Here is a 102,910-nt window from a genome sequence, read left to right as displayed (position 1 = left end):
TATGTTAATTTTTGATCCAAAAGACGCATTAGAGCTGATTGTCCAGCTAGGTCTTATTTTCGGGGAAACACGGTAGCTCAAGAAAAGAAAGTCTCCCTTGATTTTGTCAACTGACCAAAACAGCTTGCTTTCCTAGTATTATTTTCATGCACATGGGTTCCCATTTCAGTGCATGGACTTGCCTAAAAGGGAAAGTTTCTGGTTTTGTGGTATCCTCCCCGGGGCCCCCAAGGTCCCTTCAGGCCAGAACCAGGCTTTATATTAGCAGCTCAGGGCCATCCTGACCCGATCATAATTAGTTCTAAATCCTAAAACCATAACATGTTAACACCGGAGGGGGTCTTGAAGATTACCTAGGCCAAACCAGCCATATCTCAGAGAAAGAAAACCAAGACTCTGAGAGGAGGGCACCTGCCAGGTTGCTGTCCCAGCACGGGCACTCCCTGGAGCCTGCTCTGTAGTATCTTGTCCTGATCTGGCTCCTGGAATGCAGCTGAGGATTCTCCAACACTTCTTCCTAAGTCTTGTTTAGTCGTTCCGTCCCTCAAAAAATGCCTGCTAAGTACCTGGCATTGCATCCTGGCCACTCAGGATGCAACTGGGAATACGCACTTGGACGCCATGCAGCTCAGAGGTGGACTGTGGAGTCAGAAGGGAATGAATTCCAAGCCTGACTCGGCTATTTGCTTCCTGTGTGATCTTCAGCAACTCAGGAGGCCTCTGTTATTTCCGGGAACCTATGTACATTAGACACGATCATTCATCCCTTAGTGAGGGCTACTACGAGAGGGAAGTGACAAGACAATCATAAAGCACCCAACTCTTTGTCTGGCAGGCAGAGACTCAAAATAGTATTTCTCGTGATTACAGTTTGCTTCTTGCCCACCTGGAGCTCAGAGGGGACTCCAGGCTTTTCTGTCACCTCACATCCTCATCTCTGGGGAGATCTTGCTCAGGCCAGTTGACCATCAGCCCAGTCTGGTCCTGTGCACTTCTAAATCTCCAGTTGTCTCTCTAGTGGCCTAGGAGGTGCCATCTTTAACCTTGACTAGAGGTTAACCTTGACTGCTCTCTGCCCCATCCTCTCAGAACCGACAGCTTAGAGACCTGAAGTCTTAGGACCCTGTCCCTGACTCACTATATAGTCTTGACCAAGGCACTGCCCCTCTTTGAGCCTTACTTCCTCACCAGTACAGAGTGTGTTGGATTAGGTAACGGTGAAGACCCCTCCTAGCGCTGACTCCTAGGTCTCCAGGAAACACCATGCTTTCTGCGTCCTCCCAGGGCCAAGACTCAGGACGGCAAACTCTCAGTGGAGGAGAGCCCTCATGCTCATGGGCCTCTGTTAGCCAGTTCTAAGCAGGTTTCTTAGAGGTGAGAGGGGAGGAGGGCACCTTTTTAAATGAGGCCATTCTAGTAACCTCCGACTCCACTTGGCCCTAATGCTCTATGCCTCTGCTAGGGTTTCTTTATCTGAGGTCCAAGGATACCTAATGGGAGCTATAATCCTCAGGAAATTATATGCAAATATCATACACACTTTTCAGAGGAGTGAGTTCATACCTCGATATCTTTCATCAGGATTTCAAAATGGTCTGGATTCCAGAAAGGTTCAGACCCATTTCTGGAAGCCTCGCTTATGCCTCTTATCTCTTAGCCTCTGACCTCCTTACCTGTGTCAGATGTTCCTCTACTGTTGCCCAACCTTCCCCTTCTTTTTTGCTCTGGGTTGTAATTACCTGTTAACTTACAGCTCTCTGCACTGGACTGAGAGCGCCTTGATTATCTCCATAATCCTAGTAACTTAACACAGCACCTAGCATGGAGTAAGCCTCAGTAGTTATGGACGTCAACTTCCTGAATGGAGGGAACTTTGCTGTTTGGTTCGTATCTTTATTTTAGGTGCAAGGTATAGGACCTGGCACATAGTCAGTGCTTGGTAAACATTAGAGCCAGACAATGATTTGCGGAATGAGTGAATGAGAGAATGGATTTACTCTGGAAGAGACCATCCCAGTCTCCACCGGTACCTGTCCCTGACTCACCAGACCATGTCTCGGGAATTATAGTTGTCTTTGTTTTCAATTAAAAAGGATCCTTGCAAAATGCTTACTTATACTGTGCTAGGTTTAAAAGATTAGAGGATCCACTCCCTACTCCCCCAGGTCTGAGATCAGAAGACTGGGAGAATGGGCAGCGGCCTTCCTGGGGGTGGTGGCCACCGTGAAGAAACCTCTGCAAAGATGAACAAGAAGAAAAAAGATTGGGCAAGAGTGAACACAATGAAAGATCAGATCATTCAAATCCTCCTCAATGATCAATGGTGACAGATGTGACTGCAAGATCTCCTCCTACCCAGAACACAGGTGGGTGGCCCAGCCGCTCCCCGACTGGGGTTTCCCCACCTAAACCATTCCCAACTTGCACTTTTGACCTTTATGTTCACAGTGATTGTATTTCCTAGGATTATGATTCTATATAGACTGGTAAGGGGGTTCTTCTCCTCAGGAGTGAAATTCCTACAGGTAGGAGTTTGAGATCTTAGGGAAGCTGAGACCTGGAGTCTGGGACAAAGGCAGCGATGGTTTGTCAATGTAGTAGAAGGTGAGAGAACAGACTGACGATGGTAGAGTGTGAATGTCTTCCCACCGATAAGCCCTGCCAGAAATCATCTGTGAAGATGTCAGAAATATACCAGGGCATTTACGGCAGTCCCCCAAGGGCTTAGGAGAAGGCATCCCATTTGCCAAATTGCTAAAGGAGGAAACTTCAATTATAGATAGATGTAGATATATAGATATGTAGCTATCGATACAGATTTCGCCACTGCCCAGAATCCCAGCCCTAGATAGCAAATAATCTGCTTTCTTTCACTATAGATTAGTTTTATCTGCTCTAGAATTTCAGAACTATGGAATCTTATTATATGTAATCTTTTGTGTCTGGTTTCTTTGGTTGACGTAAAGTTTTTGAGATTCATCCATGTTGTTCCTTGTGTCAGTATTCCAGTACTTTTTATTGCCAAGTAATATTCCCTTATATGGATAGACCACAATCTGTTTATCCATTTTCCTATTGATGGACACTTGGATTGCTTCCAGTTTGGAGCTACTATGAATATTCTTTTCAAATCTTTCTATGGATATATTCTTTACATTCCCTTGAATATAAATGATACCTAGGAGTGGAATTGTTGGTCATAGAGTAGCTGTATATTTAACTTTATTACAAATTGCCAAGTGGTTTTCCTAAGTAGTTGTACCATTTTGCATTTTCTCCAGCGGTGTAGAAGAATTCCAGTTGCTCCATATCTACACCAACACATAGTATTGTCACTGTTTTTTTTTTTTTTTTTATCTTAGCCATTTTAGTGGGTATGAGGTGATATCTCATTGAGGTTTCAATTTGCATTTCTGGTGATTAATGATATTGAGCATCTTTTTATGTGCTTATTGGCCATACATGTAGCTTCCTTTGTGAAATATCAGTTCAAGTCTTTGGCCATTTTCGTGTGTGTGTGTTTAGTCTTTGTATGATTGAGTTGTACTCGTAGATGCTCTTTATATATTCTGATAGTTTATGTGTATCCTTTGTCAGATATAAATATCCCTTGTCATTTACATATATTGTAAAAATTTTCTTCTAGTCCTAAGGTTTTCCTTTTTACTTTTTTTTACTTTGAAAAGCAAAAGTGTCTAATTTAGAAATAATTTTCAAGGCTCCATTACAGCTTAAAAAAAAAAAAAAACAACTCCTGAGACCATTTGACTGGCTCTCTTTGGCCCAGTTACAAAAAGAAGACAGGCTCTGGGGTCAGACCAACCTGGGGTCTAACTCCCCATGCTGTCACTTAATCCTCCAGTAATCTTATGGAATTAGGTACTTTTAAGGTCCTATTATACAGATGAGAAAACTAAGGCACAGAGACATGTTCCATTAAGATTTCTGTGGCCAGTCTACCATCAAAGGAGAAGACCACTGGAAGAAGCATCCCTGCAGTCTTCCTGAAACAGATGAGGGAAACCAACACTTGACAGCTGCACTGTGTACCAAAAAGAACAATGGTAAGACCAGTGACCATCGTGGGCTAAAGACAAGGTGATTTCTTTGAGTGAGGGGTTCTAATGAACTTCCAGATGGAGAATTCCCCCAGTAGGAAGGATTGGTCGGAGACAGAAAACAAGAACCATCCTGTACATGTAGATGTGCATGTCTGGCCATAGGAAGAATATCTCCCCGATAGAGCAGTAAGTGAAAAGAACAAGCTTCAGGTAATGTGTAGAGTATGCTTCCATTTTTAAAAAACAAAATTATAAAAGTACATACTGAAATCACTAACGCTTACAAGGAGCTCCCCGTGTGCCAAGCACTGACTGCTTTACTTGAATTCATTTATTTAATCCTCACAACAACTCTGTGAGGTCGGTGCTATTATTAACTTCGTTTTACAGATGAGGAAACTGAGGTGACTTGTCCAACTTATTCGGCAAAGAAGAGGCAAACCTGGAATTTGAACCCAAGTGAGCTGGCTTCAGAGCACTGCACTGACTGCCTCCATAAGCACCAGAAAGGTCTGGAAAGAATCACAAGATGCTTTCTGTGGTTACCTCTGGGGAATGGGATTAGGAGAGCCAGGGGATTCCCCCCCCCCCACACTGGATACCCTCTGCATGATTTAAGTTGTATTTTAACAATGAGCCTGAATTGCTTTTATAAAAAAATAATTCTTAATACAAAGGTCTTATTTACCAGATTTTAAAAACATTTCTGTATGTGGAGCTAAAAACGGGGAGGAGAGCTAGAGAGGACAGTGAGCCCCTTCCGCCTGCCATCGGGGAGCTCGGTCAGGGGTGAGAGGTGGCGGCAATTGTGAGGGGCTGTGAGTGAGAATGAAGAAGAGCCGGTGAATGTCATCACTCTTCCACAGTTGCTCTCAAACTTGAGCGTGCATCACCACCACCTGGAGGGCCTGTGCAAACACAGATCACGGGGCCCCACCCCCAGAGCGTGAAGCAGAGAGCTGGGGGGGGGGGGGGGCGGGGGGCGGGGAACCTGAGGATGTACGTTCCTAACAAGTTCCAAGGTGACGCTGATGCGGCTGGTCCCGGACTGCACTCAGCACCACAGCTCCGCCCGTCTCTAATGGGCAGCGTTTTGAATGTATGAAGCATTTGACCATCACCTAGTCTCACCTGATGCTCCCCGCCGCCCTGAGAGAGAAGGGGGAAAGTCAGGCAGGAGCAGCCATGCCCACTTCTTTGCTAAGGAAGCTGAGGCCCCAGAGGGGCAAATCCAGCAGGGCAGTGATGAACCCCCTCCCTGCAGCCTGCAAAGCCCCAATTATCTGCCCCCTGCACCCTTTCTGTCCACCACCAACTCCCACCATGCCACCCTGCCCACTAAATGCCAGCCTCACAGGCCTTCTGCCCACCCTGGAATCGCCAAGCCAGCGAGTTCCCACCCGACGGCCCTGCATTCGCACTCTCTCTCCTTGGAACTCTGGAAAGCTGTGGCTCCTCATTCAGACCCTCCGCTCAAATCTCACCTCCTGAGGGGGTCTCCCCTGACCACTCCATCCAAAGTAATCACCTCTCCCCTCTCCAGGTACTCTCTCTACTGCTGCTGCCGGATACTGTAGCCAGTGACCACATGGAACTTTTTCACAATTAATTAATTCACTAATTAATTAGTTAAAATAACATTTTACATTCAGTTCCTCGGTCACGTTAACCACATTTCAAGTGCCCAATAGCCACATGTTGGCTGCTGTACTGGACAACGCAGATGTAGAGGTTCCTGTCATCACAGAAATTCTGTTGGATAGCACTGCTCTGTTAATAGGGCGCTATCCTATCATCTTCTTAGTATTTGTCACGACCTAAACTCTTACTCACTTACTTGTTTGTTGTCTTTCTTTCCCTCCTAGAACGTAAGTTGAAGACAGGGAGTGTGATTCTCTTTTTCCCATTGTATCCTCAGTGCCTATATAGTACAGTATCTAACGTGTCTCCGAAGTAGACATTCGAACAATACTCTCTGGGAAGGCATTTTTGAGCATCTGCCAAGATTAGGAATAGGTGCTCTCTAGCAGGGGACAGAGGCCCCCGGAGATTTCCTTGTTCATGTGGAAGAAAATGGACCTGGCCTATGAGCTGCATTGTAATGATGGCATTGTTACCTGTATCTGCCTACTTCCTCCATTCATCCCCACCCCCAGCCCCACCCAGCTCAGCTGCTGGGACTCTTTGCCCACCATGCGCTTCCCTGGGGATCAGACACTCAGGTGAGCCACAGAAGGTATATTGTCCACTTCAGGAAAAAGAATCACCTTGGGCCTGGGAGAGGGCAGAGCAGAGGGTGGGGTGGGGTGGAAGCGGGACTGCCCAGGGCCAGATGAAAAGCAGAAAGAAACAGTGGTTCATGGACCCGGGAGTTTTAAGTGTACTTGAGCTACCCCTGAATGGACAACCAGTGCTCTGCCCCTCATCTCTTTCAAACCTTGGGCTTTGCTTTTGCCTGCCCCTTATATTTCCTAGTAAAAGTTCAAATTTGTCCCTGATGAACCAAAGGGCAGGAGTATGAACAGGCCATACTCCGGGATTGAGAACACCTGGGTTCAAATCCTAGTTTTGAAACTTTGTGGCCGTGGGCAATGGGTCTCTTTGAAACTTGGTTTTCCCTTCTATAGGTTGAGGGGTTTAAACAAGATAATGCAGGTGTGAGGCATAGCATAGCCCTGGTACGCGGTAGGTATTTCGTGATTGATGTTTTCCTTCTTTCCCTTTTCTTACTATCATGAGTGCAAAGACCCAGAAGAGTGGATAACCCTTGGAGACAGCAGCTGTGCCAGCTGGAGAAACTGAGAAGGGCTGTGAGCCAGAACATAAGGATAGAAAGGCCAAAAACCATGGAGAAACAGAAAGCCAGAGAACGTAGAAAGGGGTAAAATTCAGAAAGGGAGTCAGGGCCACTGGCTGAGGTTGCAGGCCATTCCTGCCCCAGGTATTCCCATAGGGGAATGTCTGCAGCACACGTTACAAAGTAGAAGAAACAGCTCCATGAGTAACAACTCTGGCAACCACTGCAGAAGATATGGGCCTTTTAAATACTCAAATCGCCAGGGAGCCAAGAGTGCTGAGGGTGCTGCGTTCCCTCCAGGAGACCTGGGCTCGAGTCCCCCAAAACGTAAGTGCTCTGTGACCAGTCTTATCAGGATCTGGACACCAGGTGGCCCAGGCCCAGTGTCTGCTCCGGCTCTGTGCCTTCTCTCCGCCTAAGCTTTCTTGGCGATGTCACTCTCCCCCCACTGTTACTTGGATTCTTTCTGTTCTTGGGTTAATGGATGTTTGTTTTTCTGAACCAACGAATCCTTTGAAAGTCTTCTATCCTTTGAAGTAGGAGGGGGTGTAAACAAAGAAGCAAGGGATAGCTACCCGTATATGTGGGACATTCTTTCCTATCCAAGAGAGAAAAGGGGGTAAGAGGAAAGGGAAATTAAAGAGAGGAGACTGGGAGATGGGCAAGGGAACCAGCACCTGTCAACAGACACACAGCTGGTAAGCAGTAGGGCTGGTCTGCAAATCCAGGAGTCTGTGTTCAATACCTAAGGAACAGAAGTAGCTTCTAGCATTGAAGTGGTGGGGTCTGCCAGAGTGGGGGTGGGTGGGTGAGAAGGGGAAGGAGAGCCTGGTGGAGAACAGCCCTGGCTCACATGTCATGTGTCCAACTGCCAGATGCCAAGTGTCTGAAAAGGCTGGGACCCAACTCCAAATCAGAGCTCCAGGCGCCATCCAGTGACCACTGGGGAGATTGCAGGAGAAAAGAGCAGATGAGAAAAGAAACCCTACAGAAAGTTGTCCTGGCCGGCAGGGAGGAGGCAGGGAGGGAACCTCACCTTTGCCCTTGGTGCCCCACCGTCAGTTGAGAGCCCCGTTCCAATCAGAACACCCCCCCCCCCCGAGGCTACTGCCGGACCCATGTGGGGTTCTCTCACTGTGTGATCTTGGGCATGCAACTCTGCCCTCTGGGTCTGGTTCTCCAGCTGTAAAACAAAGCTATTGGACAGATGAAGTCATAAGCGCGGCACTGTGCTTAGCACTTTAGCTCATCTGACCCTCAAGTCCAGGTAAGATCGCATTCATCCCATCCCCCCATACTCCAATCACTCCTGAACACACATGTTCATGCTTCAGTCGCCTGTGAAATCCCCTATGGCCACCTGCAGAAATTCCAGCCATAGGTTAAGACTTGGCTGGAAGGTCTGTAACATGGGGATAAGAAGGGCAATAATTCCTAACTCACAAGGTTGTTGTGAGGATAAAATGAAAATGCCTGCAGATCACTTAGAGTAATGCCCAAGATTAAATATGTTAGTTATTATTATAAGAATGATTAATAGCTACCATTAATTGAGGGCCCAAGATGTACCAGGCACAATGTCAGATGCCTTAGAATAATTTCCTCAATTCTCAATGATGGTAACAATGATTGTTACCATCATTCTTGGGGTAACAATTTTCATCCCTATTTTACAGATGTGGAAACAAACCCAGAGTAATTTGCCCCCAGTCACTCTAGGACTGGAAGCATTTTAATCTTTGTATTTTCTTACACGCACTTGGGGAATGGTACCAGTTTGTGTTCTTTACCTACAGGGACTGGTTTTGTAGTGTTTAGGGGCTTTTTTGGGGGGAGGGATGGGAGGCAGAGCGTGGGACACAGGCTGGGGCAGGCAGAGGCCTGCCTGCTCGGTACCACAGGTCCTGGCTGATACTCTTCTTCCTCCCTAGTGCAGAAGGCAGATAAAATTCAGGTGAAACTCACCTATCTGCTCCCACCCTGTCCATTTAGGGGTTCAATTACTGCTTCCCGCTTCCTCACCTACTCCCCCACCCAGTTCTAGCAGCTTTTCAGCCAGGTTTGGGGGCACCATGAGATAGGCATGGCCAGAGAGCAAAGCGTCAGATCCGCAGGGGGATGGAGGGGTGCAGACTTGCACAGACCCCAGGGTTCCCGTGGAGCCCCTTCCCTTCCTGCAGCCTGCAGAAGGAGCCGTCTGTTCTCGGCTGAATAAACAAGGAGGGGGAAGCAGTGCCCGGTCCCCTGCCCCCCAGCCCGACCCCCGCACAATGCGCCTTTCTCAGAGGAGACGCCGCCCGGGCGGGCGCCGCCGCAGCGCGCTCCGTCTGGGCTCCCCTCCCCCTGGCGGCACAGCAAGACCCACAAACCGACCCCGTGGAAACCAGATTTTTTTTTTTTTTTTTTTTTTTTTAAGAAAAAGAAAACAAAAAAAGAAATCCAAGAAAGATCTGAGCGCAGCACGCGGCGAGGGCGTGAGGAACTAGTACACGTCCCTCTGTACTCCGCAGTCCGGCTTGTGGTCCAGGCGAGGCCAGCTCGAGCGCAGCGCTGGGAGCCCGCCAGCGCCTGGTCCCCGCCAGTCGGAGTCAAAGGAGCCCAGGCTCAGCCCTCCACTGGCTAGGGACAGCGCACAAGGGGGCACAGTCCGTGGGTCCGCGCCCCTGTCCGGGTCGCTATGGTGGTCCTCACTTATGAGTGGCCAGCTGATTCTCCAGATCCTCCAGGCGTGCCATCAGCTGAGCGAGTGAGTGGTTAAGGAAGCCGTTGGGTGTCGCAGGACCCCCCGCCCCCTTCCCATCAGCTGGTGCCCCCAGCCCCAAAGGATATGGCTCTGAGTCAGACTCTCGAGCGCCCCCAGCGTTCGTCCCTGGAACTCCACCAGGCTTTCGCATTCGCAGGGACTCCTAAGCTCTGTCCCCGCGCTGATGCCTTCCTCTGCCAGGCAGGCACAGAGAGTGGGGAAATGAAAATCTGCAGGAGGACCAGCTGGCCCTGGCCAAGGCCCTCTGATATACCTCTACCCGGACTGTCGTTGAGTGTATGGCCTTTGGATTCAGACAGACGTGGGATGAGTGTGTGATACAGGAAACCTCATTCAACCTTTCTAAGCCTTAGTTTCTTCATCTGTAAAAATGGATACAATGAGAAATCCTATTCATTGGGTGGTGCTGAGGATTCTAATGTGTGTGTGTTAGAAGCGTATTCTCAGACCTTGATGCTCATTGGAACCACCAGGAGATCCTGGTAAAACAGATTCTTACTCAGGATGGAGAAGCAGCTGATACTGTACATTTCTAACAAGTTCCCAAGTACTGCTGATGCCGCTGCTCCGTGGACCACACTTTGAGTGGCAAGAATACGCAGCAGCACTCTCCAAACGAAATTTTATGCGGGGATGAAAATGTTGTGTATCTGCCCTGTTCAGTGTGGTAAGCACCAGCCACATGTGACTATTTACCACTTGAAAGGTGGCCAGTGTGACTGAAGAACTAAAATGTTTATTTTAATTAATTTAAAGGAGATGGGCACGTATAGCTAGTGGCTACCTTGTTGAAGACAACAGCTCTAGAGCACTTCCTGGCACAAGTAAATACCCGATAGCGTATTTCAACCAGGCCAGTGCTTCTCAAAGTGTGGTCCATGGACCAGATGTGTCAATGCCATCTGGAAAGTTACTAGATATGCAAATTATCAGACTCCATGCCACACCTACTGAATCACAAACGCTGGGGTTGGAGCCCAGCATTTTGTGTCTGAACCAACCCTCCAGATGAGTCTGATGCACGCTAACGTTTAAGAACCACTGATCCAAGTCTATCTCTCCACACAGTTCGACATCTGTGAAATCAAAATAAGTGATTTACAATTAAATTTCGCACCTGTTTTTTCTTCGCAATATAGAAAATAATGGTGAATCTTACCGCGGATGGCATCTTAGATTCACTGACAGTCTGTAAACATGTGCCATTTTTAATATGAGAGCACAATGCCTGGCACTTGGCCTTCAAAAGAATTGCTGTTATGATTTAAGAGTTCTTTCTTAGTCTTGAGTGTACCCTTAGCAAACTGCTGTATGTAATATCATTAATGGTATTGATAACAGTCCTACAAAGACTCCTAACTTTACAGATTAAGTCCAAGGTCCAGCAAGCGGGGAGGACATACCCAAGGTCATATGGCCAATTGGTGAAAAGCTTCAACCCCAGAGCCCAGATTTCTGATAGAATTCTATAGCTAAAGGCAACCTTGGGCAGCCAGCATCCTCCCCTTTATAGGAGAGGGAAGGTAGGGGTGAAGGTTAAGTGACTTGTTCAAAGTCACACTGTAGGGAACACTTCAGGACAGGAAGGGCCCTGAAGGAGCAGCTAATCCAGTGCCTCCAGAATATGCTGGCTAATTCTTAGAATTAGCCTGGGGGGTGGGGGGAGAGGGAGTGAGAGAGAGAGAGAGAGAGAGAGAGAGAGAGAGGAGAGGTATATATGTGTGTGTGTATATATACATATATACACACATGTATATATATATAGATACCATATGTATATATATGTGTGTGTTTGTTTGTTTATTTAAGTATAGATTTCTCCATTTACTTATTTATTTACGTTTAGATTTACCAGGCCCAGGCCAGCCCTACTGAATGCAGTTCTGGAGTAGGGCCTGATAACCTGAAAGAAGAGTCCTATTTTAGGCCTGGGCTAGAGTCTAAAGACTCTATAGTAAAAGTTACCCCCAAGAAATTCGCTATATCACCTATAAAGTACAGCACACAAGGTTTAACAGCCCACTTCTCCTCCACGGATAGCACTGGTCTTTTTTTTTCCCTCAGCTGAGCACCAGACAAAGTAAATGGATTGAATTTATGGGCTACATTGTTAGAAAAAAAATACATAGTTGTGTGTACTTGAATCACGCTCAGTCCTGCCACTTTGCCAGGCTTGTAAAGTTGAATTCCAACAAGTTAATGGAATATATAATGTGACTCCACTTAAAAATGTTGTTTGGCATTCCTTTGAAAAAATTTCCCCAAATTAATCTGGACACCCACTGATCTGGAAGACAGATAGCCTCGTCTAGTGCTCCTTAATCTTTAATATACATACAAATCCCCTGAGGGTCTTGTTAAAGAGCAAAATCTGACTCATTGGGTAGGTCGGGAGACAGCCTGAAATGCTGTCGTTCTAACAAACCAGCAGGGGAGAGCCCTGCCGCTGGTCCACGGACCATACTTGAAGCAACAAGGCTAAGTCTAGTGAGTCCATCCTCTGGCTATCACTCTGCGAAGTGAGTGGGGGTGAATAGAAAGGGGAGCTATCAGAGGATCGGCAGTGAGAGAAGCAGGGGGGCGGGGCCCTAAGACAGGTGAGCTCACCCGGGCACATGCTGCCTTTGAGGTTCTCCAGCAGGTGTGTCATGGTGTTGAAGTCGGGGGAGTAGGACACGTGCAGCTCCGCGGGTTCCGAGGCAATCTCACGCAGCTCCTCCTCCACCGCCTTGCCCACGCCCACGGCGTACATGACTATGCCTAGGGGGCCAGGGGACACAGGTGGCACCCTAGACCTCAGGAAACCGCCTCCCCGCTTCCAACCCAACCCCAGGCCAGTGCATCCCGCGCCAAACCCACCTTCCTCCTTGGCCCGCGCCGCCCACACGGAGATGTCATCCTGGGAGCGGCCGTCGGTGAAGACCAGGCCCACGCGAGGCACGTTAAGGACACGGGGCCTCGCGCCTTGCGCCTCGGAGAAGCTGTGCTCCACCATGTGGCGCAGGGCCAGCCCGGTCATGGTGCCGCGCTCCATGTACTCTATGGCCAGGACGGCCTGCTTCACCTCCGCGGCAGTGCCATAGCGGCCCAGTGGGAACTCGGTGCGCACCCGGCTCGAGAATTGCACCAGCCCCACTCGTGTGCCCTCGGGGGACACGTCCAGGAAGTCCACGATCTGATTCACAAAGCGCTTCACCAGCTCAAAATTCTGCGGGCGCACGCTCTTGGAGCCATCGACAAGCAGAACGAGGTCCACGTGGCCTTCCCTGCATCCTTCAGGGCAAGGAGAAGGGCTCGGAGGCAGGGACCAGAACCTTAGCTGGCATCAGCCATCTACCCATCTGCTCATTCATTCAGAAACACTGATTACATAACAGACATCATGTGTGAAGTCCTTCCTGTGCCAGGCACTGTGCTAATGGAATGATGTATTATTGTTGGTAGCAGCAGCGTCATTATAACCTTTGCCATTTATGGAGTGCTTAGCACAAGCCAGGCAATCGCTAAAAGCATCTTTTTAATAATAATAATAATAATAATAATAATAATAACCACCAGCACAATAGCTACCATTTATTGATCATCTCCTATGTATCAGACAGAATTCTAAATACTTTACCACTATCAACAATACTAAGTAAAAACAAAAACATTATTATTTGACAACTTCCTGCCAGGCCCTGGGCTAGGTGCTTTGTATATTTTTTTCTCAATCCTCCCAATAACCTTGGGGATTATCCCCATTTTCTATCATCTGAGATTCTGAAAAAGGAAGTGAGTTGCTCTGGATTCCAGAGCCAGCGGAACGCAGCTGAGCCAGGATTTGAAACCAGATCTGCCTGACTCCAAAACCCACGCTCCTAATCACTCTATCATGTTCTCTCTCCTGTCCTCAGCCAGGGGCTTTCTAGGCCCTGAAGTGGGTTCAACAGGAAACGAAACAATCCTGATCCATGAGGAAATCAGGGTAGAGCAGAGTAGTCAGACATGCCATATGCTACAGTCAAGGAAAGTCTAGAGCAGATGGGCCTGCAGGGAGCCCAAGATAGAAATAATTCATTCTTCCTGGAGCTGGTGAGGAAGCCTGCCTGGCAGCAGTGATATTTGATTTGGTCTTGAAGAATGAGTAGGAGTTCTCCAAGGCAGGAAGGGACATTCTAGATGGTGACAGCAGCCTCTGCAGAGGCATGGAAGCTGGCAGCTCTTGACACATTCGGGAATGGACAGGCCAGTATAGCTAAAATGTTCAGGTGTGGCACGAGACAGGCTGATGGGGTTGGCTGAAGCTAGACTGTGATGCGCTAAAGCGGTGGTTTCAAAATTTTGACCACAACCCACATTTTTTTAAAAAAGTAGTAACAATAATAATACATCATGGCATACTTCATATGCTCACATATAATTAAAATTAAGTTTCATGCAATAATACTCTTTCTACATGCAGTCAACTCTATTTTCTCTTTCTCTCTGTTTCTTTTTAATGCTGGTTGTAACCCCCTAATTTGATTTCATTATCCATTAATGTGGTTGCACCCACCATTTGCAAAACTCAGGGGTAAGACATTTGATCTCTATTCTCTCTATTCTGCAGGCACTGGTAAGCCACAGAAGACTTTTGAGCAAGGGAGGAATGTGATCAAATATGCATTTTTAAAATTAACCTTGACAGCAGGGTAGAGGATTAAGGGGAAAGAGATGGAGACAGGGCATGGCACACCCTGCACCACCACCACCACCACCACCCACACTCACACATTCACACCACACCCCTGGGCCACAGCAAGGGCAAAGTCAAGGATGCTCAGAACAAGGGCAGTGGGGCAAGGGCAGACAGAACCCCCTCCCACCTATAACTCACGGTTGCAGCTCTTGCCATCAGCCTGGAGTTGCCGCCCCTCAGGGCACAGGCAGCGGTAGGTGAGACCCTCACTCACACACTGGAATTCGCATCCATGGTCTACACCATTGCAAAGATCCCGGGCTTAAAGAAGAGACAACAGGTCAGGATGAATCAGGGTGGACTCCACCAACTAAGACCCCTTGCCCCTCTACACAATGCAGAAGACCCCTCCTCACCCTGACAGCTCTTTCCATCAGGCAGCAAGTCATGGCCCTCTCTGCAGTGGCACCGTGGCCCACCAAGGGTGTTAACACACTCATGTTGGCAACTGTGGTTCCCAAAGCTGCAGTGGTCAATGGCTGGTGGGAAGGAAGAGGCAGCAAGATATCACTTCTAATTGGAGCCATCAGAGATCTCAGTCCAGGGTGGGAGGGCTTGCTTACCCCTGCAGCTCCTTTGGTCCTGCTGGAGTACAAAGCCAGCTCGGCAGTGACAGAAATAGGAGCCTGGGGAGCTAACACAGTGGTGCTCACAGCCATGGGTCCCTTCCACGCATAAGTCAATGGCTGAGAAAGAGGGGAGGTCAGCATATGCCCTAGGTCTGTACTCTCAGCCCTGACAGCACAGCTTTTTAAAAAATACCTATGCCTGGACCCAGCTCTCAAAGATCCTGTCTTCATTAGTCTGGAGTGGTACCCAGGCATCTGTGATTCCTATGCATAGCTCTCCTTCCTACTGGGCCAGGTGGCCCTCCCAACTCAAGCCCAGATGATGCATCCCAGTGTGTCCCTTACTAAGCCAGGCATAAGGCTAAGAATCCATACTGGTAGAAGACAGGGCCCCTGCACTGAAGATGCTCACTGACTTACAGGGGAAGACTGGGATCTGTCACTTCACCTGTCTGAGACTCCATTTCCCCATCTGCAAAATGGGGATGTAATGGAAGAGAGCTATTGCTATTTATAACTTCCTTCTGAGCAGGGTGAACTGTTGCCCTGTTGGGTATCTTGATGGTTTAAATGTGCAAAGATGGCCTAGAGTTGCACTAGGGAATAGGGACTAGGGAGAGGTGAATTGTCCTGCATAAAAAAGTGAGAATTTGGGATCCCAAGAAAAGAGATGGGAGTGGAGAGAGGAAAAACAAAGAACAAGAGAGATAGTGTGAAAATGAGTAACTGTGTGCGTTGAGCCCACCAGTGAAAAATCCCGTTGTCGGGTGACTGAGGACTTTCAGGGTCAAGAGTGTCTAATATTCAATTATAAAGAATGGATGTCTCCTGTTGTGTGTGTATGTTTGACTTTTCTTAGATGTAATTCACACTTCTGTTCATGCCCATCTTTACTAAAATGGACACACAAAGTCAGAAAATTAAGTTCATGAACTCATCCTAGAAAAAGTGCTACATATGTCATTGCTGAATATCACTGCGGTCACCTTCAAAGTACTTCCCTTGGGAAGCTATGCACCAATGCCAGTGCCTAGTCCACCCTTCAAAGCAATTTTGGAACTCTTTTTCTGGAATGGCCATCAGAGCTGTCGTCATATTACCCTTGATGTCCTGAATGTCATCAAAATGTCTTCCTTTCAATATTTCCTTTATCTACGGGTAAAGAAAGAAGTCATTGGGGGCCAGACCAGGTGAGTAGGGAGGGTGTTGCAATACAGTTATTTGTTTACTGGCTCAAAACTCCCTCACAGACCCGTGTGAGCTGGTGCATTGTCGTGATGCAAGCCATGAATTGTTGGCGAAAAGTTCAGGTTGTCTAACTTTTTCACGCAGCCTTTTCAGCACTTCCAAATAGTAAACTTGGTTAACTGTTTGTCCAGTTGGTACAAATTCATAATGAATAATCCCTCTGATACCAAAAAAAGGTTAGTAACATCATTGCAACAAGTTCGAGAACTTAATTGTCAGACCTATGCATGCACTTAAATATACACGCACATGCCCTTGTGTGCACAAGTGTGTAAATCAAGGAAGAGGCTGATTTACATGCATAGAACAAGAACAGCATGTATAGGGTGGAGATATGGAGAGAGAACCTGTAAACAATGAATTCAGCAGAAGCTCAGTGTGAGAGGGAACCACAGAACGTAAGCACTTGGGGGAATTCCCAGAGATCTTGGGGGAGGGATTGGAATGTTCACGGGTCATCACAGGTGGCTTTAAGCCAGACTTTTTAAATTGTAGAAACAAGAAGACCCCAGCTGATATCTGGCTTATGGGAACCTCATTTTTCAGGTTGTGGTGAGGTTGAGAGATGGTGTATGCAACACTCCAAGCACAATGGTCCCGTACTAACTTGGCACTCAGCAAATGGTAACTGCCGTTATGATCCAAGAAGTGGACACAGCAACACATGCAAAAGAAAACCCCAATTGTATAAGCGAGGCATTGTGTGCCAAAACTTTTCAGAAGGCAAAATAAAGAACCAGGCCTTGAAAGATTTGCAAGTGCAGAGAGGAGGGGCACGAGAGCCCAGGTGAACAGCCCAGAAGAACAGCCCAGGAGATGCAGAAGCAAGAATGACAGCAATATATGGGGGGGGGGGGGGGGTAGGGTGTATGGAGACCCTAACTGAAGACCCCAATTGTGTCTAAGAAACTGAAACGGTAAAGATATGCCTGTGAGAAGACACAAACAAGTTTGGGAGGTGTATTTGAGCCAGGTAGGAAATGAGCCTGAAAGACAGGAGAGAAGGATGCAGAAAGCATACCTAACTGTAAAGTCAAGATTTCTAGCCCTGGTCTCACCAAGGACTTGTTTGACCGCCAGGCATGTCATCTCTTTATTAGACCTGTAAAATGAGGGAGCTGGATTTTTACTTTCAAAGGCCCTCTCAGACCCATTGGGCTGGTTCTAGGGCAATGGGGAGCCACAGAAGGCTCAGGAGCAGTGGGATTGCAGGGCAGGGGTAGCTCTCACCCAAACAGCTCTTGTTATCTGCTGCTAGCTGGTAGCCGGTGTTGCAGGCACAGTGGAATGTGCCTGGGGAGCTGACACATTGGTGCTGGCAGCCGTGTCCCCCCTCAGCACACAGGTCCTTTCCTAAGGACGCACAAGAGTAGAATCAGCAGGGGACGGATGGGCAGAATCCTCAAACAAGAGAGAGCTAGATGGGATCAAAGGCAGGGCACCATGCTCAAGTATGGCCTTAGGTGAAATATGACTTATTTGAGAGGGGCCAGTCCAGATGGGAAAGCTTGGAAAGAATGGGGCCTGTGAGTAGGCTCAGAAGAGAGGGACGCAGGGCTAACGCAGGGCTAGGTGTGTCAATGAGATAGGGCAGAACTCCACTGAGATAAGGCAGAGGAGAAGTGCTGAATCAACGTGGGCGGAGTAACTCAAAGTGTGAGTAGAACACATCTTGCAGCCTTGTAGGAGAAGCTAAAATAAGAGTGGGCAGGGCCGTGCCTGCGAGGTCGGGACAAGGCCTAGTGTAGGCGTTCCTGTCATGTTCGAGGGGTGCTGCTGGAGTTTGACATTAAGCCTGCGGTAAACCACAGCAGCTCATCCTGGTAGGCCGGCACGTCAAACGTTGCAGCAGGTGGGCGAAGCCTAAGCCCAAGTGGGAAGAGCTGGCATCTGACACAGCCCGCGGTAGGCCTGAACCACTCAACTACCTGGCGGGCGTGGCTAAAGCGGGAATGGGCGGGGACGCCCGGGATCGGGGGGGATTTACTGATGTGGGAACCGGAATCTAAGAAGCAGTTCGAGTTCGAGCCGCGCTCCAGGGTTCACCTAACTCACCACACAGCCGGCCCTGGAACTGCAGGCCAAACTCCTGGATAAGGTCAAAGGACTCAACTAGGAAGACGTGCTCGTCCAGCGGGGGAGACGCCATGGCGCGCAGGGAGCCCACGTCCGCGCGCTGCACCCCCACGGCATAGATTTCGATGCCGCGGGCGCGCGCCTGCGCCGCCACCTCTGCCACGCGATCCTGGGGCCGCCCGTCAGTCACGATGACAGCGACACGCGGCACGCGCGCCTCCGGCGGGCGCGCGCCTTCGGCCACGCTGAAGGCCACGTTCATGGCGTACTGGATCGCCAGCCCGGTCATGGTGCCCTGCGCCAGCGGCACCAGAGCTCGAATGGCGCGCTCCATATCCTCGCGGCGCGAGAAGGCGCCGAGCCGGAAGACGCTCTGCACTTGGCTGGAATACTGGATTACGCCGACGCGTGTCGCGTTGGGCCCCAAATCCAGGCCGCGGAGCAGGCCCATCAGGAACTGTCGCATCGTCTCGAACTCGAAAGGGCGCACGCTGCGCGAGCTGTCAATCACGAACACCAAATCTAGGGGCCCAGTACGGCACCTGGGACCTGCGAGGAGACCAGGAAGGACTTTCCTAAATCAGCAAAGCCTCATCTCCGAGGAAACCCCTAGGGAAACCCAGGGCGGAATGGTACTAACCCAGCATAACAGCGCCTACGCAGAATTAGCCTAGCAAATGCGAGCTAGCTATATACATTCACTCACCCAGCATTTGCTGAGGGCCTGGGCTAGGAGAGTTCACCAATTCTCTATCCTTCAGCTCTGAGAGCTATTGTAAGGAGGTATTATCCATTCAGGAATGGGTGAGGGGGTACCGTAAATTCAAATGCCTATAGAGGCCAGGGAGGCAATATAAATGAGTACACCGGTGGGATAGACGGTGGACTCCCAGAGAGCCCATATCGCTCCTAAAGTGGGCAGCTCCAGCCAAATGTTGCCATGCAGCCATGCGGACCCCGTGTTAGCAGATTCTTGGATTTTTCAAGAGAAGTCCCAAATCAGGATTTTTATGTGAAACCACCTGATTTTTTCAATTAACTTAAAAAATGTTAACACCAAATGAGCATTCTGCATAAGCCCAACTCTTAGCTCAAAGCCACATCCTACAGATGAGGAGACTGAGGCCCAGAGAATTGAAGCGGTGAACTGGAACCCAGCCCCTATGGTTGCAAAGCTTTTGCTTTTCTCTCCCCAGCAAGCCTAGCTGGCTGCAGACGGAAAACCTGCGTTTGCTCCCGTCCACTCGCTGGTGAGGGCTGGGCCCCTGCTCACCCGCGAACTGGAGCTGGGTTTCCCAGGGCTGAAGAAGGAGCAGCAACACAGGCAGTGGTGAGCATGGAAGGACCCTCATGGCGCTTGGGGAACAGACGTGTCAGAACCTGGAGGGAGAAAGGGAAATAGCAAAGCAATAGTATTTACAGAACTCTCATTTTGGGTGATGGGCACTTGACAGAAGAGGAGGTTCATGGGTTTATTTTACAAATCTCTCTACTTTTGTGTGTGTTTGAAATTTTTCATAACTAAATTTCATTACAGCGGGATAGCTGGAAGACACAAGGAATTCTGTCTGCTTTGTAGAACGGCAGAATAGTAAATAAATAAGAGTAGATAAAATATACAGAATTTTAAAAGAAAAAAGCCTTTCCTGAGTGCCAGGCAGTGTTGAACACTTCTCATGCATTGTGGCACTTAATCCTCTCAACAATTCTATGAGACTAAGGCTGTTATTGTTCCCATTGTATAAGGTTGGTGCAAAAGTAATTGCAGTTTAAAAGGTTAAAAATAATTGCAAAAACCGCAATTACTTTTGCACCAACCGAATACACAGGAGGAAACCGGCTCAGAAAAGTTAAGCGCTGGCACCCAAAGTCGCGCGACAAAAATGTAGCTGCACCAGGATACAACCCAATGCCTAGGGGATTCCAAGGACCAGCCGACGTGTTCCACGCCCTCTTCTCCTGGGAGGGAGAATCTCTGCAGACCGAAGCTATTCCCCGCCTCGGGCCCTCCTCCCGTCTCGATACAAGAAGCCTCTGTGTAGCTGTCCTTCCAACACACACACACACACACACACACACACACACACACACACACACACACAAACACACGCAGTCAGACACGCACCGCCCAACCGCAGGCTGCCGGGTAAGGCCGCACGCCCTTTCGCTGTGTTGGGAAGGTAGGGGGCTCGGCAGAGTGTTGGCCAAAACGCACTTGAACTCGCGGCTTGGCGCCTCCACTTCCCACCAGCTCTCAGAAGAAGCCGCCAGGGGGCATCTTCCCGGGTCTAGCTATGTTGGCTAGGGGGCCGTGGGAAGCCCACATCTGCCCAGCAGGTGCCCTTGCCCAGAGCAAACAGCGGGCCGGGAGCCTCGGGGCCTTGAAGATAAGGCCTGGGCAGGATATATCCGGCGCGAGGAGGGCCCCGGAGCCGGAGTGCACCTGGTTCCGGGGACAGCGGCGCTAAACGCGGAGGGTGGTGAGTGAGCGGCGGAGGCCTCGGAGCGTGGCCATGGACCCGGTGGGGGCAGCAGGTGAGCGCTCACCCTCCCGATGCCCTCAATGCCCCTTGATAATCACGAAAGACTCCCATTGTACAGATGGAAAAAGTGAGACCCACGAAGGCGGCTCGCTGCACTGCAAAGGAACTTGGGACTCCTGGCACCCCTTCTCCCTTTTAAGCTGCCTGGCAACCTAGCGCCTAGGAACCACTGGACCTCTTTTCCTTCCATTCACTTCCTCTGCTCCCTATCCCACCCCATCCCCCGCACCCCATGCTGAAGCTGCGGTAGCCATTTTTCTGTCGCTGACTCTTGGCAGAGGGGGGGCAGCCGCCCCTAACCCAACCGCAGCCCCGCCCCCTCCCCCCAATTCCGTGAATGGGCCTATTCTGAGCAAGTTCGGGTGCTTGCCGCTCACTCTAGGCGGCCTTCCCGTCCGGGATCCTCCCGGTCTTCGCTTTTCAGGCCTGGTAGGGAGGAACAAAAATCCCTCTGGCAGAGTCCGTCGTGGGAGGGTGACTAAGCCAGATGTGCCAGCTGCTGGAGGTGGGAGGGTGTGAAATGCTTTCTCTAGCTGTGGGCCATAACGGAGGCCAGAACCCCTGTTGAGCATGCGGGTAAAGGCACGAGGGGCCCTTGCTATCTGCCATCCTTTCCTACCTGCAGAAGCCTCTGGGCCTCCAAATCTTTATTAAGGCCCCCTTATCCTGCTCTTTGCCTCAGCCAACATCTCGCCTGGCACATCAAAATAACAGCAGCTTCAAAGTTCATCACCTCTCCAACCCCCTCATTCTACAGAAGATACTAGGTCCAGAGAGGGTAGTCTCTCACTCAAGGTCACACAGCAACGTGGTGCCGAGGCTGACGCTAGAACTCAGGGAGGGATTAAGCAATCCTTGCGTTAAAAAGATATATTTGGAAATGCCCTTAGGTTAGGGAAAGTGGGGCTCGCAAGGGAGGAGAGTTCTGTGAGTAATTCCTCAAGAGTAGGCTGAAGAGTGAACACCTTGAGGACGGTCCTGAGGGTTCTTGGAGGAAGGCGATTAGGGGAAACGTCCCCTGCCCATTTTGGCGGCTTTGCTGGGGGGGCTCAATTTGGAAAGGACTCTACAGAAGTGGGGAAGGGCACTGCAGGTCAGATGCGGGCACCCTAGATGGTGCAGCCGCGGTTAAGTACTGTCACCTGGTCTGGCTGGCCGCCTGCTCTCCCACAGACCCTTCAACGTCCCCAGGCCCTCTGACTCACCTGAGCCTGCGGGATAACTCGGAGGCGCGGCCGCCGAGCGGAGCCGACGGGCGGAGCCTTCCGGGCAGTTGGAGCAGGTAACGGCGCGGGCTGCGTGCCGGAGATGGGGACTGCCAGGCAGCTGGAGCGAGCGGAGGCGGCGGCCGCATTTAACCCGGGCTGGCGGGTGGGGAGGGGGAGCGCGGGCTGCGACCCCTCCCACTGGAAGGGCGATCCCCCTTCCTCTGCGGGCCGGGGCGGGGCCAGCGCGGCGCCCCCTGCTTCAGCCACCCTCGGAGCTGCGGACGCCGGCTGCAGGGCCGGAATTCGGTACAGCGGGAGGCTGGGCAGCTACCCACTCCGCAGCCGGAATGCGTTGGAGGCCTCCGAGCCACTTCCCCAAGGAGAGCCCCAAGGGGCGGAGCGGGGCCTGGCTGGGCCGCCGGCTGCCTGGCCCCGCTTCCGAGGGCGCGGCCCGGCTATTGCCCTCCGCTGCCCCCTCCAAGAGTGAGGAGAGGCCCCGGACACTGCTCCTGCGAAGAGGGTAAAGGATTTTGAAGGACAACCTCAGGGTTCATGGCTCTCCCAGGCTCCACCTGGTGCTCCCTCAAATCTCTGCTATCATGGGCTCTTCAGTTGCTTGAGACTTGGGCCCACCACCCAGCCTCACCCATCAAAACTCCCAGGCTGAGAAGCCACCAGGCCCCTGGGCTCTCAGTGACCCACTCCACAGGGCCGATGGAGGCCATGTGATCAAGGGAAGAAGGAAAGCTGAGACAGCAACAGGCCCCTTCTCTTGAGAGAAAGTGGTGAGGGAGTGTTGCTTTGACCCCGGAAAAACTCAAAACGTTTTCCCCAGGATCCTGGGACAGGGTTTGGGGGCTCTTCCATGTTTGCAGGGATCTGCGAGCAGGCAAGAGAGCACTCTCGTCTGGGGCTCCAGCGAAGGCTCTTCCCCTCCTTGGCATCAAGACTTCACAGGAGTGGGTCCCCTTAGAGTTCAGGGAAGCCATGCGCCCTCACAAGCTCTGCTTCCCAAGGCCGACACAAGTGTGGCCTTTGTGCCGCTGGGGCCTCTCCCCAATGCTCCAGGCTGCAATGGGCGTGGAGCCAGACCCGCGGAGTGGCGCCTGGGTGGTCCTGGGGGGCTCTGTGCAGGCCTCACTGAGCACCACGCAGCCCAGATATTTAGCCCACGATTTGCACGCGTCCCCTCCCTTGCCTAACACTTCCTTGCCCTGACCACGAGGGGGCAGCACTAGAACTTCGTTTCATTCAACCCGCGCGCTTCGGGCTCCAAGCCGCCTCGCCCCTTGACGCTCCCTGCTGCGGGCCTCCCAGGTCATCCCCAGAACAAGCCACAGTCCTGAAGGAAGGCGTGCGCCGGTGCCTGCAGCAGCAGTGTGAGCAGACTGTGTGGATCCTGCACGCCAAGGTGGCCCAGAAATCATACGGAAATGAGAAGCGGTAGGTGCCTCCACGGCCCCTCCTATGTCCCTGTGGCCTTCAGCCCTATGGACCCCTCCCGGTTTAGTGTCTTTTAGAACCTAGGGAGGACTTGGGGACTCAGGGCTCAGCCATTGGCCAATCGGGGGGCCTTTTCCCACAGCCACCACTAGTCCCCAATTTGGACTTCGCAGATCCTGCCTGGGACTATATAGTCCCCATTCATTCACTCAATCGTCCATTCATTCATACTTCCATTCAACAACTACTGAGTGTTGTGTGTTATCATGTGCCAGGCTATCTGGGCACCGCTGGGCACGGGGCATACAGCTGAACAGTCCCTGCTCTCATGCCATCTTCACTATAGTGTGGAAGAGACAGACAATAAAGTCCCCACAAATCAGTGAACAAGATCCTTCCAGATTGTGATGAGAGCTAGAAGGGAAATAGAACAGTGCAATGTGACAGAAGCAGAAGGAGGGTGCATTAGCTGGAAAGGTCAAGGTAACATCTGAACTGAGACTTGAATCTGAAAGTAGAGCCAGGCAGGAGAAAATCTGGCTGAAAGTGTGTTCCAATTAGGAGGAACAGAAAATGCAGACCTTGAGGTTGTACCAACTCGGCCTGTTCTAAGTACAAAAGAAGTTAGAGTGGCTGGAATTAGAAAAGGGAAGCCGGTTGGAGAAAATAAAACTTTGAATTTAAACCATTGGAAGATTTTAAGAAGACAAGTAACATGATTGACTCATGCTTTTAAAAATTAAAAAAAGGCAATCTGGCTGCTGTGTGGGAAAACAGGTTGGAGGGGGAGGAGTGGACACGGGAGTTGGGAAGCTGTTGCAGTGGTCCAAGCAAAAAGTGATAGCACGTGGGACCAAGGTAGAGGTGATAAGAAGCCAATGGATTCTGGATATGTTTTGAAGGTGGAGTGGATGGGACTTACTCATGGGTTGAATGATAAAAGATTCAGATGTTAATGGGGTTCATAGTCTCAGAGAAGCCTGAGGAGGGTGGAGGGAAACGTGGATGGGGAATCAAGGATTCTTTTGGGTTTCTGCTACCTTTGAGATGCCTACAAGACAGTCGAGTGGAGATGACACACGAGTCCAGCGAGTACATGTCTCCACAGGTTCTTCTGCCCCCCGCCCTGTGTCTACCTCGCAGGTCCCGGCTGGAGGGTGAAGCCAGCGCAGGGCCAAGGTGAGGGCAGACTCAAGGGCTGTGGTGGCCTCTGGTCGGGGGACTAAGCAGTAGACGCGGGAGCAGGGCGGTTCGCAGGCGCAGTCTCGCCGCACCCTCTGGCGGCGAAAACTAGGCTTTTGTGGCACTTGAGGCCTTCCCGAGTCTTTCCAGAGCCCCCTTGCATCCTTTTCCAGCCCACCAGGCAGGGGAGACGGGGCCCACGGTCTGCGGTTACATGGGACTGGACGGCGCGTCTGGCAGCGCCGCGGAGACGCAGAAATTGAATTTCGAGGAGCAGCCGGACTCCAGGGTGAGAGTGCATGGGAAGGGGTCCTATTCATGCTCCCATCTTTGCCTCTCCCTCTGGGAGGAAAGCTCATTTACACCCGTGTGAAAGCCAAAAGATAGGTATGGAGGCCGGAAGACCGGGGTTCTGCATGCAGGGTGCGCCCAAGAGCTTGGACGGTGCCGTTTCATGTTACATCCGACGGGGAGGACATCAGATAACTGGGGGAGGTCGGTTCATCCGGTGGCGGAGGGCTGAGATGAGCCAGCCCTATCCCTGCGAACCCCGTAGGAATTCGGTTGCGCCAAGACCCTGTACATCTCAGACGCAGACAAAAGGAAGCACTTCCGGCTGGTGCTACAGCTGGTGCTACGAGGGGGCCGGGAGCTGGGCACCTTCCACAGCCACCTCATCAAGGTCATCTCGAAGCCCTCGCAGAAGAAGCAGTCGCTGAAAAACACCGATCGTGAGCAGGGCGGGGCCTGATCGCAGGGCAGGGCGGGGAGGTGCTGTCACGTCTGGAGCGGCCGGATTTGGGAGGAGGAGAGGCCTGGATTGTAGGGGTGGGGTCAGAGTGGGAGAGATGGAGTCGGAGCCGAGAGGGGCGGGGTCTGAATGAGCGGCTGCGGTGTAGGTCTGGGAATGAGAAGTTATAGAGAAGCAAGGGCAGAGAGGAAAAGGAACAGATAGATACCAGACTTGAGAGAGGGCAGTGCGTTGGGGGACCCCAAACGGCTGACAGATGCAAAACGAAAGACAGATTAAAAGTACCAATGAAAAATAACAATTAAAAATAACAATAAAAAGAAATTCCGTTAAAAATATTTATTCAGGGCCTGCTCTATGCCTGGCTAGGTGCTGGATCCCCATAAAACAAGGACAAGTGTCTGTTCTGGAGGAACACGCAGTCTTGTAGGGGAGAGAGACACGCATAGTTGATCAAAGAGACAGTTTTACTGTCCCGGGTACCAAGGTACCAAGTGACAAATCCCAGGGCTAGAAGCTTTGAGAATATTGGGGGGGGGGGGGAGGTGGCAGAATAACAATCACACCACCACCACTACCCTCTCTGGGAGGTGGGAGGGAGGGAAAAGAGGAGGGAGGGTTGGCTTTCCTGGCACACACTGACATGCATTATCCCATCTGCTGCTCATGGTGGCCCTGTGAGGTAGGTGCCATCATTGTTCCTATGTTGTAGCAACAATGAGGAAAATGAGCTTTGGAACAAATGTTTGGAACATCTGAGAAATATTTGGGCCTATCATATTCCAGGTGACTCGCCTAAGATCGGCCAACGAGGAAGTGGCCCAGCCAGGATTTGGACTTGAGCCCGTTTGATTCTGTAGCCCAGCTCCTACCTCTACACCATACTTAGTTTCTGTCTGTTAAAAACCTGGAAGAATGTCTCAGATCCAGGCAGGGCTCTGGCTGGTCCCTGGCATCAGGAAAGGGCCAGGAAAGAGTAAATGGTATAGTGTGATGGGTATGAGTGCAGATTCTAGAGCCAGGCAGCCTGGTTTTGAATCCTGGCTCTGCTCCTTGCCAGTCACGTGGTTTTCAACAAGTTGCTCTTTTTTAAGTAGAGATAATATTATTTACCTCTGAGGGTTGTTGAGAGACTCAAATAAGTTAATACCTATAAAGCATTTAAAATAGTACCTGACACACAACAAACGTTAGCTATTATTCAATGGATGGGAACTTGGGCTAAGTATAAATTGAACACCTACAATATGCATAGCACTGTGAGGGGAGAGAGGGAGATGACGCAGTGCTTTCTCCAATCAGAAAACAAAACTGTGGCTCTGCGTATGTGACAGGCTGGAAGAGATCAATGTCAAGTCCTGTACTGCTGTTTCACATCACATGCCCTCTGCTTATGCAGCCCCCTAAGCAACTCCTACCTACTTCACACTCCCCAGCTGAGAGGGGGTAACCTGCTCCAGGAAGTCCTCCTAACCCAGCCCTTACCGCATCATACGGAAATTTTATGTTTATGTCCCTATCTCCCCTCTGAGACGGTAAACTCCTCCAGAGTAAAACTCACCCTTTGGTGCCCAATACCCAGCACAGTGCCTGCCACAAAGTAGGCACTTAGTGAATACGTCATAAAATTCTGTTTTTGAATCAAAGGATGCCCAGGAAGCAAAAAGGAACAGGCAAAAGTACAGAAGCCAGATCAGGGCAGGTACTAGCTAAACAGCTAGGAAATATGAATACCCAGCATGTTTGGGCCAGTGGGTATATGATCCAGACTGGCACAGCGGGCAGAGATTCATATGTGTCTGGTAAGTCCAAGGACCAAGCCTGGCCAGGTTACTGATTCCACCTCCGCTCACAGTGTGCATATCCTCGGGCTCCAAGGTCTCCCTGTTCAACCGCCTGCGCTCCCAGACCGTCTCCACACGCTACCTCTCCGTGGAGGACGGGGCTTTCGTGGCCAGTGCACGCCAGTGGGCTGCCTTCACACTCCATCTGGGTAATCGCATCAGCAGACCGGGGCTGGGCACTTTACATACATTAGCTTATTTAATCTTCACCACCACAACTCCTCAAGGAAGGCAAACTCTGCTCTTGGAACTGAGGCTTTGAAACACAAAGACTTGGCCAAAGGTCCCAGTGAGTTGGTGACTGATCCAAGCTCTTCTGATTCCAGTGTCCAGCTAGTTCCTTCATCTCAGCCCCCACCCTAGGTGGTGGGGAACAGACATTTGTGAGGATGGCCACAAATGACCCCTCCAGGATGACAACCTTCAGCCTTAGCTGTCTCCCTGTGCACCAGCCCTACCCACAAGACTCATGTGTGATGTGGGGTGGAGCCAGAGGGCAAGAAGGGTTTGGGGCAGAAGCTTGGGGCCCCCTGAAACTGTCCTTCCTTCCTTCCTTTCACCCCCAGCTGATGACCACTGTTCTCAGGGGGACTTCCCACCTCGAGAGGGCTACGTCCGCTATGGATCCCTGGTGCAGCTCGTCTGCACTGTCACAGGCATCACACTACCTCCAATGGTATGAGCAGGGAGGGCCCCCCCCCCCCCCAGATCCATGCAGAAGGTATGACCCACATGGGCAGGGCTGGAGGGTGAGGGCCCAAGGCATGAAGACACCTACTCAATTCTCACCCGAGATACTCACTGCTTTGTGGGGCTGGATGGAGGTAAAGGGCTGGTATGGGGGGAATCTGCCAGTGCCCGCATATCTATTGGAGTAGCAGAAAACTGCTGGGAGGTTGGCTTCCAGGTACCCAGGCACCTTGCCTCCACACTTCCTGTCACCTTTCTGTTGTAGATCATTCGTAAAGTAGCCAAACAATGTGCGCTCCTCGACGTGGATGAACCCATCTCGCAACTGCACAAGTGTGCATTCCAGTTTCCGGGTGGTCCTCCAGGAGGCGGTGGCACGTACTTATGTCTCGCCACAGAGAAGGTGGTTCAATTCCAGGTGAGAAGCCGAGAATATCAGCACCAAGCATCCTATAAAGTCAGACAACCACAGAATGTAAGACCATCATCATCATCCTAGCTGCTACTTACTGAGCAATGCTGCCTCCCATGGAATGTTAGTATCAGAGACACTCAGAACAGAATCAGAGAATGTAGGAAAAATAGTAATAATGTTACTGAGCAACTCCTTCCCAAAGAATATTAGAGTCGTAGAATGTTGGGATATGAAATTGTAGAGTGTAAGTAAAAATAAATAATAATGCTGGGTATTATTGAGCAAAGATGGTTAGAATCATAAAATATTAAGACGCAGAATTGTAGAATGTGGAAAATTATTATTATTACTATTATTATTAAGGAATACTACTCCCCAAAGAAACTGATCATGGTGTGTTGAAAGATAAAATCATAATATGTAGAAAATAACATTATTGAGCAATATTTCCTCCCAAAGAATTTTAAAATTGTAGAAAAAGCACAGAATAGCACAGTGTTTTAATAAAACAACAACAACAACAACAACAAAAATCCCAGAATTCTAGAATCCTAAGGAAGAAGACTTTAGAAGCCAGCCTGTCCAGTGAACTTATTTAACTCTGAGAGAACTGAAGGGTTTTGTCCAAGCTCACAGAGCAGGTAAACGGCAGAGCCTGGGACTGGAACCCGGAAGGTGGAAGGCCAGGCATTATGTGGGCTCCGGTGCGTAATGGTGGCCACCATAAAACTTCAGCCGGGTCTCTTCCCAGGCCTCCCCCTGCCCCAAGGAGGCGAACAGGGCGCTGCTCAGCGACAGCTCCTGCTGGACTATCATCGGCACCGAGTCGGTGGAATTCTCCTTCAGCACCAGCCTGTTGTGCACCCGGGAGCCGGTCACCCCAGTGCCCGTCATCGGCACCCTCGAGGTGAAGCTGGGCGCTGGGGCTGGGGCTGGAAGCGGGGGAGTGTCAGTGCTGGTGACACGGGCAGCAGGCCCCTAGGCCACTCCTTTACCCACACCACCTGCTCCCACCTTCCCCCAGCTGAGTGGTGGGGGCGACGTGGCCACGCTGGAGCTCCACGGTGAGAACTTCCACGCGGGGCTCAAGGTGTGGTTCGGAGACGTGGAGGCCGAAACCATGTACAGGTATGGCGGTGGGGCCTCCCTTGGGTCCTGGGCAGCGGAGGAGGGGGTGCCTGTCATCAGCCCTAACTGATGTGACTGCAGCCCTAACTCTGTGCCCCACCCCCAGGAGCCCGCAGTCTCTGGTGTGCGTGGTGCCCGACGTAGCCGCCTTCAGCAGTGACTGGCGCTGGCTCCGCACACCCATCACCGTGGCGGTGAGCCTGGTGCGCGCCGACGGCCTTTTCTACCCCAGCGCCTTCTCCTTCACCTACACCCCCGAATACAGTGCGCGGCCGGGCCCCCTGGGCCTCCCGGAGCCCGCCACGGACGCCGACGCCGACGCCCTCCTAGAAAGTATCCACCACGAATTCACACGAACCAACTTCCACCTTTTCATCCAGACTTAGGCGCCCCCAGGCCTGGACTCAGGCAGGTTTTCTGGGTCCGAGGCCCTACACGCTGCCCCTTTGTTGTGAAAGGAAAGGCTGGCGTTTGAGCAGCAGAAGGCGCTCACCACTGAAACCCGGCCCTGCGGTGCTCACATGGGTCACTCGCTCCTCCTTTCACATCTAGGAAGACACGACCTGAGTGAAGCTCTCTTTGTGTCCTCATGAATGTGGCTCTCCCAGCCTTTGCCTCTGTTTCACTCTCTAAATCAAACAATCTCTGTCTCTCTCCCTCAATTACTTTGTAGATCTCTGTATGTCCCTATCCCTCCATCTTTGTCTCTCTGTGTGTCCCACATACAGTTTCACACACTCTGAGGAGCCAGGCCTGGGGCATTTGCCCTCCAGGGAACTGAGTCTCCTCTTGAAGAGAAAACACATAGTTTCACAAGCCCTGGCATAGCCTGCAGGCTCTGGAGCCCCAGGTCCTGACAAGAGTACTGAGTCTTACCAGGAGCACTGGGTCCTGCCCCTCCTTATACGCCCTATGGCTGGAGCCAGCCATAGTTACCTTGCCTGTGTTTGCTCTCTGGCCCACAACGTTGCTGGCTGGCAGGTGCCTGGGCCAGTGGGCAGGTCTTGCCAGCTTGCCTGTCCACCGATGCACTTCTCTTGCAGGCCCAGCAGGATGCAGTCCTGAGGATCAGGGATCCCTCTGCTATACTAGCAGCACCCCCAATCCAAGACAGAGTCTGATCTGTATGACCCACCTAAGGAGGGAGGTGCCCAGTGTACTTCACACACACACACACACACACACGAACTAAAAGTGCGATGGAGCACAGTCTCACCTTTTGAACCTTTCTAGAGAAGGAATGGGGTTCAGAAGCAGCTAGCATCCCTGACCTCTGCCTCTGCCCTAGGGGCCACCTCTCAGCTCTTATGATAAGTTACCCTACTAGTTATCTCCCACCCCAAGCAAAGATACACCCCAGGCCCAGAGGCAAACGCAGGACAAAAGTTTCCCAGGACAACTCTGGGCAGAACTCCTGGGATCAACTGGGCAATAACCCAGCTGAAAGAAAAGCTTCCCTGCCTGGGGCCCAGGCATCAACTCACAAGCCATCCCTGCTCAGCCTGCCCACCCTCTGCCTGGTCTGTGCTCTACAGGGAAGCAGAAGAAATGGGGACACAGATATCACAGGTGCCAGCTACCTGTACCAGCCCCTACTGGTGCCAAATGGGGAGAACTGGTCTGAAATGTGGGTTCAGGGCTCTCACCCCCCTGGGCCCTTCCTTGAACACTGAGAAGAGGCTCGTTTCCTGCAAAACTACCCCCCCCCCAGAACATGGAAAGCCCTGTGAGAAAGAAGATGCTGACGTTTTCCAAGGGGTTTGCTCTTTAGACTCCCCAAAGTCTCCATCAGCAGACTGAAGCAGACAACCAGGAAGGAGAAGCTTGTTCAAAGCCCCTCCTGAATCCTGGTGGAGGCATGCAGGGTGCAAGTGGAATGGGGAATGTCCCCAACAAGAGTGCACGCCACAGGAGAGCTTGGGCTTATTGCCCGTGGTGATGTTGAAGCAGGAAACCACTCATAAGGAAGCTAAGAGGAGTTTCACAGCACACCACACAGGAAGTTGGGGCTCAAGGGCCCATTCAGTTCTGCTCTCAAGGACCTCCTCTGCCTCTCTACAAGGCAGGAGTGCCGGAAACCAAGAACCTAGCTGGCCTGAAATCCCAGGCCCAGATATGCAACTCTGTCTTCTGTACTCCTGCCCATCTTGGATCAAAGGGTTTTATGTACATGTCAAGTGTCCCCTCTAGTCTATGAGCTTCATGTGGAAAAAAGCTCATTGCTGAGTGCCCTGGAGGGCGCATACAATGCCTTGAACACTGAGTTGGGGCTCAATAAATACCAAATTGCATGGCATTGCATTGGTAGACGTTTGGAGATTGCAAGTGCAAAGTGAAACCAGAAGATGGCACTGTTCCCTTCCTAAAAATTGAGTTTTCGTTTGTCGTTAAAGTGTTAGGGTCCATAAAAATAATCTTAACTTTCAAGCTCTCAGGATCAAAACCTTCCAGGGTCGAGAATCCTTGCTCTCGTCTATATTTCCTCCTCGTTTTACAGATGAGGAAACTGAGGCTCTGAGCAGATTGGTGGCAGAGCCTGATTTGAATCCTATACTCCTGATGCTAAGTCTGGGGCTCTGAGGTTCTTTTAATTCTCTGCCTAATAGTCTTTAATACTGTTTTAATTCGCTGCGAGGTCTAGGTAGAGTGTGTGTTACAAGGGGCGGGGAATGGGGGGACAGGGCACACGGTAAAAATAAGGTCAAAATCCTTGTTCCAAAATCTCGCTAAAAGTTGACCAAGTCCTCATGCTGCCTGAGGCTCCACTATGCACAAGCTAGTCTTCCGGTTTAAGTCTGGACCTTTGGGTTTCTCTCTTTTCTCAAAGAGAAACTCATCACCACAGTGTGGGTAAAATTCTCACCCATCTTCCTCCCTGGGGAGGATGCTTGCAGACTGCTCGGGGCATAGATGGTGAAGATGACAAGGAAGAGAGGAAGTGGTTTAAAGGGGAATGAAACCAATAACACACCATCTAATAAGTTTTGCAAAGATCAGCTGGGCCCACACTCACCACTAAAGGCCCCCCAGTCGGGCTTGGCTCTGTTCCAGGCTCCAAGAGACAAAGGCAGGCGCGGCAGTTGTGGCACAATAATGCTTTCAGTGGTGCCGTGGTAAGAACACATGCTGGCTGCAGGCCACCGGGGGCAAGGGTGGGAGTGGGGGATGGGACGGGCAGGCGAAGTTCTGGGAAAAGGCACAGCCTGTGACCAAGTTCTTTATGGACTCACTTTATGGTTATAAAGTGTTGAAGTGGGGCCCATTCTGCCAAGTTCACCCCCAAGCCACTATTTGATGCAAAACATCCTCCCCCCGAACTTGGCTGGGGTCTGAAAGTACACCACTAACGCCTCACCCTGAGGTGGGGGTCCTGGCCTTGGATGGTTTTGTCCTGGGCTCATACTAATGTACACTTCTGCTCATACTAATTACTGGTATGTAGTTTTGGAAGGGTCACCTTAAAATGAAGGAATGCACATCTAACGGTGACTTTTCAGACAACAGCTATCTTGGAGTCAAAGCAGTATGTCCTAATAGGTGAGCTTGGCAAGTTGAAATCACTTAACCTCTGCCTCAGTTTCCTCTTCTGTACATGGGGATGATACTATTTGTTTCATAAGATGTCATGAGGAATAAAATAATATATACAAAGCACTTTCAACACGGCCTGGCCCATAGTAACCACTTGTATGGGTTAGTTGCTGTTATTGTTACACCAGAAGCACTTTTAGAGATAATCCAAATAGCAATCTCTCATCATTTCCCAGATGGGGAAAGTGATGATCCAGAGGAGGGAAGTGACTTCCCGTATTAGTTTTCTATGTTGCGTAACAAATTACCACAAATGTAGCAGGTTAAAACAACACACGTTTATTGTCTCACAGTTTCCGTGGGTCAGGAGCCTCAGCACAGCTTAGCTGGGTTTTCTCAGGGTCTCCCAAGGCTGTAATCACGGTGTCAGCCAGGGCTGCCGTCTCCTGGAGGCACAGGGTCCTCTTCTAAGCTCACACATTTGTTGGCAAAATTCATTTCTTTATAGCTGTGGCAGCTTGCTTCTTCAGGGTCAACAAGAGATCATCATTCTTATCAGGAAGGTTCCAGACCCTCTTTTAACGTTGATCAGGCTTTCAACTGATTGAGTCTGGCCCGCCCAGGATAACCTCCCTTTTTGCTAAGTCAAAAATCAATTTGTTTGTGACCTTAATTACATCTGCAAAATGCCGTCACCTTTTGTTCTCTGATAGAACCTAATCATGGAAGTGACAGCCATTATAGTTACAGATCCTGCCCACACCCCAGGGGAGGGAATGTACAGGTTGTAGACACCAGGGGGGCAGAAATCTTAGGGACCATCTTAGAATTCTGCCTATCCCACTCCCCAAAACTGCACAGCAAATTATTAGAAGGGAACATCTATTTGGCCTGCATGCCCTCCCAAGCCCCTTGAAGGAAACGCCCCATTCAGGGGTCAGTACTTCTGCTGCCTCAGAAGATTGGCAGGATCATGAACAAAAATGGCCTGACATTGTCCAAAACCCACTTTGCACCCCCTACCCCATTCTCGGAAATATTATACCAAGTTCCACTTAGAGTTAGCTCTCCAGATAAATTAATCCTTGTGCAGAGTTGACCAGCTAGAGTAACCAGCTTTTAACATGGCTTCTGTGGGGACAGAGCCAGGAGTGCAGTTTCCAGGCTCTTGGCCTCACGTGGAAAGGTGCTGGCTCAGGTAGTAAATGGCCATCAACTGTGACTGGATGGCCATCAGCTGTGACTAGTTGGCCATCAGCTGTAACCAGTGAGCCATTGGCAACTAAGATAACTGACTTAGCAATGCTAGCAGCAAAAATGTGGGCTGGTAAGCGCATGGTGGCTGGCAAGCACGGATTGCAGTTAGCAAGGGGTTGGTTGGCAGAGAAGCGGAGGGCAGGTTGCAGATTGTGTGGCTCCTGCTTCCTGTGTCTACAACCCAGCCGCCAGTGAGAATATACTGGTAAGACTCCCCTATCTGTGGCTCTGTGGGTGTTCCTTTTTGGCCTCACCATATCCTGCCTTCTTATGGGGGAAGCAGGAGCTGAGACCCTGCATGACACCCTGCGTGACAGCTAATGTCTTGCCCCCTGCCCTTCTGTAGTCCCTTCTGTAGGGTTGATATGTGTGACCGTAGGATTTGTAGATGTGACAGCATGTGACTTCCAAGGCTCAGCCCTAAAAGGCATCGTAGCTTCCACCTGGTTCTATTGGATCACTCGCTGGGAAAAGCAAGGTGCTGTCATGAGGACACTCAATCGACCCCAGGGAGGTCCACCTGGTGAGAAACTGAGGCCTCCTGCCAACAGCCAGCACCACCATGGCAGACGTGCAAGTGAGCCATCTTGGAAGTGGATCCTCCAGCCCAGTCAAGCTTTCCTATGACCACAGCCCAGGCCAACATTTCAAGGACAACCTCATGAGACCCCAGAACCACCTAAGCTGCTCCCGAATTCCTACCCCACAGAAACTATCAGAAATATTTATGCCGTCATAAGCCCCTAAGTTTGGGGCTGATTCTACACAGCAGTAGATAATATAGGGGCCTTCTGGAGCGCTTACCTTACCCGACAGATGGTGCCAATGAGAAGAATAAAGTGCCACTTATTGAGCACTTACTGCATACGAGGCTCTGACCTACCTCCCCACAGGTTGTTGGAGCACAAGGTAACAGCTGGTGAACGCTGGAATCCCAACCCAGAGGTTTGACACCACCCAACAAAACATGAATAGAAATTTCTGCAACAATGGAAATGTTCTGTGTCTGCATGGTCCAATAGAGTAGCCACCAACTGCACGTACCTGCTGAGCCCTTGAAACGAGGCTAGTTAGCGCAACTGGGGGACAATTTTAATTTTTTAAATTTTAATTAAAGTGGAAATAGCCACATGTGACTAACAGCCATTAAGATAGTGCAGATGAAAGAGATTTGAAACCAGACTCTGCATCAGAGGTTTATGGGGCCTGAGCAGCCCCCAGTGAAGGGGCCCTGGATGACATAACCCCTTTGATGGGCAGTGTGGTTATGAGCAGACTAGATCTCGCCTGCCTGGGTTCCGGTCCCACCTCTGCCATTGGTAGCAGTATAGATTTGGGCAAGTTATCTAACCTCTTAGCTGCAGTTTCCCCATCTGTAAAATGGGAATGCTAACAGCACCTACTTCATGGAATTGATTAAATGGATCCAGGTGTAAAACATAGAATGGGTTCCTGGTACATGCATGTGTGACATGGAGGCGGGGGCGGGGGTATTTCCACTACCAAATCCTCTTTCTGTTCTTCCCTGGACCCCAGGGAAACACTGAGCCAACACAGCACCAAGGGAAAACCACAGAAGTCCAAGGCCGTGGGATTGTTTAATTTGCAGACAAGCTAAGGGCACGTGGTACCTTGGTCTAAAGGATTTAACCCACTTCACTGGGTTGTTCTGAGGATCGAGAGACATCTAGAGCCTGCCAACTCAAATGGCCACTGAGGCCCAGCAGGTGACGTGAGTGAGCAGGTGATGTGAATGAAGCTGGCGGAAGGAGACTGTGGCAAGACAGAGAACTCACGTCTAAACCGGCTGGCGCCTGTCAGCAACTGCCTATTGTTGCCATGAAGCCTGAGAGTTGTCAAACCTTCTTTTTCCCCGAGAGAAGGGGGGAATCTGAATTTTTATGGGAAACGGACCAATTTCTGTAGTTGGCAACTAATCCAAGGACTTCTGTGTTTGTTTTTCAAACACGGTGCCGCCTAAACAAAACACTGAGGTAGGTGCAACATGCCCCACAGGCCACAACCTGCACTGGCTGACTTTCTTCCCTCCTCTCCAGGCCCTTTCCTGGCTTCTTACGTTTCTGCCCCCGGTATCTGGCACCACAAAGGGCATTTAGTCAGGGCAGTTACCTCAGGCTCCACCGAGGCCAAGGGCTACATAGCCCAGAAAGGATGACTTCTTACAAACTTGAAAATCACAGAGGCAGGCCATCTAGAAATTATCAGGTTTTATTATCTTTTTATCAAAAAATCAGTAACAGACAAGTGTGAGGTGGCTACAAGAGGTGCTCGCTCCCAACATAGCCAGAGGAAAGGGGGGGGGGGGAGTCAGTGGAGAAGAGGACCCAGCCAGCTGGGAACCCTGGGTTTTGGGGGTAAAGGGTGCAGAACGCAAGGCTGATTTCTCCTAATCCCAGCCAGTGGGGTCAGAAGACACAGCCTGCCCAGGCTATGCTACCTCTCTCTGGAGGGGGAATGTGGCTGTAACAGGCTCCAGAACTAGGGCCTAATCAGCCCTCCCCACCCCCACCCTGCCTTTGCCCAGGGAGACAAAGGTCATCCCAACAAAGCTGGGACTGTGACTTGCTAAGCCAGTTTAGTTCTCTAGCAGTGCTGTCTGACAGATGGAAATGGTCTCTACCTGCCTGCTTGCTGCAGCAGCCACCAGCCACATGTGGCAACTGACCACTTGAAATGTGGTTAGTGTGACTGAGAAATGGATTTTTAACTTTATGTAATTGTAATTGATTTAAATAGCCACATGTGGCTATTGGTTACTGTATTGGCTAGCTCAGCTCTCCAGTTTTCTCTGAAATTTGGAAAAATGAAGGCATACCAGCTGGACTCAAAGTTGAAGCTAGAAAGAAGGCAGAACTATCTGCCCTCAGCTGTCTTAGCCCAATGAAAAGAAGGCACCACGAACGGGGCGAGAGAAAGAGGCAAAACCCCACTCAGCCACATAAAAATTCACTCACTCAACCACCCAGCCAACTTTAAATTGGAAATATCACACTAGCTCCTGAAAAAATATATTTATCTATTTTTCTAGAACCAAGGAAGAATAATATATTACAAGAAAAGAGACACAAAAGTCCCACTATCCCTTATATTTTGGGATCTGCCAGAAAACTATGTCTCAGCAAAAGCTACTTCTTAGAGGAAGCAGCTTCAGAAAGGGTCAAAGTCATGAACAGGAGTGTAAAATATATTAAAAAAAAAAAAAATGGGGAGGGGATTTAAAGAAAAAGAGGAAAGAGAGGCCCTGTCTGAAGCTATAAATAGTAAAAAAAAAAAAAAAAAAAATTAATAAAAATTGTATCTCCGGCTCTTCTCTCATTTTCGAGAAACAAAAACAAAAACAAAACCATTAAATACAAACTTAGCAGGTACTGTGGAAATGTGCAAGAGAGCGGAGAACACCTCAGCACCTGTGCATTCTGGCCAGGCAGAGGCACTACACAAAGGAATGAACTGTTAAAAAAACACCCCCCTAAAAAGAGATTTACCAATAGATTCTACCAATCCATTTCAATATGAGTTTTCAGCTTTTGTCCTCACCCTCCCTCCCCAAATAAAAAAGGTTGATTTCTAAAAGTCACTTGGAAGAGCCTAGAATGGCCCAAGTATACCACAGACTCCTGTAGTGTGGACTCAAGTGTCCTTTGATGGACACATCACAAGGTGCAGATGGTTCTAGTTCCTTCTCCCAGTTCCTGGCAGAGGGACGGGCTGTGAAGCGGGGTGGGGGGGAAGGGGGTCAGGGGTCGGGGGTCGGAGGGAGGAAGGCGCTAGGAGCAGCTCTCCAGCAGGATTCATACGACAGCTTCAGAGGGGCTCTGGATGAGGCGTGGTCAGTACAGGCTCTACACTGGGCCTAGATTCTAAACTGGAAGATGCAGAAATGATCCAATTCTAGATTTGCCTTCAGAAAAGCCAAGTTTAGCCTCGTTTTTCTGCTGGGACATTCGAGGCCCAGAGAATCAAGAAGAGGCAGGAACAGTAGAAGATGATGTCTGTCCTGACACTTAAAATGTAGTCGGAGCTGAAGACGCTGACAGGTCAGTGTTAGGTGGCCCTCCCCCTTCCTTAATGTCCACCCTCCAAAATCCTTCAGCTTCCCACCCCCCTCAAGTCCAAGCCAGTGCCCGTGAGGAAGCTTCAGGCGTAGAACTCGTTGGTGGGGGCTTTTTTGTAGATGGGTTTCTTGCCCAGGTCATAGCTGCCTTCGTCCTTCTTCTTCATGCGGTAAAGCAGCAGCAGAACCAGGAAAATGGCGAACAGGATGCCCACGCCGCCACCTACAATCAGAGCTGCAGGGAACAGAGGGAACAGCAAGGTGAGAGCTGCTCATTGGGACATGGGGGTTCGTGTCCTCCCTCACCCGCCCGGTTGGTTCGCTTACAACTCGACACCCTCACCATCACCACCACCTGTGCCCAGCATGCTGATGACTTACTTGATTCTCACAACCTCACTTACGAGAAGGGGGTCACTAGAAGTCCCTGAAGGCCATAGGACCAGAGTGGCAAAGCCACCATGCCAACCTACATTTGCCTGGGTCCAAAGCCAGGCTCTTTCTAAACATCAGCTTAGTCTTAACTGAGCCAGAAGCAAGAAAAATCCCAGTCCCCTAGCTGTCCCTGTGTGCACACATACCCATGCTGGCTTATGCTTCTATAGACAGATATACGTGTCTATCTACACACAGGTGTAACACACTAGCATGTCCATGCTATTATGTTACAGATAATTATAGATGGTGGTTTATGGGCCTATGAATGTAGCTCTGTGGTAAGGCGTAGCGTCCACTCCCATCTGTCCTCCTCACTGACTGGGTGATCTTAGGCAGGTTCCTTCATCTCAACCATTGCAAATGGAAGTAACTTTGTCATATGTTTGTCCTAAGGATTAAATACATGAGTCCACTTAAAGTGCTTAGAAGTGTGTAACATAGCATATGCTCGCTGCTCATTCACTGTAAACGTCTGTGGTTTCTTTGTGTCCCTAGCACCCTGAACCGGGCCTGGCACAACAGGAAGTACTTAATAAATGATGCTTACAGTTTGGCTCAGAGAAGAGCACAGCCGAAGGGCACCTGGCCAGCGTCAGGCAGATGTGGGGGGCTCCTAACCTCAGGGGAGTGGATGTTCTCTGCTCTATGCCAGGGGGCCCGAATGGCTCCATCCTGTTTGTTGACGGGCCAGGGATGTCTCACAGAATCCTTTCTGTGGCAGATTGAGTCCCCTAATTCGGTCTTAGTCAGGCTAAGAAGATTAATTTTCTGTCTCTGCACACACTCCACAGCTCTGCACAGAATGAGGGCACAGGAGCCAAGTAAGGTTCTTTCTTGGCTAAAACTCTATGAAAAAGCAGCAACAAAGTACCCCCAGGAGATGCCAGGAAAAGCACAGGGGTTATCAAATATCAACCCCACACTTGTCGCCATCACCTTTCCCTCTGATGACCCCAGCTCCTCCAGTAGGTCTGTGGGGGGCTGCCCCACAAAGTCACGGTTCAAGTATGGTCTCAGAAGTGACTATGGCCCTAGGTTCAAAACCGTTCCCTGGTTTTGTGACTTTGGAAAGCAAGTGGTTTGCTTTCTCTGGGCCTCAGTTTCCCCATGTATGAGAAATAGTTGCTTTATACTATATCAGTGTTTTTTAAAACTACTTTTAAGGTTTTAGAGAAAAAAAAACATTTTTCTTTAACAGCAGTAGAATCCTCAGTTGGTAAAAGCAAAACCTTATCTAAATCCCACATGTGCCAGCTGAAAAGTGACACTGTTTGAAGAAAGATGGGGGAGGCTTTACCTCTAAAACTTCCAAGTTGTTTGAAACTTACAAGACTAAATGGTCTCTAAGGGCCCTTCTAGTTCCAACAGCACCCCCAACCACACCTATATCACACAGAAAGTAGTGAAGGGAAAGTGAAAACAACGTTGGCTCAGGTATCAGGAGACCAGGGTCAAGGCTTAGCTGGGCCCAAAGTCACCTGGGATTATACTCCTGGGGAACTTCATCTGCAAGATGCTCGCAAGATCTTTTATCTGTCCTGATGGAGGCAGGACACAAGGCTCTTTGCTTGTACATCAAGCCTCCTGGGAGCTACTGGCCCAGCTGGTTACCAGGAGATGGGAGTTACCCAGCCTGGGCCCAGCCTGGCCCACTCACCAGGCTTGTTCATCCTTATATTTTAGGCTAACAAATCAGAACAGCCCTTTACAGTTTGCCGAGTTATTTCAGAGTCATTATACCAACCCAAGGAGGTATCATTATACCCGTTTACAGAGGAGGAACCGGAGGCTCATCTCCACTGAGGTTCAAAATTCTTCTCAGCCACGGTCACAAGTGATAAAGCAGGGGGAGGGAAAGCCAGTCCGATGCTAAGGAACCTCTAGGCTTTCAAGGGAGATTTTCAAAGAATGTTAACTTTTAATAATTAACTCCCCAGCTACCAAACCTAAGCTCTGAAAATAAGAGAGGGCTTAAAGCAAGTGAATGACTCAGCGTGTCTATTCTTTAGAAGTCTTTGATGTGCAATTTTCCTCCCCCTCCACCAGGCTGCACACAGTCAGAGCATCGCCCCACCACCCCCAGGTGGAGTCAAGGCCAGGGCACCCTGGGTCTGGCTCTAAGGAAGGGGCCCCAAGGAGCCTCCCGGGCTAAGGAGTCCTGTGTACAGCACTACCTCCCATGGAGCCCTGCCCCTCTTCGGGGTATCCTGCGAGGACCTTACCTGCCAGGACCTCTGTTCTCTCAAAAATGTTGCTGGCCTGGGCAGTGCTGGACATGGACACCCTGTTGGAAATATCCTCGTTCCCCTCGAGGGGTGGTGAGAGCCTCTTGGGGATGACCTCGTTCTCCTCCAGCTCCTTGGATTCGGTGGGGACCCAGCTCCCAGGCCCTGTCCTCTCAGGGATGCGGTTATCTAAGGGCTCCTGGATGGGGGAAGGAGAAGAGACAAATGCTCAGCATGGTTTGGGGGGGCACCCAGGGCAGGGGACAGGAAAATCTGCTTCGGCCATGTTGCTGACAGAACCATGTGGTCCTGAAGCAGAAATCAGCAACAATTCACTAATTATGCTGTCAAATCCTTCCCAGCAGCTTTTCTAGTAGATCTGCCTCCAAAATGGGAATGAATAATGTGACAAGGGCACAGTAACCCCACGCACTGCTGCTCGGCGTGTATTCTAAGAGTAACCACTCTGGAGGGCAGTTTGGCAAAACTGCAGAAATTGCTGGCCCTTGAACGCAGCAATTTTGCCTCTGCGACTCTGTCCTAAGGAACTAATTAGAGATTTGTACAAAAGATGCGTGCTGTAGTGCTATAATTTCAGAATATCGAAAAATTATAACTTTTCCATCAATCAGGGAAATTGAGTGAACTATAATTATGCAGCCTATAAAAATAGGAAGAACATTTAATTATGTGGGGAAATATTCATGACCACTTTAAGTGAAAAATGCAATATATAAAACTGTGTATATAATTTGACATTCATGTTGGGAAATATCTATACAACCACAGAAAAGGGGTGGGAAACATATCTAAGTGTTGACAGTGACTATCCTGGGGACGATGGTCTACCCATGATTCAGTGGTGCTTGCTCCAGAGGAACCCAAGGCCACAAATAAAAGTCTTCTTGATGGTGAGGTGAGACCCTGATTTCTTCTGCTCTTCTCAACGGGTTTCACACGGGAGCACGAGGAGAGGCAAAGCACGTAGCTACTTACCAAGGGTTGGGTTACTTCGGGGAAGATTCTGGGGTCCTCTGAGTCATCTGTAAGGTCAGAAAGGCTATATGAGTATGAGGTCAGTTACCCCCAGATCAGTGACCCCCGTTCAGCCATGGCTGCTGGATCCAGGGACCGACAGTCCTGCCTGGGGGCTAGAAATACTGAACTTCAGGGCCCACTGACTCAGAATCTGCATTTTTAACAAGATCCCCAGGGGACTCGTTTGAGGAGGCAAGAGCCTAGACTGCAATAGTAAACATTAGAAATTGCAATATTAAAACATACGAGTCCTTGGCATGTGCACAGAGCTACAACCCAGTCCAATCCCCATAACACTGATGTACTGTCATTCCTATTCCCATTTTACAGACTCGGAAACCAAGGACCATGCGACTCCAAAGCTCAAACTTTGAATGATTACACCATCCTGCACATAGGAGGGATGTTTCCTAGTCGCTCTGTCTGGCCCAGCAGCCAGGGCCAGACACTCACAGGAGACCACGCAGGGCACCAGCCCCGGAAGTCTAGGTACCTTTACCTACTCCCACCCCCCTCGGAAGCAGGGGTTTGTTCTTGGTTCCCCACCTACACCTCAGCTCTTGCAGGCCCCCAGGTCTTTTTCCTTTCAAAGGAAGACAAACACTCTATCAGTTCTCCTTCCCCACCCTCACTGTGCCCTAGGTGAACAAGTTCAGGCTGGTGCTCAGAAAACCTAGTAGTTACAACAACTAGCCCAGGAAGGGTCTCAGGGATGGAAACGACTGATCCAGATACTTTTGTTTCCTCTTATTTGAGGGAGGAGGGGCACTCCAGGAACATCCCCACCAAAATCAAAGTCTTCAGGTGTGGTCACCCTCCTAGGAGGAGAGGCCGCATTCCCTGCCGTCCATGCAGCCCCCTGCCCTGGCCTCCATACCCAGATCTCCAGAGCCAGACAGCTCAAAGTCATCGGGGTCCTGCCCGGGCCCCACCACATCCTCGTCGTCGGGTAGGGCTCCAGAAAAGTATCGGCCTTCTAGGAGGTCTTGGGGGTCGATGACCTCAGTCTCTCGGATCTAGGGGAAAAAAGGAGATACATCAACCGGTAGCCTTGCTCATGGTAGGCCACAGCCTCTGAGCCACAGAAAGCAATGACACAGGCATTCGAGGAGGTACACTTGGGTGCTGGAAGATGACTAAGCCTGGAGTCCTAGGCCCCTCCTGGCCCCTGACTTGCTGTGTGACCTTAGGCAAGTCTCTATCCCATTCTGGGGTAATAAAAATAATAAAGGTGCTAATAGTCAGAATACAATTATAGTACTAGGTACCATTTACTAAGCACTTGCTATGTATGTGATACCCCCTGTTCTTAGTAACTCTAAAGCCATGTCTTTCACCCCATTTTACAAGGGAGGAAAGTGGGCATTAAAGACATGGAATTATTTTCTTTTGATGATATAAGTAGGCGATGAAGAAGTAAGGATTCCACGTAGGGCTGCCTGACTTTGGAGCCGGCGAGTCCACCCACCCAGGCCGGCCGGAGGATACGCTATGCCAGGGTTCTGTGTGGCAGAGAGGGCTGCTGGCTCTGGTCTGGCCCAGTCTGTGACACCTTTCCCAACTGAGTCAGACTGGGCTGGGACAGGCAAGGCTGGCTCACCCACACCCAGAACAGCCTCAGGTCAGGGCGCTGCCCCAGACCGAGTGACTCAAGAGTACAGAAGCGCACTCTTGTTTTTAACCTTCCAAATATCTCCCACGGGTCCATTTTGCCAACACCACGCAGGACATGGAGAGGCACCGTTTCTGCCCTCATGCACCATCTACTCCAGTACCCCTAAGTGTCACTCAGCTCCTATCCCATGAGAGCCTAGCTGGTCACAGCAGAACCTGAGGTCCACCCCTGCTGAGAACTTTCAAAAGGAAAGTATTAAAGGTCCAGGGAGGCAAAGAACCTTCCCAAGGTCCTACAAGTACATCTGCCACTCTGCCCCATTCCCTAGAGTTCAAGAGGGTAAGGGACACATTTGGAAAGCCTACCATCCTTTCTCTTAGCTCCTAGGCTGAGGTTCTGTCTGCCCACAGAACAGCAGCCCTGGGCCAAGCTCATTACTTCTCTAATTAATTCGAATATGAAAGTGTCCATTTGTCAGAAGAGTCAGGGTTTCACTTAAGTTCAACACACACCCTGCCCCAACACATTCTTAGCGTCTTTTGCAGAGCCGCTAACTGCAGAAGGCCGGGGATCTGCTCAGAACCAAGAATACCAGCTGGAGAGGCCAGGGACATCCTGTCCTTCCGTTTCACAGAATTTGAGAGAATCTGACCCCAAACAGGGCAGTGACTTGCCCAGGTTCACACAGTAAGTTAGCCTACATAGCTCACAAAGGAAAGAAGCCAGTTCTGTTTCTGCCTGCCCCAGGCTGTCCCTCTCCCGGCGGAGCCTGCCAGTGACACAGTGGGGAGCCCGGGAAGGAATATCAGTTCCTAAGACAAGGTTACCATGTCAGGAGAGGCCCAGGCACCTCCTGTCCTCCCCGCCACTGGTTTCCGGGGAGAGGCGGGGAGAACTTGACTATCAAGCCCTCTTCCACCCCCAGGAGGGCCGGATTCCTGGAAGGGAGCAGGGTCAGGCAGGGAGGAAGGCAGCAGTGGGCAGGCAAATCCCCTTCCTGCAGGAGGGGAGAATCTGCTGACGGCCTGGCACACATGGGGGTGGGAGCCAGAAGGAGTTAAGCCCTGGTTAGGGATGACTTCATGACTCCGGAATCAGGAGCGAGCACTGGAATTCCAGCCCCCGCACACAACTCGGTGCCTGTGGCTTTGGTTTGGCAGCTCAGGAGTAAGGTTCCTCCATGGTTGTGCAAGCTGCCTGTACCTAGGGCGGGGTCCCTGTGCTCCTTCCTACGTACCCTGTTCGCCTGTTGCAAATTCCTCTGGGGCCCAGAACCTGACAGCAGCACCTCTGTGGCTTACCTAGCTAAGCACTTAGCATGAAGTAAGTCCTCCTAATAGATCTTGTTGTGCAGAATTGGAAAGGAGGCAGGGGGAGCGAGTCAGAAAGGTAGTCGCTGGCCAAGTTCACACAGGCAGAAAGTGGCCCCTCTGGACCAAAACCCAAGTACGGGTCACCTGACCCTTTAACCACATGCAAAGAAACACACACGTGCACATAGAGTGCCCGTCTACCCAGGGAGAAGGGAGCTCTGTTGGTGGAGGTCCAACCAGCCCAAGAGGGCAGGATGGTACTATGGCCACTTGTTGACTGTCCTGGAGACCAGACTGGCTGTGGGGAATCAGAGCTCAAAGTCCTGGAGACCGGGGCTAGGGTCCCGAAGTGGGGCTGTTTCAGGCTGACACCCTCCCTACCCCTTTTTGTCCCCAGGAACCATGGAAGTTGCTTCCTCACCTGCCTTTCGTTCAGTATGTGAAAGTGCTAAGGGGTGTTTCAAAACAACCTATGGCATTAGCCCGCTGATTGGTTGACAGTGACGAGCTCCGTTTTACACATGAAGACTAAGAGGAGGTGGGTACGAAGACCTCGCAGCCATGTCAGCAGCAAAACCGAGGCTGCACTAGATTTATTCCCAGTTCAGCCCTCTTGGTGGTCACCGGGACATCCCTAACCCTTCAGACTTGTACCGGGTTCCTGGAGACGATAAAGGCCTTGTCTAAGATCACACCAGGGGTTAGCAACATGGCCTAGAGTAGGCCCCACCAGACACCTATTCCGCCTCTAAAAGGATTGGGGTCCCTAAAGGCTGCATCAGATGAGCCTAGGTGCCCTCCCACAGCAAGTCCAGGGGCTTGGGAGAAGCTTTGTGAGGCGCGCTGATGGGAGGACACAGGAAAATTAAATTCTTCTTCAACTCCCAAAAGTGCGCTCTCTGGCCACGACCCCTGATCACAGGGAAATTCCCAAAGTGGGCAGGAGCCGTCTAAGACCAGGCCAGCAAGACAGGAGCGTACTGCAGGGGGTTGTGGGTAATCATCCCTTTGTGTGTGTATGTGGAGAGGGTGCCAACTGCCCTCCCTTCCCTCACACTCTTCAGCAAGGCCCATTCAGTCTGGGGTAGCTTTGAAGAACCAGGCCACCCAGCAGCCAGGCCCATCCCTGACCAGAGAGGGACCCCACCCTGCTCCTGGCTGAGGATGTGGTCTGGTCGGTTCTCCTCAGTTCACCCCATCCCTGCCCAGGGAACGTGTACTCACATGTGTGTGCACGCACAGGCACCCTCTCTGGGCCCTCAGGTCTCCCTGTGTCTTTGTCTTTCTCACAGACACACAACACAAATCACCAGGTGAATGAGGCAGTGGGCCTGGGTCCCACCGACCCTGCTGCTCCATTGAGGGTGGGCACCTGGGGCTGGTGCCTGGAGGCTTAGAGATACTGGACGCTTCCCCACACTATCCATAAAAGAGTAGGTGCTATTTTGTTCTAAAGGGACCAACACCTGCCAACAGACAGTATCTGAGGCCACAGAGCCCAACCGTTTCATTTTATAACCTAGCAAACAGATTAAAAGACAAGGGGCTTTCCAAGGTCACACAAGCAGCTGGCAGCAGAGCTGGACTTAGAACTTAGGTCTCCTGGCTCTCAGGCTGGCGTTGTCCTCTCTCCCGTTCAAGGGTTTTAGCTGCCCTTAAGGGTCTCAGCAAATCCACAGGCAGCAGCTGTCACTCCAGAGACACTCCCCATCCAGTCCTGAGGCTCTAGGCATGAAGCTAGAAAAAGGTCCCCTCTCTATCCCAAAGTCCTACAACTTCAGTCACCCAGGACAAGCCTGGGGGCTGGGTGGCTAGCACTATGTATTCACTACGTGCCAGGCACCAAACTGGATGCTTCTCTACCTGAGCTCATTTTATTGGCACAAATGCTCTACGCATTTTGCAGGAAACTGAGGTACAGTTGAGTCATTCAAAGACACATAGCTGGAAATCGACAGAGCTGAGTCAATCCTGATCTTACTCAAGACCATGCCTCAGCCACAACCATACTTCTCACTGTCAGCCACGCTATATTTACATCTCCACCCCAACCCCACAGCCCACGCTGCCAAGCCAGGGCTCCAGGGCACCCCTGCCCCTGGCCAGGGAATAAACAAAGGCGAAAGTGATATTGATTAAACAAAAGTACAGAAACTTGGCTGGGGCACCAGGGAGAAGTTCAGGGTCAGAGCTTGGTTAACTATGAACGGTGTGAGGAAGAGAGAGGAGAGCCTTCCCCTACCTGGCCTTTCCCCAGGGGTGGGGAGGGTCAGGGACACACTCGACCCTTCTTTCAGGAGGTGAGACCAGAAGGGCAACTAGGAAAGCCACATTTTGGGAGGAGGTGGGATGGTGACTAAACCCATGACTAAACCTATCCTGACAGATCTCCAGAAGAGGCCATTGATACAATCACTTTCCTCCCTCATCCCCCTTCTGAAGGGTCAAATATCCCCCCAAATGAGCAAAACCTGGGGGCCACAAAAAGGACTGTATACCTTGGCGGAAAGGAAGGCGCCCCTAGTGTGGTTACCTGAAAAGGCAGATCCACAAGCAAACCACAGTCCTGCCACTTTACCTAACTATATAGCCTTGGGGGCTTCACATCTCGTCCTTCCATCTCTCTTTTTGTAACCAGGGCGAGTAGCACCTTGCAGGATGATGGATTACGTGAAATGCATTAGTGTGTGTCAGGGACCCAGCAGGCGGGTTGGTACACAGCAGGCGCTCAATGAGTAGCAGCTATTAATCCCCACCTGCCTTCCTTCTGGCTAAGGGGATTAGTGCTCAAAGCATCAGTGAGACCTGGGAAAAGCTGTACAAGCAATTCCATTGCTAGACAGAAGGTGGTCCCTGGGTGGGGAAGTACTTGTCAAACCACAAAGGGACATACCCGATAATGGGTTATCATGTTGCTTTTGAGACCAGAGACTTTTCAACAACCAATCAGGTGCCCTGAAACTTTGTAAGAGAAAAAGACCCCGAGATGGGCAGAGGCCTGCCCAAGGTAACACAATGTAGACCACCTGTGCTAAGCACATAGCAGCAGAGGAAAGACCAGTTGTATTTTTCCAAAAGGATCAAACAGCAATGACCAGAGACGCCTGAAATTCTACTTGGGACCTGTATCCCCAGAGTATCTGACCTGCCTTGGGGATGAAAAAAATATCTATAAGGCAAAAAGAAACGACACACCAACCCACGACCTGGTGCTCTGGTACCTGAAGGGTTAAGCCAGGTCTGGGGGTGAGGTAGGGAGTTCGAATGTCAGCTCTGCCCAGGCTCTGTCCACTCTGAGGTCGGGTTACTCTGAACACAATCACTCAGGAGAGAAGCCAGGCCTGGCACTGCCAGCAGCCAGCTTTTCACCAACCCCCCAGGGCAGCCCATTCCCACAGCAAGGGCTCCAGGATTCGGGGTGCCAGCTAAGAATGGGGGCAGGGGGTGGGAGCTTCTGGAGCCTCTGGACATCCCCCTGCCAGAAGCTGATGTCCCACCCCTGTCATAACTCCCCGGGTGATCTTGGGAGATTCCCTCTCTGGGCCTCGGTTTCCCTACCTGTAAAAAGACAGTTCTCAAAGAGACAAACCTCCCTCTGTCTCAAGTCCTGGTAACCAAGCTGGGCACTGCTCCGATTACCGGTGGAGACAGCTGGGAGGGGCTGGCTCCCTCAGGGCCGCAGAGACAGAGGTGCATTGAAGCTGGGGTTTGTAATCTAGGCAGCGGATCCGTGGTCCCTGCTGGATCCATGGGCGGGAGGTAAACAAGCCTCCCTGTTCTCAGGAGCAGAGTCGATAGCCTTGTCTCAGCTGATTAGATCAGCTCTGGGTGCTGGCTTCCTGCCCCTCTGAAGCACCCCCCACACCCTGCATGGGGAAGCCATTGCTCCAGAATATGTCAATCTGTCACACAGACGTCTCAGCCCGGCTTCCCCAGGGCAAGAAGTGTCCTTACTCCTGGTGACCTGCCCAGCCACTGGTCACCCCTGCTCCCATGCCCCGAGGTTCGAGTGGTACAGCCAGTCCCTGCAGGCCTGGCCATGACCAGCAGGCTTCACCATGTCACTGTTTCCACACATACCAGCCTCTCCCTGCCTCCCCTTTCCATTACCCCAGGTGTCACCTGACTAGCAACCTCTACTGTGCCAGAGAAAACTAGGGCAGCTGAGCTACTGGGCCTGAAGGACTGCGAAGGGGGCATGAGGAGTAAGGGGGGTAGGGGTGGGGAGCTAAGTGGGAAGGAGGGACTGGCCAGAGGGTGGGGATGGGTAGACAGAGGGGGCGCAGAGATGGGGAGAAAATAGGAGGGGCAGGTAGGGGAGACTGCAGAAGGCCAAAGCTGGAGAGAACTGTTCATATCACAGAGTGATCTTTTGGGGACTCCTGGAGCCCTCCGATAAGGATAAAAAGCTTTGAACTCCAAGAACTGTCACCATCGGTTTACATTTTCAACATGCATACAGACACCGCCCTCCTCAAAGCCAATCTCTGGCCAGGTTAAGAACCCTTGTCTAGCCGCTAATAATAAACTAAACTTAAGGTAGCACTTTACAAGTTTGCCAAACACCGATTATGACCCTCAGGTGACACAGGTGTTTTATAGAGGACACTCGGGCTTCCATCGGGAAAGTGACTTATTAACTGTGTGTTCCTGGGTGAGTGACAGAGCTGGGATAGGGACTCAGGTCTTTCTGGCTGTGAAATGTACCCCCCTTGACTGTCACCCAGCCTCTAGCAGACAGGGCCAGGGGACCCTGCGAGATGTGGAACTGCACCCAAAGGTCACCAGTGAGTTAATAACAAACCAACCCAAGAAGTCGGGTTTCTTGTACTCCTAGGGTTAAATCAGCCCCCAGCTGTTGACAAAAGCTTCCTCCTCCTCCCTCTCCAGGCACCAGGAAAACTGGCTTTTCAGAACACAGTCCCTTTTCTGCCCACCATCTCGCCCCTTACACGCAGAGTGCTATTTGTATTTCACTCAGCCTCCACAGGGCTAGAAACTATGGCCCTCCTCCTACAGAACGCTGTCCCTCCAACCAGGGGTCTGGGGTGACCCGAGTCCTGGGCAGTGTCCCCAAGGTCCACACACCCTTTGCAACCTTCCTGGCTCGTCCCTCCAGGCTGCAAACTGCTCAGCAGGGGGTTCCTACAGATTCCCAGCAGGAGGGGTGGGGCAGCCGGGAACTGGTTCTTGATTAAATATAAACCCATCTGATAATTAGCAAACAACCCACTTCTAAGACAAACAAATTGCAGATTTGGGTTCCATCGGCCCCACCCTAGGCTACTCCCTTCCCACCTTGCTGCTGTAGGTTAGAAATGGGGGAGGGAAGAAAGCTTTCCAGGGGCCATGGTGGGGCGGGGGAGGTCCTCAAAGGTACCAGGTAGCATCCAAGTGGCCTGGGCAAAGAAGGGCACTGTCACTAAGACAGCCTCCTCCCTCCCAGGCCCCACACAGGGAGCATAACTTGCAGTCTTGTTATCTGTTACCAGCCTTACCACAACCCCAGTTCTTCTTACAGACCAGAAAGCTGAGAGGTGGAGTGGCTCATCCGAGCCAGGTATAGCTAGCTAGTAAGAGGGGGAATTCACACCTCCGGAGTTAGGTCTGCCTAACTCCAAACCAAGGTTCCAATGCCCTCCAGCCAGTCCCAGGAAGCAAGGAGGGGGCATCCAAAAGACCAGAGACTCCTGGGGTCACATCCAATCTGGACTGTACAGACTTTGCTCTATGAACTTAGACCAGCGGCAGCTTTAGTTTTGCTTTCAGGAAAAAAGGAAAAACAACATTACCTGCTCTGCAGAGGCCAAAAGACCAATTGTGAGGACTGGTTGAACTCTACCCTTTCAAAGTCCACACAGAGGCAAGGCGGTGTGAAGGTCTGGGCCTAACACTAGTATTTCTTGTACGTCCCCTCGAGGCCCTGGACACTGAAATGCTGACCAGCTTTCATAGGCTCTCAAAGGACAAGGTAAAACTCGGGAGCCCATTCCAAGGCCCCCAGCACAGAGCCATCCTATAGCCAAGAGGTAGAAAGGAAATGGGTGACTCAGGCAGGCCAGTTAGTACTCTCCTCCAGTGACTCACAGAGCCCTATCCAGCCCCTTCCCCCACTTTTAAATGGTCATTTGGAAATCACACCCAGCAGTCTGGGAGGCTGAGGACAGCTAGAAGTCAATTCCTCCCAGGAGGGAGCTGGGGCGGGGAGCCCATCCTGGCTCTCCCAGCTTCTCATTCAGGCCGCTCAGCACTCCAAGTCCTTGGAAAAGCCCTCTGTTTCCAGGAGCTGGGGATGGCAGGAGCTGAATGTCCCACCCACCCGCAACTTCTCCTCTTGTTCAGGCCAAGAACCCTCTCCTCCCCCTATCAGTAGGCTCTTGGGACAGGAAGGACCCTGGAGGGCTCTGATCCAACCTCCTCATTTTAGAGTTGGGGACACTGAGATCCAGAGATAGGGCACATGTCTCAAAGTCACCCAGCAATTCAGAAGTAAGACCCAAGGTATCTACCTTCAACCCAGCCAATTTCCTGATCTGAAATGTGCTGAGGATACTCAAAACAGACACCTTGTGTTATCAGACAGACCTTGTTCTGACCTTGGCAAGCCATTACATTCCTCTGAGCATCAGTTTCCTGTAAAAATGGAGATAATACCTACCTCACAGTATCACCGGGAGGCATTCATATCAGCAATAAATTACCTCAGTGCACCTTTTAGAATGAAGTTACATGCGTGAATATTATTTATTCATGCATACACACATTTCCTGAGTACTAACCATGGGACAGGTATTTCACTAAAAATGAACAGAGCAGAGTTCCTGCCTTGGGTGTGTGTGGGTGCAACTTGTGTGTGGGGGAGAGGTGAGAAGACAACTCAGAATCCGGTGGGGTGTATTTATTCCCTCACCAACCATAACTTTCTTCAAGGGAGGGAATGCCTTAGACGTCTTTATGGGTTTCCACAGCCCTTTTCAAAGTGTAGGTACTTAATAATAGAATACCCGGGCTAGAAAGGGCTTTTGAGGCCATTCGGTTCAAATCCCATTTTACAGATGGGGGATGGCAACCCAGAGAGGGAAAGGGACCCAACCTCATAGACTCCCCCAAACCATGGCCAAAATATTCTCCCGGGTACTTGGTGGCTCTCAGGGCTTTTAAGAAGTCACTCAAGGCTCCTAGACCCCCTGGGCTGCCACCCCAAGCCTACTCTGTGCAATCAAGGAGAGAATTCTCAAGGAGACCAGAAACGTCTCTAAGCTAAAGTACAACGGTGGGTGGGGGACATTTCCCCCAAACTGGCTGGGCCTGGTGCCACATAGGTGGGCTGTGTCCCTGGGCAGCAATATCTCTAGGGGTGGGGGTGGGAGGAGTTCCCGCTCCCAAAACAAGGCTGCCTTTAGCTGGCCAGGGAGGGAGTGGCAGGAAGGCAGTTCAGGGGAATGCTCCCAGCTGGACAGGAAGAACTGGTTTAGGATGGCAAGACCCGCCAATAGAGAAGAGGCTGGGTGCTCAGCCAGGGTTTCCTTCCCAAAACCTGTGGCACCTAGGGGGTGGGGGATACCACCCAAGGGGAGGGGCCCCAACTGCACTATTGGAGGGGGACGGCAGAGATTCTGATGGCCTAGATGCTCTCTGCTACCCCAAAGTGGTACCCATTTTACCTCTCAGTTCCCTCATCTGCAAAGTGGGAATAATACAATCCCCACAGGCTTTCTGTGGACCTGGCATATGGAAACACTCAATACACCATAACTGCCATTAGCAAAACCCTTCTCCCTGGGCCTCAGTTTGTCCACCTGCAAAAAGGGGCCGATCATCTCTGTGGTCTAATCCAACAGTGATGAGGTCTGCTTTTTCCAACCACAGCCCTGGGAGGAAAGGGGGTGGTGGGGCCCAAAGGGGAAGCTCTATGATCCCATTAGAGGAGGAAGGTCTGTGACATTAGCGGAAGGGGAGTGCTGAGGTCAGAATGAGAGGGGGACACTACGCTCAGGAAGCAGCTGCTCAGGGCTGACTTCTCCCTCAGCTGATGGGTCACCATATGCAGGACTGACAGCCCTCCCCCAAACTATGTCCTTCTGACTACCCCAGGGACATAGCTGTGTGCCCCTCACTCTGAAGTACTTGTAGGCTCAGCAGGCCAAGCTGAGACTGGCATGTGAGAGCCCACACGGTGTCCTCAAAACCTCCGGGGTCTTTCCTCTTCTCCCCACACTGGCGGGGCCGGCAGGACCCAACATGGTATTCCTTTAGATGCCTCCCCAAATGCTGGACTCCAATACATCCTTCAGGGCATAGTTTAGAGCACTGCAGCAGGGAGCAGCAGGCTTGGGTTCGAGTCCTGACTCGGCCACTAAGCTTCTGGCAAGGTGGCCCTTAGTTTATGGAAGGCATCCCCTCACACGGGGCCTCTGTTTCTTCCACCTCAGAATTCCTTGAGGCTGGCCAGCCCCAAATCTTTAGACTCTAAACTAGTCTTGAGTTTCCTGAGGAGGGGACACAACAGCAGCCACTCATCACAGCACCAGACTACAAGTTAAGATGAGCTGGGACTTGGAAGCCTGGCAGCCTAAATTTGAATCTGACTCAGCCCTATATTAGCTGTGTGACCTTGGGCAAGTGTGTTAGCTTTCTAGCCTGAGGACCAGTTTCAGAACAGTCACAGGGTTGTTGTCAGAGTGAAGCTAGTTGATAGAACCATTAGAACAGCCATTAGAAAGCTGTTAGAACATTGCCAGGAACACCATAGGCACTAAACGTTTGCTATCATCACAGCAAGTCTGCAATTGTGCTGCAGGCATTATTGCTCAGGTCTTATTCATTCAACTGAAGCCTGCCAGGCTGAAACCACTTGTCCCTAAGTAAGCCCAGAGAAATGGGAGCCCCATACCAGAACGAACAACAGGGACTCGAGTGCTTTCCCCAAAACCAGGGCTTAAGGACACGAACGGGGCACAAAGCCCAGGCTTTTGGGAGGCAGATCGCCTCTCCCAGCAATTCCCGGAGATTGCCTCCCTCCTCCCCAGCTGACTGCTGGCACGAATGGAGCTTCTGGTAGCCCAGCGCTTTGTAACCTACGACAGAAACCAGTGGCCAGCGAGAAGGAAAGCTTCTCAGAGCTCACTGAGACCTTCTCTCCCCAGGCTCCCTCATCTCACTCAAGGTGGGTGCTTCGATTTCCCCATTTGCACTGAACAGAAATAAGCACCCTTCTTGCAGAAAGCAGGGGCTCATCTCCTGGTGAAAAGCGCGGAGCCGGAACCACCCCTCCCACCCACCCTTCAATATCAGTCTCAACTTTGTAGGGACCCTAAAAGAAACACTGGTCATACGCTTTGTGCAGATGGGGAACTTGAAACCCAGCGGGGGCAGGGCCTTGCCCTAAGTCACAAGCCAGTGGCAGCGCGGGGGCCAGAAGTGAGGTCAGGGCCCAGTTCTCCAGTCCCCAGTGTGTGAAACAAGGCCCAGCAGAACCCTCAGCTCCTCCCTCTTCCGAGTCCTCGCAGTCCGCTCATCCCCCGGCACCTCGGATTCTAGCGCTGCCCGCTCTGGGCGCCCAGGAAGCGAGGAGGGGGGTTTGAGGCTCCAAGCCTGTGCCAGGAACACCAGGGAAAGGGCGACAGTGTGTGTACGGGGTGGGGTGGGGGCAGAAGGTGACACCGGCTTAGTCACGTCCGAGCCTGGTGACCGGGGCCGGCCTGAGGTCAGGGGGAGGCGGGAAGAGCAACAGGCTGGGGGCGCAGGGCGCGCAAAGGAGCCACCCCCGGAGGCCTCCCTGTGACCTCGGGTCCAAGTTTCCAACAAAGTTTCTCCGGCCCCGATGTCTCCTTGGGAGCCGATCAACCCTATTCCACGCTCCCAGGAACAAAGGAGACACCGGTCCGCACCCCCTCCCCCCGCCATCTCTAAGCACCTACCGACTCCGCGACAGCGGCGGAGGAGCCCACGAGGAGCAGCAGCAGCAGCCGGAGCAGGCAGGCGTGGGCCATAGTAGCACGGTGCGGAGAGGTCGCGCAGGCGAGTGGCCGTGGCGGGCGGGCCGCCCTCCTTATAGACCGCAGCCGGCCCCGCCCCGCCCCGCCTCCCGCCCTCTCCCCTGCTCCCCGCTCCCACCCACTTGCCGCCGGAATTCCCCGGGAAAGCTGAGCCTCGGGGGCGCTGCACCCGCTGGCAGAGCTGGAAACCCCAAGGCGCCCGCCCCATGCGCTGAAGCGGGCTCCGCATCTACCCCAGTCCCCTTCCTCCAGGAGCCTCAACCCCCTTTATTTATTGGATCCCCTGGTAGGCAGGCCCCCAGAGATCACTGTGTCTAATGCCCATCAATAGACAATTCGGTATAGAAATTGTGGTACATACATACAGTGGAGTATTACTCGACCATAAAAAAGAATGAAAACTTACCATTTGCAACAACATGGATAGACCTCGAGGACATTATGCTAAGTGAAGTAAGTCAGACTGAGAAAGACAAATACCAAATGATCTCATTTATATGTAGAATCTAAAGAAGAGAATAACTGAAAAAACAAAACAGAAATAGACTCAGAACAAACTGATGGTTGCCAGAGGGGAGGGAGGTTGGGGAAATGGGTGAGAAAGATGAAGGGATTAGGAACAAACTAATAGTCACAAAATAGTCATGGGGCTGTGAAATACAGTATGGGGATACTGTCAATAATATTGTAAAAACTATGCATAGTGTCAGGTGGGTCGTAGACTTATCAGGGGGATCATTTCATAGATTATATAAATGCCTAACCACTATGCTCTACCCTGAAACTAATATAAAATAATATTGAATGTCAACTGTAATTTTAAAAAATATATAGTTACAGGATGTAAAGTACAGCACAGGGAATATAGTAAATGGTATTGTAATAGCTATGTACGGTGTCGGATGGGTAGTAAACTTGTTAGGGTTATCATTTTCTGAGATATACGAGGTCTGACAATAGAGTTCGTGAACTCACCCTAGAAAAAGTGCTACACACCTCATTGCTGAATATCACTATGGTCACCTTCGAAGTACTCCCCTTGGGAAGCTATGCACCGACGCCAGCGCCTAGTCCACCCTTCAAAGCAATTTTGGAACTCTTTCTGGAATGGCCATCAGAGCTGTTGTCATATTACCCTTGATGTCCTGAATGTCATTAAAATGTCTTTCTTTCAATATGTCCTGTATCTTCAGGTAAAGAAAGAAGTCTAATCAGGTGAGTAGGGAGGGTGTTCCAATACAGCTATTTGTTTACTGGCTCAGAACTCCCTCACAGACAGGGCCACAGGAGCTGGTGCACTGTCGTGATGCAAGAGCTCCTTCGGGACCATTTTGCACACGCCTTTCTCATGCCAAGATTTTCAGTTAAAATTTTCCTAACTGTTTCTCCATCTATGTTTACTTGGTCTACTATGCTTCTCACAGTCAGCCAACAATTTTGACGCACAATTCAACACATTTTTGCAATGTTTTCGTCACTTCTGCTCATTACTGGCCACCCTGATCTCTCTTCATCAGTGACGTGTTCTCTCCCCTTAGAAAAACATTAAATCCACTTGTACACTGCCGTTTTCTTCATGGCATTATCCCCCTAAAGTTGGACTAACATGTCCCTGATTTCACTTCCACTCTTGCCAAGTTTAACAAGAAATTTAATGTTTGTTTGTTGCTCTAATTCAAGCTCAGGCATTCTCTCAACGATACACAAAAACATGCAGTAACAATAATGAACGCCACTCAGCAAGACACCGCCACACGTCGACAGGAACACAACTGTGAGATACTGATATACCAAGGTTATGAAACCTTACCGAGCTGTTTGTACAGTGCTGCCAATGTAAGCACACAGGGACAAGTTCATGAACTTAATTGTCAGACCCTGTACACCAGGTTGAGGCTACCCCTCCCCCTCTTTCCAGACCTCCTAGGGTAGAGTACACAACTGGAACACCAGAGACCCAAGCCCAGGAAGCCACATCCAATCCTGTCCCTCATGGCCCAGCTCAAATGCCCCCTTCTCCTGGAAGACTTCTCAAATTCCTCACCTCTCCATCTACCTCTGATCTCTCTTTCCTCTGAGACCTCTAATAGTCCCTCTGTTTGAGCACACATCCCTTTCTTATGTCAGAGTTACAGGTTAAGAGCACAGGCTTCAGGGTCAGAAAGATTTGGGCTGTCATCCTGGCTGGGTTACCTGCGGCAGGACACTTTAACTTCTCTGTGCCTCAGTTTCCTCATTTGTAAGTTGGGAGTCATGACAGTTGTTACATCACGAGTGTGGCGAGTTTGGTGCTCAGCACAGTACCTAGTACCTAAATGCTCTCCAGTTTTTATGGTCGCAGAGGTCTCCCTCTGAGTCTCAAGTTATCCCCCCCACTCCCTACCCGCTGCTCATACAAAGCAAATAACAGGTAATCATGTCACTATTTTCAGAATGGTTGAGAGAGTGGGCGTGGGTCTCTCTCTCTCCCAGAATGTCACCAACCCTCTCCAGTCTTCCTCACCATGCAAATCTCTCTCCAGTTCCAGATAATAACAGCCTGGATTTGCCAGAGGCTATGGAATGTCCAGCCACTGCCTTGCAAACCACAGAAACTGGGAACATTGGATTCAGAAGGACCCTCCCAAACCTGTCAATCTAACAGATAGGCAAACCCATTATAAGATAGGCAAACCAAGGCCCACTCAGTGAATCAGTATCCACCCAAGCATTCTAAAGAATTCTAAAAATAAGCCTCACCCCCTCCAATCACCCTTTCTCCTTGCTTTCTTTATTTTTTTTGTCATAACATTTTCCTTACCTGACGACACATATTTATCCCTTTGCTTCTGTATCATCCGTTTCCCCACCAGATTTACGAGGTCTGACAATTAAGTTCACAAACTTGTTGCAATGATGTTGCTAACTTTTTTTAATATCAGAGGGATTATCCATTATGAATTTGTACCAATGGATAAACAATTAACCAAGTTTACCATTTAGAAGTGCTGAAAAGGCTGCATGAAAAAGTTAGAGAATCTGAACTTTTCGCCAACAATTCATGGCTCTTACATCACGACAATGCACCAGCTCACACGGCACTGTCTGTGAGGGAGTTTTTAGCCAGTAAACAAATAACTGTATTGCAACACCCTTCCTAATCACCTGATCTGGCCCCCAATGACTTCTTTCTTTACCTGAAGATAATGGAAATATTGAAAGGAAGACGTTTTGATGACATTCAGGACATCAAGGGTAATACGATGACAGCTCTGATGGCCATTCCAGAAAGAGATCCAAAATTGCTTTGATGGGTGGACTAGGCGCTGGCGTCGGTGCATAGCTTCCCAAGGGGAGTACTTCAAAGGTGACCATAGTGATATTCAGCAATGAGGTATGTATAGCACTTCCTCTAGGATGAGTTCGCGAACTTAATTGTCAGAACTTGTAAGAGGCTTTTTGAAAAATCCTGGTGAATGAGACATTGTCCACCCTTTTAAACAACTTCCTGATTAGTGAATAATAGTCACCAGTGACTGCGGACTATACGCCAAGCTTTGGGCTGGCAACTTTATGTGTAATTTCTCTGTGTTAGTGCAGCTCTTGTCATTGCAAGGAACCATATCTTACTTAGGACTCCTTAAGAAAAAAGAGCTTGGGGTTTTTTAGAAGGATGTAAGAGGTCTAAAGACTAAAATGGAAAGAAAGACATCAAGAACTGAGATGATTCCAGGGGCTGGCAGACTTCTCTCCAGCTTTTGAAGCCTGGGTGGTCTTTATTTGTGGGTGTCTCTTTTTCCTGGATGTGTACCTCTCACTCTTTGATAGGCTCTCTCTTCTAGTCTGAATTTGGGGGACAGCCAGTCTGATTGGTTTGGCCAGTGACCTTCATGTCTCCTAGAGTGAGAGTTTTCAAGTCAGACCGTTTCTTGGATTATTAGTTGGCCTACAAGGTGAACATCATTTAGCTTCTAACATACGGTACCCGGAGCAGAGGGTATGTTTAGTTAGATGGGAGTATTGGCTCATGCTGAGCCTGTAAAGTTGACAGTATTATTTGTATTTTACAGCTGGGAACACAGGTTCAGAGAGGAGATATGACAACAAAGCTGTGACAAAGCTGCCCCAGCTGACCTGCAAACCCATGATTGAGAAATATTTGCTCTTGCTGTTTGCAACTGAGATTTGGGGGTTGGTTGTTATGCAGCAATAGCTGACTAATACAAGATTCAAATTTGGTATCTTTAATTCTGTCTGACGATGTTGTCCCACTGAGGTTATGGCTTTGATTCCTGTTCTCCCCACAAAAACATTTTTGGAGTGTCCTGTTTCCAAAGGAGCAGAGAGGAAGATACTGGAAAAGAGATTTGTCCCTGGTAACTTCGTGCATATTAAGTTCATGCTTCCGCAGCAGTCCCCTGTTCTGACAGCTGGAGAAAGATATAGATAATAACAACTCCAACCATTCACGGAATGCTGTAGAGTTCTTCGAAGAGGTTTCATGTAGGTTATTACATTTACACACCCCAGACAGTCTCAGAGGGTAGCCAAGGCTGGTGTTATTACAACCAGTGTAGAGTTGAGGAAACTAAAGTTCAGAGGGGTGAAGTGAGTTGCCTCTGAGTCCTTGATAGAGACCATCGTTCATTTGAGCACTTTCAGGTAGTAACATAGAGCCATGTGCTTCACATGCCTCTGTGTCTAGGGCAAGAGTGGCATGTTCAGAGCACGACACTTTCAACCTCAGTCCATCTCCTCACTTTACTAATCAATCATTCAGCTGAACTTTCCTTTTCCTCCCAACTGGCCCTGCTTCCCTTGAGGTCCTTTCCCCCAGCCTCCATCCAACATTTGGTCAAGGTGGACATAGTGCAATTATCTTCCAGCCGCCCCAGAACTCAGAACCTGCTCTTTGAAGACAGTAAACGCTGTGGTGCAACAGAAGGGTAACGGGGCAGGGAGGTAAAGAACCTCGGTGGAAGCCCTGGCCGGCCATTTGATTTATGACATGGGCAATTCACGTCTCATGTCTTGGGTCTCTGTTTTCTCCTCCGATATGAGGGTCATCAGGTGATGACACAGGAATGTTACAAAGGCTCTGTCTCCTTTGCCTGGCACACCTTTGCCTGGCTAACTTCACTCACCTTTGAGACTTACTACTTTCACGCTACTTCCTCAGAGAGACCTTCCCCTGAGGCTAAACGGTGTCCCTGCCCAAATTCTTTTACATCTTGTAGCAGGCACTACCATTTAGATTTGTACAATTATTTGTTTTATTGCTTTACTGTCTATCTCCCTTGCTACATTAGTAGCTGCCTGAGGGGAAGGACTATATCTGTTTCGTATACCCAGAGGCTAGCACAGTGCCTGCTAGCTAGTAAGCACTCAAAAAATATTTACTAGATGAGTGAATAAATGAATCTGCCCGCCTTTTTCCATACTTCCCACCTACCTGCACCCACCCATCCCACTCATCTCCCAGGGGTGTTGTAAGGTGATAATGAACTGTAAGCTGGGAATTCTTGGGCAACGGTTGATGGCTGACTCTCCTCTCCTCTCTCTGTTCCTGCCACTCTGGCCTCCTTACTATCCCTCGAATATGCCAATCTCATTCTTGCCTCAGGGCTTTGCACTTAAGTTCCCTTCTATCTAGAATGTTCTTCTCAGGTATTCAGTTGGCTTCATCCTTCCCATCAATCAAATCTCTGCTTAAAATGTCACCTCTTCAGGGTCTCCGCTGACGGCCATTTCTAAAGTAATTCCTCTCGCCATCCTTGTTCTCTACCCCCTTACCCCCACTTTCCTTCATAGCGTTTCTCACTACTTGATGCTAAATTTTACATTGTTGACTGACTTGTTTATTGCCTGTCTCCTCCACGAGAATATAAACACTATGAAGTCAAGAGTTTTTCTCTTTATTCACTTTACTTGTGTATATCTGTACCACCCAGACCAGTTCCCGGCTCATAGTAAAAGCTTAATGAATATTTATCAAATGAATGATTGAGTGAATGAATGACGATGAAAAGGAAACTAAAGAAAACAGCTTTTCTTCTTAAAATAAAGCCCTGAATCCTTCAAGGCCAGAGCCAGGAATAATGTCTAGGTAAAGGGAAAGACCAGCCACACCCCAGCTGTGAACCCAGTGAGTCACTTCCTTCTCTGAGCCTCTGTTTCCTCATCTGCTAAATGGGAATAGTGTATCTACAATTCACAGGCTTGTTTTAGAAATGAAATAAGGATTCAATGAGATAACATAAGTGTCTGGCACACAGTAGGTGTGCAGCAAACATTCCTCCCCAAACTTGGAGGCACGTTGAGCCCTTAAAACCGTCTGAGTAACAAAGGGTTCTCAGTCTGAAGGAGAAAACAGGCAGGCGACATCTCTCTCTCTCTCTCTCTCTCTCTCTCCCTCTCTCTTCAGTTTCCCTTCTAAGAGAGGAACTCACTGGCCAGAACCCAGGATGGTCACTAATGCAGAGGACAGGCAGCCAAATTCTAGCCTCCCACAAGGAGTTTCCAAAAAGTGTGAGCACAGAGTTGCATAACCTGTCGCTGAGACACGTGTCTCCCCTGAAGTGTTTTCACCAAACATTCCTTGAAAGGGATCATGTGAGCAGGGCTGTGAGGCAGCCTAGAGAAGGAAGAAGGAAGAAAGGGAGAGAGTTGGAGAGCCTTGGGGGTGGGGTGGGATTAGGAAGAGAAGGTCCACATTTACGTAACTCCTACTGTGTGCCAGGCCTCGGGCTCCTTCTTACTGATATCTACCTAGATCCTTGCTGTAAATCTAAGAAATCAGGTCCTGCCACTTCCACATTCCAAGAGAAGAAAAATAACAATAATTAATGTAGCTAATGTTTACCTAATGCTAACTGTGTATCAGGCAGTGGGTAAGCACACATTACATCTTCAGGATAGCCCATGACATAGTTACTATTCTGATCCCCATTTTACGGAATTGGAAACTGAGACTCAGCAAGATGAAGTAACTCCCCCAAGGGGAGTTACTCTATTACCCAGGAAGACAATAGAGCCAGGATTTGAATATGAGCAGAGCTCGAAAGCCCAAAGACCTGTATGAGGACATTTCCCAAGGGATTTGGGGGGGGGGGGGTAGATCTGGAAAATGATTCCAGCAGCAAGCAGCAGTTGTCCTCACGTGCCCATAGTGCGGGTCCAGTGTGGGTGTGACGTAAGTGACCGAGTCATCAGAGGCACCCCCTTCCTTTGCACCCAGGGGACAGTTTGTCCCAGCTTGTGGCTGTTTGTCATTCTGCCTCTGACCTAAAGTTTAAAATTTCATTCATAAGTTTGGAACCACAAACTTGGCAGTGAGGGAAGGGCCCTTGGAGATCAGCTATTCTAGTCCAACCCCCTTAAATTACAGATGGAAAAAAACTCTGAGGCCCAAAGAGAGGCACACACATGGCAAGGTCAGAGACATTTTCTGTTAGAAGGAGGAGTTGGTTTGAAGTCAATTACAGATTCTCTTGTTCTGTAATTACCAAATATGGCTGTACCGTGAATTACGTGGGGAGTTTTTTAAATACACAGATTTCTGCACTCTGCTTCTAGAGATTCAGACTTCGGTTTGCAACAAGACGACTTGGGACTCTGACTATCAAATATGTTCCTCAGGTGATTCAGATGGCACAGGGCCATGCCCTGCATTTGGAGGTTGAGTCCAGTACCCCTCTTTCACTTTATAGTTTGGGATTCTAAGAGCCAGCACAGGACTTGCCCAAGGTCACGTGACACGTCAGTGTGGCCCTAAATCCTGCTTTGTGGTCTGAACCCAAAGCTCATTCTCCTTCTCCAGGCTGCCTGTGGTCAAATTCTCAAAATGGACCGAAAGGGCTGGCCAAGGGAGTTACTGTGGTTTTCTCCAGCTCTTGGTTTCCTTGTTCTACCCTAACTAAGACACAAAATGATGCCCTTTTCCAGGGATTGGAAAGGTGAGAATTTAAGAGCTGAAATCTTACAGGGAAAAGGAAACTGCAATAAGCTGTCCTGCTGTCCCTTGGGGATTTCCCAGAGGTGAATCTAGGCTCTAGGAATGACATCAGATGTCAGACACCAGCACCAGCACCGGCCCCAGCCTCAGGCTCCAGGCTACGGGTACCTGTATTTTCCATTCCAGGAGCATGGGGAGGGAGGGCCTTCCCTCTGTGGGAGGAGATGGGGTGGAGAGGGTCCAGCTGTGACGTCAGGGGGACTGCCTCAGGAAGAGCCACACATTCCAGCACCTGGAAGGAAGACAAAGCTGCTTTTGGGAACTAAGTCAAACCTCTCAAGCACTTTTCCTGAGCCTCTCCTCCCACCACCCCTTAATCCCTTACCCCAGAGCTACTTGAATGGAGGGAGTCACTGCTCCTTTTCCACTTTCCAGTACTCCATCTCTCCTTTCTTTCTTTCCTTCTCTCTCTCTCTCTCTCTCTCTCTCTCTTTCTTTCTCTCTTTCTTTTTCCTTTTTTCATTCCTTCTTGCCTTCCTTCCTTTCCTTTTCTTCTGGAATGTAGCTTGGGGTTTGGTGTCAGATGTCCTGGGTTTGAATCCCAGCTCAGCTTCCTAGGTAGGTTCCTGAGCTCTCTGACCTACGTAGTAGAGTCACCCCTGCCTCTGAGCCTCAGCATCCACTTTAAGAATTTTTTTATTTGCTAGTTCTGTACTCCTTTTTCACAGAATTTAACACCTATTATACCAAAACAGCATTTTAAACACTGACATATAAACCATCTAATAAGGTAAAGCAAAGACAAAAGCATCTTATGAGAAACAAGATACACCATTTATTCTTCAAATATTATTGCACCTAAACTTTCATAATTTGACAATGCATTCATGAAAACAATCTGCAGAGACATTAAAGAACACTTTTAAGCAGACATGTCTGTCCTAAGTTATTAGGTAAGAATTTTACAAACATTACTCATATAAGTGGTAATGATGGAGCTGGCGAGCATTGCGCCTTCTCCAAGCTGCACGGCAAGAACCCCCAACCGCATGGTGAAACCTGTGGCCCTTTCCAAGGCCACGGCTCTTGCGACCTGCAGATGTCAGCTCTCCCTCGCATCTCCCTGTGCTTGTGGACTGGTCTAGTGATCCACTGGGTGTCAGGATTCTGTCTGATAGCTTTATGGAATGGACCCATGAGGATAATCTCAAAGACTTTGTATGTGGAATCTTCACCAACCCAGTAAGAATTCAGGAATCTCAGAACCCCACACTAGCATCCATCTGACTCCTGGGCAACAGACTAAAGGCTTTAAACTTTAGCTGGTTAACACCATGATGGACAGGCTTGCCATAGGTCGCACACTTAAGAACTAGGTGTTTGTGGCCACCATGTTGCACATGAATCTGGTATATGACATAAACTTGCTTGGCCTTGTATCCCAGCCTGGGTGTGTTATCAGGCCAGGTGGAGTGTGTGTGTGTGTGTGTGTGTGTGTGTGTGTGTGTGTGTGTGTTGTGGAGCGCAGAGAGCTGGCAGTACTGCCAGCAGTGCACCCTGAGAAGAAACAGCATTACATCGGACTGCTTCTTCCTCCACAGCTCCTGGATGTACTTGTAATCACCCATCTTGTCTTACCTGATGGCTATGGACAGACGGAAAGGGCCTCAGTTTCCACTTTTAAAAAGGAAGGTAATATCTATCTTCTTGGATTGTGAGGATGAAACAAGATCATGTATGTACTTAATAAACAGGAGATGTTTTCTTAGAAACACTAGGTCATGTGAGTAATAAGGGAAGGACCAGAGGGTTTTGAATATGTATTTGTTGAACCAATTTGAGGTACCTAAAACAATGGTTGAGCTGGAAAGCACCACAGGAAACTTTGGGCCTTAATGACTTTCAAACTGGAGTCCAAGTGAACTGTGTACAGTATTTCCAAATGATAAGGGAAATCACATACTTACTCTTGATAGACTCAAGTTTCTTTACTTTTGTCTGGAATTGTATCAACCCAAGGTGATACTATGCTTATCACATGGGTCTTTGATAAGTTTTTTCATGGGAAAATAATTAGTGGAGCATAGCTGAAATCTTGGAAAACTTTTCTTGTCTGACTGCTCATTTCATAAACAGGGAAGTTGAGGTTTAAAGAAGGAAGTGGCTTGCTAGTCACACAGCTAAAGTAGTAGAGCTGGCATTAAAACTCAGTTTCTTTTCCTGGAGCAATTCTGAAGAGGGGAACCTTTTCATTCTGAAGAGGGGAACCTAGTAGAATCAATGCAGTTGAGGGGTTTTGGTCTGCTGTGGCCGGGATAAAGTGACTCATCAGTTAGCTGGTGCCCTTTCTCTGTTCTTGACTCATTCAGCAAATGTTTACTGACTATCCACATTATTTGGACTCAGAAGTGAAGGTAGAGAGGAAACAGTCATGGGGGCAGGTAGAGTCAGGATCTGCTCCCAGGTCCTTCAGGACTCCAGAACCTGTTTGTTTCATCATAAATATTTATATGGATACATGATAAAACACCCACTACCCTGCCTTCTAATTAGGTTTTATCTGAGGGCAGGGATTGTCTCGTTAGTACGTGTCCAAACCTTCCTGGCACCCAGAAGGTAGGAGAGCAACGCTGTGGTGTTTGCCAACACCTGGATTCTAATCCTGGCTGCCACCATGTCTTTGAGACAGACAGTGTGTTGCTTTCCTTCCCTGACTCAGTTGAAGCATCTGTAAAACACGAACAGTGGCAAAAATCATACGTGAAAGAGCTGGCAGATTTATTTCAAGTTATCTCAGACTTTAGGAGAAAGAAAACATTGGGAATCTAGGCTGAAAATAGAGTCAACATTTATTGCCTCGTGTATTCCGAAACATCTTTCTCTCGCTCTCGGCAACCCTTCTGCCTTCTCCCCTAGTTGCCCTCCTCTTCTCCAAAATTGCCCTCTAGAGGGCATGCAAGCTCCACCGTTTCTCGCGCCTCACTTCCGATCGCCTGCGTACTTCATTTTGCGCAAGCGCACACTTCGCTACCCGGCGGCCCGTTCCGGTAATTAGGTGTCTCAGCGGGAGTTTGCACCCACTACGCCTGCGCAATCTCAGCCCCGCCCCTCCACCGCCGTCTCCGGAAACGCTTCCTTTCTACGCAGCCGCTACAGCAGCCGCCGTCCCCGGAGCTTTGCCTCTCTAGGCCGCTACAGTCTCTCCTCCATGATCCTGTCTATCTGGATTGTTTCGGGGGCCTGTCGGTGAGGCTGGGCCGCCCTCGGACTCTTCGATTCTCAGATCAGTCACCGGTGAGTGAACCCCAAAGGAGCTTAAGTACGGGCGGGGCCCGAGCAGCCGGAACAGGCGGGATTTCCCCTCACTCTGGGAATGGGTCTTTCCATCCCGCCGTCCCCCCACTCCCGGAATGGGCTCTCCCCCTGGGTCCCAATCCCGCCTCCCAGGCTGGGCAGTGTTGCCATGGTGACGGCCGGCGGGCTGAGACCCGGCGTGTGTCCTCGCAGGTGCCAGGGCGGCCCGGAGCCCATGGCGCGGCGGCGCTGATGCAGGCCCGGGCGGTGACCGGGTCCCGCGGGCCGGTATGGCGGGCCAGTTCCGCAGCTACGTGTGGGACCCGTTGCTGATCGTGTCGCAGATCGTCCTTATGCAGACCGTCTATTACGGCTCTTTGGGCCTGTGGCTGGCGCTGGTGGACGCGCTGGTGCGCAGCAGCCCCTCGCTGGACCAGATGTTCGACGCCGAGGTAGGGTCCTGCTCGGGCGCGGTCGGGGTCTCGGCTTCACCGTGTGGGGTTTGTGGCCCGACCCTCCTGGAATCTAGACCTGGTTGGGCCTCCTTCTAGCTTTGTTGCCCTCACCTTTCTCAGCCTCTGCTGCCCCATCTGTATAATGGAGTGACTGATAACAGAGGCAGATTTAGTACAAAGGAAAGGGACCTGGGTGTTACAACAAACAGGCTTGCGTTCCAGGCAACCGGATACTTCTCCTTTCTGACACTCTGAGAAAGTGACTTCACTTCTATGAATCCCAAGATTCTCAGGTGCCAAATTGGAGAGGAGGATGTGGATGAAAGAGTATTCAAGGAGATATAATGGACACTGCCTGGACTTTGGAGTCGGGCCTCCGTTTAAATTCCACTTGCTAGCTGTGTGACCTGGGCCAACTAGCATCACCTTTCTGAACCTCCGTTTTTCTGTCTGCAAAAATCATGAGACTGGTAGCAGAGAGGTTGTGGGTTGCAGTGTAAGGAGCCTGTACTTTTGATCCAGAAAGGCTAGGTATCCAATTTAGACCCAGAAAGGCTAGGTATCCAATTTAGCTGTGGGACTTTGGGCAAGTTGCTTTACCTTTCTGAGCCTGTTTCCTCTTCTAGAAATGGGACGGAATAATCCTTAGCAAAATGTGATAAGGCCCAGAGGGGCCTAGGAATATGAAAATACTTGATCAAGTGTAATGGAGGCCTAACAGGTGTTTGCATCTGAGACGCAGATGTGTGTGGTAATGAGCTCTGTTCTTGGAGCTGGGAGATGTAGGATGAGTCCTTGCTCCTGCTGTGTCGCCCTTGGGCACGTTATAATTCAAAAAGAGGTAAGAATAACAACAACAACAATAATAATAGCTTTGTGAGGTGGTCGTGAGGATTATGCGATTATGGACATCAAAGGCCTTTGTATAATGAAAGTGTGGTGCAGATGTTGGTATTTAGTAGTATTGTGTCACAAGTGGTGGAGGTTACACAGCAACAGGTGACCAGCAACAGGTGACCAGTACTTTCCTCTTAGGAGTCTCTGTCCTCCTGGAAAAGGCGTGTGGGAATCCTGGGCTCTGTTGAAGAACCATCTCATGTGTGCAATCTGAATTTTAGACCAGGGTGGGCAAACCTTTCTTAAAGGGTGAGATAGTAAAGATTTTAGGTCACAACTACTCACTGCTATTGTCGCGCAAAAGCAGCCATAGGCAATACTAAGCGAATAGGTGTGGCTGTGTTTCAATAAAACTTTATTTACAAAAATAGATGCCTGGCCTGTGGGGCCATAGTTTGCTGAACCCTGTTCTAGACCTTGCTCTTGTTTCCTTATAGCAAAGTGATGGGCAAGTTACTTAACTTCTCTGAGCTTTTTATTCCTTCTTTGTAAGATGAGGATAATAACCCCCTCCTGGCTGCTGTGAGGGGGTGCAGACGAGATACTATAATGGACATCTCTGAGAGCACCTTTTGGAAGTAGGCAGGCATGCTGGTGAAGGGGCATATTGTCTGTGCTCTTGGAAGAATGCTTGTTCCTCAGGAGGCCTGCTGGGGTCCTGGATCCTGGGGCTCTGCCACCTCACTTCTCCAGCATGTTTCCGTTTGTGATTCCCCCTCAGATCCTGGGCTTTTCCAGCCCTCCAGGCCGGCTCTCCATGATGTCCTTCATCCTCAACGCCCTTACCTGGTGAGTATCGTCAGTTTTGTTAACCAGCTTTTGGGGTCTGAGCACCAGAACTAACTTCCTAAATTTGGACGTGAGACAGGCTGGCACTTGTTCCTGGGGACTGTGGACTAAAGTGGGTGGCAGAGGCCGATTCTGGGACCAGCTCCATCCCAGGGCTCCTTCCACTGCTGTTTGGGCTTAGCTGGAAAGCTCTTCTATCACTCTGTGCATGCTGTCTGTGGGACTTCTGTCTCCGATCACTTCCCTGATGTGGAATGAAGTGAGGAAAGGATTAGACCAGGATTCAGGAGACCTGGGTTCCGTTCTTGGTCCGTGTGCCATTGGCCAAGTTACTTCCCTCCTCTCTGGGCCTCAGGCTCCTCATCTGTACTCTGAGGGGTTTGGCTGTGTGAAGTCTAAGGTCATCGATGACCACTGTTTGTCTTTCGAGAGATAGGTTAGCATAGTGATTAAGACCTCGGGCTGTGGAGGCAGACACACTTGGCTTTGCATCTCAGCTGTACCAGTGACTATGGACAAGTTAATCTGTCTAAGCCCCAGTTTTCTCATCAGGGAAATGAGGCTAACAGTATTACCCACCTCATAGCTGTAAGGATTAATTGAGCTAATTCGTGAAAGTTCTCAGAGCAGTGCCTCGCACGTTACTGTTGACCTTACTTACACTGGAGGTTGAAAACTCATGGGGGCTGATTTTGACCTAAATTTGGCCCCCAGGTCTGTTCTGTGTGGCTTACACAGTGGTCAGCCCATGCATGGTGTTTAAAACATTTTCCCACTTAGTTGAAAATCAGAATATTTTATATTAAAAAAATCCAAATTTCTGGCTTCTCATGAAACATGGGAGGATTGATTCTAGGCCAAACTTCTAGCATGATGATTTTCCCAGTGGCAGCTGGCTCTTGTCCCCACTTTAGATGGAACGTGTGCTGCAGGGTGCCACAATCCCCACCAAGCCCTAGGATTCTCTTAGTGACAGTTGCCATTTATCATCAAGCTCGTAATTTTTCCTTCTGCCCAGCCTGACTCACTCTTAGCATTACCTGCCAGGTTCCTCTAGCATCTAATAACGTAAGCCTTGCTTCATACTTATCTTGCTTGCTTCTGACCCCTATGCTGTCATCCTCATTGTCCCTACTCCCCAAATAATCTAAGGTCCAGGACAACCCAGTGACAACTCACTGCTGTCCTCTCCCCACAGTGCCCTGGGCCTGCTGTACTTCATCCGGCGAGGGAAGCAGTGTCTGGATTTCACTGTCACTGTCCATTTCTTTCACCTCCTGGGCTGCTGGTTCTACAGCTCCCGTTTCCCCTCGGCGCTGACCTGGTGGCTGGTCCAAGCCGTGTGCATTGCGCTCATGGCTGTCATCGGGGAGTACCTGTGCATGCGGACGGAGCTCAAGGAGATCCCCCTCAACTCATCCCCTAAATCCAATGTCTAGAATTGGGTCCTTTGGACACCTTGCTGGGAGTTTGGACCCCCAACGCCTTGGGCTGCTGAGACCCTCCAGATGAGGTCCAGCCCAGGTCCGAGAGGAACCCTGGAAATGTGAAGTCTCTGTTGGTGTGGGAGAGATAGTGAGGTCCCGTCAAGAAGACAGGTAGCCGTCAGGATCACAGCTGTAAGAATGGCCTCTGTCTGCTGAAGCCTTGGTGTCTGGGAGGTCAGCAAGGGGACCTCTTTCAGGGTCATAACAGAATTGGAACCCTGTCACTCTTGAGCCACCCTACCTGTCACCAGCCTGTTATTTTAAAAAAGAAAAAAATCAAGGAGAACTGATTGGAGCAAACCACTTTTCTGGTCATCTGTCTTACCTCCCTGGGACAGCTGTTACCTTTGCCATGTTGCGGAACCACAGCTATTCTGTCTGGAGAAACACGGGGCCTGGATCCATAACCACAGAAAAAGATGTAGGTGCAAAGTATTAGGCTGCTGTCAGGGAGAGGATGGCAGATGGAGGCATTAAGCACAAGGAAAATGCACAACCTGTGTCCTGCTTCGTGCATGTGTACACGCACCCATGAACCCACGACTAACTTTTCTACTGGGTGCCTACCTTGCCGCCAGCTTTCAACATAGCAGGCGTTAGGACCCAGAGGCAAGTGTCAGCATCACTCCTAGTCTTACCCTCATAACAGGGTCACTGCCTGTTCCCTAGGAATGACCAGGCACCCTAGCTCCCACTGGACCTCAGATCTGGCAATAGTTCTTTTTTCCTAACTTACTTGGAATTCTACAGTGGGAAGGGTATGGTGGGTGCCTAGAGATAGGAAGCCCAACCTTCCAGCTCAACCTGCACTCATAGTGCTGAGGGAGATAGGAATTTGCTGCTAAGATTTTTCTTGGGGGTGGAGTGTCCTCTGTGAGGGGCTTGCAGCTGTCCTTCCTGTATACATAAATACAGTATTTTCCACGGTTTCCTGTATGTACTTTGTAATGCCATAGTTGGGACTGAGAGATCAGCACAGCCGTATAAAGAATTAGGTCACCTCCTCTTCTGGACCCCAGGTTATTCCTCCATTTGGTTAAAATGCTAAGTGCGGGGAACTCCTAAATCCCACCCACCCCCCACCGTCAGCCTCCTCTCCACCTTGGGTGAACTGCCATAACTCTCAGGATTCCTTTTCCACTTGCTGGTGATTTCTGAACATGTCCAGAGGAACACACTGGTCTAGACCCCTTCTGCACTGAAGTCATGCGGGTCCTCCGGAGTCTGCCCAACAGCTGTCAGTGTTTAGCCTTTAGTGTTAGGGCCACACAGATGGGTTTGGTGTCTCCACAGGAAGCCTTTCTAGCCTCCTGGCGCCCAGCCCTCCCAAGTAGGGAGTTGAGGCTGACAAGATGAAGGTGTAAGAGTGAACGTGCCTGGGTGGAGGCTGGGCAAGTGCTGGGCTGAGGCTCCTCAGTGACTTGGGGTGCTCGGGCAAAGCCGGAAGGAAGCAGCTTAGTAATGGGGCTCTCATCCTGGCCGCAGAGTCCAGGAGGCAAGCTCAGCTGAGATGACTTCCCCTGGGTCGGGGGGTGTCCCCCAGACACCAGACACTACAGGCATGGGGCTAAGTGTATTTTGAGAAAGGCATCAGAGCACCTGTGTGGCTGCCATCCTCCTTGGTCATCTGTGGGGGTCGCTCCAGCCTATATTGGCACACCTGTTTGGGAGTTTCCTTCAAGAGCTTCTGCCATTCCGCATAGTTCCTGTAATGACAGAGCTCTTCCCCTTGAGTGTTAGTTTGATTTTTGGAAACTATTGAAAGTCAGGGGAGCCAATTTTCTTTTCAATAATACAGTGGCTGAGCTGAATGACACGGGTCAAAAATATGTGACCTTAACGAGATTTTTTTGGTTTGTAAAGTAACAATAAAAGCCATATCTAGAGGCAAGTTCCAGAGAGAACTGGGCAATTGCCATGACATCATTTTAGTAAAAAATAACAACATCTATTGATTGTTTAATAGATGTCCAGCAGTGGGCTTTACATCTCCTTGCTCACTTTTCACAACAACTTTTTGAAGTCGAAAATGTCGTCATCCGTATCTTCCAGATGAGGAAACTAAGGAATTGGCCCGAGATGACACGTTAGGAGCTGGTAGAGCAGGACTCTCCAGTAGTGATATTAGTAAACTCATTCTGAAGACATTAATAGCTAAAGGATATATAAGTTCTTATTGGTTAAACCGTCCATCACCTTATACCTTCACATCCTACTGTACTGTTTTATACTAAGGATGTGTAGTGCTTTATAAACATTACTAGCTTTCTAAGAAAAACTGATAACAGTATGTTAAATATGGCCACTGATTTCCACGTGTATGGAGGAATGTAGGAAATGATTTTATTTCTAAAAGATAGAGGAAAGTTCCCTTCACCTCACCACTGAGTTGGTGTCTCTTGACTATCTAGTGGTCTGAAGTCCGGACTTCCCTTCATCCCACCTACTATCTGGACTCGGCCATTTGGAGAGAGAAGTGGGCACTAGTACATAGCCGGTGCTTAGAATAGTTATAACCCAGAAGGACGGGAAAGGAGAAAGGCATATGTAGCTCCGAGGGTGCCTCTATCCCCGAGTTACAGGCAGCCCCCCAGATCAGAGCCAGTTGAGGCCAGGATGGCAGCCAGTGGGCACCTGGGGGTGGGGTGGGAAGCTCCAGGTTCCCATGAGTCCTTTGGGGGCACAGCTCAAACAGGTGGCTCAGGAAGCAGAGTTTCTTAGCCTCTTTCTTCAGTGACGCCCAGGTCAGGGTAGCTTCCTGCCGGCAGTCCCAGGGCAGTCAGTATGCAGGCGAGGGACTCCGGCCAGTAGCTGTAGCTGGAGGACCACTGAGCGGCTGGGAGAGTAGGGGTGGATTCAAGGCACAAAAGGCCCTCTGTGGAGAGGGAATTAAAAGGCACTGGCATGCTTGAGGCTTTCTGTAGGAAAGTAGCAAAGGGTGGTGTCATAGCATTGAGAGGAGGGGGTAGAGGGACCAGAGAGTTTCAGCCCCTGTCCGGCCACAACCTGGGCAAGTCAGAATTCTAGCAGTCTAATGGTGGGAGGCTTTAGAGAGCTGCAATAGAATGCAGATTCAGTCCTGGAGTCCCGTTGCTAGCTGTGAGACCTTGGAAAGCTATATAACCTCCCCTTACCTCAGTTTCCTCATTTGTCAACCAGGGATAAGAACAGTGCTTCCCTGGGTGGTTGTGAGGATTTAATGAGATGTCACGTGTAAAGCACTTAGCACCTGGCCTAGCACATAGGAAGTGATCCAGAAATGTAAGCAATTACAGTTCTTGGGCCATCCCTCCCTCCCCGCATTTTACAGAGGACACACCTTTCTTCTGAGCCCTGTTACATACGGGGACAGCACAGGCCTGCTAGGTACAGCCGACACGTATTACGCACTGCAAAGTGATTTCTCTGTGTTCTCACTTCATCCGATAAGGCAGGCACCATTATTTCCCTCGTTTGGCAGACAAATGGAGGATAAGGAGAAAAGAACGTGACCACACAGCTGATAAGAAGCTGTGCCTCTGCCTGCACAGCTTCCTCTTTTCATGTTCCAGTCGTGTTTGGAGTGTGCGTGGTCCAGACGACGAGAGGGACAGTCTTGGGAATCCACATGCCATTTTAGCAAAAGGTTGTGAATGTGAACACAGGGCTGACTGTTTAATAAGCAGCTCGTTCCCTTGTTGGGCAGTTCGGCAGCTGCTCACAAGTGAGAAACAGCGTCCATACTGGCCTCAGGGTTTTATGAGGGTGCAGAGAAGGCGTGGGAAAAAGGCCAAACATTTGTTCAACACCCCATAAATTGGCTTCACCTACAGCCAGCCTGATTTGCTCAAAGCCCTATGGAATGGATATTAATATCCCTATTTAATAGAGATGAAAGTAGGCTCAATGAGGTCATGTGACTTGTTGAAAGTCACTCAAATACTTTAATTCCCTGCCCTCCCCACCGCCCCAAGTTAATTGTCAGGGAGCCATTTATGTGGTGGTCTCTGATCCCTGATATCTGTTGCAGCCTCCTGCCCAAATCGGGATGAGCCCAGAAGAGGAACCTCAGATTGAAGTGGTTAAACAAAGGGAGGGTGTAATGGGAAGACCCCAGTTGTGGGATTGTGGGGGGCAGGTTGCCTGAGGTTCAGGTTAGGAGATGGCTGGAAGACTGCACTCCTGCCAGTCACTAACCCTAGGCCTCCATCCTTGCCCTCCCCCCACCCCTTTCTCCCCACAGTGCCCTGGCCACACTGGGTCTCACAGGCTCCCTGCTACTTAATACTCCATGTCACTTCCGGTGATGGGCAACCTGGGCCCAGCTCTGGCTTCTTATGGGGCAAAGCAGAAGCTGGCAATCTTTTGGGCCCCCAGTTGGGGTTCCCTGGGTAGGCTTCCTTGAAGAAGAATGCAGGGTGCCCCTTGACAGGGCTTTTTTTGCGGGGGAGAGGGTGGGAGTACCTTTGCTGACCGCCTGCTGAGAGCCTGTGATGGCGTGTGCGGGGGCCGAAGTTCATGTGACAGTGGAAGGATGAAATGGAAAATGCTTAGGAGGAAAGATCGAGTAAAGGTTATTTTAGAAGCTTGATGGGATTGATGACGTACAGCAAGAATAGGGAAATGAAGACCCAGGAACTGGGCTGGGGTGCAAGCTGAGTGGGAAGATAGCTTGAAGTGGAGGTTACTGGGTGGCGGTTGCGCGGAAGTGCCCGGGGTGGGGGTGGGGGGATGCCCTGTAGGTACCCGAGCACAGCCGCAGAAAGGCGGCAGGCGGCGGCAAGGAGCAAGCGTGCGCTGAGGCGCGGGTCAGCCTGACGCAGGCAGAGCCAGGCGGCGCACAGCCTCCCGCGCCTCCCCACGGGAGACGCGTTCCATTTTCCGCAGGTGCGGCCCAGGTGATTCTCATCAGGGTGCTGAGCACCAGTGGGGAGGTGGGATGTGAGCGGGCGGGCTCAGGGGGAGATCACCTCTCTCCTGTCTTTCTCCCCCTGCCAATGTGGGGATCCCTCTCCATCAGTGGCTTCCGGGGGTGGGGTGGAGGCTCTGCATCCCTGGGTGATTTCATTGCTTTCGCCAGGGCACCCGCTCCACTCAGCCTGCCTCTAGGGGAATAAGGAGGATTGTAATCTTTGTCCAGAGAAAGCCTGGGCTTTCCTCTCCCCAACTGCATGTTCAGGGCCCTGTGGCTTCTGCCCACAGGGTGACCCCGACCAGATGCGTGGATCAGGGCTGAGGGTTGGATGATGGATGAGCCATGTCACGTGGGAGCAGTTGGGACACAGTACCAGTTTCCCACCTGACTTGGTGCTTTCCTTAATCAGGGGCTTTCAGTGACTCACGCAGGGCCCAGCGACACCCATTTATTGACACCCGAGGCTGTGATAATTAGGGTAATGCACGCGCATGACGGGCTGGATGCTCCCTTGGGCATTTTTCCTTTCTTCCGGAAAGGAAATGGGGAGCAGCCAGGAGACCCAGATTAGAGTTCTGGCTCCACCGCTCCAAGCGGTGTGAGTCTGGGCAAGTACTTCCAGTCTCGGCACCGCGGTTTCCTGGTCTCCTTGGCTTGCAGGGCCATTGTGAGGCACCTGGCACCCAGGAAACACCCAAAAAGTGTTCCCTTTCTATGACTTCACAGAGTACACCACTCAGGAGGTCAGTTCGCGGAGGTGGGAAGGGGTGCAGCTCGCTGGCTTCTTTGTCCCGGGTTCTAGACTGACCTTAAGGACCTGGGGATGGGGTAGAAGAAGCCTTGAAGCCCTGGTGCACTCTCCCCCTACCTCCGCTAGGGCCTCTTGCCTCCCGCCTTTCCAGACCCAGACAAACAGGCAGAGCCGGCCGTAGTATTCTTCAGTGCCATATGGGAGATTTTATTCGTATACTCGCGAATTTTCCCGTCCAGCCTTTCCATTCAGATGTTTGCGTGATCTCTGCCCTCCGCTCACACTCTGGCTCCCATCCAAGGCTGTAACCTGCCTGAGAGACCACGGTGTTAGGAGCTAAGACCGCCTCCAGGGGGCGCTGCGGTCCAGGGAGAGGGCCTAGGGGCCTGGCTTTGCGATGTATGGCAGGTTGGAGGTAGAGGTAAGGGGTTTTGTGAAGGAGAAGCCTCCGTTTCGTCTGGACCCCCAAGCCCATCACCCCCTTCCTTTCTTTCTTGGGACCTGAATTCTCTCCTGGAGCGGCTGGAGTATTTTTCGTGCTAAGGAACTTTTTCAGAGTAAATCTTATTTGAAGCATGAATAAACAAATAGAGAGTTGATTTTGTCTGAGAGGGGATGGGATGTGGCAGAGCCCTACTTAACCACTCCCCTCCCCCCACATTTAGAAATTCCTAAACGTGCTTACTCAGATTTCTGTGAGATTCTGAACCATAGCCGTTGTGGCCACTCCTGAGGCCTCAAAGCAGTGGGATGACTCACCTCAGAACCCACATTCCCAGTCTGCCTTCCTTCCCCAGAGCCCCTAGTGGGATTCTGGGAGGCTCCAACCTAGCCACTGCCCTGCTGTGTGGCCTCGGTCAGTAGCTTACGCCTCTCTGAGCTTCCCTTTCTAGGTATGAAGTGGGGCCTGCCAGCCACAGCCCCCAAGAGTCCGGATCCCAAGCCCTCCGACTCAGGGGCCCCGCTCTGGGCCTGGCTCGGGGTGTGCATCTCACCCTGCCTGGCAGTGGCTTCGTCACACCCTGTATGCATGGTACATCGGCAGCTCAAGTGATGCAGAGCAGAAGCGGGTGCAGCAGCGCTTGACGAAGCGCAGGGAGGACGCCCTGCACATCACGCGGGGCCCCGGGAGGTGGACTCGTGTGGGCAGCCCCTCAAACCAGATCCACTGGTCAGCTGCTGCCAGCTGCTCCATGTACCCCATGGCAGTTCTCTGCTGGTGGGTCTTCAGGAAGATGACTTGGGGACACTCAGTGGGTCGCTGCCTCCCCTGGGCTCCAGGGCTGGTGGTCAGGCCATGACTCCTCAATGTCCTTGGGATCTCAGGTGCCACCTGTTTTCTTCCTGGCATTGCTGCACATGGCTGCCGGGCCTCCTTCCTCTTCCCCAGCCCCACCTTGTGCTTCGACTCTGACTTCTTGGACTCCAGTTTCTTCTTAGAGCACCTAGCCTGCTGGGGCCCTCCGTTATTCTGGTCCACTCCACTGCTGAGCGCGATGTTCCTGGTAAGGAGAGGAACGGCAGTCAGCAGAGCAGGACTAACGCCCGGTCCTCTAGTCTACTCCCAGCACAGTTGCTGTGCAGCCAGCTCAGGGGAGCCTGTTAAGAAAGCTAAAGGGAGGGCATTTGAGATCCTGCTTCCTGGCAACTGTTGTCAGTTTGGGCTCAAATAAACTCTTACACAAAAAAACAAAAGACAAAAACAAAAAAGCTAGAGGGCCCGAAAAGGAACTTCTCTACCACCCAGAGGTCTTGTGCCCGGGCGCAGGGGCTTTGATTCTATTGGCAGCAGGGATGAGAGAGGTTGGGAAGGCGAAAGGCAATCACTAGTAGGTAGGACACTAGGAATACAGATGGTCTGCATCGGCCAGTAGGATAGGGTTCTGCCTTCTGGATTTCGATGGATGGGGCGAACGAGTTCAGTGGTTGTTTTCAAATTGTGTTCCAAGAAATCTGAGGGTTCCCCTCAACCCACAAGGGCAGGGTGAGGGCAGGATACCTTCCCCCACAACAACACAACTGGGGCTTGGGGACAAATATTTGAAGAGGTTTTGCTGCTTTAAAAAGGTTGGAAAACTATGGACTAGCTGATCCTGACCCTCTTGCCTGCTCTAGGAGGCCAGCTCAGGAGGAGGAGCCCCGAGAGGTGGAGTTGTCCAGAGGTACTGAGTGCTGGAAGGGACTTTCCCAAAAGGTGTCTAGAATCTACTGAGTCCTCTGGAAAGTGGCAGCACCGTCCTAGCTGAGTGTGTGGAGAGGGGCGAGGCCTCGGGCTCAAGATAATGACAATAGTGACGATAATAATGGCCACTATTAACCGAGTGCCACTGTGTGGCAGGCCCAGACCCTCACAGTCCTGCACAGTGGGACGCAGTGAAGCGGCAGAACGGCTTATAGAGCACAGGCTTTCAAGACAGAAGCTGGGGTTCAAATTCGCTTCTGCCTCTTACCATCTGTGTGATTTGGGGCAAGACATCGAAGCTCTCAGAGCCTTAATTTCCTCATCTGCAAAACTGGAATAATTCTGTCTACCTAATAGGGTTGTCAGGAAGAACAAACTAAATGGGGACCTGCTTGTACAGTACTTAGCACAGTACGTGGCACTTAGCAGGTGCCTAATAAACGTGAGCTTTCTTAATATTCTCATGCGATTGATGAGGAAATTGAGCCTCAGCAAGATGCCTAGTCTGCTGGTAAATCCCGGGGTTGTGTTGACTTGAGAAGGGGAGGAGTGTCCCTCCTGCTCAGGGACCCCAGTGGTGGTCAGTCCCATAATTGGACGATGTTGACCATGGTTAAGATCACAGCTCTGGTATCAGACAGGAATGGCTTCAAATCCTGGCTCTGCCACTTACCAGGTCAGGTAAGTGGGACAGGTCATTTCATCTCCTGAGCCTCAGCTCAGTAAAATAGGGCTCGTAAATACCTTTCTCACAGAGGCTTTGTGAAAATGTGGTTTTCTACATTCCTTAGCACAGTTCCTGTTCCTAGTAGAGAGAGTGTGGGTCCACGGTGGGGGCTGAGCTCACCCAGAGGAGATCAGGAGGATTGTCGGAGCTCTGAGCAGTGAATTCCAACACATGTTGGCCAGTTTATACAGTTTTTTGATCCGGGGGTTCGAGTTCTTGAGTAGCCTCAAGAGCGACAAATTTTTTAACACCTGCCAGAGTCAAGAAACCAGGAAAACAGAAGCTTCAGCTTTCCTGGGACAGCCTCCCACTCCCACCCACACTTTGGCTCAACTCAGCCTGGTGAGTTCTTCTGGGTCACTCAGGCTGGCACCCAGGGCCAGTAAGTACTGCATGGGTGCTCAGGCTCTCCTCGGCTAGACCAGGATGGGGCATCTTACCATTTTAAGTTGGTTCTGCTTAATTACTTTGTTGACAGCCTGCTGTATCTTGTCCCGTGGTTCTTTGTCTTGCACCTGAGAGAGAGAGGGAGCGAGGGAGAGCTACCACAGGAAGAATCCCGCCGAACGCCTCCGGATGCCTCTCCATTTGCCTCAGCATTATTTGACCAACCCTAGACTAGGAGTTTTGTCACCTTCATTTGAGGGCAGAAATGGGGAGACCATTCTAACTCTTCTGACCTCCCTTCACCCTTCACCTCTCCCTTTCCCTCCACCTGCCCTAGTTACTCTTTATAAGGCCCCCTCTAGGTCCAGTCCTTAGTCCAACCTCAAAAACCACTCCATTCTCGGGCCTCTTCTTTGCTGATGGACTCATGCTGGGGCTCTGAGGCTTCAAAGACAGACAGAGCAAGACTGGTACCAGATACTCTCTGTGCCCTGCCCCTCTCAGTTCAGCCAGCATTCAGACTGGGCATCAGGATGGCTGTGCTGCAACTCCCAGGGAGGGGAGCTGTGACATCACTGAAATGTGTGACAGCAGCAGGGCTGGGTCTCCAAGGAGTATGTGTGTGGCAGGGGTGGGGGGTGGAGGGTGAGGCAGAAACTCCCATCTGTGGAGAAACTTAGTAGGTACCAGGCAGAGGCCTATATTGTCACCACCTCCCTGTGACCTAAGAGGATTATCCCCTCTTTTTTAACGAAGTAGCCAAGGTTCAAAGAGGTTAAATAATTTACTGAAGGCCACACAGCTAGATAATGGTCAAGCCGGAAACCTAAGGTCTGACAGTCAGCTCATGAAACCAGGGCTTCCCAACTAAGCTCATCTCTTCGTTCATGTCACGTGTTAACGGCACCCACACGGCAGATGTTCTAAGTGTTAGAATCAAAGAAAGTTCTTACCCTCAAGGAACTTACATTCTAGTGGAGGGCAAACAAAACAATGTGGGTGCTTGTAAATGTCTAACAGTTGGCTCTCTGCAACAATGTATGTGTGGGTGTTTATTATAAGCTTTACTGATAGAAATCTGAAATAATGAAATTCTGCAATAGTCTTTATTGCACATTCTATAGCCGTTTGATTCTTACAGTATGCTTTTCTTGAATTGTGCCTCTTATATCCATAGCCAACTTATGGTTGTAATGGATGAACAAATGTAGTTCCAACATGAATGTTAATATTTTCATTTACACTAAAGAGTAAGAAAAAAGTGAAAAAGTGAAAGAACAAAGATGTTGGAATTCCACTTATTCATCAATGATGTGATCAACTTATTTGCTATATTGGATCATAGTTTTCAAATACTGGAAGTATATTTTCTCAAAAAAAAAAATATTTTTGCAGGCCATATAGTTGCAACTACTCAACTCTGCTGTTGTGTGAAAGCAGCCATAGTTAATATGTAAATGAGTAGACATGGCTTTTTGCAATAAAACTTTATTTACAAAAACAGTTGATGGGCTGGATTTGGCCCACGGCCAACCTCTGGTCTAGACAATCAACAAAACAATAAATCAAACCTGAATTATCACGTTTACTTATTTCTGTGGTAGAAACACTCCTACCATGGCTGATTTCAAGCTCCCAATGTAATGTCACTGAATACAGACTTGAATAGAAATGCAGAGTACATACTGTTATACATTATATATTTCTACTATATTTTTACAGATGTAAAGACTCAAATATAGGTAATAGTAAGAAGTAGTCAAAAAAATGGAAGGTGATGAGTTTGAGCATTTTTCACTTTTGTTTTTATAATATCATTATTTTAATTAAGCTTGTATAATTTAATTTTTAATGATGGCTATGCCTAACAACCAGCCAGCAGAGTTCCTGAAAATGTAACAGGCTTTATCGAGCCCTTCTGGATCAGTTCCAGCATACCATAGATGGAAGTAAGGGCGTGGAGAAAATTAAACAGAGCAGAGGGGACAGGAGAGGGAAGGTAGAAGGTCTGCTGTATCAAAAAGGGTGGAATGGGAAAGATTCACCAACAAGATGACATTAGAGCAGAGACCTGAAGGAAGTGAGTGGTGGTGGCAGGAGATGAGGGCAGAGAAGGAGCTGTGGGGAAGGGTTGGGACAGACAGGGGGGACTTTAATAACTCGGGCTGCATCAGAATAATCTGAAGAGTTTGTGAGACATGCCTTCTCCAGCAGCACCCATAGAGTGGGCCAATCAGATACCTAAGCAAGGGTGGCAACCGCCCCACACCAGATACTTCTCGGGTGGATAGGTGCGTGCATACAAGGTGTGATCGCTCTGCCTTTTAGGGCTCAGGGACCAAGCCTACACTGCAGAGCAGCTTCTTACATGTAAATGTCCTTTATCATTGGGATGAAGCGGGGGGCGGTGGTGTGGCCCAGAGAAGAAACCCAGGAGGTGACTTGGGAGGGAAGACACGGAGGACCCCCTCCCCTCTCTCCGTCCTGTCTATTCCAATGCTCCTTGGCTCCTCTGCCTGCTCAGCACAACTTCAGTGCTCATCTACTGGCCTCTGGTGGCCTGCATCAGAATCATCTACACCTGCCACTCAGCCCCCCGGGCAGCAAGGGCTGGGGACCCCGTGTGCGCTAAGCACCAAGGACAGCAACATATGAGGCAAAAGATGCCTCCCCTCAACAAGCTCAAAAGCCTGGGGCAGAGGTACCTCTAGAATATGGGCTCCTTAAGGGTAGGGGGTTTTGTCTGTTCTGTTCATTGATAGACGCCAAACGCCTAGAATAGTGCCTGGCAGATAATGGGTACCTCATAAGTATTTTTTGAAAAAGTGAAATAAGTAGTATTATCTGTGATAAAGGTAATTCTGCAGGCTGTTGAAACACAGAGGACCAGCCCGAGGAATGGCAAAGGGGTGTGAGGTGGGCAGGGCATTCTCAAAGAGGGATTTAAAAAAAAAATAGCTGTGGAAGGGAATTATGAACGATTATGTTGCCAGAGTAGAAAGTAGGGGCCAAGAGTGGCAGTGGCTGAAACTGGAGAACGAGCAACACACAGACCTCTCAGGGCTTGTTGCAGTTTATCCTGAGGGTCCAGAGGGCCCTGGAAGGGCTCTGGCAACTAGGCAGGGTGGCTGGATTCAGCGCTGGGAGCCTGGCCAAGCCTCTGCCATTCTGTTCTAGTGCACACTTTCAGTCCTCACCCTCCCCTCTCTTCAGGAGCTGTGCCTACACAGGCCGTTCATCCCCAAGGAGACGAAGTTCTCCATGACCACATTTTGTACCCCAGCAATGGCTCCCAAAGCAGTTTTCCATATCCCGTCTTGTTTGGTCCTTCCATTTACATGGGAAAAACCGTTTGTAGGGAGAGAGACTTATCCAGTGACACACAGCTGGTAAGCCTTGTGGACTAACTCCAAGAATCTCGAGTGGAAAACCGCCACTCTTCTTTTTTTTAAGTTGTGGTCAAGTACACATAACATAAACTTTACCACTTACTCATTTTTAAGTATACAGTTTAGTAGTGTTAAGTACATTCACATTGTGCAACCATTACCACCATCCATCTCCAGAACTCTTTTTATCTTGCAAAACTGAAACTCAATCCCCATTAAACAACAGCTCCCCCATTTTTCCCTCCCACATCCCCTGGCAACCACCCTTCTATTTTCTGCCTTTATAAATTTGACTGCTCTAGGTTTCTTATGTAAGTGGAATCATACAATATTTGTCTATTTGTGACTGGCTTATTTCACTCAGCAAAATGTCCCCAAGGTTCATCCATGTTATAGTCTGTACCAGAATTCCCTTACGTTTTTTTAAGGCTGAATAATATTCTATTATATGTGTATGCCACATTTGGTTTATCCGTTCGTCTACTGATGGACACCTGGGTTGCCTCCATGTTTTGGCTATTGTAAATAATGCCGCTATGAACACGGGTGCACAGAAATCTCTTTTAGACCCTGCTTTAAATTATTTTGGGTATGATTAGTAGAATTGATAAGTCATATGGTAATTCTATTTTTAATTTTTTTGAGGAACTGCCATATTGTTTTCTATAGTGGCTATACCATGTTACATTCCCACCAACAATGCGCAAAGGTTCCATTTTCTCCACTTCCTCACCAATACTTGTTGTTTTTATTATTTTTGATAGTAGTCATCCTAATGAGAGTGAGGTTCCACTCTTTTTGTTTTGTTTCCTCTCATGCTTTAGTTTCTCTGAAGTCAGGTTTTTTGGGGTATATTTTACATACATGAAAATTCACCTTTTTAGTACGTTCTGTGAATTTCGGCAAGTGCATACGATTGTGTAACCACAACAATCAATCTTTAGAATGGTTTCATAATCCTACATTCCCTTGGGCAAAATCTCTTTCTAGTTAACTCTCTTCCCATTCCTGGCCCTGGCAATAACTGATATGTTTTCAGTCCCTATAGCTTTGCCTTTTCCAGAACATCATATAAATGGAATCCTACAGTATGCAGCCTTTTGAATTCTGGAATGCTTTCATTTAATACAATGCATTTGAGATTCGCATATGTTGGGTGTAGTTTGTTTCTTTTAGGGTTTCCAGGTGGGAATGCCTGCCCGTTCTCAGGAATTTTTTTTGCTTTCCTGTTCCCGAATCCTGAGATATAAACTGTTTCCTGTTCTCCATGATGAATCGTTTCCACAAAGTGATGGCCAATACTACCAACCCCCTGGGTTCAAGGAGCCGATTTTCCCGATTTCCCAACCAACTTTTCTCGGGATTCAGGAACTGGAAAGCGAAAAAAAATATCCCTGAGAATGTGCGGGAATTCCCGCCTGGAAACCCTAGTTTCTTTCCATTACTAAGTAGTATTTCATTGTATAAATATGCCACTGTTTGTTATCTAATACAAATATTATCTCCATTCTTCTATTGAGCCTATTTAGTGAGTTTTTTTAAATTTTTGCTTTCTATATTAGGGCTGTTGTAACACATTACCACAAACCTGGTGGCTTAAAACAACAGAAATTTATTTTCGCACAGTACTGGAGGCCAAAACTCCAAAACTCAAGGTGTTGGTTCCTTCTGGAGGCTCCAGGGGAGAATCTGTTCCAGGCCTCCCTCCCGGCTTCTGCTGATGTCCAGCCATCCTCCGTGTTCCTTGGCTTGTACACCCAGCATTCTGATGTCTGTCTCCATCTTCTTATGGTATTCTCCTCTGTGTCTTCCTATGTTTTCACATCTTCTTCTTATAAGAATACCAGTGATTAGACTCAGTGCCCACCCTAATCCAGGGTGACCTCATCGTAACTACTTATATCTACAAAGACTGTTTCCAAGGAGGGTCACACTCTGTGGTTTTGAGTAGACATGAACTTTTGGAGGACACTTTCAACCTAGTATAGTTAGTTTTTCTTCAGCTCTAAGATTTCTGTTTGGTTTTTCTTTATATCTTCTATTTTTTCCCCCTGATATTTTTAATTTTTAATTTATTCCTAGAATCTTTGTAATTGCTTATGGAATCATTTTTGTAATAACTGTTTTAAAATCCTTATCAGATAATTCCAACATCCTGTGATCTGTTGGTATCTGTTTGTTGTCTTGTCTTGTCTGAGTTGAGATTTTCCTTGTTCTTGGTATGGTGAGTTATTTTCATTTAAACTGAACATTTCAGAAATTATGTTATGAGACTCTGGGTCTCCTTTAAGTCTTCTGTTTTAGTAGGCCTCTGCAGACCTGGGCCAGTGATATGGGGAGGCACCAACTCTTTACCACCGGGTGGGAGTGAAAGCCCAGGCTTCCCACATGGCCCCCACTGACCACACCCTGTAGGGGAAGGGGAGGGTTGCCTCATCACTGCTAGGCCGAGGTGCTCATATAGGCTCTACACTTGGCCTCCTTTACATTGAGGGGAAGGGAGTGGTGCCTCATTATTGTTGGATGGGGTGCCAGTGTGGGCTCCCTACATGGCCTCCACTGACACCATAGACATTGTCCGGAAGGGTACTTGTTACTGCTGGGCAGTGAGGAAAGCCCTGACCCCCCTCTTTGTCTCCTCTAACACCACCTGGAGGTGAGGGGAGAGGTGTCTTGTTATCACAAGAGAAAGATTCAAGTCTAGGCTTTCCCTTCTGCCTATGCTAGTGGACGTTGGAACTGAGGTTTTGCTGGAGTGGGGCACGTCATGTCAAAAGATTTCTGTCTTGCTAGGGTGCCCCTTTCCCAGTCCTTTGACAGAAAACAGGTTTTTCATGCGGGTGATTTTTGTCAGCCTGTTTGGCATTTCCAGGTTGCAGGCTTTTCTAGCACCCTAGCAAAAAGAAAACCCAGGGACTCACTGCTGTGTCATTTGAGTACGAGGGTTCCTGGTTGGTCTGCCTTCTTATGTTTGTTTTATATATAATGTCCAGCATTTCAAGCTGTACTTAGTGGGAGGGATAAAGAGGAATGCATCTACCCCATCTTGTTCAGAATCGGAAATTCTCTTTTTATTCTACACTTCCTTTATCATCCCTATAAACCCAAGCTGAAGATGTGTCTGGATATGTAATTCTTTTCAGAGCTTGTGGGTCTCTGAATCCGATTTAGGTCCACTCTATCAGACAGAAACCATGCTTACAATTTCTTTGCGATAAAGCCTTCTCTCCATTAGGCTTCTGCCAAAATGGCTAAGGGACAATACCCTTAAGCTTTCTAGAATCTGTATTGTTTGATTCACAGGATCCGTGAGACACACCTATCATCTCTTTAGAGGTCTTCTATTTGACTGAATAGTACACTGAGGCATTGTCGTAAATCTTTCTGAGATGTAAACAAAAGGTTTTACAGTCACATTCTCAGTTTCATTTTTGGACCATGTTTTTTTGTTTGTTTGTTTGTTTGTTTGTTTGTTGGCTATGTGCTGGACTTGAGCTGCTTTATTAGGAAACCATTTCTTAGTTTTACCATCATTTGCCATTTGGAGAGGTTGAGAATTTTCTGCCATCAAGTCCTGAATCCTTCAAACTTAACAGTTCTTCCTTTTAGCTCAGGGTTTCTCAACCTCAGCACTATTGACATTTTGGGCAGGATAATTTTTTTTTTTTTTTAATTGAGGCACCTGATACCATTTCTTTTCTCTCTCTCTCTTTTTTTTTTTTTTAAGGAGGGCACAGCTCACTGGCCCATGCGGCGATCAAACCGGCAACCTTGGTGTTATCAGCACCACACTCTAACCAGCTGAGCTAACTGGCTACCACCAGGATAATTCTCTGATGTGGGGGGAGGCGGTGGTGGGGAGAGGGGTCTGTCTTGTGCATCGTAGGATACTTAAGTATCCTTGGCCTCTACTAACTATGAAGCCAGTAACAACCTCTCCGGTTTTGACAACCAAAAATGTCTCCAGACATTGCCAAATGTCCCCCAGGAAGCAACATACCTCTCATTTGAGAACTGCTGCTTTAGTTTCTGTCTCTCCTCTTGCATTTTACTATAAGCAGCAAGGAGAGACCACTTGAACACTGGAAATATCCTTAGCTAGATCACCAAACTCATTAGGCACGTTTTTTTCCCCCCAAATCAAGTCGTTGTCCTTTCCATGTAACTACAGGCAACAGGGTTGCTGAACTTTGTGCCACAACATAACATGAAGAATTCATCTTCCCCCAGATTCCAGTAGTATTTACCCTGACTGCAGCCTATCCAAAGCCGGAGGCTTCTAGTAACAGCTTTGTCAAGGCACTTTCACTCTACTCTTCTCAAAATGTATTGTCCATTACTTAATGCCACTCCCATATTTTAGGGAGTTGTGACAGTAACACTCTACCCCAGTACCCAAATCTCTATATATGTTATCTATTGCTGCATAGCAAATTATCCCCAAATTTAGTGGTTTAAAACAGGAGGTATTTCTTTATTTCAGAGGGTCTGAGCATCAGGAGCCCAGGAATGCTCCAGCTGAGTGGTTCTGCCTCAGTCTCTCACGAGGTTGCAGTCAAGCTGCTGGCCAAGGCTGCATCGTCTCCAGGCTCTCCTAGGGCCGTGAACTTGTTTCCATGCTCACTCAGGAGGTTGCTGCAGGGCTCTGTTCCCTGGTTGTTGGCTGGAATCTTCAGTTCCTTGCCACGTGGGCCTCTCTGTGGGGCTGTTGACAATGTACTAGATTGCTCCCTGCAGAATAACGGATCCAAACAATAGAGAGAACACACACCCAAGATGGAAGCTGTGCTCCTTTCTTTTGGAAATCCTAATTTTAGAAGCAATATACCATCATTTCTGCCAAGTCTTATTGGTCATATAGAGTCACCTTGACAATAGCATTGGAGAGGACTACACAAAGGTCTGAGTAAACAGAAAGTAAGGAACATGGGGAGTGCTTTGGGTGGCTGCTGCATTTCAGTTTCATTCAATTCAAGATCTTTTTCTGATTTCCTTGACTCATGGGTTATTTTGAAGTATTGTGTTTTATTTCCACGTATTGGGTTGTTTTCCAGATATCTTTGTTATTATTTATATTTTAGTTCCTTTGTAGTCATGAAACATATTTTGTATGATTTAAATTCTTCTAAATTTATTGAGGTTTGTTTTATGGCCTAGAATATGATCGATATATCTTGGTGAATGTTTTATTTGCAGATGAAAAGAATGTTTATTTTGCTGTTGTTGGGTGAAGTGTTATAAAATGTCAAGCAGAACGTTAGTTGATAGTGTTCAGATGTTCTATATCCTTAGCTCTTTTCCTGTCTAGAGCTTGTTATTGATTACTGAGAAAAAAGTGTTGCATTCTCTACCTGAATTATAGATTTTTCTCTTATTTTAAAGGTCTGTTGGTTTTCACTTCACGTATTTTTGAAGCTCTATTATTAGATGTATATACATTTATGATTGTTAAGTTTTTTAGTGAATTGAACCTTTTATCATTATGTAATGTCCTCCTTCATCCCTGGTAATAGTCCTTTTAAAATCTACTTTTTCTGATATTAATACTGCCACTCCAATTTCCTTTGATTAGTGTTTGTGTGGTATATCTTATTCCATCCATGTACTTCTTTATTTTTTTTTTAATGGGGAAGGAGAACAGGACTTTATTGGGGAACAGTGTGTACTTCCAGGACTCTTTTTTTTTTTCCAAGTCAAGTTGTTCTCCTTTCAATCTTACTTGTGGAGGGCCCAGCTCAGCCCCAGGTCCAGTTGCAGTTGCTAGTTGCAGGGGGCGCTGCCCCCCATCCCTTGTGGGACTCAAGGAGTTGAACCGGCAACCTTGTGGTTGAGAGCCCACTGGCCCATGTGGGAATTGAACCCGCAGCCTTCAGAGTTAGGAGCAAGGAGCTCCAACCACCTGAGCCACCGGGCCGGCCCCATCCATGTACTTTTAACTCATGTATTTCTTTATAGTTAAATGGGGTTTCTTGTAGATATCGTATTATTGACTCTTGCTTCCCCCCCCCCAGTCTACTAATCTGTCTTTTAATTGGTTGTTGATACAGTTGGATTAAAATATTCCATCATACTATGTGTTTTCTGTTGTCTTCCTCTTTTTCTCCCTTACTCGGATTAATTGTGTTTTGTCAGGGAAAAACCTTAACCTCATGGTACCAAAAGTAGACAGTGAGACCTCCTGCATTCAATCAAGACAATTTATTACTCCTAGCACACCAAGCAACATGAACATCAGCATAGTTTTGTGTTGGTTCCCTCAGCTCTAAGTCCCACAGATGATAACAGTGGTCTCAGATGCACAGTGGGTTTGTGTTATGGCTGAGAAACCTGGCCCAGCACTTTTATAGCAAGCAGTAAGCAAGCCTGCCTTTGTGCGATGTGATCTCACCTCTCAAAATTGCCAGCTATATTCACAATCCTGAACAAGGGCCCAGATGAAAGAGAAGTCAGGGCCTTGCAATCTTGACATACTCAACAAGTCACATTGAACACAAAGAGACCCAGGAGGATACCTCCCAATATTTTTATGATTCCATTTTATCTCCACTCTTGGCTTGTTATTTATACCTCTTAACATTTCTTTTAGTAGTTGCTCTTGCACTTATAATATATATGTTTAATTAATCACAGTAAATCTTTTATTATATTATATCACTTCTTATATAGCATAAGGACCATTTAACAGTATATTTCTAATTCTTCATCCTATAATTTTTACTATTGTTATTACTGGTATCATACATTTTCCTTTTATGTATGCTATAAACCCACAGCGTATTGCTATTCCTTTGTTTTAGACAGTCAATTATCTTTTAAGGTGATTAAAAACAGAAAAATGTCTTATATTTACCTTTATTCCATCCATTTCCAGAGAGCTTCATTTCTATATGTAGATCCAGGTTTCTCTTTGGTATCGTATTTTTTATGCCTCTGGAACTTCCTTTACCATTTCTTTTTCTTTTGTTTTTCAATTACAGTTGACATTCAATATTATTTTATATTAGTTTCAGGTGTACAGCATAATGGTTAGGCATTTATATAATTTATAGTGATTTCCTCCCCCCCCCATTAGTCTTGTACCCATTTTACCATTTCTTATAGTGCTGATCTGCTGGTAATGAATTTTCTGTTTTTGTTCATCTGAAAAAGTGTTTGTATCTCTTCATGTTTGAAAGATATTTTGCTAGATAGAATTCTGGGTTGACAGTTTTCACTTTCAGCATTTTAAAGATACCATTCTATTGTCTTTTGGTCATATAACGTCTCTGATGAGAAATCTGCTGTACTTCTTCTTTGTTCTTCTGTAGGTAGTTTGTCTTTCTCCTCTAGATGCCTTCATGATATTCTCTTTATCTGTGGTTTTCAACAGTTTGAATATGATAGATCATATTTGTGCATGTGTGTGTGCACGTGTGAGTGTGTTTCTATCTCTTCTACTTCTGGCATTCAAATTACACATATGTTAGCTCGTGGATGTTCTGTTCTGGTTTTTTTGTTTCATTTTGTTTCACTCTTTTTTCTCATCCTGTTTCAGTTTGGGTAGTGTCTGCTGACCTATCTTCAAGTTCACTGAGTCTTTCCTCAGCTGTGTTGAGTTTACTGATGAGGCTGCCAAAGGCATTCTTCATTTCTGTTACATGTTTTTAAAAATTTCTAGCATGTTACATATGACTCTTTTTTATAGTCTCTATCTCTGCTAAAATGCTCCTTCTGTTTATGCATAGTGTCCTTATTTTCCAATACGGCCTTTCACATATTGTTGTAGTTGTTTTAAATTCTGTGTCAGGTAACTCAAGGGGCTTATCTGGGTCCTGAGTCTGGTTCTGTTGCTTACTTTGTCTCTTGACAGTAGGACTTTTTGGTTTTTGGTTTTGTAAAGTTGCTTTTTGTAATTTTTTATTGATTTCTGGACATAATATGTAGAACAGTAGAGACTGAGGACAATATTATTTATGTTTGGACATTGTTATATCTCTCCTTAAGCCATTAATGTGGAGGATTGAGTCAATCTTGTCAGGAGTTGAACGAGGGTTGGATTTTATTGTTTCCATGATTACTTTTAGTGTCTGTGACTTCCACAGATTCTATACTCTCACACTAGACACACTGGGCCTTTAGCAATTCAGTTAAAAACTATAGCTTAACTCTTGCCTGCGTGTGTGGATTCCTCGTCTTCCTCCTGCATCACAAGTGTGCCAGTGCCTGCATCCCATTTCTTCTTGGAGGCTCCTGTCTTTCTTTGGAATTCAGGTTAATTTATTGCTCTGCAACCTCAGCTCTCTGATGGGTTCAACAAAAGTTATAATTCTATAGATTGCCTAACAATTAAAAAAAATTATTCATGTGGTAATGATACTCTCCTTAGCTTTCTGCATCTTAGGTGGAAGTCAGAAGTCTAAGCCATGTATTTTGTCATTGTTCCTTTCAAGACCTTTTGCCATCCATTTCTGGATCTGCTGCCTGGGTCTTTCTCTTGGCTGACACCCTTCCAGCATAGCCCCCAGAATTATTTCTAGCTCGGATTCTTTTCCTCTCTCTACCTTTTAATCTGGTAAATATCTCGCAAAGTGAAGGGACAGAGGTTCCTGATCTGTCACTATCTTGGAGACAATTCAAAATAATCCATGGAGTCCTGTTCCTAGAGATAAGCCTGAAAAGGGGGGAGGTGACTTTGGGATCGGAGTTCTTATCCACTGTACAATGGCTTGGCCTCATTCCTTTGTGCTGGCAAATGAAACCAAGTATGTACTCCATCCATTAATAAGAAATAGGAATCAAACTGACAAAACATTAGTTGGAAGATAAAAACTGAAACAAGATAAAAGGGGAACAGGCTGGGAGTAGGGATTACAAGCACAGACAGTCTCTGGAAGCAGCCTACCTGGGTTCGAATTCCAGCTCCATCAGTTACGTACTGTATGGTCTTGGACAAGTCCTTTTACCTCTCTGCATCTTCGTTTCTACATCTGTAAAGTGGAAATAATAGTACTTACCTCACAGGACTGTTAAGAGGATTAAGAGTTAATATATGCAAAGTACTTATAAGAGTGACAGCTCTGTAGAAGTATTAACTATTAGAGAGTACTTCCTATAATTTCAGAAATTCATGGAAGAAAGCAGTTTACTCCCTTTCTCAGAATCCATTACAATCAGAACAGCTAATGTTTATTGAGCATCTCCAAAGTGTCCAAGTCCTGTACTAAGCATTTTATGTGAATTACTGTGTTTTCCCGGAAATAAGACTTAGTCAGACAATCAGCTCTAATGCGTCTTTTGGAGCAAAAATTAATATAAGACCCGGTCTTATTTTACAATAAGACCGGGTCTTATAATATATAATATAATATAATATAATATAATATAATATAATATAATATAATATAATATAATATAATATAAAATAATATAATACCGGGTCTTATATTACGTTTTGCTCCAAAAGACACATTAGAGCTGATTGTATAGCTAGGTCTTATTTTCTGGTATCTATAAGAGGTAGGAATTAACTATTCCTACCTAATAGGCAAGGAAATCCAGGATCAGAGAAATTAAGTGTTTTACATAGCTGACTAGATGCAGAGCTAGGTTTACAACCCAAGAGGGTCTGATTGCCATGCCTGTGCTTTCAACCACTGCACTTGTTGCTTCCAGTAAACTAGTTTCCTTGCTTGTAAAATAGTGGGAAAGCGGTTTGCTGTATTTATCTCACAGAGTTGTTTTGAGATCCCAATAACAATAGAAGAGGCTGTGCTTTAGGTATTTGTACAGTGCTGGTCCCCTGACAGGGAAACCTGAACCTGTCATGACTTTTCACTCCTCCATCCCTTTGCACATGCCCTTCCCCCTCATCTCTGCTTGTTGAACTCATTTCTTCAAGACTCGGCTCAAATAGCAGGCCTAGATTTTATTCTAACAATGGAGGGATTTAAGCCGGGGGTGGCACTTCAGACTTGCGTTCTGAAATGATGACTGACTGCTGCGTGGGGAATGGAATGAGGACAGGACAACCATATATTAATAGAAGGCTGCTGTAGGAGCCAGGGGAGAGATGGTGGTGGAAACGGAGAGGAATGGTAGATTGGAAGGACATTGAGGAAAAAGAATCGACAGGAAATGGAGATGTATTTGAATGTGGGCAGCGAAGGACAGGCAGGTGCCCATGATGAGTCCTATTCTTGACTTGCTGGAGGAGGATTGAGTGACCTGCACGGCAGAAGCATCTCCGACAGACACCTCCTCCCACCTCTGTCCCCCCACCCCCACCCCCTGGAGCTAGGAGTACCAGAGGAGAAGAAAGAGAATGGGCACAGTCTTGGGCCGGCAGCAACTAGATTAGACACTTCCAGCACGGGTCTGAGCCAGGAGGTGCTGCGAGGGGGCAAGCGTTTCCCCTATTGGCCCGCAGTTGGCGCCTCTCCCCTCCACCCCCGCCAGCCCCGGCATGCTGCGCCTATCTGAGCACCCTGTAGGAGTTGGCTTCTCGCGGGTGTGTGGGGGTGCGGCGCAGCGGCCCACCCCTCCAGCCCTGACCCGCCCCGTCCCGGCGCCCACCCCGCCCAGTGCGCTGGAAAGGCTGGGCGGTGGCTCTGTCCAGTCCCGGAGCCAGGAACCAGAGGCTGCCGGGTGAGTCCCAGGCTTAGGGGGTGCTCCGCCGCAGTGCACCTGTCTTGACAGGAGGTACGGGGTCGGTGCCCTCCCCCTCCGGCGGTCCCCAGCCTCTCTTCCCCGGCATGCGCCCTCTCGAGATGTGCGCGCATCAGTGTGCGAGGGTGTCGGGGTGCGGGTGCGTGCTCGTTGTGTCGGGGTTGTCCCGGAGCAGCAAGTGTGCGTGGCCGGGAACCCGCGCGTGTTCCTGCAGCGGGTCTGCGCCCGCGGGCGGGGTGCGGCTAGTGGAGCCGAGCGTGCGGAACCGAGCGTGCGGGCGGCGGCGGCGGCTGGGAGAGCGCGGAGGAGGCCGGCTCGGCGCGAGGAGGAAGGATGCGAGCCGGGAACTTTTCGGCCGCTCTGGAAGTATGAGCTGTCGCGCCCGAAGGGGCTCCCCCCAGTCGCCGGACAAGAGGCGAGCGCGTGTGCCCGCCGCCACCCCTCCCCCACTTCCGCCTCCCGCCTCTTCCTCGTTCCCGGCTCCCAGGGCCCGTGCGTCCCGGGGGAGACCCAGCGGCGCAGCCCCACCCCGGCCGGCGCGGTTTGCTCCCACGCCCCCGCCGCCGTCTCGCCTGAGCGGACAGATTGAGTCAGCGGGTCCGCGGGCGCGGCAGGTAGGGGCTCCGCGGTGGCGGCGGGCGCAGGTGCTGCGGGGAGGGCTGGTGTGGGGCGGGCTGGTGTGGGGCGGGGACAGTCGGGTCGGAGGGGCCTCTGTCGCCTCCCCTCCCTTCCCCCGCGGACGCGGCGTGTCCCTTTTTAGGGAATTCTTTCGCTCTCACTGACTCCAGTGCGGGTGGGGCAGAAAGAGAGGGTGCTCTCCATTTCACTGGTCCTCCGCTGGGCTCCTGGAAGCCTTCTGCCCCCGAATCTCTTAACCCCTCTCCCCAGCACCTTTAGTCGCGTAAACAACTCCCTTCCTCTCTCTGGCACTCGGCTTCGCGGCCCCCAGGGGGTAGCTCTTTCAATCTTGTGAGATTGATGGGGTTGGGGGAAGGGAAAGGAGAGGGGACGTCCCGGAGCCCCTGGTCCCTGTCACTCCCCTTACCCACTCTCTCGCCCTCCCCCAACCGCTGCAGGACCAGACAGCCCCAGGGGCCTGGGTATTTTTAGCGTTGTGACCTGGGCCACAGCTCTCAGAGCCTTTCCCAGGAGTCGGCGTCAGCGCCTCCTTCCTCCGCCGCCACCAGCCGGTGGCCACAGAATCTCCCAACGGTTCTGTGGCCCTGCCAGACCCACTTGGGTTTGGGTCCCTCGCGGCCCGCCCCAGCGCCTGTGGAGCTGGCCAGGGTCTCGAGTCCACCCACATGTGGAGGGAAAGGCAGTCTACAGAGGAGGAGGATCTGGTCCTCGAGTTAGTTACTCCCTGGCCTCCGGTGATGGGCTCAGAGCCCAGTGCCTGGAAGGAGGCTGAGCTTATGCGAGTGAATACAGGGCCTGGGAAGGCCCAGAGCTCTAGTGTTCTGGAAAGCTCTTAGCACTGGGGGCCTGGTTTGAATTGGACCCAGGACCTGCCCTTCCAATGACTCCTCACTGACTAGTGGGGAGATAAGACAGTGAGATATGTCAGAAGAGAGGAGCTCAAATAGAGAGCTGTGGGAGTACAGAGAAGAGACTGGATGGTTCTCTGAATAGCACAGGTATCAGAGCTTCACATTTTACAGAGCAGTGTCTTGTGTTTGAGGCAGGTAGGACGACTATGGCATTTTCCGATGGGGAGACTGAGGCTAGAAAGATGATTTCCTTAGGAACAAAACTAACTCTGGAAGTCAGGTCTGTAGCTTCAGAGCAGGGTTTGCAGTGGGTGGGGGTGATGGTGATGCCAGTATGTGTGTGGAGAGAGAGAGAGAGAGAGAGCTCTAGCTTTTGTCTGGGTTCTGAAGAACCGGCAGGAACTGGAGTTGCAGTCCTAGAGGAAGAAGACATTCCATCCACCTTGAGATCTCTGTCCCATCCCCCTCCCTGGCCTTCTGAGGAGATGCCAGGTCCATAAAGTGGGAAAAGTGCCTCCCCTTTCTGGGCCAGATCAGTCCCTCCAACCCCTCTCAGAGGGCATGATTCTGAGATTTGGCCATTGGCTGCGTCTGTCCCCTGAATACAGAGGAGCCTCTCTTGCTGTGCCTGGAACTGGCATCCCCTTTGTGGAGCTAGGGTAAGCCCCGCCTCTGCATGAGACTTGAAGTTTGTGGTAATGGACTTTGTTTCAGGGAAGGGGAAGGAGAAAGCCAAGTCCAGAAGTGTCTGGGTTGGAACCAGAGGCCCCACTGCTGGGATGCTGGCTGCAGTGGGACTCCCCAAGCCCAACCCCCTCTCCCCCCTGCATCCCCTCTCAACTTCATAGCTTGCTCTTCCACCCTCCAGGAGCTGACATGGACCCAAATCCTCGGGCAGCCCTGGAGCGCCAGCAGCTCCGCCTGCGGGAGCGGCAGAAATTCTTTGAGGACATTTTACAGCCAGAGACAGAGTTTGTCTTCCCCTTGTCCCACCTGCATCTCGAGTCGCAGAGACGTAAGTTCTAAGACCTGGGGAGAGGGACTAGGATAGGGAGGACATCTTGTAGGGCCCCCTCCTCTCTTATTTTCCCGGCCCTCTGAACTTCTGTCTCTGGACCTGACACGTCGCTGACCATCCTACCGCCTGGGTCCTCCTGACTTGCCCCCTTCTTGATCTGCAGCCCCCATAGGTAGTATCTCATCCATGGAAGTGAATGTGGACGCACTGGAGCAAGTGGAACTTATTGACCTTGGGGATCAGGACGGAGCAGACGTGTTCTTGCCTTGCGAAGATCCTCCACCAACCCCCCAGAAGGCTGGTACGCCCCGCCCCGCTGCTGGGACTTGGGCACCAGTTAGCCAGGGCCGGATGTCGGGGCTCTGAAGTGAGGCTGCAAGGCTGGGCTGGGGAAGTATAGCTGTGGGGGCTGGAAGGGGGCGTTGCCACCAATGAAACAGCTGTTTGTTCTGATTTTAAGGAAGTTGACCCTGAGGGGAACTGGGTTACAGATCCCCAATCCAAGGTTCTAGGAATGCCCAACCCCCTGAGCCTTTGCTAATTTTACATTTGTGAAATTAATGTAATTAAAATAACATGAAAATGTAATATTTACATTAGGTAAGGTAAGCAGTATTAGTCATCTTAATAATATTTATTGAGCACTTTGTTAGGTTTCTAATACTGTGCTAAAATACTTTACATACATTACCTCAAGTCTTACAATGTCCTATTAGGGCAGGTGGTATTATCTCCATTTACAAAGAAGGAAGTTAGAGAAGTTGTCACATAGCCAGAAAGGGGCAAAGCTGGGTTCAAATCCTGACTGTTACTCCAAAGCCTGTATGTTTAACTTACAAAAGATACTTATTTAAAACTGCTGCTATTGATAGCCTACTACGTGCCAGACATTTTATAAGCATTCTTAGATTTTTATCCTCAAAACCCTTCTGGAATGTAGGTAGCCCATCTTTTTACAGAGGAGGAGAAGAGTCCTTGAGAGGGAAAGTGACTTACCCAAAGCTACTCAGTAGCAAGTAAGTGACAGGTAGAACTCACGCTCTTGCATTGACTGACCTCACTCTGAAGCCCACACATGATCCCAGAAGTAGAAGGAACTAGGAGTCAGAAGACCTGGCTCTTTGCTGGACTGGCTGAGTGACTCTGGACAAGTCCCTGACCCTGTCTGGGCTTCGGTTTCTCCCGGCCAGATCATATCTGAGAGTCCTCTGAAGTCCTGTTTGTGACCCTGACCAGCTCTTCTCTCTGGGCAGGGCTGGACGACCATCCAGAGGGGCGGAGCCTGCCAGTGCACATACCAGACAGGACCACATCCCGCATTTCCTCCTCGTCTTCTGACTCTTCCACCAACCTGCACAGCCCAAATCCCAGTGACGGCGGAGCAGACACACCCTTGGCACAGTCTGATGAGGAGGAGGGTGGGAGTGATGGTGGGGCAGAGCCTGGAGCCTGCAGCTAGCAGTGGGCCCCCACCTATGGACTGATAGAGCTGGCTATTCTCCATTTGAGACCCTAGGCCCAGCCAGGGCCCTTCAGAGAAGACCAGACTCTCCTTGTAGTAGGCACCACCGGGAGGAAAGGATGGCGGGGTGGTGTGCCTCCCTGGGGATTAACCCTCTCCAGCTTTCCTGCTAACCTTGGCCCGCTGCAACCCTGCCACCAGTTTTTGGCTTACTCCTGAGGTAGAGCTTGCAAGCAAGGAGATGGAGATGAGGTAGGACGTGATGCCACTGCTTTTCTTAGCACTCCTTCCTCCCCCAAGCTACCCTGCAGCCTTCTAACAGAGTCTCTCCTACACCAGTGTCTCTAAATGGATGTGAACTCCTTAGCACTCAAGTGAGGTGGTACTCCGCCATCCTGTCCTTACATCCTTTTTTGGAACAGGGCACGGTGTAAATAATAAACAAATAATATACCAGCCATTCCACTTCATTTTTTCACATTGCAAAGATATCAAACCCACTATATTTCCTTAGTTCTCTAATTAGCTCTCTAATCAACACCATATTCCCCTCACTCATCTACACCTTTTACTGAAGAAATGCTCACTGAACACCTGTGCTGGGACTTTGGCATATAGTTGGAATAAGAAGGTGGAGGAGGAGAGCGAGTGAATACCACACTTCACAGTGTAACACGTAGCATGACAAGGTACTGCTCTGGTGTCAGAAAGTAGGGGCATCTTAGCCTGTACGGTTGCTGAAGAGCTGATTTTTAAATTGAGATCCAGAGCGTGAGTAGGAGTGAGTAGGAGTTAGCTAAGTGGGGGTTGTAACCCAGGCAGAAAGAGCAGCTTGGGAAGACTTTCAACGGAGAAAAATAGCCTGGAGGAACTTAAAAACACTCAGCGTGGCTGAACTGTTGAATTTGAGAAGAAGATGAAGGGAGAGGTAAGACTGACAGAGGTCAAGTCATGAAATACTTAGAAGCCTGTATCAACTTTCGGTTTGGCTGTTCGCAAACTCTCAGTGCCTTAGGATATACACTTATGTCTTCATATAAAAGAAGTCCAAAGTACAGGGCTCTAGAGCCGCTCCATAGTTAGTGGGAATCAGGGTCCTAGTGGGCTCGTTTTGCTCAGCCATCCCAGGCACATGTCTCGAGTTCTTATTGCTAGTTCATGTCTAAGATAGCTGATGAAGCCCCTGCCATCATGTCCTTGAAACTGGCAGAAAGCAGAAGAAATTGGGGATGGGCAAAGCACACCCAGCTGTCTATTCCCACGTCAAGAAACATTCTTGGAAGTTCCAACCAGTACCATCCACTTTCATCTCATTGGCCAAGCACGAGAAATGTTTCCTTTATGGACGTTTCGCAGACATGAGGACACAGCGTTATCTGGGAGAAAGGAAATTCTGGCCTTTGGAAAGAACCCTCAAGTCACTGAATTACCAACGCATCTGATTTCTGTACGACCTTGCAAACCTCTCCAACACGCTGGTTACTGGGGAGGCTGGGAGGGTCCTTTCGTAGGGCACGCTGCTGTAATCAGGGTTATGTTACTAAGGAACAAGAGGACGATAGTCTTTGGATAGGTAACTAGCAGATTACACGTTAGAGGCCACGTTCATGAATTTGAACTTTAATGGGAGTATTGAAAGATCACAAATGGGTGAATTTGCCTGTTGAAAAGATAATTCTGGCTGCAGTGTAGAGAATATACTGGAGGAAGGACAGGGTCAGGACAGACATAGGACACCATAATCCATGAAGAGGTAACAGTGGCCCAGAAGATTGTGGTGATCAGTTTAACTGGGTTGAGGCACGGTATAAGTAATGACATTCATTCAGTAAACATTAGATGTCAGTGTTGAACATGAGACACTGAGCACGGCCTTGGGAATGTAGCAGTGGCAACAAGGCCTGCTCTTACGGAGTTGAGACTCCAGTGGGGGCCACATGTAAAACGGCAACTATGACTAGTGCTAGGAAACAGCGCTATTCAGAGACGTGACGGAGTGTTTCCCTTGAGGAAATGGCATTTGCTGAGAGCTGAAGGATGAGTAGGAGTAACCTAGGGGAAGAATGGCTGGAAGGCCTCCTTGTGGAGTGTGATTGGAGGGGACTGCAGTGGGTGTCGGGAAACCAGGAGATTGCAGCCATCTAGATAAGAGGGAATGGACTAGGGTGGAGGCAGTGGGGCTGTAGAAAACTGGAAGGAATGAAGAGAGATTTAGGAGGCAAAGTCCAAAAGGTTTGATAGGTGGGTGTGAGAAAGGAAGGGGTGAGGAGCACCACCGCTTCTGCCTTTTGCAGTAGGATGATTTGGAGGGTGCTTCACCCAGATGGGGAGTTCAGGAGAGAATCAGGTTTGGGAAGGTCATAAATTGGTTTTGGATGTGATGAGTTTGAGATCTCCAAGAGGACATGTTGAGTAGGTACTTGGACTCACGAGTGTGGGATTTAGGTGAGAGGATTGGGCTGGAAAATAAATATGCGAGTTTTCAATGTATAAGTGGTCAATGAAGCCATGGGTGTGAATGAGCTTGCCCAGGGAGAGAGGAGAAAGAGGAGGGGTTCTAGGACCCAGCCTTGAGGAACATGAAGTATTGAAGTCATTTTCTCCCATTAGAAAAAAATGAATCATTCCACCTCCCTTCCTACATCAGACGCCACGGATGGAATCAGAGCCCTTCATCCTAAATTCCAAAGCTCTTTGTGCCATCCAGCTGAGTGACAGGGCTGCAGTCTTCCGATAGTCCCATCCTGCTTTCACTCCCGCAGGAAGCCATTGTAAGTGACAGTTCCTAAGCGCTAGGGAGAGACTCGTGGGAGTTTTGTGCTCCTTTGTCTAAAAGCCTCTGTTCAAGTTGAGCTCATCCTCTAAGCTGGGCCAGGGCCCAGTGTCATGTTCAATTGTGCAGTTTTTCTGGATTGCTTATGACTTTGATGCACACACGGTCTCTGTCCTCTTGTGCCTTTTCCCTTTAGTAGCAAGGCTCAACCTCCTGACTGTGGCTGAGCCTTCTGGGCTGCAGCCCATGAACTCTGCAGCTCTGCTTTGCGGGGGTTCTCAGCTCCGAGGTTACTTCACTTTCCTTGAAGGTGAATGATGGGAAGCTAGACTAGCTTGATTCCTGTCAGCATGTCAATAAACCTCTTAGTACCACAGGCATGCGACGCTAGGATCTGTGGGGTTTGGGGCAGGGAGCCGCCTGGGGAGAGGAATCCACAGCCTCTGGAGAGGTAGAATTGTTTGTGAGCCTATGGGGAGCCTTCAGTTCAGCTATTATGAGTCCCAGCGCTGCCTGGAAAAGTCTAGGGTCAGCTGAGACCCCAGGACCACTTCCTGGTTGGACAATGACCTCTTCTTCTGCCAAACCACAGGGGCTTGGCTGGCCTTCAGAGCCAGCAGCTCCAGCTGTCTGTTTTTTGAGGCAACACAGTGCCCTTGGAGATGGGAGGAGGATTTGGTGCCAACTCCAAGGAAAGCAGCCCAGCTTTCAGTCCCCAGGCCACCATGTGGCTTCTTCTGTCTGTTGTATAGACTTGTCATAGACTCTGGAGAGGAGGGAAGAAGACGAACTCATTCTGCAGAATCCTGTACTGTGGAGGACACAGGAGGGACCACAACCCAGGGGAAGATTCTCTAGGAGGCTCACGCTGTAGGGGTCCCTCGGAGTGCACAGAACTCGGTACTGTGAATAGCATGGCAGTGTGGCGACAACGTGGAACTGCTATAATGTCTGTTTGTTCGTTCAAACATTACCGAGCACCTACTATATGCTGGCCTCCTTGCTTGGGCAACAGAAATACTAAGGTGACCAAGAACTCTTCCAGGAACAGATGTGGCCAAGGATAATGGAAGTATAATGTGGGCCATAGCAGAAATGCACCGAGGACGGTAGCACGCCAGAGGGGGAAGCTAAGTCTTCTCTGCAGGTGGCTGGGCCTTGAATGATGAGGACAGGCAATTTCAAAAGGAAAGAACATGCAGAAATACAAAATAATCATAATGGTACAGCTACTTTCCCCTCCTTCTTCGCCTCCCCCTGGTTCACTCCACTCCGGTTCAAGCCATTCTCAGTGTAGTTGTGTAGGACACAGCTCCCTGGCCCATGCTGGTATTATGAGCCTTGCACTCCCCCCAGCTGAGGCAGTCAGTCGCTAGTCTGCTCACAGCAGCCCACAGCAGCCCACAGCAGCCCACAGCAGCCCACAGCAGCCCAGCTCCAGGGAGAGCTGTTGTTCACAATCTTAGCTGTAGAGGGTGCAGCTCACTGGCCCATGCGGGAATTGAACCTGCGACCCTGGCCTTAGGAGCCAGGAGCTCCAACCATCTGAGCCAATGAGCCAGCCCCACTTTTTTTTTTTTTTGACATGGCTCTTGTGGCCTCTAGTCTTGGCTCCATCACTCATTGTGATCTTAGGCAATTATCTGAGTTTTCTGTACCTCAGTTTTCTCATCTGTAAAGTGGAAATAATAGTACCTACCTCAGAGAGTTGAGTAAACGTTAGTAAATATTATTAAGCACTTATTACATTCAAGATCCTACATGTACAAAACTTTTAATCCTTTCAACAACCCTGAAAGTAGGTTTATCCATTTTATAGAAGAGGAAAAGTGACACTTGGGTTGCTCACACTCATATGGATTAAAGGCTGATGTGGGGATTTGAACCCATATCTATCTGACATCTAAACTCACGGCTGTCCTTCTACTCCCTGTCTAGTGGGACAGGAATACTGGATATAAGTAGAATGAAGTCATAGTGAAATAAAAACACCTTTTTGACACTTCATCCCTGGCTGGGGTATATCTTGGCAGACCTTCCTGACACTAAATTTGGCTCTTCATAGAAGTATGGTTGTGAGTTTTACCAAGACACAGTGTGCAAAATTCTTCATAAATGTGTTCCCCATAGGGCAGCTGGGAAAACTAAAGCAGGAATTTAACATTGGAACTCCTACAACTCAATAATAAAAAGGCCAAGCAGCCAGTGAAAAAGAGGGCAGTGTGCAAAAAGTTTTTAACAGACGCTTCACAAAAGAAAATACATAAATGGTGGATAAACACATGAGAAGATGCTCAACATCATTAAGTACCAGGGAAACGCAAAGTAAAACCATAATGAGATACCATTACATACATACCCACATGGCTAAAACGAAAAACTCCAAAAAATTCAAAACCAATGTTGACCAGGAACTCTCATACATTGTTGGTACAAGTATAAAATGACACATTTTGGAGAAAGGTCTGGCAGTTTCTTATAAAATTAAACATACACCTACTCTTTGACTACTAAATATTTATCCAAGGTAAATGAGAAACATTTGTCTGCAAGTTAAATTGTACAGAGGTCTAGTTCATAATCACCAAAAACTTCAAAGAGCTTAGGTGTCCGTCAACAGAAGAATGGATAAACTATGGTATATTCATACAATGCAATACTACACAGCAGTAACAAGAAACAAAATGCTGATACATGCAAGAACATGATTTTCAAGAACATTCTTCCCATGAAAGAAACCTTACACAAAATTTTACATACTATACGATCATTTCATTTATATGAAGCTCTACAATAGATTAAACTATTTCGTGGAGAAATATCCAAACAGTGGTTGCCTTTGGGGGGGCGGGCAGGTATTGACTGGCAGGGGGCATTAGCTACTTTCTAGGGTTTTAGGAAGTTAGGAATTTGGTTTACGCAGGTATATGCATTTGTCAGACTCAGTGAATGTGCACTTCAGAGTTGTGCATTTCATTGTATGTAAATTTTACACCAAAAGAAAAGTGTAAACAAAAGTTGAAATCTAGTTAATAATAATGCATGGGGAAATATGTGGCAGGAAGTGTACTTATGTCTGCAATTTACTTTGAAATGCATTAAAACATAGATGAATGGAGGGATTTATACACCGATATGTGATAAAGCTAGTAAAATGTTAATGGCGGAATCTTGGTGATGGGGAAACAGCTGTTCATTGTAACAGGTGTTCATTCTTTCACCTTTGATGTTTGTTTGAAATTTTTCATAAGAAAAGGACCAGTTATTTGGGGGTGTGCAGGAAAGCTCTTCCACCAGAAGCTGGCTCGGCTTAGGACCGAGTACATGGAGACATTAGAAGCTGAGGGAGGCAGGAGCCAATCCCTGTGACCTCGCAAAGTAATTAACCGTTTCCAGTCTCCGTTTCAAC

At 49.3% G+C, this 102,910-nt stretch overlaps 6 protein-coding genes across 13 annotated transcripts; 3 read left to right on the top strand and 3 right to left on the bottom strand.

Annotated features, from left to right (window-relative positions):
* Positions 1-9,235: 9,235 nt before the first annotated feature.
* MATN4 (matrilin 4) lies at positions 9,236-19,618 on the bottom strand. 3 transcript variants are annotated; one of them, XM_074318040.2, is made up of 10 exons: positions 19,509-19,618; positions 18,215-18,784; positions 17,390-17,512; positions 14,906-15,028; positions 14,699-14,821; positions 14,481-14,603; positions 12,482-12,895; positions 12,230-12,382; positions 9,689-9,795; positions 9,236-9,605 (listed from the first exon to the last, which is right to left on the bottom strand). In XM_074318040.2, the coding sequence occupies exons 1-10, from the start codon at positions 19,585-19,587 to the stop codon at positions 9,546-9,548; spliced, it is 1,875 nt and encodes a 624-aa protein (XP_074174141.2). In that variant the 5' UTR covers positions 19,588-19,618; the 3' UTR covers positions 9,236-9,545. The 3 variants fall into 3 exon arrangements, with proteins under 3 accessions (XP_074174141.2, XP_088645228.1, XP_019605255.3); XM_088789102.1 differs by lacking the exon at positions 14,906-15,028; XM_019749696.3 differs by lacking the exons at positions 9,236-9,605; positions 9,689-9,795; positions 14,906-15,028 and adding an exon at positions 9,802-10,698.
* RBPJL (recombination signal binding protein for immunoglobulin kappa J region like) lies at positions 19,613-31,735 on the top strand. 2 transcript variants are annotated; one of them, XM_019749700.3, is made up of 12 exons: positions 19,613-20,770; positions 21,952-22,060; positions 23,304-23,429; positions 24,538-24,608; positions 24,785-24,900; positions 25,168-25,342; positions 27,218-27,355; positions 27,773-27,882; positions 28,162-28,314; positions 29,063-29,218; positions 29,336-29,439; positions 29,546-31,735. In XM_019749700.3, the coding sequence occupies exons 1-12, from the start codon at positions 20,749-20,751 to the stop codon at positions 29,823-29,825; spliced, it is 1,560 nt and encodes a 519-aa protein (XP_019605259.2). In that variant the 5' UTR covers positions 19,613-20,748; the 3' UTR covers positions 29,826-31,735. The 2 variants fall into 2 exon arrangements, with proteins under 2 accessions (XP_019605259.2, XP_074174142.1); XM_074318041.2 differs by lacking the exons at positions 19,613-20,770; positions 21,952-22,060 and adding an exon at positions 22,334-22,506.
* Positions 31,736-36,440: 4,705 nt separating this feature from the next.
* On the bottom strand, positions 36,441-55,010 carry SDC4 (syndecan 4). The gene is made up of 5 exons (XM_019749699.3): positions 54,852-55,010; positions 42,881-43,019; positions 41,962-42,008; positions 40,963-41,164; positions 36,441-38,537 (listed from the first exon to the last, which is right to left on the bottom strand). The coding sequence occupies exons 1-5, from the start codon at positions 54,921-54,923 to the stop codon at positions 38,386-38,388; spliced, it is 612 nt and encodes a 203-aa protein (XP_019605258.1). The 5' UTR covers positions 54,924-55,010; the 3' UTR covers positions 36,441-38,385.
* Positions 55,011-65,964: 10,954 nt separating this feature from the next.
* On the top strand, positions 65,965-70,713 carry SYS1 (SYS1 golgi trafficking protein). Of its 2 annotated transcripts, none has more exons than XM_088789100.1 (4): positions 65,965-66,145; positions 66,370-66,608; positions 68,230-68,297; positions 69,496-70,713. In XM_088789100.1, exons 2-4 carry the CDS (start codon positions 66,447-66,449, stop codon positions 69,734-69,736), a joined length of 471 nt encoding a protein of 156 aa, XP_088645226.1. In that variant the 5' UTR covers positions 65,965-66,145; positions 66,370-66,446; the 3' UTR covers positions 69,737-70,713. The 2 variants fall into 2 exon arrangements, with proteins under 2 accessions (XP_088645226.1, XP_019605279.1); XM_019749720.3 differs by having other exon boundaries at positions 65,965-66,156.
* On the top strand, positions 66,538-97,186 carry DBNDD2 (dysbindin domain containing 2). Of its 4 annotated transcripts, XM_088789097.1 has the most exons (5): positions 66,538-66,608; positions 68,230-68,297; positions 95,117-95,263; positions 95,430-95,567; positions 96,520-97,186. In XM_088789097.1, exons 3-5 carry the CDS (start codon positions 95,125-95,127, stop codon positions 96,723-96,725), a joined length of 483 nt encoding a protein of 160 aa, XP_088645223.1. In that variant the 5' UTR covers positions 66,538-66,608; positions 68,230-68,297; positions 95,117-95,124; the 3' UTR covers positions 96,726-97,186. The 4 variants fall into 4 exon arrangements, with proteins under 4 accessions (XP_088645223.1, XP_088645225.1, XP_088645224.1 ...); XM_088789099.1 differs by lacking the exons at positions 66,538-66,608; positions 68,230-68,297 and adding an exon at positions 74,538-74,650; XM_088789098.1 differs by lacking the exons at positions 66,538-66,608; positions 68,230-68,297 and adding an exon at positions 92,423-92,737.
* TP53TG5 (TP53 target 5) lies at positions 76,445-78,526 on the bottom strand. The gene is made up of 2 exons (XM_088789101.1): positions 78,459-78,526; positions 76,445-76,931 (listed from the first exon to the last, which is right to left on the bottom strand). Exons 1-2 carry the CDS (start codon positions 78,509-78,511, stop codon positions 76,445-76,447), a joined length of 540 nt encoding a protein of 179 aa, XP_088645227.1. The 5' UTR covers positions 78,512-78,526.
* Positions 97,187-102,910: the final 5,724 nt, after the last annotated feature.

Source organism: Rhinolophus sinicus, chromosome 13, assembly GCF_057876585.1.
Source record: "Rhinolophus sinicus isolate RSI-liver-muscle chromosome 13, RSI-T2T, whole genome shotgun sequence".
NCBI lineage: Eukaryota > Metazoa > Chordata > Mammalia > Chiroptera > Rhinolophidae > Rhinolophus > Rhinolophus sinicus.
Note: the sequence above shows the minus strand (reverse complement) of the source record. Positions and strands in the feature narration are given on the sequence as shown.

Bases quoted from the DNA above. Each gene is read 5' to 3' on its own strand.
- MATN4 (XM_074318040.2), bottom strand. From the start codon at position 19,587: ATGAGGGTCCTTCCATGCTCACCACTGCCTGTGTTGCTGCTCCTTCTT. The intron at 14,822-14,905 runs GTAAGCAAGCCC...CCTTCCCACCAG, and splicing joins GGACCAAAGGAGCTGCAGGG to CCATTGACCACTGCAGCTTT. The intron at 9,606-9,688 runs CATATCCTTTGG...CTTAACCACTCA, and splicing joins TCGAGAGTCTGACTCAGAGC to CTCGCTCAGCTGATGGCACG.
- RBPJL (XM_074318041.2), top strand. From the start codon at position 22,334: ATGCGTTGGAGGCCTCCGAGCCACTTCCCCAAGGAGAGCCCCAAGGGG. The intron at 24,609-24,784 runs GTGAGGGCAGAC...ATCCTTTTCCAG, and splicing joins GAAGCCAGCGCAGGGCCAAG to CCCACCAGGCAGGGGAGACG. The intron at 24,901-25,167 runs GTGAGAGTGCAT...CGAACCCCGTAG, and splicing joins AGGAGCAGCCGGACTCCAGG to GAATTCGGTTGCGCCAAGAC.
- SDC4 (XM_019749699.3), bottom strand. From the start codon at position 54,923: ATGGCCCACGCCTGCCTGCTCCGGCTGCTGCTGCTGCTCCTCGTGGGC. The intron at 43,020-54,851 runs GTAGGTGCTTAG...TTTTTCCCCTAG, and splicing joins CCGCCGCTGTCGCGGAGTCG to ATCCGAGAGACTGAGGTCAT. The intron at 41,165-41,961 runs GTAAGTAGCTAC...TCCCCCATCCAG, and splicing joins CCGAAGTAACCCAACCCTTG to GAGCCCTTAGATAACCGCAT.
- SYS1 (XM_088789100.1), top strand. From the start codon at position 66,447: ATGGCGGGCCAGTTCCGCAGCTACGTGTGGGACCCGTTGCTGATCGTG. The intron at 66,609-68,229 runs GTAGGGTCCTGC...ATTCCCCCTCAG, and splicing joins ACCAGATGTTCGACGCCGAG to ATCCTGGGCTTTTCCAGCCC. The intron at 68,298-69,495 runs GTGAGTATCGTC...CTCTCCCCACAG, and splicing joins ATCCTCAACGCCCTTACCTG to TGCCCTGGGCCTGCTGTACT.
- TP53TG5 (XM_088789101.1), bottom strand. From the start codon at position 78,511: ATGTGTTGGAATTCACTGCTCAGAGCTCCGACAATCCTCCTGATCTCC. The intron at 76,932-78,458 runs GTGAGCTCAGCC...TCTCCTTACCAG, and splicing joins ATCCTCCTGATCTCCTCTGG to GAACATCGCGCTCAGCAGTG.
- DBNDD2 (XM_088789097.1), top strand. From the start codon at position 95,125: ATGGACCCAAATCCTCGGGCAGCCCTGGAGCGCCAGCAGCTCCGCCTG. The intron at 95,264-95,429 runs GTAAGTTCTAAG...CTTGATCTGCAG, and splicing joins GCATCTCGAGTCGCAGAGAC to CCCCCATAGGTAGTATCTCA. The intron at 95,568-96,519 runs GTACGCCCCGCC...CTCTCTGGGCAG, and splicing joins ACCAACCCCCCAGAAGGCTG to GGCTGGACGACCATCCAGAG.